The sequence below is a fragment of the Lolium rigidum genome, chromosome 2, assembly GCF_022539505.1.
Source record: "Lolium rigidum isolate FL_2022 chromosome 2, APGP_CSIRO_Lrig_0.1, whole genome shotgun sequence".
Classification (NCBI taxonomy): Eukaryota; Viridiplantae; Streptophyta; class Magnoliopsida; order Poales; family Poaceae; genus Lolium; species Lolium rigidum.
The window spans coordinates 1,240,215-1,384,393 of record NC_061509.1 but is presented as its reverse complement, the minus strand read 5'-3'; the positions used below and the strand labels follow the sequence as shown (position 1 = coordinate 1,384,393).

General features: G+C 47.4%; 2 protein-coding genes and 6 pseudogenes across 2 annotated transcripts; 6 read left to right on the top strand and 2 right to left on the bottom strand.

Moving 5' to 3' along the window:
• The first annotated feature begins 9,498 nt into the window (after positions 1-9,498).
• Positions 9,499-10,708, top strand: LOC124685838 (annotated as a pseudogene).
• A 10,400-nt stretch (positions 10,709-21,108) lies between these two features.
• On the bottom strand, positions 21,109-21,706 carry LOC124689118 (annotated as a pseudogene).
• Positions 21,707-40,442: 18,736 nt separating this feature from the next.
• Positions 40,443-41,441, top strand: LOC124685809. The gene is made up of 4 exons (XM_047219844.1): positions 40,443-40,746; positions 40,848-41,040; positions 41,133-41,331; positions 41,416-41,441. The coding sequence occupies exons 1-4, from the start codon at positions 40,577-40,579 to the stop codon at positions 41,439-41,441; spliced, it is 588 nt and encodes a 195-aa protein (XP_047075800.1). The 5' UTR covers positions 40,443-40,576.
• A 20,005-nt stretch (positions 41,442-61,446) lies between these two features.
• Positions 61,447-132,893, top strand: LOC124685808. Its single transcript, XM_047219843.1, has 4 exons — positions 61,447-61,542; positions 61,660-61,833; positions 62,318-62,377; positions 132,821-132,893. Exons 1-4 carry the CDS (start codon positions 61,475-61,477, stop codon positions 132,891-132,893), a joined length of 375 nt encoding a protein of 124 aa, XP_047075799.1. The 5' UTR covers positions 61,447-61,474.
• On the top strand, positions 67,810-69,023 carry LOC124691173 (annotated as a pseudogene).
• On the top strand, positions 73,234-74,445 carry LOC124691171 (annotated as a pseudogene).
• On the bottom strand, positions 89,106-89,703 carry LOC124691174 (annotated as a pseudogene).
• Positions 132,894-136,131: 3,238 nt separating the features above from the next.
• Positions 136,132-137,351, top strand: LOC124691170 (annotated as a pseudogene).
• The last annotated feature ends 6,828 nt before the right edge of the window (positions 137,352-144,179 follow it).

The following is a 144,179-nucleotide window of genomic DNA, read 5'->3' as shown; positions in this document are numbered from 1 at the left end:
GAAGGACAACTACTCCTTCAAGTATATGTCGTCCCGGCATAAAAGCAGATTGTGTAGGCTTAATAACCTTGTGGGCTATCCCGGTTATTCTATTTGTACCTACCTTGGTGAAAATCTTGAAACTCACATTTAGTAAGCATATAGGCCTATACTTGCTGGATCTGGACAGCGTCTTCTTTCTTAGGTATCAAAGTAATAACCCCAAAGTTAAGCTTATATAACTCGAGATCACCTTGTTGTAATTGTGTAAAAAGGTTCATGAGATCGTGCTTAATAGTTTCCCGAAGTGCTTGTAAAATTCGGCTGGAAACCCGTCCGGTCCAGGAGCTTTGTTGTGTTCCATTTGAGAAATAGCTTCAAATACTTCTTCCTCGGTGAACTTAGATGTGAGGAAAGAGTTTTCCTCGGGGAGATCTGGGGTATATCCGCGAAATATCTTCTCTCATATAAAAATTGTTTTTTGTTGGTTCCCCAAATAGTTTCTTATAGTACTCAGTGATGAAAACTTTAAGATTTTCCTCACCAACGATTGTCCCTTCGTCTTGCTCTAACTGAAAAATCTTCTTCTTCCTATGTTTTCCATTAGCAATCAGGTGAAAATATCTCGTATTATTTCCCCCTTCTTGTACGTGTTTTACTTTTGCGCGTTGGGCCCATTTAGCTTCCTCGTCACGTCTGAGTTTAGCTAGGCTATCATTAGCCTTTCGTAGGGCAGCACACTCGGCTGCCACCAGGGGAACCGTTTCCGCCTTAATATCTAGCGCATCAATAAGTGCCATTAATCTCTCTTTTTCTTTTTTATACACCCCGCTCCGATTTTTGGCCCAACCCCTTAAGAATCGTCTTAAGTGTCTAATTTTGTTTTGCCATATTTCAATAGGGCTATTTCCCCGAACAACCGCACCCCATTCTCTTTTAATCATATCATGAAAACCATCATCGCTCAGCCAAGATAGTTCAAAAGAAAAAAGAGCCTTATTGCCAAGGTGAGCTTGTTCACCAGAGTCAATAAGGAGGGGAGTATGATCAGACCCCGTACGTGTAAGTGCTCGTACTGATACAAGAGGAAATTTCTGCTCCCAATCCACACTAGCTAGCACTCGGTCTAGTTTTTCGTATGTTGGGGTTTCTCTTCTACTTGCCCACGTGTATTGACGCCCTGAGAGAACAATTTCTCGCAGATTTAAACTTTCAATAATAGCATTAAAAACAAAAGGCCATCGGGCATTATAATTATTATTATTCTTCTCATGAGGCGACCTAATAATGTTAAAGTCCCCCGCAATCAGCATAGGCAAAGTTTGGTTCTCACACATACGGACAAGTTCCGCCAAGAAAGGTGGTTTTTGAACATCCTGAGCAGCTCCGTAAACTGCCATGAATATCCATTCAAAACCATCCAATTTGGATCGTATATGTAGCTTAACGCAAAAATCTCCCGCATCAACGTCTCGAACGGTGAGAATATCTGCATTAACCCCAACTAGGATGCCTCCGGATCTGCCATGTGGCGGTAAACAATACCAAACAAAATTACGTCCTCCTGCTAGATCCCTTAAGAAAGGAGTCGCAAAGTTTGACCTCCCTGTCTCCAAAAAAGCAACAATATCTAAATTTTCTTCTCTTATTGTCTCTTTAATAAAAAGATGTTTACTCGGATCTCGCAAACCTTCACTGTTCCAGACTAAAGCTTTCATTTTAAGATTTTTTCTTTTGGTTCTTATTAATTCGTGCACTACGCCTTACCTTAGGTTGTTCAACTTTAATAAACCTCTTACTACGAGCATGGCCAGATTTCGCCTCTTGGCAAAAATGATCCGTATGATCTTCCAAGCCTAACGTCTCTTCTTCGGTCAAATCTTCACATAGCCCCGAAACTTTAGAAACAAACAGATTATGTGGATCATCGTCACTAGGTCTTTTTTTCCGCTCTAGAATAGTACACTCCCTTTCATTTTCTACAGCCTTTAACATTATAATCGAGTCGGCTACTTCATTAGAAGTTTTTCCAAAGGAAACCCCTAACTTATTAGCTCGGGCTAAAATCTCATCATTTGACAGAGAGGTAAATGAATGTTTAGGTACTGAAGCTTTACCTTGATTATCACGTTGCTGGGCAAGTTGAATTGCTCTCTCCATTTGAGAAACATCAGCATTGGGCTGAGCGCGAATACGTTCACTGGAACGAATCCCATTAAAAGCCGGCTCAGAAATTCCACCAAAAGCGATCAATTCCTCCCTTGTTGGTGATCTAGAAAAGTCCCCTGTATTGACCACAGAAGGCAAGTGTAAGGAATTACAAACAATAGAATCACTCCCGTTTGGAGTAATACTCACATTGCTAGACATACCATTCATAATGCCAATGTTCTGGGCACACGTATGTGCCACCTCTTGTGGCATCAGCTTGTACGGAGTAGCAGACCGAGGCAAAGGGTGCTCGCCTGCGACCACTGTCGAGTGCTTTTCCCCTGTTGTTGCGCCTAAAACCCCACTTCTATCAGCAGTTTCTGTCTTAGCAGGACAGCCCAGCCCATAATTTGCAGCTGTAGGAGAACCATTTGCAGTGACAGAAGGTTGTATCACTGCAAGCTTATCAGCATCTTTCGGAGCTGCCGCAATAACCTCGTCGCATGCAATAGCATACATATTACTAGCATCAGTAGCCCTCTCGGAGGGTTCCGATCTAGTACCTGCATGAACTGGAAGAAGCACGGATCTCGCCGGTGATGCTGGAGGCGTCCTAAACAAGCGACGGCAAGATGTAGGAACATCACCATCTTTGGGAGTCTCTTTATCGTGCACTTTTGTATTACAAAAAGAACCAAAAGAAATAGCAGTATCCAAGTTCACCGTATGTGCACCCGGAGCATTTATAATCACACCACCTGACTTATTATTTTTGGAACCGTCATTGTGCTTTTCAGTCTGTTTGTCACTGTTGGGCTTATCCTTTGTGCTACCAGACTGAGTATTCTTGTCATTATTACCAGTATCATCATTACCATCATCCTCCTTTGGACTAAGATTAGTTTCCTCTCCATCAATTGCCATATCATACTCTTCTAGCTCTATTGTCAAAAGATAGCATTCATCCTCATGCCAAAATTCCTTTTGGTATGGAATATGAGCAATATCAACCACCTTAACTAAAGATCTGACCACCCCATGACGACGAGTATATGCCATATCTACCTCCTTTGTCTTCCCAATCAAACCACCAAGTCCCCATAGAGACAAGTAATTACGCAGCAAATCATCTGGGACACCAGATATAAGAACCCAAGCCTCCTCCAACTTCTTGATGGGTTTAGTGGCTGACTTCCATTCAGTAATTTCCATCGAACATGTAGTTCCCTTGACTTGGAATAAACCAATTCGGGTAGCCCTTGCTAGCTCTAGTTTATTGGGAAACTGTGTCTTATACACATTCTTTCCATGAGGTTGAACATCCCACTGAAAAGTGTCATCTACAAACCATCTGAGACGTTCCACAATTTTTTCCATAGTTAACTCCCCTCCTGTAACTGTGATTCTTCCCATCCTGCCGTTATCAGACTTGGGTCTATAAGAAGGTGTCGGCTGCACTTCAAGGAAAACTAGCTCCTCTTGACCATAGCCATAGATAGACAAGCTAGGTTTTGGTGCAGAATGAAGAGGGCAATCCTTATTAGCATGATCTGGTGACTCGCAGACGTCACAGATTACCGCTGTACAGTCAATAGAGAAGTGACCAACAATATCACAACGAAAGCACTTCACTTTCTCTGGATCTTTGTCCTTTTTCTTGGTCTGGTTCGCAACCGTTCCAGCCCCAGTTGAGGTTCCTGGATCAACATCGCTTGTATGCTGAATAGATGTCTTCTGCTGCACGGTTGTAGCCTTGGCCGGGGGTTGTTGAACTGTTGTTGGTTTGACGGTGTTCTTCTTTGGTTGAAAGGTGACATTTGTGTTGTTTCGCTGAACCACCGTGGGAGGTTGATTCTGCTGAAGGTTGGCGCCGGTGCCCGCCTTGTGCTGCACCACTGCCGTCTCAGCCTCTTGGTTATAGCTTCTGTTTCGATCGAAGCCGCGACCTCCAATTGCACCACCACTAGGCCTGGTGCCTCTGAACTCGTAACGACGGCGGTTCCGATACCCATTGTTACCATTGCCTCTACCAAAAAAATCATTACCTCCAGCTCCTGGGTGAAAATCACCATAGTCACCCGGCGGACCTCCACCTTGGAATTCATTGAAGTTACCCTGATTGTTGTAGTTGGCCTGGTTATTGAAATTACCTTGGTTGTTGAAGTTCTGGTTGTTGAAATTTCCTTGGAAACCCCGGCCACCTCCATTCCTTGGATCCTGATATCCTCCTTGCTGAAAGTTGCTTGGGCCAGCCGCCGGATCACCCCCACGAAAGTACTGCCTCGGACCTCCGCCTTGTCCTGCCGCATCTCCTCTACCACCAGCGCGGTGCGCCATGGCAACAGCACTTGGCCGTCGCCGATCACCTTGATCGCCACCTGGAGGAACCCTAGGAGAGTATCGGCACGATTGCCTCCACACAAACCCAAAGATCCCTCGCAGTCCAAAACCTGCAGAAATTTCCCTGGGGCCCGTATGGCCCATCTTAGGAGTTGACCCACGAAAGCCCGTATGGCGATCAGCAGTGTCTTGCAGATTTGAAAACCGTGAATTACGCCCATCGGCGATCAGCGGCCTTCTGCTGGATGATCGGCGTCGGGTTACCAGAGTCCACGAAATCGCATCCAGTTCATCCTCCAAAACAAAAGTAGATGGCTCCATGATCGGCTTCTTGAAGGTTCGTTTCTTGCGTCCTCTAACTATCGCATCAACACGCTCATCACCTGCAAAAGAAACAGAAGAACTCACCGGAGATTCCTGCATCACGAAGGCAATCCGTTGCTGTTCTCTACGTTTCTCCAATCTTCTCTTCATCCGAGATGTGGGCTCCTCTAGATTTCTCCTGGGATCAGACTCCGGCGTTTTGCAGAAGTAATCCCTATCCATCGAAGACACCTGGCCCATGTTGTCGTCCTCGTCGGCCAGCACTTCCCCGTCGGAGTCGGAGCATCCTCCACCCGCATCCTCGACGGAGTCCGGCGATGGCGAGATGGGCCAGAATCGCCCTCCCGGTCGCCCCAACGGTCGCCCGAAAGAAACGCTCATCTCACCCTGTTCACCCCTGTGCTGGTCTGGATCAAGCCAACCAAGTTCGTCAGCGACGAACATCCGACAGAAAAATATCAGATGGAAACAAACCTTCGACTACTCTGCTCGGACGACCGCGCCCGTCACCCCGCACTTATCACGCTCGGGGGCTCACCCATCGCGGATCCGCCAGATCGACTACTTCCGGCCAGGCGTCGCGCGAATACATCAACTGTGTCCGCCGCACGACCTCCTTTCACGTCGGCTCCGCCACAGCCGATAAAAAAGCTAAGTGTCCCTCTTTCAAGATTCAATTATTATTTACTTTCGCCACACCCGAATACTCGGGGCTACATCATTACATTATTAGAGAAAAATCACCTAACACTGAGGGTTGTACCATTACTTTTTTACCGCAAATATATTCGGTTACTTGGTGAATTTCTTTTCTTCGGTTTAGTGGAATTATCTTCTCCGAAATATATCATTCTTCAGCTCAGTGAAATATATCATTCTTCGGCTCAGTGGATATATTCTATTCGGATCAGTGAATTCATCTTCTTCGGCTTATTGGATTTTTCTTCATCGGATTCATCTTATAAGATTCATCTATATGGATATAATTGGTTCACTTATACAATATTACCCGATGTGTTTCCGGGTCAATGGATTCATCTTCTATGGTTATTACTGGATTTATTTCTTCGGGTCAGTGAATTTATTCGGATTCATCTATGTGGATTGGGTTTACTCTTATACAATACTACCCGATGCGTTTCCGGGTCAATGGATTCATATCCTATGGTTATTATTGGATTTATGTTTATTCGGGTCAATGGATTCATCATCTATGATATTGGCGGATTCATCTTCAATATATACTTCATGGTTAATGGCGTAATCTTCAACGTGGATTCATCTCAAATACTTCATCTTGGATCCATCTCTAGTGCTTCATTTTTTATGGCGTAATCTTCAATGCTTCAATCTTCAAACGACTTCATCTCCAATGGCGTAAATTTTCGGTTGATTCATATTATATTATTGTCAATGGATTCATCCTCAATGGCTTCACCTTATATGACGCCGCAATTCCGTAAAGTTCTTCCGACATAACGGCTAAACACTCGAGGCTCGACAACGACTTCGCCGTGAGTAACAACTGTGACACAACGTCTAATCAACAATTATGACATCACCCCAGCAATGCTCGGGAGCTCGGCTATCTCTTCATCAACAATTTGGTGGCATCCACTTTCGCTATTCGGTGGTTTCTACTTCGGCTCGACTTTTTCGCTGCACTCGAAGACTTCCTCAACTCAGATGCACGACCTTCTTCCGTCTACTCCGTCATATCCAATAAGCTAAGTGTTCTTTTTTACGCAAAGTTGATTATCATTTACTTTCGCCGCACCCGACGCTCGGGGGCTGCGTGGCATATATTCACTTTACATATCATCGACAATCTGACACCGCATGCGAAAAAAAAAGAGTCAAGAAAAAAAATAGAAAAAAGTTTGTTTATTTGTGCAGGAGAAAGCAAAATTCAAAGTATATAAGAGAGAACCCAACGAAATTGTCTACAGGGAGAACTCGACGAAATTGTCTTCAAGAAAGAACAGGACCCGAAGAATTATCTTCAGGGAGGCCCCGAAGAATTATCGTCAAGGAGGTCCCGAAGAATTATCTTCAAGGAGGTCCCAAAGAATTATCTTCAGGGAGGTCCCGAAAAATTATCCTCAAGGAGGACCCAAAAAATTATCCTCAAGGAGGTCTCGAAGAATTTTCCTCAAAGAGGACCCGAAGAAATTTTCCTGAGCGAGGAACTTGACGAAATTATCATCAAGGAGAAACAAAAAAAGAAAGGGAAAAAAGGAGAAAAAAAAAGAGGATGGACAAATCTTCGGGTCCATTGACTTGTCATTTGTTCTGAGCAAGAGCATCGGCGATGTGCCTGACGACAATATAGAAGAACCCAATATATTCGGCTGTCTCATCACGCCCGAGAAAAATATAGAAGAACCCGCAAAATGGGTCATTGCATCAGCCGAACAAGGCACTCGACAATATATTCTCGAACGCCAAAGTTGCGAACAATTTCTGAATGCCGCAAAACTTTGCGAAGGTAAGACCCCAGATCCGTTCGGTTTGCTACTTTTATCCGTATCAACAGATACGAAGAAAAATCCTAACGGACGCGTTAGGTACCCGATAAAATATGACTGGGACTCGACAGAATGGTAAGACCTTAAGCGGCAACTGTCGAGTTAACACCAGTATCCCGAGATCATGTCCAGGGACGTGATCTTGAAGTAGGTTTTTGCGGATTGCCACTAGAGCAGTTAACTAGTACCTGATCCGTCAGATGAACTAGCCCCAATTACCATTATCCCTGTACAATATAGATATGGATGTCAAATAAAAATAGCAACGGCCCGGAGTCGATAAAAAGAGGGGATGCGCCAAGTTGTTTATCGAGTAGTACAACTTGAGCCTATGCCTAGGTGCAAGCACCTGCTCGTAGGCTCGGGGGCTACTCTTATCGAGAGTATTGTTCACCCTCCCGATAAGAAAGAGGAAAAATTGTGGAGTCAATTACAAGCAAGTTGAGCCTACACCCAAGTGCAAACACTTGGTTGTAGCCTCGGGGGCTACTCCCATCGGGAGCGCTGGTCGCGCACCCGATAGAAAAATAACTTCGACAGCATTTACGACAATCAAGCTTTGTAGACTCAACTCGATTCTATGATTCGAGTGGAGCCTACTCCCATCGGGAGCCCATGGATTTCATCAAGTACAGAAATATAGTTAAGTTCTTCATCGAGTAGTACAACTTGAGTCTATGCCCAAGTGCAAGCACTTGCCCATAGACTCGGGGGCTACTCCCATCGGGAGCGCTGCTGCGCACCCGATAATTTCAAGAATCGTCGACATCATCTACGCTACACATGATCTACGACACGGACCTCGCCTTGTATTTTCTTCGACTCCGGAGATGGTTATGCTTGGAGTTTCTACGCAAGTCTTCGACTTCCCTATAAACTCGGGGGCTACTGACATGGGTATACCCTTCGGGTACCCATTATTAGTATACCTAGCTCGGCCCAATATGGAGAAGACCCAATATGGAGAAGGCCCAGCAAGGCAACCCGAAGAAGTAGTCGACTAGGACTCTTGTAAAACCCTAGGCTGATTGCATATATAAAACCAGCCAGGGCACCCGAAATAGAGGAGGTCAACAGATAGATAGCAGATAGACAACATAGCTCCGCCTACGGTGGCACCCTGTAAACATATCTATGATCATATACTGGATTGCTAGCAGCACGTAGGGATCCTCCACCGAGGGGACCCGAAGCTGGGTACGTCGTGTGTCTAATCTCGCTCCCGGAATCTCCATCGTCGCTCTCTCCCGAAACCCAAGTCTACAATACGTAGGCATTGCCGAGGTGATCCCTCGTCACCAGGATAGATTGAATAATAGCTTTAAGCAGTATTTCCTTCCCCCATAGATTTTTCTCTCTTTCCACCCTTCTAGTCTTATAATAACCCTTTCCAGAAGATATAAAAAGCTATGTGGCCTATCATCCCAAACAAGTGTCGGGAGTCCCAGGTATTTATCAGCAGTCATGATGTTCAAATCAGTGCAAATTTGTACCCGTTTACCAGGATCCACATTTGGACTGAAAAAGACGCTGCACTTTGCTTCACTCACCAACTTTCCTAAGCTTGCACAGTATTGGTGAAGTAGCTGAGGTTGCATTAGTCAAATAAGCTTTCATAAGGATTAGGTAATCATTACCAAAGAGCAAATGAGAGACCGATAGTGCATTTATGCAAAACCTGACACCTTCCATACCACGAACCTCCACTCTACGAGTCACTAGGATTGACAGCCCCTTTGCACAAAGTAAAAAACAAATATGATCAAAGGGGATCACCTTGCCTTAATCCTCTGTGGAACAAAGACATGTATCTCTTGATCCTTAAACCTCACTTTGTATCTAACCGGCCACACACATGCCATAAGCAAATCAACAAACTCTTCATTAAAACCTAGCCGAGCCATTATTTTTTCCAAAAAGTTTTGAGATAGCTAATCCAACGACGGAGTTCCTCTCACAGTATTTTTTATTCTTAGATTTTTCTGAATTTAAAGATTTTGCAACCTCTCGCAGTAGAATCCAAATAAGAAAGATAACGAAAGGCTGCTTAAGAATTAGTAATGGAAAGCCTTTTGGAGGCCCATTCTGGCCCATCAAACCAAAACCACAATATAGACCCTTGGAGGCCACGGATAGCAGCTCCTCCATCTCTGAAACCCTCCAAACCCTCGCCGCAATGGCCATGAAACCCTCGCCCTCCGCCGCCGCCGCTGCCGCTGAGGCGGCCGGCAACGATTCCGTCGTCGCCAGCGCGAAGCCCGCCGAGCTTCTAGAGGCAGCGGCCAACTGCGACGGTGTCCAAGGGCACGCCCTATTCTTCGACGCCCTCGTCCAGCTTATCCCCCCGCGCTTCTACCTCTCCGTCGACGACGAGGATCGCCCCTACTACCAGGGGCTCTCCAAGTCCGCCAAGGCGGCCATGAAGGCTCAGTCCCGCGCCAACATCAAGGCTGCCCGCCGAGCCCGCCTCGACCCCACGGGGCCGCCTTCCTCCACCCTTGACCTCCTCAAGAAGTCCGTCGCCGACCAAGAGGCGAGAGGACCAAGAGGAGGAGGAGCAGGATAAGTCTCAAGACGAAATCCGGGAGACCGAGGACGAGGCAACCACAGAGGCTGACGATGATGGCAACGACGATGATGAGGAGGAAGAGGAGGATGATGACGAGAAGGAGGAGATGCTGATGGCCCCGGCAGCAGTTGTTTCCGAAGACCGGTCGGTGACTTACGAGGAGCTTCGGGAGCGGCTTCATCGCCGCATCACGGAGCTCCGTGGGAACCGGTGCACCAGGCCGGAGTTCCTGAATAAGCCCCGAAGGAGAAGAGCAAGAAGGTAAAGGGTTCTAAAGTGAAGAATGGGAAGGACGAGGGTACAAAGCGCAAGCGTGAGGACGCTGATGACGCAGAGGGTAAGGATGGGAAGAAGCACAAGAAGGAGGCCGATGGGAAGGCTCCGGATATCGTGTATGGCAACGTGCTGGTTGATCCAAAGGATGCGAGGCGGAGGAAGAAGAGGAAGATCAAGAACAAGAAGAAGGAGCTGGAGCAGGCTAAGCGGATGCGAGAGGGCAAAGGAAGATCCTAAGAAGGCTACCAAGATGGCCTGGGATTTGGCAACAAGACGTGCTGCTGGGGAGAAGGTGCATGATAACCCAACGTTGATTAAGCAGAGCATGAAGAAGGATAAGAAGAGGCAGCAGAAGGCCGCGGAGCAGTGGAAGGATAGGAAGAAGACAGTGGACAGCAAGAGGAAGGAGAAGCAGAATACACGGACGGAGAACATCCGGGAGCGGGCACAGGAGAAGAAGGCACGCAAAATAGAGAAGCGTGAGAAGAAGCTTATGCGCCCTGGTTTCGAGGGTCGGAAAGAGGGATATGTCAATAAGTGAGATCTTCATTGGAGGTGATAAGGACCGAGGATTAATTGTATCTGCTTTATGTTGGCAAGGCTGCATATGTTGATGTTGGTACTTGAAATAGGTATCCCAGTCATGACTGTCATACTTAGTTATAGCTTGAAATTGGAATGTTTGGCAGGCTGTCTAGAGAAGATTTTGTGGTGTTCCTTCAGCTGTATTGTCATTCTGCTTAGATAAAATTGGCAAACAAAAGTTTATATTTGGGTATTGTTTAAATTATGCTTCAGTGGGTGCTGTTTTTTTGTTTGCTGTTCTAGCGAGTGGCCTGATTGGTTATGCCAAATTATGCATATATGATATTATGATGGTAGGTCTTTTCTAATCTTTGATTGATAAATTAGAATCCGCAATGCCAACTTCTTATCATGTTATGCATACGTGGGATGTCAATCATCTATGAAGCTTGTGTTGCCAAACTTCTTATCTTGTTATGCATACGTTGGATGTCAATTACTACCTCCGTTCTGAAATATTAGCCTTTCTAAAAAGAATTATATTTTGGAGCGGAGGTAATGTTACAAAGCTTGTGTTGCCAAACTTACTGTACTAGTAATCTACTATGTCTATTTTATCAGCAAATGTGATGTTGAGTTATAATGCAGTACCCCTTGTTAGTTTACTTTCTGCAGTGCCACTTGTATTGAAGTCTCTACTGACAAGTGGAATTTTTTCCCTGAAAATCCGATAGGCTCTGTCGCGTCTTTCAGTATATCAGTGCCTCTACTTCAACTGGCTCTGTTGGTGATAGGTGTCTCATCAGCTTATGCATTTGATACTTAATTGGTTGCTATTACACAGATTTAACAGCTGTTTTTCATTTGCGTGCTTTCCTTAAGAAAATGGATCATATTGTACCGGTTGAGGAGCAGTTTGAAGCTTATCTGCCATGCTGTGCATCTTTTCACAATTGCTTACCTGCAGTGTGATCCAGTTCCAGGCATGCTAAATTCAGTTCGGTAGTTATGAGCTGTGGGTAAATAGCCTACCCTGCTCCGGACGGAGGAAAAACTGTAGGAAAACCAAAGGAAAGCTGTTCCAAAGGAATTAATGCCTTTCCGGCCGTTGGGAACGAAGGAATCTCGTCCTACCAATACTATGCGAAGTTTCGCTAGCCTGTGTTTTCATGGTCATACTAAGTTATATCTTGAAATTGGAATGTTTGGCAGGTTGTCTAGAAAATATTTTTTGGTGTTCCTTCAGCTGTATTTTCATCATTGAGCTTAGATAAATTGGCACAAAAGTTATGTTTGGCTTCATTGTTTTCTGTAGCATAAGACTGGAAACGTTAATGTTAAATTATGCTTCAGTGGGTGCTGTATTCTTTTTTCTTCCTCCGTTAGTTCTAGCATTGCCTGATAGATTGGTTATGTCAAAGTTATGCATATGATGTTCTGTGACTTCTCATTTATGCTTACGCTGGATGTCTCACGTCAGTAATCTATCAACTTTGTTTCTTCAAACTCAGGGAATCTATGATGTCAGTTTTATCGGCTAATATGTTTTTGAGTTATTAGTGCACTATACCTTGTTAGTTTACTTTCTGCAGCGCAGATTCTATTGAAATCTAGTGACATGTGGTAGGAGTACTTATTTTCCTGAAAATCTGATACACCCTCAGCTTATCTATTTTATTTTGAACTGTAGGACATGTTTTTTCCTTTCTTTATTTCCATAAGAATCTAGATCACATTATACTTGGTGTGATGGGGAGGGAACTGTTTGAAACTTTATTTGTCATGCTGCACCTTGTGATCTATGCTTGTCTAGCATAGTTAATTTAAGTTTCCCGATGCCGGATCTGTTTTTGGTTGAGGTTTGTCTCAGTTCATACACCATGCAGCTAAATGCGGTTAGTAAACCTTTCGTTATGCCCGAGTAAGAAAGTTCACATATAGTTCATACATCATGTCACAATGTTGAATTGCAGAATTGGTGCGGTCCAGCCAAGAGGCCTGTCCAATTTAACATACTTCTACCTTCATCATTGACAAGGCATGGCAGCACGACGAATTTTGATAAGTAATTGAGTATACAGATGGCTTTAACTGATGGCCTCTGGCTGAAGTGAAGTGCGGAATATGAGTTGCAGGCCGAATCGCCTGGGATGTTGGAGTTGTTTGTTTTCTCAGTAAACTTGAATTGGATGTGACTACATCATGAGGTAACAAATCTGCGCTACAATTTCACAGTTTTTTGGATGTAGAATACTTTCGGGATATGTGTTCCTCAACGAGTCTCCTTCGTGTCTTTTAGACGAATACTTTTTGAAGGTGTTCCTGAACCTGAACACAACCACTCATACCCGCATTTATTTTTGACGTTTTCTCTCAAATCTTATACTGAGATAAGACACCGAGCATTATAGATGGAATGATTATTTCTCTGTACTCTTCTCCCGCTTTCATGACTAGTCCGCTTGCTAAAAGCGCACTACATTTTCACACTACATTCTCGGCCTCAATGGCTTCACCGCCCTACCAAAAGCACCGCCTCACCCTGTGTTGCATAATGTTCGCACCAGCGGCGGTTCCGGTCAGCCTTGTGAGATACTTTGTGCCAGAGATGGTGCGAAGGTTCATACCCATTCCCGCGGCCATGGTGGTACCGTGCTATGAATACTAGATGATTACCCGCGACATTGCTGCGGGAATTACATTGAACTTGATGGTTAAAACTGTTTTAAGTTTAATAGAAGGCTCAATATTTTTTTGTAATGACAATATCCCAACACATTAAGTGATGCATAAATGTTTCATTCAATATACTTTGAAACAACATGATTAATTTATTAAATGATCAGACGATTTACACATATAATGTAAAATATTGTGCACAGTAAATAAATAAAAATTATGGCAGATGCCCAACATGTCCTTTTCAGGGGAAAAAGATATGGAAAATAGGTGTATAAAAAAATATAGTTTTTTTATGAGTTGAAAAGGTACTTCTGAAACTTAGAATAACAGATAAATTTTTTATGTCAAGTATAGATAAAAAAGAATGTACTTGTATTACATATCTCGGAAAAAAACTGAGATTTTCATACCAGCCTCGTGGCTGCATATAAGTTGAAGGTAATCAGTTGACCAAATGTTGCGCGTACCTGCACCACATGGTCGAATTGAGCAACGCTCTCTACAGTAAAAATAACAACACAATATACTAATGTACGAAATAGAATTGACAAAAACTCAGTGGACTTGGCAGGCGTGGCTCTGCTTGCAGCTAGCTAGTTTAGCAAATCTTGCTTTCTTACTTTGAAGGAAATTAGCGACGTTGCTACTACAAATTGGTGGCAATTTGTGATCTTGCCAGGCCTAACTGAAGACGGGAAGGCACAGGATGCTGCCGTGCCGGCACTTGCTTCACCAAAGAAAGCCAAAACAGAAACACAACACGGTGATAGACGATTGGCCAGATGGGAACTACACACGTGGAATCTGCAAACGCCTCCTCTTTGAGGACTATCATGTGGGGGCAGACTTGGTATCACCTGTTTGGGGTGACGTGGAGGCATAGATTTGCAGAGAAATATAGCAGTGGGGGATTGCTATTTAGATAGAGAAGATATAGCTGAACGAAAAGATTTGCTGATTATCCTTAAATAATAATTTAAATGAAAAGACATGCTATTTGCTGATGTGGTGGGCTGCTTAGGTGGCATACTTGCATGTTGAGAGAAATCACTTAGTGGGTTGCTACTATTTAGTTATTATAGCGCATAAGGGCGAGTGGAGTAGTGTTGAGTGGGACTATGGTCGCATCATTGTACACCCACGGCGTTTGTAAACACCACCGAAATAGTGAAGTTTTGCTGGTCGGCGCCCGTGGTTTTTCCCTTGTGTGTTGCAAGGGTTTTCCACGTTAAAATCTCGTGTCCCCTGCAGTGTTTTACTTTTCGTTCTTCGTTTATTGTACATCTCGATCATAACAAGTGGTATCAGAGCACAAGGCTTGAGATCGATCCGCTGCCCCGGGAGACTTTGCTCCTGGGGCAGCACCGCGCGTTTGGATTATCGGCCGCAATCTTGCGGTCTTATGCAGCTTTGCCGAATCAAATCCAGTCTATAAAATTAGATCTAGAAGTTTGCAGTTTTTCCGTCGGCATCCGTGCACCGTTTTTTGATGATTTGATGAGTCACTGTGTTCCGCTGCTTTGCATCAGGAAGAAGAAAATTTTCAGCGTCCGCAGAAATCCGCCGCATCGCCAAGTCACCGATCCGCTTCGTTGTTCCTTCCAGACGGAATTGAGATCGACTGGTGTGGTTTCCGATCGGTGTTAATCGCTGCTGTTGCCCGCCGATTGCAACGTGAAGCTGAGCTTACGTAATCAATCTTTGATCACGCGTGTGAAGCACATCATATGATCAATCATCTACGGATCAAGTTCCCAGGTATCAAAAGAATTTCGTTTTGCTGCCGCACTAGTGCTACTTTAGGTGAAGTCTTGAAAACAGTACTAGTTCCGATTTCCTTTCATCTCTGATTGCTAAGCCTATCCGAGACAGTCCCATGTCCAGTTTATCTCAGATTTTTGCTCTGCAATTTTGTTCTACAAAGAATTTTTCCGTGGCTTGTACTACTTTGTGATCACAGTTTTATCGACTCATAGATATTATGAAGTCCGATGTTCAGCTGTTGTATTATGACACAAGGTTTTCTTGGCAAGTCAAGATGCGAGCATTGTTCGGCGCAAGCCAATTATGAGGATGCACCAAATAGTTTTGGAAATAAGCATGTTGTTGTTTGGACTAGCGAGGAGAAAAAGAAAGGATTTCCACGCCACCTATGTTCGATGATTTGCTACTGATATGATCATCATTTTTTGATAGTTTTCAGTTCAAGGTGGAGTTGAATTGTAGCCTGCTGGGATATATTATAGATCCGAATTTCAGATATTATGTTGCTGCAATTATATGAAGAACACAATTCAGATATTAAAAAAATATGGAGGAGGTAATTTTTATGCCTGTTGGTAGCCAGCATTATACTCTTTGCTCTCCGAGTTTTTTGTTGTTATGCATGTGAAGGTTTTGCTTTGTTACTCAAGTTCGTGATGAGGATTATTTGAGGTGCAAGTGGAGATTGTTTTCTGCTAGATACTACAACATTTAGTACTGTAAGTTTCAGTGTAATTCAGTTGTCTATGCTCTTTCAAGAGGGGTCTATTGCAGAGTTGATGCTCCATTACATGTTGAGGTTCCTTCATCCGACAGTTGTTCTACAAGGCAGTTTTTGACCATGTCATGGATTTTCATTAACCATTATGAGTCGGCAGTTTTTCGTGTACGTTATGCCCTTTGTACCAGATGCTCTTGCATGAGTATGTTTTGCCGAGGTTTGTGCTCTCTAGTTTGTAGCACGTTCAGATTCCATGAGATGAGTTCTTCACAATGTTATGTGCACCGAGATGTTGCACTATGAGCTATGCGCTCGTTCAGGCACCACAGGAGATATGATGACTTATGCCATTTGATGTTTGAGCAGTTTCAGTTTTTCTTTGAGGTCAGTGGCACAGACTCAGACTTTTGATGGGGTTTTACAGGATGCCCAGGTTCATATGTCCGCTTTGTTGACAGCCGTGTTGTTTTCTGGACGACCCAAGATAGATTTGCTCAATTTGACTTCATGAGAAGTTTAATAGTCCTATGGATGTTTCAAGACACAAGGTTTACTTGTGATGACTTTAGTTGAGGAGTTGAATGCTATCTATGACTATTGCAATGGATTTCGGCTCAAGGTGGAGTTTGTTGTATTGTGTTCCGAAATCTGTTTACCTGTTGTACTATGGAAGGAGTCCTAACGGACTACGGCGTGCCAACCATGCTAGACGTAGCACATAACAACTCTATTTCGTGTCCACCAAGAAAGAGAGTTGTTTGCCCCTATATATAGTTCAAGGTAGTCATAGAATAGATGAGAGAGAGTTTCTCCATATTGATAGCACGTAGAGGGTCTGTCCTCTCGTGTATTGTAATATTCCTCCAATTATAGTGATACGTCGCCGTGCGTTTCGTGGTTTTTTCCCTGTTTGGATTTTCCACGTAAAAATATGTGTTCTTGTTCTTCGTTTGATCTACTTTTATTTGCGCGGTTTTATAACAAGCGCGGACTGATTGAGTTGCACCACACAGATGAAGGATGAATCTTTGCAAAGGAAAGCAGTGTATTTATGCATGGAAGTCGGCGCAGAGTGAGATGTGGCTACCTGATGGCCTGCCTCAGTTATTAGTTCCGCCTGGTAGCCTATCTCACTGATTAATTCTGGGGACGTCTCGTTTCCAAATTCCAATGCGGAGAGTCGGGAGACGAAAAGTAAAGTGCTGCCAAGAAGACAATATGGCCGCCACTTTGGAAAATCAAAGAAAACATAATAAATGATAGCATCCGATTGCTGTATGCATTGATATTGTGGGACCGATGAGGTGGCATGCTTGCATGTTGAGAGAATTCAACTTAGTGGGTTGCTCCTATTTAGATATTATAGATAAGCAACTCTAACAAATCTTCCATAAGCCTAACACGAATATTTCAGATCACGAAGCTGGAAAAATGTTTTCCAACACGAGATATCTTGCGCCACAGCAGATCCTGAAAATTAAACTGTATTTCTTAAACAATAGATTCGTGGAAGATTTTCACTAGAACGAGTTCATCATCAACATAATTTACATACACAAAAAAAAAGTTTATTACATTCATAGGTTAGTAAGACCCCTAAACCTGGGACCAAAAGGCGCCGGTGGCACTTTATGGGAGACTAAAAGGCGACGGCACTCTACTCCTCGTGATCGGAGGAGTCTGCCATGTAGACCTGGATCTCTGTTTAAAATAGCCCGCTATAGATCATGGCTATAGTTTTTCGAGACGCATGCCGCTACAACTAGATCTTTTAAAAGTTAAAATAGAAATAGCCGCTAATAGTGCGGCCATAGCTATTTAGCCACAGTTTAGCTCAATAGCGGCTATCTTCCCGCTCAATGTGTCCAAAAAATATTAACCCAAAATTTATAAAGCGAACCAATTTATAGACACCGCCATATCATGAACTGCTGCTATTTAATGATGTTGTAATATTTGGACATAACTATATCCTTAGCTATATGTGAACTATGTTTTGGATCGAACTATATGTAAACTATATTTTAATTATGTGCATCTCTTACGTGACTGTGTTACCTTGCGATGCATTTGTGAATTATTGATGTATGTACTATATATGGTTATATGGTGCTGAAGTATTGAATTTTTTTTCTCAAATCGTCTATATAATCTTAGCCCCCTATAGTCTTTTGTAGCCCTAGAAATCGCCGGGGCTATAGGCGTTATTTTAAACAGAGGCATGGATGCACCACGCTTGGTGGTTCGCCTCGTGCTGCTTGGAGGCTTCCTAGCTCCAACTGTGCTGCGTTGTACACCACGGCATCGTGACATACCATCGCATCCCTCGCCTCCGTGCGCACGGCGAGTACCCAACGGAGCACTTCTCATCAGGCTCGAACACGGGCATGGCCTCCTCCTCATCAGAGTCTTCGTCGATCTCCACCTCCTCAAAGTCGTCGTGGGCCTTCACCTCCTTCTCGGAGGAGGAAGATGATGACACCTCAATCGTCTACTAAGGCGGTGGCGACGCGCCGCAACCCGGGAGCTCTCAGTTGTCATGCATTTCCTTGCTTCCTCCACCAATTTCTTGCCGCCACCCTATTTTTGCGCTCAAAGTTGCGCCACCATAGCCAGTCCTAGCTGTGGGGCTTGGAGATAGATCGAAGTTCGCGAGGATGGCAAGTGCTTCAAGAATGGGTAGGGGAAATTATGTTTATAGTTTTAATTTCTCGATTTTCACGGTGAAAAGTAGCAAATTGTTAGATAAAGAAAGTTAGTGTGGCGTATTGATGCCTATATCATATGTCCGACTTTGAGTTTCAGTCTCGTAGAGATCAAAACCATGAATTCAAATGTGGTGTGTAGTGAATTATAAGCTCTCCCAGGAAGTATGTGGTGTCAAAGGTTTTACTCTCTGAGATAAAAGATGCTATGGGTCGACTGCTTTTTAAATGAAATTGGATTTCTATTATGTTTCAGTTGACTCCTTAAACATTTGATTTGCACCATGATTCGTGTTAATATGATAGTTGCAGGTGGGTTGCAATGAGGTTTTCCTAGTTACAAGTGGGTTGCAACTAAGGTTTTCTTAATTGCAAGTGAGATGCAAATGCAATAAAGATTTTCTAAATTGTATGAATGTAAAATGCATACATGAACTTTGTCTTTTATCATATTAAGTTCTCACATATTTGCAATATATATGATGATAATACCATGTTTTAGAATGATTTATAGGGATTTACCAATTATCTCCTTTATTTGATTTATTACTCTGCAGAACAAGAAAAGTTGTTTTGTGTATTTTTCGACCTATACGGAGTCAAATTGACCTGTAATTTTTGGAGCATCATTTTTTCATCGGGAGAAGCACCCTGGGACCTGGAAGCACACCTGGATAGCCTTGAGGCCTAAAAGAGCCCAGATGGTGCGCCCAAACATCTATGGCACGCCACTTGACCTCTTTCGGCCACCGATCGTCCAAATTGTGTGATCTTTTCGCCCACCAACGTATTTTGACCTAAAAGTCAGTATATATGGCCTCAAAGAGTAGTATACAGAGGAGAAGGAAGAAGCCAGTGGGTTCAACACGGACTTGTCTGGAAGGCAGAACAAGCGACCATAGGCTAGGAAAGCTGATGATTCAACTGAAGAACTTAAGCAGGCTTTTGGATTTGCATGAGGTGATATCTCAATAGAGGATGGTCATGCATCGCTCCAGCTCCTTTTTGAGGTGGAGGTGTGAGATTGGGTTGAACTTTTTTTTTCAGTTTGGCGTGAGGCGTAAGCCACTCTTTCTTTTTTCGTAGTCTTGTCATAATTACTTTGTGCTCTTTATTTGCTCAACCATTCCCTCTTCATTGTTTCAGTTTCTTTCACTCATTATTTATTTCTTTTCTGTCCTCCCTCAGTTGCTCTCTTTCTATTAGCTTCTCTATATCCTAATGAAGTTATGTAGATGGGATGTGAAATGTTTTCTTACTGCCAATCTTGAAGTCATTTTCGAGCTAGACCAAATGTTTTAATTATTCATTCCGCTCAGTACGTGGTCTATCTATGTGTGTGTCTTGGTTCTCGAACAATGGTGAGGTGAACTGGTTTTCTGAGCTACATATTTTTCAGTACTGGCTTGTTCCATTCCCTGATCTCCAGGTCAAGCCACATAGTTTTGCACAAAGAACTAGCAGGCTGCATCTCTCTACCGAAAGTAACAGCTTTGGAAAGATGCCAAAGTTCAATAGGTTTAGCTTGATTCAGGGGGACTGTAATCTGATATGGCTGCTGCCTGCTGATAGCAAGCTGTGAGCTGGTTGTGCAAGAATAGGATGATGTAGAGGCCCGGAGGGAATAAAATCATCACGAACTAATTCTGTTCTTTAGTTACTAAGCACCTACATTCTAAATTTGTCAAGTTTCAGTAGTTTTCCTAGTAATATCTACCTCACAGGATGCGGAATGATGTATTTTGATTTTTGAATGTGTCAATTAGTTGAGCCACTATTGCGGTGCAGGTAAACACAATTATACTCAATTCTACACTCAAGGCTAGGGGCATTTTCTCTACTGCTAATACCCTCGACAATTTTTTCGCGCAGACAAAAAGAGCATACAAAGGGGAGAGGTTTATGTAGCTACATGCTTTTGGACAAGACAGATGTAGAGAGAGTGAGTGAAAAGGGGATGAAAGGTTTGCTCATCTTCTATTGCCCTGTTCGTTCTGCTATAGTCTTCCTCATTCCCCTTCACCAGGATTCCCCTTTTTTACTCTGGATCGGTTTCTTTTTTTTTCCACCCTATCTACTTTGACCCTCGTCTTATTTTTCCTGTGTGGTGGTCGTTACTGCAGGCGTATATGTGTGAGGAGGAGGATCGAGAACACTGAGGTTGGGGTAGTTGATAGAACGGGAAAAGAAATACAGGGCCCTGGTTTCTGTTCTGTTCTGTAACGCCCATAAATACCTAGATGTAGCCGAAGGGCCTATGTTTCATCCATGTTCATTTTTAGGGGGCCGAAGAAGGTTCAATTTTTCAGAGAGTTGGGCCAGTTGCGATTAAAAGAAACCGAAAAAAAAACCAGACTGAAACAGCGAACATTTTTTTTTGTTTCAACTGATCGGAATGAAGATTGAAGCAGGTGGAGGACAGAATAAACAAATGAATATACTAACAAAGAAAAAAATCTGACTTATGGCGAATTGCAAAATCAGCTAGATGATAGTTAGACAGTCCCAAAAAAAAAGCTAGATGCATGTGACGAATAAATAAGACTAGATAAGGAAGGCGACGAGGACAATAATATCATCCTGCTTCCCGCCGCGGCGTCGGTCTCCTCGTAGCTTGCGGCTGTCGGAGCTGTAGGGCGAGTCCGTGGAGCCGCTCATGGATATCTCGTAGGCGACGCCCGCGACGACGTCCGCCATATTCTTGGGAGAGAAGCCGAGCGCGGTGCCCATCCGCACGAGCCGCTCCAGGTCGGCGTCGAAGACGTTGTCGAAGAGCCCGTCCGTGCCGACCACCAGGACGTCCCCGTGCCTCACAGCAATCTCGCCGACGTCCGCCTGGGTGATGCTGTCCCCGCTCCCGCGGCCATTGAGCTGGAGCGGGCAGTTGAAGCGCTTCTGCTGGCGCTGCGAACGGTGCAGGAGCGCGCCGTCCCGGAACACGGCGAAGGCGCTGTCCCCGATGTAGGCCCACTTGAGGAGAGCCGTCCCGGCGACGGCGAGCGAGAGGATGACCGCGGTGGATCCCCCGGTGGCGGCGGACGCGACGGTCTCCTCGTACGCCCGGTCCAGCAGCGTGTAGGGGCGGCAGACGTACGGGTGTGCCGGGCTCGGCCGTCAGCACCTGCTCGAAGGCGCTCGTCATGTAGGAGTACTAGTTGGGTTGGGGAGCCGGAATCCAGGTTGGAGGGGTCCATGTTTAATCGATGGGAGGTGTGAACGGAAACAAATCGGCAGACCCATCGATCGCTCCCATTCCGACGTGGGCGCGGATGCTCACCCGCGCGAGCGCGCATGCATCCGCCAGCTAAGCGTAATTAATGCTCTCCATCCCTGGTGTGGTGAGCGCGCCTTTCCATTCACGCCGTGCAGTGGGCGGCCTCGTGGACGGTCGCGCCTAGTACAACCGTGTGCGACTCGTACGTATGACACGGTCGATCCATCACGTGCGCGGCGCACAAACTCCCCCGCCCCACTTCGATTAATTCCGTGTACTAGTACGTCTTTGCTCACGCGCGCATGCATTAATTAAGAACTCCGGGGCTGCTGCCTGCCCGCCGTCATTCGTCGGCTTTTCATTTTCTTCATTCCGCAGCACAACCATTCATCCATTTCCTGTTTCTTTACGGCCTGGATGTACTTTGCGCTGTAATATGTTTATTTAAATAAAGTTGATGGATCCTTCGGGATCCTGCTTGTGTTCAAAAAAAAAAAAAAAAAAAAAAACCATTCATCCATTTCCCACGTGGCCAAAGCCTGACCCACGTTTTATACCCAGATTTATTTGAGGCTTGAGCCAAGAAAATACTATACACGCAAAATTTAACACTTGTGACGCATGCCTTCACTTCCAGTTGGTTCTGTTTATCCTCAACGAGTGAGGAGGATACCTCCCGGGTCGCCACGCACGGGCGACTCCGGAGGCGATACCCACCAAACACTAGAGCGCCGCCGGGATCCCCTCCTCCGGCCGCTGCCGCCGCCAGGGCCGGCGGTGGCGGCCACGCCTGGCGGGTCCCCTACATGCGGAGGCGGGACGCCATGGGCGGCGCGGCGAGCAAGTGCGGTCAGCGGCGCGGGGGCTTCTCGGGCTCTGCGACGCACGGCGGAGGTCCGGGGAGGGATGCGGCGCGGCGCCACATGGCGGAGGCCGACGAGGCCTGCAGCGGAGCGGAGCAGGATCGACGTTGGGAGGCGCTGGGCGTGGCCGGTGCGGGAGGTGGTGGCGCGGAGAAGCTCGGCCAGGGAGAGCCTCGGCGAGCTGAGGTCCGCCGCCTCAAGTCCGGCGCGGTCTACGTCGCCCGACGGTGGAGAGAGGAGGATGGAGTGCATGCCCGATCTGGGTCTGCTGGGCCGGGGCGAGCTGGACGTGGGTGGGCGCCTGGAGTGGGCGAGGTCCACCGCGGGCAGCGTTGCTCTGGCTGGAGGGGAGCGTGGAGGCTGCGGTGCCTGGTCGGGATGGAGGTGGAGATGGAGTTTGACCTGATCTTCGGCGTTGCGGGGTGTGTCGGAGTGGTTTGCAGTTTTTTGTGACTTCATCGTTGAGGCGCTGTGGCGATAGCGGTGAGAGGCTCAAAGGGGCTCTGCCCATGCTCTAGGTTTCGGAGATGGTCGACGACTCGGATGAAAGTCTTGCCCGGCTTGGGTCGGGCCGGTAGCGACGGCGCCCGTGGGCGTCATTCCCCTCCTTGGAGGCGTCGCCGTGGAGTGTCGACATCTCCCTACCCTGTTGGAGTTTGGGTGTCTTCGGGCGAAAGCCTCGATCCGGTGCGGATCGGCACGATGGCGGCGTCGTCTACGTCATGACTCTGTTGGGAGCTTCGTGCGAGAAGACACGATGCAGAGGTTCCTTGTGGCTTTAATCCGGTGGCGCAGCGGTCCGCGGCAGTTTTCCAGGGCGCTATGCACGTCTTTGCTGGCATGTTCTTGAGGACATCTTCTTGGGTCCGACCAAGTCCCGTCATTGATCTCCTTCGGATGGTGCGTCGACAAGGAAGGTCTTTCCGGAGTTGTTCATCTACGGAGGTGCCTGGCGTCGGTCGAGACGTGGCTTGGTTCTTTACTTAGGACAGGTGCTTTGTGTTGTGGTTGTTTGGTCTGTAGCCGGTGTTGCGTGGGGTTACCCTCGTTGCTTATAGCGAGTGGTGCCGTTCTTGTACTCAAACCTCTGCCTTCTATAAAGATATGGTACTCCTTTGGCGTACTCTTGATTTTTTTTAAACACTTGTTAAAGAAAAAGAAAAGGAAAAAGAAAACTTTTGTCATGTGTTTGTTCTTCGCCAAGTGAATTCGTCGTGTGTTTTATGCTTTGTACCCTGCGTTTTAGCACTATGCAAAGACGTAAATACACACAACAAAGATCTCATTTTCCTTACTAACAGTGTTCAAAACATTGACAGAACCTTCTCAAAACTTTACGAATTTTCGATGAGATAGAACCTAATAAATGCATCTAACACCTTTAAACAACATGGATACCTCCCTACCATCGCCTGAGCCTGACGACCCATCTCACAGCTGTGTTTAGTCACGCGCGCATGCGTGCATGCGGTGCACTCGTGTGTTAACTAATTCGCCAAATTCCGTTGGCGCGTATGTAAACATGCTCACCCGCGCGCATGCGCCGCCGTCCTACCACGTCCATCAACTTACCCTTATTAATTCCTGGGCTTGACCTCAAATTAACAAACAAAACAGAAACCGTTCATTCATTGATCCATCTCATATCATACCGAGCTACCTGCTCACATGCATCCTCCACGCCAACTGATGAATGAATGAAAAACAAAACAATCCCCATCCATCTGGATTATATATATGCTCACGCACCAAACCGTATTTACAAGCTAGCCAGTTCCAATAGGGCCGGCCCTAGGGGGGGGCGGGCGGGGCGACCGCCCTGGGCCCGGGAAACCAGGGGGCCCCAAATTCCTGGATAGTCAAGGTAGCAGCAGAGGTTATGTGGTGGCGCCATTGGAGCATGGCAGAGTTTTAAGATCTTGCAGTTCCGAAGAAGATGGAGAGCGAAGCGTTATTCTGCCTACTGGGCTGGAAAGGCTCTTTTTATTTGCTTATACGTACTGGGCTTTATTTGCTTGGTCAGCTTGGGCCCCTTTCCCCTTGGGATCAGTAAAGAGGATTCACAACGTGAAAATAATTCACGCTAGGAAAATATGAATTCAAACAATACTAAGGCTGGTTTTAGTTTATTGGTCCACACGACCAAAACATCCATCGACCCTCGTTCAACCCCTAGTTCCCCTCGTGGCTTTGTGTTAATATGTGACACTAATTTGTTTAGAATATTTAAAAATCAGTATTATCCTTCCATATTGTGCAAGGTTTAAAAAATCAAATTGAAAAGTGCAGATTTCTTATTTAGTCTTGCAAAGCGAGAGTCAATGTAGGTCGACATACTTGCTATGTAATCCGCGAGAGTGCTTTCGTGTTTTCTACCGTCCATTAGACTATACATATTCATGGATAGAAGATTGCACTACACCGTCCACCATCGGCACATCGTGGTTCTTGTGAGAGTGGATGCGTTTCGGTAAGATAGATATTGACAATCCCTCACCAACAACTTTTCATCTTGGAATATCAAAACTTTAAGACTATAAACATTATTTGGCATCAGTATTGATTTTGTATGATTCATGAACTCTTAGCACATATGTCTTTTACAAAAAAAAAATGAAGATGACGCAATGGGGTATTTTCCCACTATTTTTAGCTAAAAATAATTTAAATATTTATCGCTAATATTTCATATGTACATATATAAATTAATATTTGAGGTTTTAGGGCCCTAGGTTATAGTTTCGCCCCGGTCCCCAAAAATCTCAGGACCGGCCCTTGTTCCAACTCTCAGATCGGGTCTTTATTTGCCATGTGTTTGTTCTTCGCCAAGTGAATTTGTCGTGTGTTTTATGCTTTGTACCCCACCCTTTAGCCTAAATACACACAACAAAGATCGGGGTTTCCTGTTGTTGCGGTCAGAAACCCACCGGCGAGCAACGACGGGCAACACAGTAGAGCCGGGAACAACTTAGGGCTGCGGCTGGCCCTGGTCCCTCCGAGCGACGGCCCGCAAAGCCTCTGGAACGCACGTCCGATGCTGGTGCAAGGGCGTGCCACCTGACCTATACCTGGTCAGGAAGGTGATGGAGATGCCTCGCTTAGTTTCCTGCATGGCATACACGTAAACATTAAATACGAGCCTCGATCGGCTCTCAGGTTATCTCGTGAATCGGCTCAAGGAGCCGATCCACCCATGATTCGTACGAGGTGCACGAATATATGGTGGTCCTGCTTGATCAAGATAAAGCTAAAGCGATCTACGACGATTTAGGGTTTTCACCGCATAATCGGATCATCCTACTCACGATTGGGCCTCGCGGTCACGTACGGTGATCGTAAGCCGGTCCTAGACAAGGCCTAAAAACCAACACGAGGTTGATCCTCGGAACATCCTGTCTAGGGCTAGCAAACGACACCCTACGCGTCGCTGGATCCTCCAACCCTTTGTAAGGCCTAACTATTGCAGATATTAAACTAATCCTTGAAGAACAAGGAGCAACCGTAACGGATCGGATCTACTAAATAATGATCAAGCGGGGTGCCGCCCCTACACCTAAGATAGGTGTAAGGGCGGCTAGATGTATAAGGGTTGCACTACGACATCATATGATACGAAGAACAATGCTAACCCTAACACATCTAAGATAACTACGTTGCTCGCCATCAAAAAGGCTTCGATACGAGCAACGCATGAACAACGAAATAAGCTTGTGCTGCCTAGATCGCAAGATGCGATCTAGGCAGCATGATGCTTACCGGAAGAAACCCTCGAGACGAAGGAGTTGGCGATGCGCCGAGATTGATTTGTGTTGAACGTTGGTTGTTGTTTATTTCATAAACCCTAGATACATATTTATAGTCCATGAGACTTTCTAACGTGGGAAAAATCCCCACCGTGCACGAGACAAACTCTAACTAACCGACACGTATCCTACTATATTACAGATACACGGGCCAACTAGCCCAAACTTTGCATAACAGGCCGATTCACGTATTTCTTCCATGTATATTCTTCAAATCCATCTTGATCGCGGCCCACCTCTGACTCGGTCAAATTCTGGTGATAACACCTGTAGCGAGAGCGTTCAAGAAATTGACAGAACCTTCTCTAACCCTCGACAAATTTTCGATCAAATAGCACCTGATAAATGCATCACCTTTCTGCGACTTGGATACCTCCCTGCCGTCACGCGGCTCCACGAGGACGTCTGCCCTGCAACAACAACGACGAAGGAGACCGGTACGTGAGCAAACCTGCCGGCCACTGCGCCATGGTCTGTGTTGCCCAGGCTTTCTCCTTCGCGAGTCTTGCAAATGAGAGTGTTTCCTTTAGATTATTCATTTTAAAACTTGTCATTGTTACCTAAGCTACATGCTTTCAAATTTCGATATGAAAAATAAATAGCACTCACGTACATACGTGCATCCTCTACATGCCAAAAAAATTATTTCGATTTTTTATTTTGAAAACCGAGGCAAACCCTTTACCCCATCCATCAATTAAGCATAAGGTGCCCAACTTTTAAAAGAAAACTGGGCGAAAACATACAATAACAGGGCTAAGCCCACACTCGCATCCACCCACACGCCACGGTGTGGGGCACAATCGGCCATCATATGGCACCGTGAGAAGAGGCTGGTATAGTAGCTCCAGCACCGAAGATGGGCCTTGGAGAGGAGATGCGCAAGACCCCCGTCGAATAGGACCTTCACCGCCATACCGCCCTCGGAGGTCATCGCACACTACCCAATGTAGCTTCGACTTCGCATCAAGAGAAGACCAGCACAAAGACACTCAGACATGCCGGAATGGAGCCGACAACATGATCTTGCCGCTCACAAACCTTGCTCATCACCAATGTCGTTGCCTCACTAGCTTCCCACCAGAACTCCCAAGTCACCCATCGCCCAACACTCGGGGCCGCCGCCCTGTCATTCCGTTGCTCCGCCACGCCCTGCACGGTCAACCAAGACTACCACCTACCTGGGCCGCCGCCACGACATACCGCCGCTCACTCTCGAGCTGTAATGTCGCACGAACCAGCAGCCCGTAGCCCAAAGCTACCAAGAGCAGTCGGCTGCAGACTACAAACATCACACCAACTCATCTGGGGCTGCCGCCCAGACATAAAATCCGACCGTTCCCTCTAGGACGCACCAGCACGAGCTGACTTCCCTGCCGCCGTCATAGCCAAGGTCACCACCCAAGCCGTGACAAGCTGCAGCCATGCACCATATAGTTGCAGCCGCACCGCCTTCCGGGGCCGCCGCCTCAGCGCTCCGCATCCCGCTCAAAGCCGCCGCCTCAACATCCTCAATCCCCGCCGGCACGATGACACTGGATGGCAAACGTACCACCGCTGCCCAACAAGGCAGTGCTCTCCAAGACGACGCCTCCAAGGAGGATACGATGGAGACCGACGCCATCGCCCACTCTAGCCGAGGCAGGAACTTGTGTTTTCACCCGGAGTGGGTGAAACCTTTGTGGCAAGGGAGGTATGAGCCCCACGACGATGCCTCCAAGGAGGGGTATGAGTGCACGATGTCCAAGGACGTCGTCAACATCGGCACCGACCCAAGTCGGAGCTGAGTTCTCGGAGCAACATCTGCCAAAGCCAGGGCAGCCGGAGCCTCACAATTTTTTTCCGATAAAGGGCACTTTATTACGAAACACCCGGCCTCTGCATAACTATGATACACACAACCGTCCCAACATAGTACAAGTTCTCAAAAAGTAAATACAATAGTTCTGAAATTCATGAAAGAGAAGCTAGTTACACCAACGGTGCTGCAATCCTATGATTATGCAGCCAGCCATGTTGGGTAATAAACTCCTTGACCGTATTCTCTAACCGTGTAGACACCTCCTTAGCCGGAGCCTCACAAGAGCACCAATGCCACCAGGAGTCGACACCTCACCGGCCGCCACCCACGCCAGCCAACAAAGGCAGCAGGCCATGACGTGGATCACAAAGCTACACCGCAAGACCATCCACGGCAGCCCCTCACGCCGCGGCAAATGCCATGCCTGGCCTCGCCGAGAGCCGCAGCCGCTGCTGCGGGGTCGCCACAGACCCAGATTCCGTTGGATCGTGCTGCTATGTATTTTGATTCCAACGCCTCCATGATAGCCTCAATCGAAACTCATCATACTCACAAGCTCGCGGAAAAAGATTTCGATGGAGAAATCTCCGGGCATCGAAAATCCTAGCACACCGCTTACATGCTAGTTCCGTCGTTCCGCAAAGATAGGAGAAAAAGAATTGAGCGTATGAAGTCTTTTCTCCTCGCGTTTTTTACCAAACAACATCTTTCGGGATCTCTCTAGTTTTAACGACAAAATCGAAGTCACATGTATTCCATCAATCAAGGGCCTTCGGTCCGCAAATTCTCGCGCGTGGGTCCTCGTCTCGTCGGTCGTCGCGTTATTGACCATGCAGAGCTGGGATGAACTGACCTCCTAGCAATACATTTCAACTCTAAACATGACCGTGATGCAATTGATCCATCTGATTCTGTCCACTTGCTCACGTATTTGCCAGCTTGTAGATGCAACATTCGACATGCAGCATGCTCACGTATTTGGACATCAACATGCTCCTCCACTCCAACCGCATGAACCATTATTCATCCATCTGGGTTCTGCGTGCAGCGTGCTCTCACAAAATCATACTACTCCGTAGTAGCTAGCTGCATTTCGTTGCTGAAGGCGACAAATAAATGCAGTGTCTTAAGTAATGTACGCATTTACTCGGTCGTGGCAGAACATATACTGAGTATATACATACAGTGTCGTAAATAATGGCTGTCTTTACCAGTGTAATTTTTTAACACTTGCTAAAGAAAATAAAAATCTTTTGCCATGTGTTTGTTCTTCGCCAAGTGAATTTTTCGTGTGTTTTATGCTTTGTACCCCGCGTTTAGCAGTCGGCAAAGACATCAATACACAACAAAGATCTCATTTTCCTTACTGACGGTGTTCAAAACATTGACATAACCTTCTCTAATCTCTACGAATTTTCGATGAGATAGCACCTGATAAATGCATCTAACACCTTTCTACGACATGGATACCTCCCTACCATCAAGCGGCTCCACGAGGACGCCTGCCGTGCCACACCAACGATGAATGAGACCGGTGATCATGCCGGGAGTTGTTAGCCTAGAACAACCACATTCTCCGCTAAATGTCTATTTTAGTACCACTTTGTGTCCTGGGAACAAAAAAACTACCACATTTTACCAAGATTTTCGCAAAAAAAACACTAATCGCTAATTCATAACAAATTGACACAAAAACTGATAGGTGGGACCCACCTATCACTGTTGTTTTGCTGATGTGGACCGGGACCAGCTGCTCACATTAAGAAATTGAAAATACCGTTGCGCAAAGATGAGGAGAAAAAGGATTTTCACGTATGAAGTCTTTTCTCCTCTCTAGTTTTAATGACAAATCGACCATGCAGAGCTGGGATGAACGGGCCTCTCCTAGCAAATCGCAATCTGGCCATTTCGACACTAAACACTACGGGAACCCGCCGACGTGCCGACGGCCAGAATCTGTGCCGACGGCCGCCGTCGGCACAGCCTCGCTCGCCGTCAGCCCAGCAAAGTAGCCGTCGGCACAGTCTGGCCGTCGGCACAGAACCACCAGGACCGACGGCCGCCGTCGGCACACTTTGGCCGTCGGCACAAACACTATCTGTGCCGACGGCACGTAGCCTAGCCGTCGGCACATGGTCATATGGTGGGGCCACAGACAGCCACCGACAACGGCGTCAGCAGGTGGCAAACGGCGTGAAGTGGGCCGACGGCCAGGCCGTCGGCACAGCTTCCCCGCCAAATTTTCCTTCTTCCCGCCCTTATTCGCGCCATTTTTTCGCGCCACTTCCTATGTAGGCCGACGGCCAGGCCGTCGGCACAGGTTCCCGCCATTTTTTCCCCTCCTTCCCTCCCGCCATTCTTCTCGCGCCCATTCTCTCCCGCCAATTATTCCCGCCGTTTCAGCCCTCGTCGTCCTATATATAGCCATGTCTTCTCAACACTAACATCAGCAACAACATTTCTCTCCTCATCAACTCTCTCATCCAAAAAACACCACAGAATCCTCTGAGCTCAGCCTGCCGTCGAGATGGCTCCTCGTCGCCGTAGCAACACGGGCTTCATCGGCGTTCGCCGGCGGGCTGCGGGCCATTTCGCGTCCGAAATCTCCGCCGGTGGTGTGCGTGTGTGGCTCGGCACCTTCTACACGAAGGAGGCTGCTGCCCGCGCATACGACGTTGCGGCTTGGAGGTTTGGCCGGTCGCGCCACGAATTGAACTTCCCGGAGGTCAGGTCTCTGGCGGAAGCCGAGAGTCTCTCTACTGAGCCGCTACTTCGCTCAGAGGGTGAAGCGCAGCGGTTCGGAGATGGCCAGCGGCGGATTGATACCACCGAGGCGGACGAGCAGTTCATGGCACCGTGGCGCAGAGACCATCCCGGAGACGTCGCGGCCACGCGCGCATTCTGGAAGGAGAAGCAGGCGTACAGGAGAGAGAGGAGGGCGGGAAAGCGGCAGAGGAGGGCCGAATATGACGCGGAGTACGCCAAAGGAGAGGCGTCGACATGGGGGAAATGATGAACGGTGGTTTTCGTACCTCTCAAGTACCGCTTCAGAGGACACCCCTAGCGAGGACGAAGATTTCGAGAACTGATTAGTATGTGTGTGTGTCGAGTCCATGTGTCTAACGGGTCATGTGTCGACCCAGTGTTAAGTGCTTTGTTCGTGTGTGGGTTTAGTTTTTTAAGTGTTTTGGTTTGTGTGTTAGTAGTGTAGTTTTTAAGTGCTTTGCTTCGTGTGTGGGTGTAGTTCTTTAAGTGCTTTGGTTTGTGTGTGGTCTAGTTCTTTAAGTGTTTTGGTTTGTGTGTGGGTCTAGTTATTTAAGTGCTTTGTAACGTGTGTGGGTCTCAAGTTCTTAAGTGTATCATTATTGTGTGTCGTCAGAAATCGAGCATCGGAGGGTGGGAACGGTCCCAAAACTCAGGCAGATTATAGACTATAGGGGTAAAATCCAGGATCTGTATGTGGAAACTCCTGGTAAGCCCAACCTATGGTTTCCCATGTACATATGTCCTAAACAAACCAAAGCAAATAAAAAAATCCATTGTTACACCGTCACACGGAGAAAGCTATAGGGGTAGATCTGCGGGGTCCCCGCCCTAGGGTTTCCGAAGATACGGATCAGCGGAGCGTCGGAACCGCTTAAAAACTTGCATATGTCCCTAGCATATGTGCACAAGTGTGATGTAGGGTTTGGCTAACCTTGCATGTACCCGGCGTTGACGATTTTCGCAGACATGGGCCAGCACTTGGTGAAAATCCAGGATCCGTATGTGCAAACTCCCGGTACGGCTAAAATGGAGCCTATTTTATGGTAAAGTAAGCCCAACCTATGGTTTCCCATGTACATATGTCCTAAACAAACCAAAGCAAATAAAAAAATCCATTGTTACACCGTCACACGGAGAAAGCTATAGGGGTAGATCTGCGGGGTCCCCGCCCTAGGGTTTCCGAAGATACGGATCAGCGGAGCGTCGGAACCGCTTAAAAACTTGCATATGTCCCTAGCATATGTGCACAAGTGTGATGTAGGGTTTGGCTAACCTTGCATGTACCCGGCGTTGACGATTTTCGCGGACATGGGCCAGCACTTGGTGAAAATCCGAGGATCCGTATGTGCAAACTCCCGGTACGGCTAAAATGGAGCCTATTTTATGGTAAAGTAAGCCCAACCTATGGTTTCCCATGTACATATGTCCTAAACAAACCAAAGCAAATAAAAAAATCCATTGTTACACCGTCACACGGAGAAAGCTATAGGGGTAGATCTGCGGGGTCCCCGCCCTAGGGTTTCCGAAGATACAGATCAGCGGAGCCAAAAAATCGAGCGGAGCCGCGTGGCGTCATTTTATGTGTCCTAGCAACCACTGCAAAAGACGGAACTGGGATACGGCAATTATCTTGGAGAACCCTTCACGAACAGGGCTATCTCGTCCGGAGTTCTATGGCTTTTAGGGGAAATGAGTAGGAAACGGCCCGTTTCACCACATAGTTTGTCGGAACGAGGCCATATTTGGCACGTGCGTGGGCCCTAGGATGGGAAGCAAGGCCCCGGTCGCGGATTTCCAATCCGAACCACGGGCGACGGTTTTTCCATTTTCGGGGTGCCGGAAGGGCTTTTTTTGTGAAGCAGCTACATGGTGCGCATTTCAGCATCGCGCGGGACCTCCGCGCAGCGGTAGGATACCTCCTACGCACCACCTATCACATGCCATATGCACGCGGAAGCCATCTGGGAATCCCACCCGCTTCCTGCGGTGCCCCGCCGAATCCGCCGGAAACCGACCGGATTTGAACCGGGGCGACACTTTCCTTCGCTCAATAAATGGAGGGAAAAATGGTTTTAGGTCTAGGACGCGTCATTTTATGTGCTAAATGTTTTCCGTTTCGCGCGTTGGCGGACGGGTGCAACCGCGCGCCCGTACGGCCATACCGCATGTCCCGGCGGCCCCGTTTTGCGCAGTTGGCAAAGCAAACGGAGCCAAAAAATCGAGCGGAGCCGCGTGGCGTCATTTTATGTGTCCTAGCAACCACTGCAAAAGACGGAACTGGGATACGGCAATTATCTTGGAGAACCCTTCACGAACAGGGCTATCTCGTCCGGAGTTCTATGGCTTTTAGGGGAAATGAGTAGGAAACGGCCCGTTTCACCACATAGTTTGTCGGAACGAGGCCATATTTGGCACGTGCGTGGGCCCTAGGATGGGAAGCAAGGCCCCGGTCGCGGATTTCCAATCCGAACCACGGGCGACGGTTTTTCCATTTTCGGGGTGCCGGAAGGGCTTTTTTTGTGAAGCGGCTACATGGTGCGCATTTCAGCATCGCGCGGGACCTCCGCGCAGCGGTAGGATACCTCCTACGCACCACCTATCACATGCCATATGCACGCGGAAGCCATCCGGGAATCCCACCCGCTTCTGCGGTGCCCCGCCGAATCCGCCGGAAACCGACCGGATTTGAACCGGGGCGACACTTTCCTTCGCTCAATAAATGGAGGGAAAAATGGTTTTAGGTCTAGGACGCGTCATTTTATGTGCTAAATGTTTTCCGTTTCGCGCGTTGGCGGACGGGTGCAACCGCGCGCCCGGTACGGCCATACCGCATGTCCCGGCGGCCCCGTTTTGCGCAGTTGGCAAAGCAAACGGAGCCAAAAAATCGAGCGGAGCCGCGTGGCGTCATTTTATGTGTCCTAGCAACCACTGCAAAAGACGGAACTGGGATACGGCAATTATCTTGGAGAACCCTTCACGAACGGGGCTATCTCGTCCGGAGTTCTATGGCTTTTAGGGGAAATGAGTAGGAAACGGCCCGTTTCACCACATAGTTTGTCGGAACGAGGCCATATTTGGCACGTGCGTGGGCCCTAGGATGGGAAGCAAGGCCCCGGTCGCGGATTTCCAATCCGAACCACGGGCGACGGTTTTTCCATTTTCGGGGTGCCGGAAGGGCTTTTTTTGTGAAGCAGCCTACATGGTGCGCATTTCAGCATCGCGCGGGACCTCCGCGCAGCGGTAGGATACCTCCTACGCACCACCTATCACATGCCATATGCACGCGGAAGCCATCTGGGAATCCCACCCGCTTCCTGCGGTGCCCCGCCGAATCCGCTGGAAACTGACCGGATTTGAACTGGGGCGACACTTTCCTTCGCTCAATAAATGGAGGAAAAAATGGTTTTAGGTCTAGGACGCGTCATTTTATGTGCTAAATGTTTTCCGTTTCGCGCGTTGGCGGACGGGTGCAACCGCGCGCCCGGTACGGCCATACCGCATGTCCCGGCGGCCCCGTTTTGCGCAGTTGGCAAAGCAAACGGAGCCAAAAATCGAGCGGAGCCGCGTGGCGTCATTTTATGTGTCCTAGCAACCACTGCAAAAGACGGAACTGGGATACGGCAATTATCTTGGAGAACCCTTCACGAACAGGGCTATCTCGTCCGGAGTTCTATGGCTTTTAGGGGAAATGAGTAGGAAACGGCCCGTTTCACCACATAGTTTGTCGGAACGAGGCCATATTTGGCACGTGCGTGGGCCCTAGGATGGGAAGCAAGGCCCCGGTCGCGGATTTCCAATCCGAACCACGGGCGACGGTTTTTCCATTTTCGGGGTGCCGGAAGGGCTTTTTTTGTGAAGCGGCTACATGGTGCGCATTTCAGCATCGCGCGGGACCTCCGCGCAGCGGTAGGATACCTCCTACGCACCACCTATCACATGCCATATGCACGCGGAAGCCATCCGGGAATCCCACCCGCTTCTGCGGTGCCCCGCCGAATCCGTCGGAAACCGACCGGATTTGAACCGGGGCGACACTTTCCTTCGCTCAATAAATGGAGGGAAAAATGGTTTTAGGTCTAGGACGCGTCATTTTATGTGCTAAATGTTTTCCGTTTCGCGCGTTGGCGGACGGGTGCAACCGCGCGCCCGGTACGGCCATACCGCATGTCCCGGCGGCCCCGTTTTGCGCAGTTGGCAAAGCAAACGGAGCCAAAAAATCGAGCGGAGCCGCGTGGCGTCATTTTATGTGTCCTAGCAACCACCGCAAAAGACGGAACTGGGATACGGCAATTATCTTGGAGAACCCTTCACGAACAGGGCTATCTCGTCCGGAGTTCTATGGCTTTTAGGGGAAATGAGTAGGAAACGGCCCGTTTCACCACATAGTTTGTCGGAACGAGGCCATATTTGGCACGTGCGTGGGCCCTAGGATGGGAAGCAAGGCCCCGGTCGCGGATTTCCAATCCGAACCACGGGCGACGGTTTTTCCATTTTCGGGGTGCCGGAAGGGCTTTTTTTTGTGAAGCAGCTACATGGTGCGCATTTCAGCATCGCGCGGGACCTCCGCGCAGCGGTAGGATACCTCCTACGCACCACCTATCACATGCCATATGCACGCGGAAGCCATCTGGGAATCCCACCCGCTTCCTGCGGTGCCCCGCCGAATCCGCCGGAAACCGACCGGATTTGAACCGGGGCGACACTTTCCTTCGCTCAATAAATGGAGGGAAAAATGGTTTTAGGTCTAGGACGCGTCATTTTATGTGCTAAATGTTTTCCGTTTCGCGCGTTGGCGGACGGGTGCAACCGCGCGCCCGGTACGGCCATACCGCATGTCCCGGCGGCCCCGTTTTGCGCAGTTGGCAAAGCAAACGGAGCCAAAAAATCGAGCGGAGCCGCGTGGCGTCATTTTATGTGTCCTAGCAACCACCGCAAAAGACGGAACTGGGATACGGCAATTATCTTGGAGAACCCTTCACGAACAGGGCTATCTCGTCCGGAGTTCTATGGCTTTTAGGGGAAATGAGTAGGAAACGACCCGTTTCACCACATAGTTTGTCGGAACGAGGCCATATTTGGCACGTGCGTGGGCCCTAGGATGGGAAGCAAGGCCCCGGTCGCGGATTTCCAATCCGAACCACGGGCGACGGTTTTTCCATTTTCGGGGTGCCGGAAGGGCTTTTTTTTGTGAAGCAGCTACATGGTGCGCATTTCAGCATCGCGCGGGACCTCCGCGCAGCGGTAGGATACCTCCTACGCACCACCTATCACATGCCATATGCACGCGGAAGCCATCTGGGAATCCCACCCGCTTCCTGCGGTGCCCCGCCGAATCCGCCGGAAACCGACCGGATTTGAACCGGGGCGACACTTTCCTTCGCTCAATAAATGGAGGGAAAAATGGTTTTAGGTCTAGGACGCGTCATTTTATGTGCTAAATGTTTTCCGTTTCGCGCGTTGGCGGACGGGTGCAACCGCGCGCCCGGTACGGCCATACCGCATGTCCCGGCGGCCCCGTTTTGCGCAGTTGGCAAAGCAAACGGAGCCAAAAATCGAGCGGAGCCGCGTGGCGTCATTTTATGTGTCCTAGCAACCACCGCAAAAGACGGAACCGGGATACGGCAATTATCTTGGAGAACCCTTCACGAACGGGGCTATCTCGTCCGGAGTTCTATGGCTTTTAGGGGAAATGAGTAGGAAACGGCCCGTTTCACCACATAGTTTGTCGGAACGAGGCCATATTTGGCACGTGCGTGGGCCCTAGGATGGGAAGCAAGGCCCCGGTCGCGGATTTCCAATCCGAACCACGGGCGACGGTTTTTCCATTTTCGGGGTGCCGGAAGGGCTTTTTTTGTGAAGCGGCTACATGGTGCGCATTTCAGCATCGCGCGGGACCTCCGCGCAGCGGTAGGATACCTCCTACGCACCACCTATCACATGCCATATGCACGCGGAAGCCATCCGGGAATCCCACCCGCTTCTGCGGTGCCCCGCCGAATCCGCCGGAAACCGACCGGATTTGAACCGGGGCGACACTTTCCTTCGCTCAATAAATGGAGGGAAAAATGGTTTTAGGTCTAGGACGCGTCATTTTATGTGCTAAATGTTTTCCGTTTCGCGCGTTGGCGGACGGGTGCAACCGCGCGCCCGTACGGCCATACCGCATGTCCCGGCGGCCCCGTTTTGCGCGGTTGGCAAAGCAAACGGAGCCAAAAAATCGAGCGGAGCCGCGTGGCGTCATCTTATGTGTCCTAGCAACCACTGCAAAAGACGGAACTGGGATACGGCAATTATCTTGGAGAACCCTTCACGAACAGGGCTATCTCGTCCGGAGTTCTATGGCTTTTAGGGGAAATGAGTAGGAAACGACCCGTTTCACCACATAGTTTGTCGGAACGAGGCCATATTTGGCACGTGCGTGGGCCCTAGGATGGGAAGCAAGGCCCCGGTCGCGGATTTCCAATCCGAACCACGGGCGACGGTTTTTCCATTTTCGGGGTGCCGGAAGGGCTTTTTTTGTGAAGCAGCCTACATGGTGCGCATTTCAGCATCGCGCGGGACCTCCGCGCAGCGGTAGGATACCTCCTACGCACCACCTATCACATGCCATATGCACGCGGAAGCCATCCGGGAATCCCACCCGCTTCTCGCGGTGCCCCGCCGAATCCGCCGGAAACCGACCGGATTTGAACTCGGGGCGACACTTTCCTTCGCTCAATAAATGGAGGGAAAAATGGTTTTAGGTCTAGGACGCGTCATTTTATGTGCTAAATGTTTTCCGTTTCGCGCGTTGGCGGACGGGTGCAACCGCGCGCCCGTACGGCCATACCGCATGTCCCGGCGGCCCCGTTTTGCGCGAGTTGGCAAAGCAAACGGAGCCAAAAATCGAGCGGAGCCGCGTGGCGTCATTTTATGTGTCCTAGCAACCACCGCAAAAGACGGAACCGGGATACGGCAATTATCTTGGAGAACCCTTCACGAACAGTGGCTATCTCGTCCGGAGTTCTATGGCTTTTAGGGGAAATGAGTAGGAAACGGCCCGTTTCACCACATAGTTTGTCGGAACGAGGCCATATTTGGCACGTGCGTGGGCCCTAGGATGGGAAGCAAGGCCCCGGTCGCGGATTTCCAATCCGAACCACGGGCGACGGTTTTTCCATTTTCGGGGTGCCGGAAGGGCTTTTTTTGTGAAGCGGCTACATGGTGCGCATTTCAGCATCGCGCGGGACCTCCGCGCAGCGGTAGGATACCTCCTACGCACCACCTATCACATGCCATATGCACGCGGAAGCCATCTGGGAATCCCACCCGCTTCCTGCGGTGCCCCGCCGAATCCGCTGGAAACTGACCGGATTTGAATTGGGGCGACACTTTCCTTCGCTCAATAAATGGAGGGAAAAATGGTTTTAGGTCTAGGACGCGTCATTTTATGTGCTAAATGTTTTCCGTTTCGCGCGTTGGCGGACGGGTGCAACCGCGCGCCCGGTACGGCCATACCGCATGTCCCGGCGGCCCCGTTTTGCGCAGTTGGCAAAGCAAACGGAGCCAAAAAATCGAGCGGAGCCGCGTGGCGTCATTTTATGTGTCCTAGCAACCACTGCAAAAGAAAAATAAAGAAATAAAAAGAAAAAAAGAAATAGAAATAAAAATAACCGCGTGGCGTCATTTTATGTGTCGCCACCCTCAGCTCCTCCACCCCGCGCGCTCAGCTCCTAGCAACCACTGCAAAAGTAAATAAAGAAATAAAAAGGAAAAAAGAAAAAGAAAAAGAAAAATAGAAAGAAAAAAATAGAAACAGAAATAGAAATAGAAATAAAAAAAAATGAAAAAAAATGAAAAAAAGGTGTGCCGACGGCCTGGCCGTCGGCACAGGTAGGGTTAGGTGGGTTTGACTCCACCTCCACCTCCTGCCTCAGCCGCAACCCGCGCCTGCCCGCCCCAACCCGCGCCCCAACCCCGCCCCAACCCGCGCCGCCTCCACCTCCTGCCCCAGCCGCCGCCGCGCCTGCCCGCCGCCGCTCCTCCCCGGCCGCCGCCGCTCCCCTGCCGCTCCTCCCCGCCGCCGCTCCTCCCCGCCGCCGCTCCTCCCCGCCGCCGCGACTCCCCGGCCGCCGCCGCTCCTCCCCGCCGCCGCTCCTCCCCGCCGCCGCGACTCCCCTGCCGCCCCTCCCCGCCGCCTCCCCGCCCCCGCCTCCCTGCCGCTCCTCCCCGGCCGCCTCCCCTGCCTCTCCTCCCCGGCCGCCTCCCCTGCCCCTCCTCCCACGGCCGCCTCCGCCCCTGCTCCTCCACCGCCTCCGCCCCTGCTCCTCCCCGGCCGCCGACAGCCCCCTCCTCCACCGGTATAGGACATTCAATAGGACAAACATACAACTCAATCTCGTTGTGTTCAAATGCCACTGGTTCGACCCACAAGTTGGACAGAGAAGCACTCCTTCCATTGGGTTAGTGGAAGTTAGGCCTTCAACCTGCTATAGCGGAGCCGATGTCTTTGTTGTGGCTCACCAAGCCAAGCAAGTTTATTATTTGCCCTACCCATGTCAAAAGGAGTACCTCAAAGGCTGGGAAGTCGTGTTCAAGGTATCACCACATGGTAAGCTACCCATGCCCTCCGACGAGGATTACAACAACATTGACCCCGTAACATACGAGGGAATTTTTTATCAAGAGCAAGAGAACTTTGGGGATTTCGAAATAGAAATTGGTCTTGAGGACCTCGAGAACGAGGCACATCTTCATGGTGAAACAGATGGTGGACCTAAAGGACATACAAATGCTCACCAAGTTACATGAGGGCAATGGGTTCAATGATGAGACTCCACCGGACATTCCCACCCAACCTCATTACTCACATGATACCGATAGTGATAGTGAAAATGAGAACCCAATGCCTCGTTATGAGAACCCAATGCCTCATTATGATAGTGATGATTCGAGGTGAGGGTCCTTTATGCCTTTATGCTTAGTATCTATTTTTCCATATGCTTCTTATACTTAGTATTTATTTTTCAATATGCTTCTTATGCTTAGTATCTATTTTTCAATATGCTTCTTATGCTTAGTATCTATTTTCAATATGCTTCTTATGCTTAGTATCTATTTTTCAATATGCTTCTTATGCTTAGTATCTATTTTTTGCTTAGTGTCTACATTTTATTAAGGCATGAATGCTTACTTGTTTACTCTTTGTCAATGCAGGTGATTGATCAATATGAGCGGAAGCAAGCAATCCATGAACTCCATTTTGAAGAGTATGAGCCAACAGAAGTTCACCGGGACCACTAGAAGTGGAAGACCAACGCGTGCCAGCTCGCGTTACGCGGACGATGACACGGGTGGAGTTGGAGGTGGAGGTGTAGGTGGAGGTGGAGGACGTGGTGGAGGTGGAGGACGAGGTGGAGGTGGAGGACGAGCTGGAGGACGAGGCGGAGGCGGAGGTGGAGGACGAGGACGAGGTGGAGGTGGAGGACGAGGACGAGGTGGAGGTGGACCTTTCCTTGGTGACATACCCTCTGCTTCTGGCGACGTGGCTTCCCAGTCCGCTCACACACAGTCTACTGAGGGGGAGATGGAGGTGGAGATGGAGGTGGAGATGGAGGTGGAGGGGCAGGACGAGGAGGCGGAGAGGGAGATGGCGCCGAAGAAGTTGCGCATTCGTGGTGAAGCGCAAGTCCCTGATGAGAGGAGGGAGCCTACTAGCCAGGATGCGAAAGCCCTCATCATCCCGAACGAAAAAGAGTAAGTTTAATTTTGAACATTTAGATTCATTTTGCTATGTACTAATGTTTTCATTATTGTGCATAACTGATTGGCATACTAATGTTTTGATTATTGTGCAGCAATTGGGCATATGACAAGGGGGTTCGCCAGCCGTCGAGCATGATTGGAGCTCTTATTAGGCAGTATTGGCCGGGCTTTTACACTCCGGTCCCCGGCGGCGAGAAGAAGCTAGCCGAGACTTGGGCGGACTATGAGGCAGCTCCTTGCCCGGGCTTTGGGACAGCTGCTGACGCCGTCTACACCAAGTTTTGGGTAAAGCATGCTTCTCAAGTTTACTTCATAGTTGATGACCACACTATGCTAACTCATGTCTCTCTCACAATTATTCTTATGCATGATTGCAGACCCATTATAAGGTGCCTGATGAGATGGTTGAGCAAGGGAAGGCGGTACTGACTAGGGCTTGTCAGAGGTTGACAAGGCAACAGTGGTACAATCAAAGCATACCCGCATTGGGCACTTCAAGGCTGAGCGAGGCACGAGGGTCAAGAAAGCCGACAATATCGGGGAGGATCCTCACCGACAAAGGAAGATTACTTCAAGGTAAGTAAATATTCAATGAGACTCTATGTTGCTGCATAGTTGGGATTGCATTATGTGTTCTTCAAATGAGTTATGGTTTTTCAGGTTATGCCCCTATGGTGCGAGAATAAGGAAGACGCATTTGAGGCCTTGGTAGCGAGGTGGGTTGGCGAAGACGCCGACTTCAACGCCAAGAGCGCGCGCAACAAGGCAAACCGGGCACCGGAGGAACACACGAGTGCGGGAAGCCGCAGCACCGAGCGCTACAGGAAGCACAAGGTACATATATACATGGAACAACTTGCATTTATTTCCCCTCATATTACTACTTGATACACATAACATTTATCTTGCTGTGCAGGAGGCGGAACTCGGGGAGCCTCTCACCGAGGTGGGAGGGTGGCAGAAGATGAAGCTGAAGCAGCCCGATCTGAGCCAGCCTCAGCCCTCGCTGCCCGAGTACTACGGCTTTGCCGAAGAGGAGTTGGACAAGTACCGCTCGGTGTTCAAGGGTCTTCATCCGGAGGTGGATGATCCTATTGAGCAGGAGACCGACTTGACGGCGATTATGGTGGCGGGGAGCGGCGCGGAGCATGGCCGCACGAAGCTTCTTAGTGGGGTGATCAAGCCGCGAGAGGACCCTCACGCAGATCAGGTCTACCCTCACCGCCGGCGACCCACCGGTCGCGCCTCCTCGACACCGTCGTACGGATGTAAGTTTTCTCATTTCCATCTTCTTTCCAACATTCATCCCTGAATGGCTAAAGTGACATGACTCCTTTTCTTGGAAATTGTAGGCTCACTTTGAGGCCGCCTACGCGGCCGCTTATGAGAAGTATTTGACGGTTGTAGCAGAGTGGGACCTCAAGAGAGCGGCTTGGGAAGAGTACCAGGAGGCGACGAGTCGTGTAAGTTCCAATCTTTTATGGTTCGAAGACATGACAAGTCCCACCTCCCCTTTTTTTATATCCGCGGCGCTTGACATCTAAACTATCTTGCGGTGCGCTCGGGACGTTCTTCTTGACTCGGAGAGAGGATCGCACTTCCGGCCGAGGAGCCGGCTAGGCCGGGGCCGACTCCAGTGTGCCCATCGAGGGAAGCTTTCGCGGCCACATACTACGCACGGACTCCGGTAAGTCCTGTGCCTAACCATTGTCTAAGCTGCTTTCACCGCTTTCCTTTCGCATGTCTAAGATGCTAACTCTTGTCAAACATGTAGGGCACGGGAAGTTCACGGAACCGACCCTCTCCTGGTTCGTCGCGCGAGGGCACACCGATGCACCCCGGCCGCCATTCTCCCGGTGCTTCAGGTTTTTCTCCTGCTGGCGATGGTTCAGGCCATGGTTCTACTTCGGTCTACCTTGACAAAGGCCGGACGCCTGAATTTACAAGTCAGCAACTTGGTTGGACCCCCTGATCTTAGTTCCCCCTTAGCTAGGTGTCTAGCGGGTGTGCGTCGATCATGTGTGCCATGTGTCAACGATGTATGATGATCGTGTGTGCTACATGCTACATATTTGTATCACGATGATGTTGTTGCTACATTTGATATGATGACGATGATGATTATGTGCTGTGCTACATTTGTGATGCATTTCAATGTATATTACTGCCATTTGTGATGATTATTTGCTGTGCTTGCTGTGCTGGACCAGGAAAAGCGCGGAAAAACCAAATGGTAAAGTCTGTGCCGACGGCATAGCCGTCGGCACAGCCCCCTAGCCGTGCCAAATGGCAGGAGCTGTGCCGACGGCTATGCCGTCGGCACAGGAAGGTAGGCGGCCAGCAGCTGGGCGGCGCTGCTGCGACGCGGCTGGGCTGACGAGGCTGGGCCGACGGCTTGGCCGTCGGCACAGAAGCTGACCGGGGGACGCGTGGCGTGCTCTGGTTGTCTGAGCGACGAGGCTGGGCCGACGGCCTGGCCGTCGGCACAGAAGATGGGCTAGGCTAACGGCCGTTTGGGCGTCGTGGGGCCCACGACGAAGGGGCCGACGGCAACTGTGCCGACGGCAACGTCCCACCGTCGGGCTACCTACTGTGCCGACGGCCAGACGTGTGCCGACGGCGAGGCAGGCTGTGCCGAGGCCACCTTGTGCCGACGGCAAGGTGCCGACGGTGGCCGTCGGCACAGGCGTGGGCCGACGGCGAGGCAGGCTATGCCGACGGCCGCCGGCCGTCGGCCCCTCGGCGGGTTCCCGTAGTGAAACCGCCTAAACATGACAGTGATGCAATTGATCCATCTGATTCTGGCCACTTGCTCACGTATTTGCCACCTAGTAGATGCAACATTCGACTTGCAACATGCTCACGTGTATTCGGATATCGCTGGATCGACGTGCTCCAGGCCAAAACAACATCAGGCAGCAGTCGACCATACTTGAAAAACAGGCAGCTCTCAGGTACAGTGCCTCAATATATGTCTACCCAAAACAAAAACAAATGGCATTGGGCTGTGCTCCGGTGTCCCCCCTGGCGAATGACGTTCAGGTGGTAAACGTGTGTTTGGTTCGTGACCGGAAAATATGGATGATCCCATCCCAAAAGCCGAATATTTTCGAGAAAGGCTGGACCATAAGATCCGTGAATTTCATGACTAATCTCACTAGCCGCCCGAGAATCCATGGTCATCGACGCGACTCCGACACCTGCCACCGTCGTATGTGTGGCTCCCCAGCCTCAGCGGCGGCCACCATGTCACGGCGAGCGGTGGGCTTGCTTTTCCACGTGGCTCCCCAGCTCGACATCGGCGGCCTCCAGGGCGCGGTAAGCGGCGGTCTTGATTTTCAACGTGGCTCCCTAGCTCAGCGGCGGCGGCCTCCATGGCGTGGTGAGCAACAAGCTTGCTACGTCTGCGCCACACCCAGTCGACAGAAACGGCCTCGCTAAATATGTGCGGGTAGTGACCTTGCTAGGCACGGGTAGGCGGCCGCCCGCTAGGTCCGGCCTCCACCACAAAGGGAAAAGGACCCATTAATTACATATTAACCGGTGTGTTAATGGCATATTTATATTTTTCTATTAATCGTTAATTATACATATTTTACCCCATCCCATCCTGTATATGTTTGCCAATGAACCAAACACACATGTTAAGTCAACCCACGAAGGGGTATCAGCAGATCCTAGCCGTCTAAATAGAACAAAGTTTAGAGGAGGGGGGGGGGACACCGGAGCAATAGCCAATGGCATTAACACTGAATTTCTCTCACAAACAATGAATTTGTCTGACAACATTAAGAAAATATACCACATATATAATAACCAATTGGTCTAACAGTAAAGCGTGACCAAAGAGAGAAATTATACTTTTTCCTCGAAATGGGCTTTCGCTCCGCTTTATAAATAAATCCACACACACAACCAAACCGAGACAAGGTGATGAAAAGAACCTCTTATAAAGCAGATCAAGGATAAAGAAACAACGTACAACAAAAAGGCAAGACTTGCCACCAAAAGCCAACGAAGCGAAATCGAGGGGGGTCGGATCTCAACGACGACACCCCCAAGAGGGTAACGACGCACACGCCACCGCCGCCGAGACCACAAGGTCAGGGATTTTCACCCGGAGCCATAGAGCAACGAAGATAGCCACAACGGCGCCCCCAAGAGGGTTACGGCATCCGCAGGCACTCGTCACCGTTGGCGTTGAAACGCTGAGCTTTCACCGGTAAAAATCTTCGCACACACCCGATATCTCGAGCCGTCTAGAGTCTTCGAGCTCAAGCTTCCGAACACGATCTGGGAGAAGCCGGTATGCCACACCGTCACCTCCTGGAACCCCCACCGCCTGCTTGTCGCCATCCAAATGACCAAAGAACAAGGCCACCACCACCACCACGTCGCTCACTAGGTAGGCCGGTGACGAGGAAGCCCGCAGGGGTGGAAGCCACAACCAACCAGAGGAGAAACGTCCTCCACCGCCATAGGCGGTTGCCACACGGACGAAGCTGGGCCTGTCAGGGCCAATCAGGCCTAGACCACGCCTAGGTCAGGCCCAGATCATCCCAACTAGCCCCGTTGCCGCGCTGCAACGCCATGGCCGACACCAGCAACCTACGTGGCGAGCTCCACTACCTACCGCACCTCCATTGCCGTCGGGGACCCAACGGTATGCCGCCACCGTTCGACCGTAGTGTTGAGACCTCCAGGACTAGACTACAACGAGGCCCACCCAACCCGCATCGGGCCCGGAGGGCCAAGATCCGGGCCTCGCTGCCCTAAGCCACCATGGCAGCCTCCCCGGACGACTTCCACACCGTCGGTCGTCCACACCTACCTGCCACCAACACCCCGTGCGCGCAGCGAGCGGCTCTCGGCCCTTTTCCGCCGTCTAGGTCGCACCATCGCCGGCCGGTGGTTCCCCATGCAGCCCTCCGCGTGCACGGGTAAGGGAAGGTCGCCGGCACCGCCCAAGCTTAATTTGCTCGTCTCGCTCAAGCCGGCAGCAGCGGAGGGGAGGAACTGGAGAGAGTGGAGTAGGGTTTCTCCCCGTGTCGCCCGCGGGGGACAAAGCAGGAGCCCAACAAATTCTACCTTTTGGGTGCCTGTTTTGACTAGCTCCCGGACTCGGAGCATCGAGGTGCCCATTGTGGGCGTTGGCGGCGTGTAGCTCAACCTTGTTCAAATCCAGCAGCTCAGATTAATACTTATTCAAGGATATAACAAGAACAATACATTCATACTTACGATAACAAAAAATAACTAGAAATAAAATATAATTGACAAATGCGTTTTTTCAAGAGATCAAAACAACTACCGATCAAATCAACAACTTAACCATGGCGAGGATAAAAGAAGCACTCACTTGAGTGGTAGGTTGTAGACGAAACAAGCATAGCACCACCGCCACACAGCAGCGGCCTACCACTCGGGCATGCGGCAACTACCGACGTAACACATAGTTGCAGATCTCTTATCCTGGCCAGGCATGTCTAGGTCATCGTTCCTTTGCGTGTCACCAGTGTCTTGCAGATGTCATCAATGATAGTCTGCTTCCTCCGCCTCGTCCTGGTTCCACCTCTGACCTCCATTCCAATGAATAAAGAGTCCTCTCTATTGTGTTTTTCCTTTGATAAAAAATACAAAAATTATATAAAAAATGATGGTACAAAATTAGCATCATTAGAAAGTATGTTTCAATACGAATCCAACGATAATTACTTAATATAATCAAGAGTTTGTTGCTCAATTTTTGCGGTCAAAATTCATCTTAAAATGCGCGTGCGTTTATTCATTGAAACGGACTGCAACATCCCGCTGCCTAGCACACAAGATGTTCATCCATTCATTCAATTCATAAGTTCTAATTGTTTCATAGGCAGCAAAAGAAATGCTTCAATTCTTAGTTTCTTATACACGCACTGCCACCTATTCTCACAAGTTATATTCCACACAACATGGAAAAAGGAAACAAAACTAGTCAAGATTGCATGGAGCAGGAAGCGGAGAAGAGAGAACTCAACAACGTGGGCAGCATGTCAGGGACGTGGCCTGCGAGGAGGAGCTCGGAGAGGATGGCTCTGCCCTGTCATGAGCATGAACCGACGACGGGGTGGAGAGGCAGCAGAAGCATCCCTCCGTTGCAGTGGGATGAGGGCAACATCAGTCCAGTCACCCACCTGACGCACGTGGATGGAGCAATCTCGGCATCTCGGTGTCACCCGTCCCGGCGTCCATAGCCTTCCCCACGGGAAACCAAGAGCAGGCGTGGCTCGGTCGTTGGTTCTTAGCCGAAGACACATAGGGGAGCAAGGCAAGACATCCCCGTATGTCAGAAAGCCGAGGATGGGAACCGGGGCTACTTCGGAGGTGCTTGGGGAAGCGTGTAGGAGGGAGGCCATGCTAGTCTTTGGTCGACGACCGGGCTAGGCATTGCATGCGCAACGTGATTGGAGGCGAAACAGAGGTGTCAGTTGGGGGGGGGGGGGTGTCAAGCGGGGATTAGGGGTAGGTGATATGGCGGTGAGCGGCAGAGCTGTAGCTGCCGAATAGCTTCAGCGATGGTGGCGGCCGACGCGAGAGACGAAAGCCCGGAGCTGAGTTGATCGAGAGAGAGAAGCAATAACACTATGTCTGACACCACCGACGTAGCACAATTGTGGAGAGGAGGGGATAGGGCATACTGCACCGTGTTTTCTTGGAGAGGTCGGGAGTCATTGGATCAGATTGCACGAATTGAAATGTCTGGAATTACATTGATAAGATGGAATCTCTCTCCACTAGTTATTACATTGTGGTTAATCTAGAAAGTTGACGGAAGCATTTTACACTATCCGTTTGGCATTATAATTCCAGAGAGCATTTTAAATTCATTAGAGGTTATAAGATCTATCTTATTATGGCCCTCTCGCTTAATGCATGTTCATTTTTTCTCTCTTCTCTTATGCATGTGAAAATATTGATGTATACAGTGATTAATAATGAAAGTTATGAACTTTCTTGGTTTTTATGAATTGGCTCTAAGGCCTTATAATCCTGGACATAGGGAGTATATTAGAGATAAAATAAACGGCTGTGTCGGAAGAAATGTAAAAAATGAATTTATTAATTTAAAAATATTTTACTACTCCCTCTGTTCCTATAAAGGATGTCCGAGGATTGTTTACATTTTAAATCTGATGTAAACACTGAACTCTTATGATTTAGTGTGTATAATCCAACATGTTTTGGGTGAAAACACTAACATCACTCGATTCCCTTCTCACGCCCAAGAAACACGAGAGTAATAAAACACGGCATGCACCTCGTGTCTGAAAAACTAGTCAATCTGATGTGCTTCTATTATTTTACTCGGACTAACAAGACTATAAACCAGGTTGCCAAGCGGGTTGAAGAGTGTATTTTCGAGTAATGGGCTAGGCTGGTAAAATACACATGTATCCACCTAGAAACCAGGCTGCCAAAAAAAAAACTTATGGGGCGGAGGGGCTATTGAAAAGGTATCCACAATGGTCGTTTAATATTTTGTGCTAACGAAGAGCTGCCGCCTGAAATGGACAAGCTCGCACTGCTGCGACCTTACCTTGAGCTCGCACCACCCGGACCCACCACTAGTCCTCGTGATCCATGGTTTCCTTCGTGGAGTGGGGTCCTATCTCGTGGAGCTAGATCGGAAAACTCGAGGGAACGGTAGAATTTCCTAGTCATGGCCCTTCGGAACCATATACTACGTGTATAGTAGTTTCGTCGCATCCTTGTTCATACTTTTTCGTTGATCAATATTTGGCACGTGTTCAATTTTTATTGTCCTTGTACATATATTTGCATGAGGGAGATGTGTGGATTGTATGTGCCAACTAATTGCATAGTTAAGATGCTAAGTACTATCTTCGTACCAAAGTATAAGTGTTTTAAATTTATCTAGATATGGATAAATCTAGACAAACTTATATTTATAGTACATCCGTATCTAGGTAAAATTACAACACTTATTTTTAAACTGAGGAGAGTAGCCTCGTTCTAACTTTTTTGAAATTTCCGTTTTACCCTGCGTTCTGAACTCGTTGCCAGTTGATTCCCTATTTCCCCCCCAACGGTTGTCTTCCGAAGCATTAAAAAACTTTCGCAAATCACTCGCCTCCCACTTGTTTCCCTCGCCTCTCTCTGCTTCGTGGACTTCACCCTCGCGTCCATCTTCTTTCTTCCCTCCGGACGACTAGACAAATCAGACCACACTACCGGCGAATTGATGGACGACGAGGAGCCGATGGAGATCCCTGCCGCAGCACGCGCCGAGGATGCGAACCTCGTCGGAGTTCACGAACTTGGCCAGGCAGGCAGCGCACTCGAGTGCGCCTTCATGTCGCCGTGATCGTGCGGAAAGACTGCACCTGCATGCAAGCCAAAAACAGATGATGATTAGATTAGTCATGAAGAAACAACGCCATATCATGATTGGTAATGCTGAAAGAGAGTCGTGGAATGCAGGAAAACCTACCATCTCGTGTGTCCATGATCGTCATCTCCACCATGCTCCCATTGTGGCCATGCCCACGCTCTCCATCGCCCAGTCACCCGACCTTGTCTCCATCGCGCGTGACCGCTGTTAATTTGGCCAACTTCGACTTCGCCCAGTCCAGCACCTCGTCCACCATCTGCTCCTCGGCTGTGAGCTAGAAGAAGAAAGGCAAGGAAGGAGTGAGAAGGGATGGCTTCCATTCTTTTAGCATCGGGAGGATTTATAGAGGGGTAAATTAAAGTTCAAACAGAAAATGCCTAAAGAAGTAGCGCTCTAAAACTGGACCAAAAATTGGCTTCTAGCAGCATATTGTGTGATTGTTGTCTAGCTTTAAAGTCTACACACTGGATGATGGAATTTCTGATGGGATAGCTAGCTGGTGTGGCCATGGCTTTTCTGAACGATGCATATGCATCTGTTCAGCAGTTAATTTGCTAAGACGTACGCTATGCCGCAGCACAAGCAGACGCACCACTATGTCGCCGGTGCAAAAGAGTGTGAAACCGGAGTCAGTTACCTTCACCTGTGGTGTCTTTGATACTGATGTTGGCATGTTGCTATCATCTCAACTAAGGCACACACCTTGCGGCCTCAAATCTCATCGGGATGACATCCCACGCCGCAGGCCCGAGCCGGCAAAATTCGGGGCCCCGTGCAAAAAATCTAAAATAGGCCCCTATCTTACATGAAAATTTAAAATATTTGATAAATATAACGTATATATTTTAGTTTCTTATACAACTAGAAATATTAAAATCATACATATTCCACTCTCGGTTGCATAATGTTTATTTGAACAACATCATTCTTTAAGGGTTCTTCGAAATAAAATCTTCATGATATCCTCATAATCAATCTTCTCCAACACTTTACTCTCAAGTGATATTGTCACTAAATCATTGAGTGTTTGTTGCGTCATCATAGTACGCATATATGATTTTAATAGTTTCAATTTAGAAAAGCGTCGTTCAGCTGATGCAACCGTCACAAGAATGATCAAGAAAATTTGATACGCAATACTTGCATTGGGAGAACAATCATGACACTTTAAATAATCTAGAACTTCAACAAACTCCATGGTTTCTTTTGAAATGAATTCTTGAAGAAACTTCAGCTCAACATACAAGTCGTTGGCATCAATGTCTGACTTTTTTATCTTTTGTGAGGGCACTCTCAAAATTTTCCCAAGAAGATTTCAAGCTATCATTATCCAATATCTAGTGCAAGCGTGGCAGGACCAACCAACTAATTGTCGGAAGACACTTTTGCTTCTTTTATAATATATTTGAGATTGAACTAGTATCTGTTACTTCTATTTTCTCTTGCGCTTTTTGGCACCGGAATCACGCTCCATTGATTTTAAAACATTACATACAAAAAATAAAATAATAAAGTACCATTGATGATCAGCGAATAGCCTAGAACATAGAAGATGAGGAAAATTCGAATTACCTAATCTAGTTGTCAGATAGGAATTCGGTGGCGGCAGCTTTCTAGTCCCGGCGTCGCAGGAGCGGGAATCAAAGACAAGACGTGGTCGAGGCAGCGGGAATCAAAGATCGGATGAGACGAGGAGGAGAAGAGGCGTGTGGGCCGCTGGCTGCTGCCTGCCTCGTGAGTCGCAATGTCGCTTCGTAACTCCCGATTCGGGATCGTGTGTGAAGAAACGTTCCACTTGCAGGTTTTCAAGGCCCAGGCACGCTTCCTTCTATTCCTTTTTTTTATTTTTTTTCCTGTATAAATACTGGGTCTATATAAAATTTGGGGCCCCTAAAATTCTGGGGCCCTGTGCAAGGTGCACACCCAGCACATGTGGCCGCCCGGGCCTGCCACGCCGTCGTCAAGATTATAGGACTACCCAAAGCCGACATATCAAGCCACGTCATAGCACTCGGTAGAGGAGACATAGCGGTGGGCAAAAAAACCGATGACCGAAACCGACCGAACCCAAAAAGACCGAGACCGAAATAACCGATAAAAAATTGGGTAGAAAATTTTATAGATCGAATTTAGTTTTGTCAATTCGGTCATTTCTTCCAAGTAACCGAATAGACCGAACTGACCGAATTTTACGTGAGAGAATTGTCCCAATCTTTAGAATTGTGTGAGGTGCATGAGATGTGGTATTCTTAAATGTAGATCAAACTTCTCTAGAATTGTTACTAGATTGTTCAACGTTTATTTCCGCCATTTGATAATATATGCGTGGAAAATATCCAAAATTCATCTAAAATGTTGCCAACTTATTACTAAATAATGTTTAATATTAGTGTTGACAACATTGACCATGATGTTCGGTCATGACCGAACCCGAACCCGAATTATTGGATACCTGAATTTGTCGGTTAGTAAAACAAGCAAGTATATTTTGATTTTCATTTTTTATTGACCGAATTCTAAATAAAATAAAATACAGAAACCGAATTGTTGGTCATGACCGAATGCCCACCCCTAGACATACCTATGGCGTCGTTGCCAAGACTAACCCATTCTTTTTTTTGAAAGATCATCAAATGATGGCTTTTGATGTATTAGCAGAGGGAAATTCGTTCAACGGATTGTATAACAAGAGGCCGGTGTCGCCGTACAAAATTAGGTCCGGAGAAGGGGAGCAAAGGAGAGAAAAGAAAAAAAATCAGAACGAGCCAACCACCCTCGTGGCACTGCTCCGTCACCCCTGCGAACATAACCACATCCCATGCCTCATGGGACATGGAGGCATGGCCGAATCATGTTCTGAGGCCGCCGCCTTGGCATCCAACCGCCGTCCGGGGCCGCCGCCCGCGCCTTTCGACCTTGCCAACGAAGCCACGCTGCACGACAACCGAGACTCCCGTGAAAGCACCAATGATTTCAAGGTGGTGTCTTCAAGAAGATAGCGATGAGGGCGCTGCCACCGCTCACTCCATTGGAGTTTGGGTTATCGCCTGAAGAAACCTTGGCCTTCATGGTGTGGGAGGGGCGGGTTCCACGACAATGCATTCATGAAGGAGTAGCGACGCCTGGAGACATAATCATTGTCGACGCCAGCCCAAGGCTGGTGCGAGGCTTTCGCCCGGAATACCGACACCCAACTGAGCTCCGAGGGGTGCCATGCCACACGAGTCATATACATGCGTAGCGACGACCTCACCGCCAACCGCCAACTGCGGCAAATATAGGATCAGCTACGGCACCTCCTAACGCAGCTGATGTGTGCGTTGAACTAGAGCACCTATATGCTGCATTTCGGGGCCGCCGCCCCGGCATCTCAGAAACAAAGACCCACAAATTACTGCAGGAACACGTCGTCTCCCATGCCGCACTCCTCTGAGACGGAATGCTCGGGCCCGGCAAGCCTAGATCTAGCCCGCGCGGGTCCAGATCTGACGAGCCACCATATCGTCGGAATTCATTCAAGGCGAGAAGACACCAACATAACCAGCTCCACATCAGTCGTGGGACGACTACATCGGTTACGCCAATGGAGTTTATACGGGCTGATCATATAGTCATGCCTAAATAACTTAATACCATGAGGGGTCTCGATCGATCTAGGGAACCGGGAGGGAGACTCGGGTGTGATTGCGCTTTTGGCCCACACCGTAAGAGTTTACCAAGTTGTAAAAACTCGGACACTCGACACATTTTTTTGGTAGATCCAACCCTAGACCTAACCCAAAATTTAAACTCAAAATCCAAACCCTTTACTTAAACCCTATATTTTTGCCCTAGACCTAAACCTTACACATAACTCGAGGTTCATCTACAAGACAACCCTAGCTATTCGATGGGCCAAGCCTTGTCTCCCCCAATCTTCTCATCGGACGTGGTTAATCCATGTGATTTTTCTCTTTATATTGCCCTTATATACCCATATGCAAGATGATTAGAATTTGGACCCTTCCTAGGGTTGTTCAGAGAGACCCTATTTTGTGGGCCCAATGACATTTACCCCATCGCTTCCCACCGAATGTGGTGATTCCATGTGATTTCTCTCTCGAATCGACCCTTATAGACCCACATTAGGAACCCATGGAAGAGGGTGAAGATTTCCGACCATTCCTATCGCCGCTTAAAGACAAACCTCCTACCTTTCCATCGGAAGTGGTGATTCCAAGTGATCTTTATGTTTACAACACCCTTATATACCCATATTAGGACACCCTCCCCACCCACACACACAATGCAAGAGTGGGACATTTAGGACTCTTCCTCATCTACCGCCTAGCTTTCCATTGACATTGGTGGTCCCATGTGGTTTTTCAATCTACACCACCCTTAATTATATGCCCATATTAGGCCACCACAAACTGATATATTGTCTTCGTTGTTGTCTGTGTGGTCTAAAGACGAGGCCTAGCGGCCAACCACAAACAAAACATGTGGTGGTTTGTGTTCGTCCGCCTCGCATTTCCTGCCCAAATTTGGGCTGGGTTTGCGCGGATGCCGTGGAAAGTCCGCGCGACCGCGCATGTCCTCGCTAGACTTCCCCGGGCCCATGCGTAAGCGACCGAGGGAGGCGAGGAGATGTGGGTCCACACGGTCCTTATTAATGGGGACACGTTGTTCTCCGCTAGTCCCATCAGTTCCCAACGCGCCACCTCGTAGCCTAGTCCTACTCAAAGCTGCCAAAACCCTAGCGCTCAAAACCCTCACCATGGAGAAGGGAGGTGGCAGGTGCCCCCCGCGATCGAATCGACCATGATGTGAGAGTGTTAGATGGATGAGGCAATGGCGGCTGTAAGCTCTTCCGCGCCTAGGGTGGCACAGCCACCTCCCATGCCACACTCAGAGCAACGTGTGTACGCCGAGGCGGAGACGGCCCGCGCGCCAGTACGCCAAGGCAGGCGTGCCCTTGCTGTGGTCTGATATGGACCGCCCTCACCCGAAAGGCACGACGCTTGGTGCTGCCACTTCCACCGCCAGTACGATGCTCGGCACCGGAGCATCAGCGCCCACCCGAAAGGACTCGAGGATGACAACATCGACTATGAGGCGCCGAAGACGCACGAGCAGCCTACGACGCCTTCCTAGATGCCGCCGCAGAGGGCGTCCCAGATAACACCGATCAAGATGGAGGAGGATGTTCCATAGGAGTAGCCGGGGTACGCCTTCCCCACCATGCGGCCAGGCCCACCCTAACTGGTCGCAATACAGCGGTTCCGGCACGTCGGCCCGCTGCCTTGGCTGTCGGCGCATTGTCACACTTCCAGGGCGCTGCTAAGGACCCACCCGAGGATGAGAACCTCGACTACAAGCCGACGTAGGAGGAGGAGCTCATGGAGGAGGCGGCCATCGCGCGCCATGGAGTTGTCCAAGCAGGACAAGCTTACCAAGTGGGTTGGCCTCGAGAAGGCCATCCAGCTCTTGCAACAGGTCGTGGCGGCCCCAACACGGAGCAGCTGCCACCCCGTCCTCCGGTGGCCAATATTCAAGTTAGCATGATGGCATGTACTTGTGCCATAAAAGTATGGTGCTAACTTGTTTGAACTACTATGCCCTGCGCGTATATAAGGAGGAATACAAAGCACACAAGGAAATCTTTACAACCGATCGATCTTGCAACTGGATTGCAACCTCTTCATCCTCCTACCCTCTCTTTCCTCCTACCCTCTCGGGCAAGGCGGCAAGCCGGCAATGTATATGCTAGCAGCATCGGTTTTGATACGGTGCGTGGGCACACTCAACACTCATGCATACACAACGTAGTACTCCAATTAGTAAACAAAGATGGAGGATCGATACATGCATGCATACGGTATGCGATCCATGTTGCGGATAGGAAAGAAATCCATGTATCTCCGCTGCTAAAGCAAGTCAATTAAAATCCCGTGTATGCCGCGGCCTTCTGGATTTCTTCTCCTGAAAACCAGCGGCAGCAAAGCCCCGATCCGGCAATCCTTCACTCCCCCATCCGATGGCTGCCACTTCACCTCGGGTTCGTCACGCGGATCGTGCTCCCATCCGTCGTCTGTGCGCGTTCCCCGCTCGCCTTCCTTCTCATAGTCGATCGCCCTCGCTCTATAAATTCCCTACAATGTCGCTCTGCTCTTCATCCTCCAACGAAGCCGTGTTCTTCCTCCACCACAAACTCCGTCATCTTCAGATCACGAGTCCCATGTAGCATATGTCATGCACCTTTCGGGCGGGATAGTCCGGCAGAAGCCGGACACAGTCGTGGTGCACGGCATGTCCCGGAAAGGCCATGTCGGCGGACAAGACGCATGATGCGAAGACCTCTGTGTTTTCTTGATCTAACTTCACTGTAATTGTGGTGGTGTCACCTAGGCTTGTTTTGTTTTGGGGTATATTGCTTAACCATTTTTTTGTTTTTGGGGATATGTCGGTAGCTGCTGGAGGTGCAAACGGAGATGCCTGCATGTATGTTCCTGTCCTCGCCGTCGTCCACCACTTGCGAAGCAGGGTACGTAGGTTGTGCCTTCTTGTTTTCTGATCTTTTGTTGTAAGTATCCTTTTCCCATTTGACTTGATTGGATCTTAAGCATGACTATGTAGGAGATGGCATCCATATACTAAGGGAGCTTAATGAGGGATCATCAAAAAATAAATAGATAAATAGCCAGCAGCTAACCGAACTTTGTAAAGTCTGAACTTTGTCGGTTTCCATGGATATAAAACTTAATCTCCATCAATTTAAAAAGTCCGATTGGATCCTGAGATTCAGCTATGCACGATTACAATGTTTGTCCAAGTCATCTCCATCAATTTTAGAACTCATACATTAAGTCATGTGGTTTCCGTAATACCGTAGCCCTGGACGTGCTTAACAGCTAACTGAACTCGCAAGTCCGAACTCTGCGTTGTAAAAAAAAAACGTTATCAACACAATGTTTTTCACTAACGAACCCGCGACCTGGAATCTATTTGAGGGTAAGCAAGCAAAAGAGCAGATTTGCTCTTCTGGACGAATAGCATACGGTATTGTATCAGTTATGATCTGGTTATCTCACTGCTTCCTTTGTAAGAAAAAAACAAAGACGAGAAGAGAAATGGATATGTGCGCTTGCTGGGCCAAGGTCCAGCCGAGAGAGTACAAGCCCAGTCAACCCTAACCCGCTGCTTTCTCCTCCCATTCTCTCTCTCGCCTCTCACTTCCTGTCTTGCCTATATCTCCAATCCCTTGCAACACCTCCGTCGGCGCTGCTTATCACCTCGCCGGCGTACCCTCTGCCGCCGCCTTGTTTTCCCCAACCCCGACACAGATTCACCTCTTCCCATCCGCCCCAGTTCCTCCCCCACTCTCTACCCCGCCAAATTATGGTCCATGAGAGAGAGGTGGCGTCGCCTTGCAGCCGTGGCGTCGAGGCATGCTTGTTTGCTGGTGCGTGGCGTAGTCGAACTGGCATGGCCGTACGGTTGACTTCACACCGGCGAGGATGGGTGCCGGCAACGAGGACACAACGGTGCCGACGATGCGAGAGCTAGCTTTTTTTTTTAGATAACAGGTAGCATGAAATGTCTAACTTTAAATTAATAAAGCCAGAGGGTTTAGTTCAACACATGCTGGGCCTACAGCTTCGCCAAAACGACCAAAAAGCACATCGTACAACATAAGAGCATCTCCAACAGAGGCTGTAAACTGGACGCGCGCTAAAAAACTGTCAATATACAGCGCCAAACGCGTGTTTGGGTCCTCCGACGAGCACGCTGTAAAATAGGTCGCGCTGTAAATATTTTAGCGCGTGCGGTAGTTTGCGCTATCCAAAGCGCTATATTTGATGCGTCGACCGGCGCGCGCCGTAAACTGATTTCTCCATCGCGGGAAGAAAACAGACGCTGAAAAGCCAAGCCGCGCCATGGATGCCCCGCCCAAGCTCCGCCACCCGCCGCGCCATGGCCTGCCCCGCCCGACCTTCCCCATGGCTGACGCGCCCGACCTTCCCCATCTCCCGCCGCGCCATGGCCGCCGCGCCATGGCCGCCGCGCCAGGGCCGCCACGCCATGGCAGCCCCGCCCGACCTCCCCCATCTCCCGCTCCACCATCTCCCGCCGCGCCCGACCTCCCCCCATCTCCCGTCGCCCCAGGGCCTCCGCGCCCGACCTCCACCTCCCGCCGCGCCAGGGCCGCCGTGCCATGGCCGCCGCGCCAGGGCCGCCCGACTTCCCCATGTCCCGCCGCGTCATGGCCACGGGCTGCGGGGACACGACGGGCTGCACCTGGAGAGCCACGGGATGAACACGGGGACGAGCTGCTTTTGCTGGCCGGAGTTCCAACGCCTCGCCGGAGCAAGCTCACCGGAGCTGCCTCGCTGGAGTTGATTTTTAGTTGATTTAGTTGATTTTTTTTGATTTATTTGTGGCATGTTTGATCTTGTTTGTTGCATGTATGTAGAAGAAACTTGTTTGTGGAGCTCTATTTTACAGCCTCTGGTGAAGGGCTGGTTTTTGGCTTGTTGGTCGCGCTGTAAAATAGAGCCTCCGGCGAAGCTCGCGTCGGCTCCGCGCGCTATATCTAGATCGAGCCCGCTGAAAACGACTTTTTACAGCGCCAAATTTTAGAGCCTCTGTTGGAGATGCTCTAAAACGGGGTCAGCCTCCCCACAGACATGCCGAGACACGAACAAAGGCCGGTGAAGGCACACCCTAGGGCCTCATCTTGTTGGCTTCAGAGACACGTACAACTCCCTTAGCTCGCGCGCCATCCAGCTTAGTCCCTCCTTTTCTCTTGCCTCAAACTTTAGACTCCACATCTGCAAAAAGATAACATGCGAGCCAGATAGGGCCGGTACATTTTTTAAGTTTTGATCCTTGCGCCGGTAAGTTATATGAGCAAATGCCCTTCCAGCAGCAGATGCTCAATTTTGATGGAACTTTTACCATTGTTGTGCGTATTTTAATTTCACCTTGCAGGTATTAATTGCGATACTTAATCACACTGTTGTGGCTGGTATAAATTAAGACAACTGTATACTACCTCCATCCCAAGGCTTAAGGCCTATATTTTTTTAGAAAGTCAAACTATGTTAAGTTTGACTAAGTTTTTATAAAAAAGTATTAACATGTCAAATATAAAATTAATATTATTAGATAGATAATGAAATATATTTTCATGTGCTATCTACAAAATATCATATTTATTGATAGTTTATTTTAAAATTTTAGTTAAACTTTACTTTCTTTGACTTTTCTAAAAAACTATAAGTCTTAATCTTTGGGATGGAGGTAGTATATACTAGTATCATGTCATTTTATTATGCTTATAATGGAAAATGTTAAAAAATAATCTCTCTTGATGTATAGTGCCACAGTGCCTTAATTTCGTTTGCTCACTTTTATAAGTGATTCTGCTGTTTGATGATTTAAGCTAGTAGATATATACAGTTCAAATGTAGTACGTAGGACCTTTAACAAATCGTTTGACGCTTACTCTACTATCGTCTATCAACCGATACTTGTGCTACTCGTGTAACCGATACAGTTTTCCTTTCATGCTAGGCTTTGGGTGAATATTTCATGCCTTTTGTTCACTTCTTTCGCTCTGGTGTAATTGCTTCATAAGGTGCATGTATGTAAGACCTTTCAGCTAGTGAACTTCTGTTATTAGATTAAGTAACACCACTTTTGTTGCGAAAATACTGTAGTTTTGGTTATTCGAGTTGTGACCATTTTATTTCATAAATGCTTAGATAAATTAGTTGAAGTATGTAGCATTTTGACTATTGTGCTGTGATCATAAGCTGAGATTCTTACTGATTGCATATCTATTTTATTTCAAGCAGGTGTACAAAGAAATGTCCCAGAAAAGAATTGAACACTTGAAGTACCATAAGAAGAAGCCTCATTAGTTGACCATTTTAGTTAAAGGAATCACACAGTCCGTAGATGATGGTGCTTATGGGTGTCGTGCTCCGAAAGCACTATCTCTAGAGGATGGACGGCAGTGTTCGGTGATGAGCTGTCGATTCTAGCCTAGGTGCTTGCCTGGATCCTCCGCAGATGATGTTCGATGACCGACGTCTTTGCGGTGGCGGCCGACGACAGACTCGGAGCTCGGAGGCCGTGGATACGCGGCTGGGGGCTTCCACGTCATGTAGGAGGGAGGTCGAGCTGCCCCTAAGCAAGTAGCCCGTCGACATCGGTATCCAAAGGTACCAACTATAATGAATTGCTGCCCGATGCAGCCGCTTTTTGGTTCTGCCTTGTTCGTCAACATTAATTCTACGTATTCAGTACAACTCTGTTTAATTTGGATACACTGCTTTATTTAGCAGTTGCGACTTATTTTTACTTATCTTAGACTTTACGTCCACATATAGATAAATTTATGCCATAAATATAAAATTCAGTTCTTTTGATTTATTTCTTGAGTGTTGAGCAAAAGAATTGGAGGCGCCAGATTTTCTCAGAACAAGGAATCTGGGAATAAGCTTGAGTTACATCCTTGTAAAATCTTCTCCATCGAAATCCCTACCATCTTGTCCTAGTTTTCTAATTCGTCTTATATGTTTTCTAGTGTCACTAGGAAGAGTAAACGGAAGCTCCACTTTCGGAGGAACACCCACCAACTCTATGCAAGTGGTATTACTGGCTTCAATGGTTAGTGTGATTTTCCTGTTACGCCGGTGCTACCTTATGTTTCTTCCTATGAAAGTGGTATTACTTTATGTGCACATGGAAGTATAACCTTTAAAACGGGAAAATGTGAACGAGAAATTTTTCTTTGCTTTTTGATCATTAGTTCACTGATTTGAAATATAAATTAAATGCCCATAAATTGATTTCTTTGTTAAAAAAAGATGTTAATAAAATCTAGCACCAACGCATGTCTTTAGTCATTCGCTGAAATTATCATTTTGTACACTAGTGTAATTTTATAGATTGTGTATTTGCATGCACACCAAGGTGGTTTGGACTGCACCAAGCGGTGGTTCCAGAACATGCTCAAGGAGACACGCGCCGGTGACACTCGCTATGCATATGCTTGTCAATCAAATGTATACAACAGCGGCTATGGCATCAACAAGAATGAGAACAAGGTGAGCCCTTCCATTGCTTTTGCTCTAGATTTATGTGGAATCGGGGTGGAAAGAGATGTCTTTTGCAAACCCGGAAAGCACCGAGGCCAAACAATATCAATCCGGATATTTAGTTAAGCTGGTCTATAGTTGTTTCGCCCTGGTCATTGGAGTGAAAATTGCAGATTTCGATGTGTTTTGGTTTTGTTGTTTTGTCGGACGTGAAAACTTGCGAGTCCGACGATCGAGGACAAATGTTGTCTACCATGACTTGTTGGTAGCTCATTATAGCATGTGATGTTACAAGATTATTGCCATTTAGAATCATAGTTGTTCATGTGATGTTATTTGGGGTAAGGTAACTCGAGCTCTTGGTGTATGCCGCAACGCTGCCGTCTGTCCAAATGTTTTGCTCCCTCAAATCTTCTTTCATGCTTACTCATATGATATTGTAGTGCTTGGTGTTTTTTTCTTCGCCTATTTAGGCTATGTTTCTCTAGTAATCATGTATGTCTATGTTCCTTATGGGATTAGCATTATGTCGTTTACGTTGGTGCAGACTTTGTCTTGATTTTTCCTAGCTTTGTTGTGGTACAAATGCTAGCTTCAGTTTGCAGCAACTCTGTTAATATTTTGTGTAGATTCCTGTTGTAGGTTGCTGTTTTTCTTGCCGTTCTACTTCCACAATAGGTGATTCTCCTATGTAAACCTTGTTATTAGCCATTCATACATGAACGGTGCTCAGATTTCTGGTAGATCCACTTCTTTCTCTATAGTAGCTATACACTATTCTAACTTTGGCATGATAGTCTTCTCTAGTAGCTACAAGCATTGGCATAGGATCTATGATTGGCCCTAGAATTAGTTTTCACATATCGATAGTAACCTGATTGTTGTGAATAAATTCCCACTTATTAATGCATAACTAATTTAATTGAAATTGATTTTTACTAGGAAAAGGTGGTGATGATGATAAATTTAAGTCATGTTTGTCAAAACATCCGCAATGTTGAATAAGACCCTTTTCACCTTTCCAGGCTTGAGAGCTAATGCTTCTAATTACTTTCTTAGATTTATGCGCCTTTTATTTTCGCAAGTTCATATTTCTTGTTCGAAATTAAATTTATCGATCTTCATTGTAATTTCAAGTGACTCTTGCATTGCAAATGATAAAGAAAATCAAGGCTTATTTTTCAAAACAATTGCAGTTGCTACTCGAGAGCTTTCGCCCTGCCAAGCTTGAGAGCTAATGTCGAAGAAGAGTCACATCTGGACTGAAAACACTCAAGCACCACACTGGCTTCACCTACATCTAATGTAAGTCATTGACTCCTCAATTGTTCTGCATCAGTTGGATGTGTTCGTGCTTGCCTGATTATCTTGGTTGAGCTGGAATTTGTGAAAATCATATATGCTTGTATATGGTGGTTTCAGGTATCCTGAAAAATTACTTGTCATCTCGCACATTGCTGCCCCTCATAGAAAATTGAATGCCCGCGGGTTAGACTACTTCCCGCTTCACGTCCCCTCTCAGTGTTGTGTGATGGCGATGAGTTCACAGCACCGCCACCATGGCAGCAGTGGCCTCTTCTTCATCTCATGGTTCATGTGAGTTTCTGCTTCTTTCCTTCTCCTTTCCGTGTCCTTGTAAAGTGTTAACATATTTAATTTTATTGTAAATTGCGGAGTAGAGCTTCTATTTGCTAATTATTGATCATACTACATCATGCTTGCTTAAAGGTGGAAATTTTTTCACTCATGGTAGTTTGGGAAAACTCATCTTTGCTGCGGTACTTCTCCATGAGATATGCTTGCGCTAATTGTATATTTTGGGGAATGATACCACAACACAAGATCACATATTTATTCCTCTTAGAGCATCTCGCTAGAGTACTTCAGTTATTCTTGATAAGTTTCTCCAATATTATGCATGATATCTTGGTGGTTCTTATTTGCAATGACAATTGACTAAATCCCTCTCTTAACTCTAATGGACATGGAAAATGGTAACGCTTATGTTGAACACTAAATGACTGGGAACATTAATCGAGTACTTAGTTTGTTCCTCCTCACCCGTGAGATTTTGTATTAGGGATGGTACTGGCCATTCTACTGGTTGTAGAAGGCAATCTCCTGATTGTTGCTCGCATGGGTGAGTTCTCACAAGCCTTGCTGAATTTTTGCTATAATTGCGAGAGGTTGTACTCTCTGTTGGAATATCTTGCATGAGGCAACTCTCTCGGTTGTAGCTGGTATTCTTCATTTTACTGAGTTGGAAATTTTAGAAGTGAAACAGACTTTCCTTTACATGAAGATGACATTTTCCATTGTCGAATTTATACGAGGTGTTCGACTACTCATTACATAGTCTGTTACTTTATTGTGGCTAGCTATTCTCTCCACTCCTTGATTGATTTAATTTATAAGTATGTTCTTATATTCCACATAGTAAGATTTTCTTTCCCGCTGGTACCATCGTAAATGTTTACCCCTTCACGGTATTAATTATTTTATTCATGTGCAGGTTTCAATATATCATCTTACCGATTAATTTGTTGATTAGGTGTTAGGATCCAGAATCTCAACTGGAAGATGAATTAACTAGATGAAATTTTATATGTTCTTATTTACCAAGCGAATTTATGTAGAGTTGTATAGTTACTTTAGCCAAACTTCAAAATTTTCCGGGAGCTTCAAAGTTTTGATTGGCGTAAGGGTATTCTCTCCCTTTTCATTGTCTCGTGCACTTTTTTCTTGGGAAACTAAATTCTGGTGTTATTCAAATATGAGCTAAAACAGACAAGAGAAGAGAATTAGATCTTTTTAGTTAATCTGTAGCTTGAAGTCGTCTCCTAAGCTTTTTTTTAATCTAATGTTGTATCTAATCTTTTTGTGAAATCTTTTGGTCGTTTCCATGTACGTGGTTGATTTGACAATGTTGCTAAACTCGTAGCTGCCAAATTTGTGTCTTTCCCTTGTGAAATATTTATGCTCCATGTTATGCTACTCGTTTATGAAGTGTCCCCGTAGTGTTTGTTAGGCATTAAGAATCTGAGGTACCCATATTTGTGGCCGAAAGATGATCATATTCACTTTTTTATCACTCACGATAGAAATTGAAGTCATTTTCTCAAGGTGTATGAGGAGAAAACCTCCTATGATTCTTTTGATGTCGATGATATCACCAAGGGTACATGATGTAAGTAGTTTGTGCCACCTTTTTTGTGTCGGCCTCGATGAGGTTCTCCGGATGCATTTCAAGTGTAATATGCATGTCCCGGCCGGATACATGTATTGTGTACACCAAGAGTATTGCGGATTGATATACAACTTACAAAAGCCCGATACCCGATCGGTTCTTTGTTTTTTTGCTCGCATGATCTAGGGCTTAAATCAATTGCTTGAAGTGTAAATTTCTCTTATTTTGCAGGTCTTTGAAGCCCGTGAAACCGGGAGCATATTTGAGTGGCTTCGCTGAATGGCATCGGCACCTAGAAAAATAAATGAATAAAGGAATGCAAGGACTAGCCCTTGGTAGCTTTGTTTTATAGAAGAAGCACCTGGCGAGTCCAGGACTCGAACCAGGGCGGTTGCGTGAGCACCTGCGGTTATAGCCACCGAATGACGCTCTGTTCTTGACATTGGCATCTACACGCGCACCGCTACAAACGCAAAGGAGAGCGAGTTGGGTGATGTACTACCCGGCGAGTAACCAGACCCTCCTTCAGAATACGTCACATGCTTGGGTGAGTTGTACATTAATTCTTGGATGGAAAACATGCACTTATTCCTCGTGTTTGTCGGTTGTTCTTGTCGTATTTTACTTCATTTATTTTTCACATGGTAAAATCATGTTCCGGTAGGGTATGTTTGAACACATAGTACTTTCCTGGTACCATCCAGGTGTGTTTTCCGGTATGATTAACCAGTAGTATATGGCATTACCTGCTTTCTTTCTTGATTTAAGTAAGACGCTGGTGTTAGGCAGTTGTTTTCTGAACGATTGTGATCTTCATATGTTGTTTACTTTTAGGTGCACATGCATTGCAAATTTTTTGACTATCAAAATAAAATAATAAATGGCAGCATGATTTTGCTAAACTAGGTTTGGCCTGGCAGCGCGAGGCGACGGTGGCCTTCCTGCCTCCTAGGTTTAGGTCAGTTTCTGGTTTTTATCCTTTTTGTTTTAGTGCTCTGTGATGCCCCATCCATGGAGTTGTGGTTGTGATGTGCTCCACCATCGAGCCGATGAACCGCGGGTTTAGATTATAGTGGTGGTGGGATGGTTTCTAGGATTTTCTCATGGCATGATATTGTTGTTTTGCTGCTATTAATCTGGTTAATGCCTACTATTCGTGTTGTATAGTACATTCTCTAGAACTAAGTTTTTCATATTATATAATTTCGTAATTAAGTTCACACTGTTATTAGTCTACTTTGGATGGTTGTGATTAGAATTTCAAACTCTAATACTATTAGCAGTAATTCTCTTGCAATGCTTAGAATGATCTGTAGTATGCTTTTGCAGCCATCAGACATCGCAAGTACAGGAAATTATGAACACCTCATGATTATCACATTCCGAAGTAACGTTGCTTGCTACACCTCATGATGCTATTGTTCTTTGTTTTAGTAAATTAGTTGCGTTAGTACAAAAATCAAGTCAAAGTAAGATCATAGATTGACACACCCTCTGCTATCATGGTGCATTTTCGAGAAACAAAAAAAGATTTAGCTTCTAATTGGCTGCCTTGTTCATTTTCCATTTCCAGATTACATTTCTCCCCTAATGGTTGATTTCTCCACTAACACACGCTAAAAGAGTTGAGGTGTGTCACGAAACACTTGGTGACTATGTATCAGCATACCAAAGAAAGCTATGCAGTATTGTCTGCATCTACAAATTTTCATTATGAGTACGCGTTTTCCTTTAATTTGAAGAGTGTAAAGCAGATAGCATCGTCTAGCTCCTACATATTCCAACATGCATGTGTTGTTATGTTGAGGATACCTACTTATTTAGGAATTGTTAGCTCCAACTTAAATCACTACATTAGCTGAGCTAAAACATTGCCAATATCATCTTTGTGGACTTACTTGAGAAGGACTTATAGTCCTGGATTACTGAAGATAATGAGCAAGAGCTTTCGAAAAAAATATAATTAGTCCACCAGCGAATGGTAAAGCTGATATCTGAGCTTTTGAGGAACATGATAACCCAAGAGCATTCGTAATTGTTGCTAATGCTTCAGCCTTGTGTTTTGTCCCGCTTGCGAATGGTGAAGCTTGCACATTGCCTCAACTAGACATAGCATCCATTCATAAACTTTCTTCAAGAAATAGCATGAACATATAATCCGTTTTACCTCGTTGTCATTAAAGAAACATCCATTTATTTCATTACTTTAGAAAGTTGTATCTGCTGACCAACATTCATCTTGCGATCTTCTAGAAGTAAGAGCGAGGGTTGCTATTCATCTTATCGTTGAATGGGGAGGTCCAGGTAGGTGTAGCAGTTGCTCTCAAATCTGCTAAAGGTACGCTTTTTTGTTGAATTTCACCGATGTTGCCGCAAACACAGTCGTCATTCATGATGCTAACTCAATGTGGCATTGCAATTTCGTCCAACGTCCAACCTGCCATCCGCTGCCTTTCCGACATATTGAGTAGTGGCCAATAAATTACACAAAGAAATCATTCAAGGAGAGCGAGAGGAATGAGCCCGAGTTATCGGCGCGTGGCATAAGCATGATGAGCTGGCAAGCGGATGTCAATAGATGCAAAGAGTGGAAGCCCACAACCTGGATACTCGAACAATAGTTTATCACTTCCATGTTTCGTCCGATTATCGAGAAGGCACTACATGGATCTTAAAGTTGTGTTGAGATACCCGATACTCGTTTGTACTAGTTAAATGTGTTTATATCTTTGTTGGGCGTTCCGTAGCTCTAATTAGTAGTTTCCAATCTAGTGAGTTTTCCCTTCGAGTGGTTTTCTCCGTAATAGTAGAAACCTGGAGCGATATCACTCACTAGTAGAAAAGTGAGTTCACGAAGTGTCACTCATTGGAATCCTGTGTGTGCAAGGAACCTGGGCATGTATGCCACAATTTGAGGAATGAAAATTAACTACCTTTAAATTTAAAGAAAATTAGTGGCATGACCAAGATTTTAGTCGCCAATGTCAATCGCAATGCTTGTGAAATATTTATTTGAGAGTTTCTGGTGCTGAGGCAGAGCAAACGGGGTAATCTGCATCTTCATCCATCCTAGAGAGCTTGATGATTTCAACCATACATATATTACAATAGTTCATACCAAAGAAATAAAGAAGCAATCGAATCAGAATAATTTTCTCTCTCTCCCTTGTGAGGCAATGAAGGAAGCATGTATTTACCAATCCATTATTACTCAGTTAACCATATACATCGCTCACAAGGACTTCTTCCATCCGCTAGAAATATATGCGTCCATCCTCAATCAACGCTCTTGCCTTTCCTGCAAATTGGACTGCCCATGATTTCCTCACCTCAGTAGATACGGAAGGTTTGGTTTCTCAAGTGCCACCTCATCGATCCGTGGGAGTAGTACGCATCTCAGCCATCCATGCTTAGAAACACATATTGATAATTCCGGCCTAATTTCACTCCCTCAAAATTCGAACCTACCCTTCTTTCAACCAATTAGCTCTATATATACCGGGAGGGGTGGATCTTACGCGTGCGTCGCGTGTGACTTAGACTTTGACTCTTGCTCGGAGAGGAGAGGAGAGGAGAGGAGAGAGGGCACTCGTCGACTCAATCTTCGGCATGCTGACTTCATCGTCGATTCGGTCACCGCCACCAGGTCATTCTACCGACTTCATTTCTCGGATCGGAGAGGAGGTATGCCAGATCTTGTCATGCCCTATCTTTCTCCTTGAGCGGGTGTGTACTTCAAATAAGCTTTGCTTCACTCACCAACTTTCCTAAGCTTGCACAGTATTGGTGAAGTAGCTGAGGTTGCATTAGTCAAATAAGCTTTCATAAGGATTAGGTAATCATCACCAAAGAGCAAATGAGAGACCGATAGTGCATTTATGCAAAACCTGACACCTTCCATACCACGAACCTCCACTCTACGAGTCACTAGGATTGACAGCCCCTTTGCACAAAGTAAAAACAAATATGATCAAAGGGGATCACCTTGCCTTAATCCTCTGTGGAACAAAGACATGTATCTCTTGATCCTTAAACCTCACTTTGTATCTAACCGGCCACACACATGCCATAAGCAAATCAACAAACTCTTCATTAAAACCTAGCCGAGCCATTATTTTTTCCAAAAAGTTTTGAGATAGCTAATCCAACGACGGAGTTCCTCTCACGGTATTTTTTATTCTTAGATTTTTCTGAATTTAAAGATTTTGCAACCTCTCGCGAGTAGAATCCAAATAAGAAAGATAACGAAAGGCTGCTTAAGAATTAGTAATGGAAAGCCTTTTGGAGGCCCATTCCGGCCCATCAAACCAAAACCACAATATAGACCCTTGGAGGCCACGGACAGCAGCTCCTCCATCTCTGAAACCCTCCAAACCCTCGCCGCAATGGCCAGGAAACCCTCGCCCTCCGCCGCCGCCGCTGCCGCTGAGGCGGCCGGCAACGATTCCGTCGTCGCCAGCGCGCGAAGCCCGCCGAGCTTCTAGAGGCAGCGGCCAACCGCGACGGTGTCCAAGGGCACGCCCTATTCTTCGACGCCCTCGTCCAGCTTATCCCCCCGCGCTTCTACCTCTCCATCGACGACGAGGATCGCCCCTAGTACCAGGGGCTCTCCAAGTCCGCCAAGGCGGCCATGAAGGCTCAGTCCCGCGCCAACATCAAGGCTGCCCGCCGAGCCCGCCTCGACCCCGCGGGGCCGCCTTCCTCCACCCTTGACCTCCTCAAGAAGTCCGTCGCCGACCAAGAGGCAGAGGACCAAGAGGAGGAGGAGCAGGATAAGTCTCAAGACGAAATCCAGGAGACCGAGGACGAGGCAACCACAGAGGCTGACGATGATGGCAACGACGATGATGAGGAGGAAGAGGAGGATGATGACGAGAAGGAGGAGATGCTGATGGCCCCGGCAGCAGTTGTTTCCGAAGACCGGTCGGTGACTTACGAGGAGCTTCGGGAGCGGCTTCATCGCCGCATCACGGAGCTCCGTGGGAACCGGTGCACCAGGCCGGAGTTCCCGAATAAGCCCCGGAAGGAGAAGAGCAAGAAGGTAAAGGGTTCTAAAGTGAAGAATGGGAAGGACGAGGGTACAAAGCGCAAGCGTGAGGACGCCGATGACGCGAGAGGGTAAGGATGGGAAGAAGCACAAGAAGGAGGCCGATGGGAAGGCTCCGGATATCGTGTATGGCAACGTGCTGGTTGATCCAAAGGATGCGAGGCGGAGGAAGAAGAGGAAGATCAAGAACAAGAAGAAGGAGCTGGAGCAGGCTAAGCGGATGCGAGAGGGCAAAGGAAGATCCTAAGAAGGCTACCAAGATGGCCCGGGATTTGGCAACAAGACGTGCTGCTGGGGAGAAGGTGCATGATAACCCAACGTTGATTAAGCGAGCATGAAGAAGGATAAGAAGAGGCAGCAGAAGGCCGCGGAGCGATGGAAGGATAGGAAGAAGACAAGTGGACAACAAGAGGAAGGAGAAGCGAGAATACACGGACGGAGAACATCCGGGAGCGGGCACAGGAGAAGAAGGCGCGCAAAATAGAGAAGCGTGAGAAGAAGCTTATGCGCCCTGGTTTCGAGGGTCGCAAAGAGGGATATGTCAATAAGTGAGATCTTCATTGGAGGTGATAAGGACCGAGGAGTAATTGTATCTGCTTTATGTTGGCAAGGCTGCATATGTTGATGTTGGTACTTGAAATAGGTATCCCAGTCATGACTGTCATACTTAGTTATAGCTTGAAATTGGAATGTTTGGCAGGCTGTCTAGAGAAGATTTTGTGGTGTTCCTTCAGCTGTATTGTCATTCTGCTTAGATAAAATTGGCAATCAAAAGTTTATATTTGGGTATTGTTTAAATTATGCTTCAGTGGGTGCTGTTTTTTTGTTTGCCTATTCTAGCAGTGGCCTGATTGGTTATGCCAAATTATGCATATATGATATTATGATGGTAGGTCTTTTCTAATCTTTGATTGATAAATTAGAATCCGCAATGCCAACTTCTTATCATGTTATGCATACGTGGGATGTCAATCATCTATGAAGCTTGTGTTGCCAAACTTCTTATCTTGTTATGCATACGTTGGATGTCAATTACTACCTCCGTTCGAAATATTAGCCTTTCTAAAAAGAATTATATTTTGGAGCGGAGGTAATGTTACAAAGCTTGTGTTGCCAAACTTACTCGTACTAGTAATCTACTATGTCTATTTTATCAGCAAATGTGATGTTGAGTTATAATGCAGTACCCCTTGTTAGTTTACTTTCTGCAGTGCCACTTGTATTGAAGTCTCTACTGACAAGTGGAATTTTTTCCCTGAAAATCCGATAGGCTCTGTCGCGTCTTTCAGTATATCAGTGCCTCTACTTCAACTGGCTCTGTTGGTGATAGGTGTCTCATCAGCTTATGCATTTGATACTTAATTGGTTGCTATTACACAGATTTAACAACTGTTTTTCATTTGCGTGCTTTCCTTAAGAAAATGGATCATATTGTACCGGTTGAGGAGCAGTTTGAAGCTTATCCGCCATGCTGTGCATCTTTTCACAATTGCTTACCTGCGAGTGTGATCCAGTTCCGGGCATGCTAAATTCAGTTCGGTAGTTATGAGCTGTGGGTAAATCATGGTTTTCGAGTCGAGAGACTAGTCGCGACTAGTCGTCGACTAGTCGACCAGTCGCACGGGCAAGTCCGACTCAGCCTGTCGACTAGACTCAGCGCACGAGTCGATCGACTCGATGGACTAGTCTCGACTAGTCAGGGTAAGTCGAAGGTTTTGGGTCGGTCGACCCAAAAAAAAAGTTCTCGTGCTTCCTATTTTGCCCCGTTTGCCTGGCTCGACCTAGATCGAGATTGAATCCCGCTCGACCCTTTCCTTGGCCGCCGCCTCTCCCTTGGCCGCCGCCTCTGCAAGAACTTGGCCGGGCTCCTCCTCCGCCACAGGCTCCTCCTCCGCCACGGGCTCCTCCTCCGCCACGAGTTCCTCCTCCGCCAGGAGCTCCTCCATCGCCGGCAGCTGCTGCTGGTCTGCTCTCGTCCACGGCAGCTGCAGCTGCTCCACTCCTCCACGGCTGCTGCAGGTACCAGGTAACAAACTCCTCCTCTTTGCTTCCCTTTTCCTCTGAGATATCCAGTGCTTTCCTTTTCCTCACAAGCTCCTCCTCTCTGCTTCCCTCCCTCACCATCTCATTCATAGGAAGCAACATGGCCCCTCCAGAGATATCCCGAGTCATTCGGTCAGATCAAGCTGAAGCTGAAGCTGCTGAGGGCTACGATCCATTCAAAGATCCTAACAGGAGGCCAAGGAGGAGCAAAGATCCCAGCATGGAAATATGCATTTATGTGTGATCTTGAGGATAGGTTGCAGCTGCAATGTAACCTGTGTGGCAAAAAAGTGGGTTCTGGTGTCAATAGGATGAAGAAGCATCTTGCCGGAGGGTTTACAATTGTCACTATGTGCCCGAAAACAACCACTGCAATTCAAAAAGAGATGCATGATTACCTGAAGACTAACACATTCACGTTCAGAAATGTTGAGGGAGGTGAAGGCGAAGCTCAACAAGGGTGTGAAGAAGATGTTGAAGAGATTGCTGCAGGAGACTTCCATGCAGGTGCAGCAAGTTCAAAAGCTTCCAACTGCTCCAACACCAACACCAACACCAATAATTCTGGGAAAAGGAAATCAGATGGGTCGGCTCATGTAGCAAACACAGCAGCAAAGAAGCAAGGAAAGTCCATTGCAGATGAGATTCGGAAGACTCCAGAAGAGGTGGTTGCTGAGAGACACATGTCAAAGGGCTCGCAATTAACAATGAAGCAATTCATCAAGAAGACAAAGGAGCAAAAAGCGATTGTTGATGATCATGTAGCTGACTTTTTGTATGAGAATTGTCTTCCACTCAATGTTGTGAACTCAAGGAGTTGGGAGATCATGTTGGAATCTATAGGGCAGTATGGTTCTGATTATATCTCACCTAGTTATTGGAGACTTAGAGTACCATTGCTTGAGAAGGCCAAGGTCAAGACTGACAGTTTGAGAGGCAAGCATGAAGCTGCATGGAAAGAATATGGTTGCTCACTCATGTCTGATGGCTGGACTGACATGGGTGGCCGACACCTCTTGAACTTTCTAGTCAATAGTCCAACGAGGCACCTTCTTCTTAGGGACAGCTAATGTTTCCGCTGAAACAGCTTGATGCAAAGCTGGTAGCACAGTTGTTGAGTGAACAAATTGATGCAATTGGCCCTGAATTGGTAGTCCAAGTAGTAAGTGACAATGGGTCTAACTACAAGGCAGCTGGTAGACTTCTAATGGAGAAGTATCCTACACTGTATTGGACACCATGTGCTGCACATTGTTTGGATCTTATGCTAGAGGATGTTGGGAAGATCAAGGAGTTTGGGATCTGCATTGCTAAAGCCAAGCGGACAACCAGATTTATTTATGCCCATGGAAAGATTCTAGATTTAATGAGAAGTCTGAATGGTAACAAAGATATTGTGAGGCCTGGAGCAACTCGTTTTGCTACATCATTCCTTACTTTGGCCAGCATGTCGACACAAAGGCCAACACTGAAAGCTCTGTTTGTTAGCAAACAATGGTATGCAAACAAATTAAGGATCACCGAAGCAGGGAAGGCAGCTGAAGCAACTCGTCATATCCGTGTCATTTTGGCAATCGGTGGAGCATTGTATGAGAGCTTCACAGCCCACTTCTCAAAGCTTTGAGGATTTCTGATGGTGATGAGACTCCAGCTATGGCTGAAATGTGGGCAGCCATGGATTGTGCAAAGACGCACATAAACGAAGCATTGGCACATAAGCAAAACCTCCTAGATCAAGTTGTCTCAATTATTGATAGGAGGTGGAATAATCAGATGGAACAAAAGCTACATGGGGCTGCATTGTTCTTGAACCCAAATAAATTCTTTGCCATTAGAGAGACCAACAAAAGACAAGCTAGCCGGCTTCGTTCAATGTTCAATGATGTGTTATGGAAGATGGTTACTGACCATGAGCTACAAGATACTATAAGTAGTGAGGCTGATGACTATGAGCGTTCAGAAGGTGATTGTTTCTCCAAGCCAATGGCAATTAGAGACCGTGGGAAAAAGAGTCCTATTCTTTGGTGGGGTGCATATGGTGGCCTTGCTTTTGACCTCCAATCTCTTGCATACGCTGCACTTTGCTTCACTCACCAACTTTCCTAAGCTTGCACAGTATTGGTGAAGTAGCTGAGGTTGCATTAGTCAAATAAGCTTTCATAAGGATTAGGTAATCATCACCAAAGAGCAAATGAGAGACCGATAGTGCATTTATGCAAAACCTGACACCTTCCATACCACGAACCTCCACTCTACGAGTCACTAGGATTGACAGCCCCTTTGCACAAAGTAAAAACAAATATGATCAAAGGGGATCACCTTGCCTTAATCCTCTGTGGAACAAAGACATGTATCTCTTGATCCTTAAACCTCACTTTGTATCTAACCGGCCACACACATGCCATAAGCAAATCAACAAACTCTTCATTAAAACCTAGCCGAGCCATTATTTTTTCCAAAAAGTTTTGAGATAGCTAATCCAATGACGGAGTTCCTCTCACAGTATTTTTTATTCTTAGATTTTTCTGAATTTAAAGATTTTGCAACCTCTCGCAGTAGAATCCAAATAAGAAAGATAACGAAAGGCTGCTTAAGAATTAGTAATGGAAAGCCTTTTGGAGGCCCATTCTGGCCCATCAAACCAAAACCACAATATAGACCCTTGGAGGCCACGGACAGCAGCTCCTCCATCTCTGAAACCCTCCAAACCCTCGCCGCAATGGCCAGGAAACCCTCGCCCTCCGCCGCCGCCGCTGCCGCTGAGGCGGCCGGCAACGATTCCGTCGTCGCCAGCGCGAAGCCCGCCGAGCTTCTAGAGGCAGCGGCCAACTGCGACGGTGTCCAAGGGCACGCCCTATTCTTCGACGCCCTCGTCCAGCTTATCCCCCCGCGCTTCTACCTCTCCATCGACGACGAGGATCGCCCCTAGTACCAGGGGCTCTCCAAGTCCGCCAAGGCGGCCATGAAGGCTCAGTCCCGCGCCAACATCAAGGCTGCCCGCCGAGCCCGCCTCGACCCCGCGGGGCCGCCTTCCTCCACCCTTGACCTCCTCAAGAAGTCCGTCGCCGACCAAGAGGCAGAGGACCAAGAGGAGGAGGAGCAGGATAAGTCTCAAGACGAAATCCAGGGGACCGAGGACGAGGCAACCACAGAGGCTGATGATGATGGCAACGACGATGATGAGGAGGAAGAGGAGGATGATGACGAGAAGGAGGAGATGCTGATGGCCCCGGCAGCAGTTGTTTCCGAAGACCGGTCGGTGACTTACGAGGAGCTTCGGGAGCGGCTTCATCGCCGCATCACGGAGCTCCGTGGGAACCGGTGCACCAGGCCGGAGTTCCTGAATAAGCCCCAGAAGGAGAAGAGCAAGAAGGTAAAGGGTTCTAAAGTGAAGAATGGGAAGGACGAGGGTACAAAGCGCAAGCGTGAGGACGCTGATGACGCAGAGGGTAAGGATGGGAAGAAGCACAAGAAGGAGGCCGATGGGAAGGCTCCGGATATCGTGTATGGCAACGTGCTGGTTGATCCAAAGGATGCGAGGCGGAGGAAGAAGAGGAAGATCAAGAACAAGAAGAAGGAGCTGGAGCGAGGCTAAGCGGATGCGAGAGGGCAAAGGAAGATCCTAAGAAGGCTACCAAGATGGCACCGGGATTTGGCAACAAGACGTGCTGCTGGGGAGAAGGTGCATGATAACCCAACGTTGATTAAGCAGAGCATGAAGAAGGATAAGAAGAGGCAGCAGAAGGCCGCGGAGCAGTGGAAGGATAGGAAGAAGACAGTGGACAACAAGAGGAAGGAGAAGCAGAATACACGGACGGAGAACATCCGGGAGCGGGCACAGGAGAAGAAGGCGCGCAAAATAGAGAAGCGTGAGAAGAAGCTTATGCGCCCTGGTTTCGAGGGTCGCAAAGAGGGATATGTCAATAAGTGAGATCTTCATTGGAGGTGATAAGGACCGAGGAGTAATTGTATCTGCTTTATGTTGGCAAGGCTGCATATGTTGATGTTGGTACTTGAAATAGGTATCCCGGTCATGACTTGTCATACTTAGTTATAGCTTGAAATTGGAATGTTTGGCAGGCTGTCTAGAGAAGATTTTGTGGTGTTCCTTCAGCTTGTATTGTCATTCTGCTTAGATAAAATTGGCAATCAAAAGTTTATATTTGGGTATTGTTTAAATTATGCTTCGGTGGGTGCTGTTTTTTTGTTTGCCTGTTCTAGCGATGGCCTGATTGGTTATGCCAAATTATGCATATATGATATTATGATGGTAGGTCTTTTCTAATCTTTGATTGATAAATTAGAATCCGCAATGCCAACTTCTTATCATGTTATGCATACGTGGGATGTCAATCATCTATGAAGCTTGTGTTGCCAAACTTCTTATCTTGTTATGCATACGTTGGATGTCAATTACTACCTCCGTTCGAAATATTAGCCTTTCTAAAAAGAATTATATTTTGGAGCGGAGGTAATGTTACAAAGCTTGTGTTGCCAAACTTACTGTACTAGTAATCTACTATGTCTATTTTATCAGCAAATGTGATGTTGAGTTATAATGCAGTACCCCTTGTTAGTTTACTTTCTGCAGTGCCACTTGTATTGAAGTCTCTATCGACAAGTGGAATTTTTTCCCTGAAAATCCGATAGGCTCCGTCGCGTCTTTCAGTATATCGGTGCCTCTACTTCAATCGGCTCTGTTGGTGATAGGTGTCTCATCGGCTTATGCATTTGATACTTAATTGGTTGCTATTACACAGATTTAACGACTGTTTTTCATTTGCGTGCTTTCCTTAAGAAAATGGATCATATTGTACCGGTTGAGGAGCGGTTTGAAGCTTATCCGCCATGCTCGTGCATCTTTTCACAATTGCTTACCTGCGGTGTGATCCGAGTTCCGGGCATGCTAAATTCAGTTCGGTAGTTATGAGCTGTGGGTAAATCATGGTTTTCGAGTCGAGAGACTAGTCGCGACTAGTCGTCGACTAGTCGACCGGTCGCTATGGGAAGTCCGACTCGGGCTGGCGACTCGACTCAGCGCTCGAGTCGATCGACTCGAAGGACTAGTCTCGACTAGTCAGGGTAAGTCGACGTTTTTGGGTCGGTCGACCCAAAAAAAAAGTTCTGTGCTTCCTATTTTGCCCCGTTTGCCTGGCTCGACCTAGATCGAGATTGAATCCCGCTCGACCCTTTCCTTGGCCGCCGCCTCTCCCTTGGCCGCCGCCTGCGCAAGAACTTGGCCGGGCTCCTCCTCCGCCACGGGCTCCTCCTCCGCCACGGGCTCCTCCTCCGCCACGAGTTCCTCCTCCGCCGGGAGCTCCTCCATCGCCGGCAGGCTGCTCGCTGGTCCGCTCTCGTCCACGGCAGGCTGCAGCTGCTCCACTCCTCCACGGCTGCTGCAGGTACCAGGTAACAAACTCCTCCTCTTTGCTTCCCTTTTCCTCTGAGATATCCAGTGCTTTCCTTTTCCTCACAAGCTCCTCCTCTCTGCTTCCCTCCCTCACCATCTCATTCATAGGAAGCAACATGGCCCCTCCAGAGATATCCCGAGTCATTCGGTCAGATCAAGCTGAAGCTGAAGCTGCTGAGGGCTACGATCCATTCAAAGATCCTAACAGGAGGCCAAGGAGGAGCAAAGATCCAGCATGGAAATATGCATTTATGTGTGATCTTGAGGATAGGTTGCAGCTGCAATGTAACCTGTGTGGCAAAAAAGTGGGTTCTGGTGTCAATAGGATGAAGAAGCATCTTGCCGGAGGGTTTACAATTGTCACTATGTGCCCGAAAACAACCACTGCAATTCAAAAAGAGATGCATGATTACCTGAAGACTAACACATTCACGTTCGAAATGTTGAGGGAGGTGAAGGCGAAGCTCAACAAGGGTGTGAAGAAGATGTTGAAGAGATTGTCTGCAGGAGACTTCCATGCAGGTGCAGCAAGTTCAAAAGCTTCCAAGCTGCTCCAACACCAACACCAACACCAATAATTCTGGGAAAAGGAAATCAGATGGGTCGGCTCATGTAGCAAACACAGCAGCAAAGAAGCAAGGAAAGTCCATTGCGGATGAGATTCGGAAGACTCCGAGAAGAGGTGGTTGCTGAGAGACACATGTCAAAGGGCTCGCAATTAACAATGAAGCAATTCATCAAGAAGACAAAGGAGCAAAAAGCGATTGTTGATGATCATGTAGCTGACTTTTTGTATGAGAATTGTCTTCCACTCAATGTTGTGAACTCAAGGAGTTGGGAGATCATGTTGGAATCTATAGGGCGGTATGGTTCGATTATATCTCACCTAGTTATTGGAGACTTAGAGTACCATTGCTTGAGAAGGCCAAGGTCAAGACCGACGGTTTGAGAGGCAAGCATGAAGCTGCATGGAAAGAATATGGTTGCTCACTCATGTCTGATGGCTGGACTGACATGGGTGGCCGACACCTCTTGAACTTTCTAGTCAATAGTCCAGCAGGCACCTTCTTCTTAGGGACAGCTAATGTTTCCGCTGAAACAGTTGATGCAAAGCTGGTAGCACAGTTGTTGAGTGAACAAATTGATGCAATTGGCCCTGAATTGGTAGTCCAAGTAGTAAGTGACAATGGGTCTAACTACAAGGCAGCTGGTAGACTTCTAATGGAGAAGTATCCTACACTGTATTGGACACCATGTGCTGCACATTGTTTGGATCTTATGCTAGAGGATGTTGGGAAGATCAAGGAGTTTGGGATCTGCATTGCTAAAGCCAAGCGGACAACCAGATTTATTTATGCCCATGGAAAGATTCTAGATTTAATGAGAAGTCCGAATGGTAACAAAGATATTGTGAGGCCTGGAGCAACTCGTTTTGCTACATCATTCCTTACTTTGGCCAGCATGTGGACACAAAGGCCAACACTGAAAGCTCTGTTTGTTAGCAAACAATGGTATGCAAACAAATTAAGGATCACCGAAGCAGGGAAGGCAGCTGAAGCAACTGTCATATCTGTGTCATTTTGGCAATCAGTGGAGCATTGTATGAGACCTTCACAGCCACTTCTCAAAGCTTTGAGGATTTCTGATGGTGATGAGACTCCAGCTATGGCTGAAATGTGGGCAGCCATGGATTGTGCAAAGACGCACATAAACGAAGCATTGGCACATAAGCAAAACCTCCTAGATCAAGTTGTCTCAATTATTGATAGGAGGTGGAATAATTAGATGGAACAAAAGCTACATGGGGCTGCATTGTTCTTGAACCCAAATAAATTCTTTGCCATTAGAGAGACCAACAAAAGACAAGCTAGCCGGCTTCGTTCAATGTTCAATGATGTGTTATGGAAGATGGTTACTGACCATGAGCTACAAGATACTATAAGTAGTGAGGCTGATGACTATGAGCGTTCAGAAGGTGATTGTTTCTCCAAGCCAATGGCAATTAGAGACCGTGGGAAAAAGAGTCCTATTCTTTGGTGGGGTGCATATGGTGGCCTTGCTTTTGACCTCCAATCTCTTGCAAAGCGAATTATTAGCCTATGTTGTTCAGCATCTGGCTGTGAGCGCAATTGGAGTGTCTTTGCTCATATCCATACCAAAGGGAGAAACCGACTTGAGTACAAAAGGTTGAACAAGCTATCATATGTCTCCTACAACCGGCAAATGGAAGCTAGGTTTCAAAATCTGCGTGAGCAAGGCTCCAAAGCAAAGAAGTCGAACCCACTTGTCCTAGAGGAGTTCCAATGGGATAATGAGTGGGTTGATATCAATGCTGAAATGGTCCATGAAGATCAAGCCCAAGTCATGGACGGTGACACACCACTACTTTGGTCTCAAGTGGATGAAGCCATGGGTGCCTCAAGTAGTCTAGCAGGTCGCAGCTTTCCTAGGAGAGCCCGTGGTGATCTTGGCGAGTCTAGTGCACGACCCATTGGCCCTTTTATCACCTACACTAGGAACCACTCAAGAACAAGGCTGGTTGTGCATGATGAAGAGTTAAGGGCTGAACTGGAAGCCGCAGAACTTGACAAAGGCATCGAGAGTGAAGATGAGGATAACAATGATGCTGCAAAAAATGATCAAGTTCAAGACGTCGAGTTTCAGATTGATGACATGCTTCTTGATGAATGATTGCTTGAAGATGTGTTGTTTCCGAAATCTGCCACTAATGTTTTGCTGTTGAACTGTTGAACTTGTTTACTTGCATTTGGACCTGGTTTATGTAACTTAATGTTAGACCTGTTGTGTTTGTTTAATTTCAGTGTTGAACCATTTGCTGCCCAGGTTTTTCCCCTGTCCCCAGCCTTATATTCTATGATTTTTTATCCTAAATTAAATATTTTTATTAAACATGAGTCTTGCTGAGTCGAGACTAGTCTAGACTAGTCTACGAGTCGCTGGCTCAGAACGACCGGTCGACTCGTCGACTCGCAAACCATGGGGTAAATAGCCTACCCTGCTCCGGACGGAGGAAAAACTGTAGGAAAACCAAAGGAAAGCTGTTCCAAAGGAATTAATGCCTTTCCGGCCGTTGGGAACGAAGGAATCTCGTCCTACCAATACTATGCGAAGTTTCGCTAGCTTTGTGTTTTCATGGTCATACTAAGTTATATCTTGAAATTGGAATGTTTGGCAGGTTGTCTAGAAAATATTTTTTGGTGTTCCTTCAGCTGTATTTTCATCATTGAGCTTAGATAAATTGGCACAAAAGTTATGTTTGGCTTCATTGTTTTCTGTAGCATAAGACTGGAAACGTTAATGTTAAATTATGCTTCAGTGGGTGCTGTATTTTTTTTTTCTTCCTCCGTTAGTTCTAGCATTGCCTGATAGATTGGTTATGTCAAAGTTATGCATATGATGTTCTGTGACTTCTCATTTATGCTTACGCTGGATGTCTCACGTCAGTAATCTATCAACTTTGTTTCTTCAAACTCGGGGAATCTATGATGTCAGTTTTATCGGCTAATATGTTTTTGAGTTATTAGTGCACTATACCTTGTTAGTTTACTTTCTGCAGCGCGAATTCTATTGAAATCTAGTGACATGTGGTAGGAGTACTTATTTTCCTGAAAATCTGATACACCCTCAGCTTATCTATTTTATTTTGAACTGTAGGACATGTTTTTTCCTTTCTTTATTTCCATAAGAATCTAGATCACATTATACTGGTGTGATGGGGAGGGAACTGTTTGAAACTTTATTTGTCATGCTGCACCTTGTGATCTATGCTGTCTAGCATAGTTAATTTAAGTTTCCCGATGCCAGATCTGTTTTTGGTTGAGGTTTGTCTCAGTTCATACACCATGCAGCTAAATGCAGTTAGTAAACCTTTCTGTTATGCCCGAGTAAGAAAGTTCACATATAGTTCATACATCATGTCACAATGTTGAATTGCAGAATTGGTGCGGTCCAGCCAAGAGGCCTGTCCAATTTAACATACTTCTACCTTCATCATTGACAAGGCATGGCAGCACGACGAATTTTGATAAGTAATTGAGTATACAAATGGCTTTAACTGATGGCCTCTGGCTGAACTGAAGTGCGGAATATGAGTTGCAGGCCGAATCGCCTGTGATGTTGGAGTTGTTTGTTTTCTCAGTAAACTTGAATTGGATGTGACTACATCATGAGGTAACAAATCTGCGGTACAATTTCACAGTTTTTTGGATGTAGAATACTTTCGGGATATGTGTTCCTCAACAGTCTCCTTCGTGTCTTTTAGACGAATACTTTTTGAAGGTGTTCCTGAACCTGAACACAACCACTCATACCCGCATTTATTTTTGACGTTTTCTCTCAAATCTTATACCGAGATAAGACACCAGCATTATAGATGGAATGATTATTTCTCTCGTACTCTTCTCCCGCTTTCATGACTAGTCCGCTTGCTAAAAAGCGCACTACATTTTCACACTACATTCTCGGCCTCAATGGCTTCACCGCCCTACCAAAAAGCACTGCCTCACCCTGTGTTGCATAATGTTCGCACCAGCGGCGGTTCTGGTCAGCCTTGTGAGATACTTTGTGCCAGAGATGGTGCGAAGGTTCATACCCATTCCCGCGGCCATGGTGGTACCGTGCTATGAATACTAGATGATTACCCGCGACATTGCTGCGGGAATTACATTGAACTTGATGGTTAAAACTGTTCTAAGTTTAATAGAAGGCTCAATATTTTTTTGTAATGACAATATCCCAACACATTAAGTGATGCATAAATGTTTCATTCAATATACTTTGAAACAACATGATTAATTTATTAAATGATCAGACGATTTACACATATAATGTAAAATATTGTGCACAGTAAATAAATAAAAATTATGGCAGATGCCCAACAGGTCCTTTTCAGGGGAAAAAAGATATGGAAAATAGGTATATATAGTTTTTTTATGAGTTGAAAAGGTACTTCTGAAACTTAGAATAACAGATAATTTTTTTATGTTAAGTATAGATAAAAAAGAATGTACTTGTATTACATATCTCGGAAAAAAACTGAGATTTTCATACCAACCTCATGGCTGCATATAAGTTGAAGGTAATCAGTTGACCAAATGTTGCGCGTACCTGCACCACATGGTCGAATTGAGCAACGCTCTCTACAGTAAAAATAACAACACAATATACTAATGTACGAAATAGAATTGACAAAAACTCGGTGGACTTGGCAGGCGTGGCTACGCTTGCGGCTAGCTAGTTTAGCAAATCTTGCTTTCTTACTTTGAAGGAAATTAGCGACGTTGCTACTACAAATTGGTGGCAATTTGTGATCTTGCCGAGGCCTAGCTGAAGACGGGAAGGCACAGGATGCTGCCGTGCCGGCACTTGCTTCACCAAAGAAAGCCAAAACAGAAACACAACACGGTGATAGACGATTGGCCAGATGGGAACTACACACGTGGAATCTGCAAACGCCTCCTCTTTTTTTTTTTTTTTTTTTTGAACAAGGGGGGCCCCGAAGGGGCTAGAGTCTCCATTTATACGGCGGTGGGTACAGAATTACAAGAAGGACCTTAAAGAAAGAGAAAATTACAGCACAGTCCGTAAATTTTGCACAGAGCACCCTAGAAAGAGTCCCAAAAACGCGATCAAGGACAGGTTCGCCGCCGACGAAGACAGGCAACTCGCCACATCCATCCTTGCTCCCACCGGGGACAGCACCACTTGGGGGAACACGAACTTGCACAGACGCGACGAGGCCTTGAAGATTCCTCCGATGGAGGTTGAAGATCCTCAAGCAGACAAGCTCGAGGGCAGCAGGGCCCATTCCCATGGCCGGAGATAGCGGCGGCAAAAACGTGCCGTTGCTTAGAAGCTCGCTGCGAGCGGAGAGCGAGACTCCACCGAATCCCTGCCTCTCATCTCCCTTCGAAAGGCCACCGAGCTACTCTTCTCCTTCCTCCCGCCACCACGGCCGACCGGAAAGAGCGAGAGAAGATCCGTTGCCGACGAAGAAAGAAGACGAAACCGGGTCCAGCACCGGCACCACGGCCTTATTGACGGAGCGGAACTCCACCTTGCCCAACCCCATCAGCTCCGACCGGAGGAGCATCTCGACGAAGACAAGCGGGAGAAGCCGGCGGCGGATCCGGCCGGCAAGATCTGTTGTTAAACTCCCGGCACAGCGGCCGACTACGGCACGGCGGCCAACTAAGGCATAGAAGCCAACTACGGCATAAAGCCAGCTACAACAAGAAAAACAACCTAAATCTACCCCGGCGCCACTCCTTTGCCGCCTCCGGCCAGCTAATCCGGCGAGAGGGGCTCGAGAGGAGCCCGGTCCTCCTGAAAAGACTCTCAAAACAACGTAGCGGGCTGAGAGCTATCCGGGGGAAAAGAGAGTGCTTCACCCAAACGCCTCCTCTTTGAGGACTATCATGTGGGGGCAGACTTGGTATCACCTGTTTGGGGTGACGTGGAGGCATAGATTTGCGAGAGAAATATAGCGAGTGGGGGATTGCTATTTAGATAGAGAAGATATAGCTGAACGAAAAGATTTGCTGATTATCCTTAAATAATAATTTAAATGAAAAGACATGCTATTTGCTGATGTGGTGGGCTGTTTAGGTGGCATACTTGCATGTTTAGAGAAATCACTTAGTGGGTTGCTACTATTTAGTTATTATAGCGCATAAGGGCGAGTGGAGTAGTGTTGAGTGGGACTATGGTCGCATCATTGTACACCCACGGCGTTTGTAAACACCACCGAAATAGTGAAGTTTTGTTGGCTGGCGCCCGTGGTTTTTCCCTTGTGTGTTGCAAGGGTTTTCCACGTTAAAATCTCGTGTCCCCTGCAGTGTTTTACTTTTCGTTCTTCGTTTATTGTACATCTCGATCATAACAAGTGGTATCAGAGCACAAGGCTTGAGATCGATCCGCTGCCCCGGGAGACTTCTCTGCTCCTGGGGCAGCACCGCACATTTGGATTATCGGCCGCAATCTTGCGGTCTTATGCAGCTTTGCCGAATCAGATCCAGTCTATAAAATTAGATCTAGAAGTTTGCAGTTTTTCCGTCGGCATCCGTGCACCGTTTTTTGATGATTTGATGAGTCACTCTGTTCCGCTGCTTTGCATCAGGGAGAAGAAAATTTTCAGCGTCCGCAGAAATCCGCCGCATCGCCAAGTCACCGATCCGCTTCGTTGTTCCTTCCAGACGGAATTGAGATCGACTGGTGTGGTTTCCGATCGGTGTTAATCGCTGCTCGTTGTCCGCCGATTGCAACGTGAAGCTGAGCTTACGTAATCAATCTTTGATCACGCGTGTGAAGCACATCATATGATCAATCATCTACGGATCAAGTTCCCAGGTATCAAAAGAATTTCGTTTTGCTGCCGCACTAGTGCTACTTTAGGTGAAGTCTTGAAAACGGTACTAGTTCCGATTTCCTTTCATCTCTGATTGCTAAGCCTATCCGAGACAGTCCCATGTCCAGTTTATCTCAGATTTTTGCTCTGCAATTTTGTTCTACAAAGAATTTTTTCGTGGCTTGTACTACTTTGTGATCACAGTTTTATCGACTCATAGATATTATGAAGTCCGATGTTCAGCTGTTGTATTATGACACAAGGTTTTCTTGGCAAGTCAAGATGCGAGCATTGTTCGGCGCAAGCCAATTATGAGGATGCACCAAATAGTTTTGGAAATAAGCATGTTGTTGTTTGGACTAGCGAGGAGAAAAAGAAAGGATTTCCACGCCACCTATGTTCGATGATTTGCTACTGATATGATCATCATTTTTTGATAGTTTTCAGTTCAAGGTGGAGTTGAATTGTAGCCTGCTGGGATATATTATAGATCCAAATTTCAGATATTATGTTGCTGCAATTATATGAAGAACACAATTCAGATATTAAAAAAATATGGAGGAGGTAATTTTTATGCCTGTTGGTAGCCAGCATTATACTCTTTGCTCTCCGAGTTTTTTGCTGTTATGCATGTGAAGGTTTTGCTTTGTTACTCAAGTTCGTGATGAGGATTATTTGAGGTGCAAGTGGAGATTGTTTTCTGCTAGATACTACAACATTTAGTACTGTAAGTTTCAGTGTAATTCAGTTGTCTATGCTCTTTCAAGAGGGGTCTATTGCAGAGTTGATGCTCCATTGCATGTTGAGGTTCCTTCATCCGACAGTTGTTCTACAAGGCAGTTTTTGACCATGTCATGGATTTTCATTAACCATTATGAGTCGGCAGTTTTTGGTGTACGTTATGCGCTTTGTACCAGATGCTCTTGCATGAGTATGTTTTGCCGAGGTTTGTGCTCTCTAGTTTGTAGCACGTTCAGATTCCATGAGATGAGTTCTTCACAATGTTATGTGCACCGAGATGTTGCACTATGAGCTATGCGCTCGTTCAGGCACCACAGGAGATATGATGACTTATGCCTTTTGATGTTTGAGCAGTTTCAGTTTTTCTTTGAGGTCAGTGGCACAGACTCAGACTTTTGATGGGGTTTTACAGGATGCCCAGGTTCATATGTCTGCTTTGTTGACAGCCGTGTTGTTTTCTGGACGACCCAAGATAGATTTGCTCAATTTGACTTCATGAGAAGTTTAATAGTCCTATGGACGTTTCAAGGCACAAGGTTTACTTGTGATGACTTTAGTTGAGGAGTTGAATGCTATCTATGACTATTGCAATGGATTTCGGCTCAAGGTGGAGTTTGTTGTATTGTGTTCCGAAATCTGTTTACCTGTTGTACTATGGAAGGAGTCCTAACGGACTACGGCGTGCCAACCATGCTAGACGTAGCACATAACAACTCTATTTCGTGTCCACCAAGAAAGAGAGTTGTTTGCCCCTATATATAGTTCAAGGTAGTCATAGAATAGATGAAAGAGAGTTTCTCCATATTGATAGCACGTAGAGGGTCTGTCCTCTCGTCTATTGTAATATTCCTCCAATTATAGTGATACGTCGCCGTGCGTTTCGTGGTTTTTTCCCTGTTTGGATTTTCCACGTAAAAATATGTGTTCTTGTTCTTCGTTTGATCTACTTTTATTTGCGCGGTTTTATAACAAGCGCGGACTGATTGAGTTGCACCACACAGATGAAGGATGAATCTTTGCAAAGGAAAGCAGTGTATTTATGCATGGAAGTCGGCACAGAGTGAGATGTGGCTACCTGATGGCCTGCCTCAGTTATTAGTTCCGCCTGGTAGCCTATCTCACTGATTAATTCTGGGGACGTCTCGTTTCCAAATTCCAATGCGGAGAGTCGGGAGACGAAAAGTAAAGTGCTGCCAAGAAGACAATATGGCTGCCACTTTGGAAAATCAAAGAAAACATAATAAATGATAGCATCCGATTGCTGTATGCATTGATATTGTGGGACCGATGAGGTGGCATGCTTGCATGTTGAGAGAATTCAACTTAGTGGGTTGCTCCTATTTAGATATTATAGATAAGCAACTCTAACAAATCTTCCATAAGCCTAACACGAATATTTCAGATCACGAAGCTGGAAAAATGTTTTCCAACACGAGATATCTTGCGCCACAGCAGATCCTGAAAATTAAACTGTATTTTTTAAACAATAGATTCGTGGAAGATTTTCACTAGAACGAGTTCATCATCAACATAATTTACATACACAAAAAAAAAAGTTTATTACATTCATAGGTTAGTAAGACCCCTAAACCTGGGACCAAAAGGCGCCGGTGGCACTTTATGGGAGACTAAAAGGCGACGGAACTCTACTCCTCGTGATCGGAGGAGTCCGCCATGTAGACCTGGATCTCTGTTTAAAATTGCCCGCTATAGATCATGGCTATAGTTTTTCGAGACGCATGCCGCTACAACTAGATCTTTTAAAAGTTAAAATAGAAATAGCCGCTAATAGTGCGGCCATAGCTATTTAGCCACAGTTTAGCTCAATAGCGGCTATCTTCCCGCTCAATGTGTCCAAAAAATATTAACCCAAAATTTACAAAGCGAACGAATTTATAGACACCACCATATCATGAACTGCTGCTATTTAATGATGTTGTAATATTTGTACATAACTATATCCTTAGCTATATGTGAACTATGTTTTGGATCGAACTATATGTAAACTATATTTTAATTATGTGCATCTCTTACGTGACTATGTTACCTTGCGATGCATTTGTGAATTATTGATGTATGTACTATATATGGTTATATGGTGCTGAAGTATTGAATTTTTTTTCTCAAATCGTCTATATAATCTTAGCCCCCTATAGTCTTTTGTAGCCCTAGAAATCGCCGTGGCTATAGGCGTTATTTTAAACAGAAGCATGGATGCACCACGCTTGGTGGTTCGCCTCGTGCTGCTTGGAGGCTTCCTAGCTCCAACTGTGCTGCGTTGTACACCACGGCATCGTGACATACCATCGCATCCCTCGCCTCCGTGCGCACGGCGAGTAACCAACGGAGCACTTCTCATCAGGCTCGAACACGGGCATGGCCTCCTCCTCATCAGAGTCTTCGTCGATCTCCACCTCCTCGAAGTCGTCGTGGGCCTTCACCTCCTTCTCGGAGGAGGAAGATGATGACACCTCAATCGTCTACTCAGGCGGTGGCGACGCGCCGCAACCCGGGAGCTCTCGGTTGTCATGCATTTCCTTGCTTCCTCCACCAATTTCTTGCCGCCACCCTATTTTTGCGCTCAAAGTTGCGCCACCATAGCCAGTCCTAGCTGTGGGGCTTGGAGATAGATCGAAGTTCGCGAGGATGGCAAGTGCTTCAAGAATGGGTAGGGGAAATTATGTTTATAGTTTTAATTTCTCGATTTTCACGGTGAAAAGTAGCAAATTGTTAGATAAAGAAAGTTAGTGTGGCGTATTGATGCCTATATCATATGTCCGACTTTGAGTTTCAGTCTCGTAGAGATCAAAACCATGAATTCAAATGTGGTGTGTAGTGAATTATAAGCTCTCCCGGGAAGTATGTGGTGTCAAAGGTTTTACTCTCCGAGATAAAAGATGCTATGGGTCGACTGCTTTTTAAATGAAATTGGATTTCTATTATGTTTCAGTTGACTCCTTAAACATTTGATTTGCACCATGATTCGTGTTAATATGATAGTTGCAGGTGGGTTGCAATGAGGTTTTCCTAGTTACAAGTGGGTTGCAACTAAGGTTTTCTTAATTGCAAGTGAGATGCAAATGCAATAAAGATTTTCTAAATTGTATGAATGTAAAATGCATACATGAATTTTGTCTTTTATCATATTAAGTTCTCACATATTTGCAATATATATGATGATAATACCATGTTTTAGAATGATTTATAGGGATTTACCAATTATCTCCTTTATTTGATTTATTACTCTGCAGAAAAAGAAAAGTTGTTTTGTGTATTTTTCGACCTATACGGAGTCAAATTGACCTGTAATTTTTGGAGCATCATTTTTTCATCGGGAGAAGCACCCTGGGACTCGGAAGCACACCTGGATAGCCTTGAGGCCTAAAAGAGCCCGGATGGTGCGCCCAAACATCTATGGCACGCCACTTGACCTCTTTCGGCCACCGATCGTCCAAATTGTGTGATCTTTTCGCCCACCAACGTATTTTGACCTAAAAGTCGGTATATATGGCCTCAAAGAGCTATCGGGTGGAGATCGCCGCAAAGAGACAGAAACACAAAAACGGAGGCTGTACCAGAGAAGATTGGAGGGGGAAAATAAGTGAGCATAGCTCATTCGGTTAGGGAAGTGGATGTACAACCTAGCCACCCAGGTTCAATTCCCCGGGACGCAGAATTGGGTTCTTATTATTAAAAAATCATCACGTAGGGGCTTCCCCTACCGTATTCCTTTCAAAAAAAAGATTGGAGGGGAAAACTCTGCCGCCAGAGGGATCTCCACCTTCTCCAACATCTTCATCATCATCACCATGACCAAAGGAGAATAGTCCACCTCCAGACTACGGGTTTGTTGCGGTAGCTTGATCTATTTCTCTCATGTTCTTCATAGTTCTTAGTGCCATATGAGTGGCCTCATTATGGTCATATTTGTAATACTTAAGTGGTGGATCCTTATTCTATGATATCTTATCGTATTATGTGTAAGATGTATTGATAGATGCATATTATGTACCCCGTTCTTAAGTAGTTGTTCTGATTCAACATCTATGTAAGAGCGTGTGTGGGGTGATGTGTGTATTAATGGAGTATCATGGTTTTAGTGATTGAATAATAACAATAAATTCATGATCTATTATGGCTCTGCCTTTTGTTTTGCTACCTCACTAGGGATGAAGTGAATGCATGTGCTATGCTCGTCACGTGACAAAAGTGATGATCTTGTTTGGTCAAGGTAGCATATTTGACATTCAAACATCATGTTAAAGTATTTATGGCTATACTCTGTTAATTCTTAATACAAGATTGCATGAAGTTTTCCCTTTCTTGTGGAGTATAAGAGAGATGTGTTGCATCATCTCTATGTTAGGACATGATACCCATATGAATGCGTATCTTATTCATATTATTGTTTTGCATCCTTATATCTCATTTATGAATTACTATTTGTCCACTACAATTTAAAATAGAGAATAGTCAAGTGAACCCATGAACCCCGGTCCACTTTTTAACGTAAGAAACACCTTTAAATTGCTTTTATCTTATTTTCTATTTGTTGCACTATTTTAATATGAAAATATAAAAATATTTACTTTTCTTATTTGCATCCAAAACACCGAAAAACAATCAACCTTTTTACAGTTTTTACTTAGTTACTTTATTTCATCTAGTTCTACTCATTTTATTTTTACTTGTGTTTATTTACTTATGTGAAACCTTGTGCTTGATAACCACACGGTGGAGTTGGGGACAAGGTTTATTGATGCCTCCCACAAGCTCGGCACGCAAGATCAGTACATGAGTCCATCTATTTCGTTAATGGATGGGAGAACACTGCTAATGTCATGGTGCGACTGTCTACACAAACTAAAGAGAAGATCAACAGTTGACTGAACCAATAATGCATTCTCAGTTGGATCGACGACCTAAACATCCACTAATTAATTTGCAGAGGTCGGAAGGTCCAAACTGAGTTAGACCTGTGAGTCCCCAACATTGAGAACGTAGCTGGTAGTATATACGTGCACAAGAAAGTAAGGAAAAAAAAAAGCTAGATGCATGTGACGAATAAATAAGACTAGATAAGGAAGGCGACGAGGACAGTAATATCATCCTGCTTCCCGCCGCGGCGTCGGTCTCCTCGTAGCTTGCGGCTGTCGGAGCTGTAGGGCGAGTCCGTGGAGCCGCTCATGGATATCTCGTAGGCGACGCCCGCGGCGACGTCCGCCATATTCTTGGGAGAGAAGCCGAGCGCGGTGCCCATCCGCACGAGCCGCTCCGGGTCGGCGTCGAAGACGTTGTCGAAGAGCCCGTCCGTGCCGACCACCAGGACGTCCCCGTGCCTCACAGCAATCTCGCCGACGTCCGCCCGGGTGATGCTGTCCCCGCTCCCGCGGCCATTGAGCTGGAGCGGGCAGTTGAAGCGCTTCTGCTGGCGCTGCGAACGGTGCAGGAGCGCGCCGTCCCGGAACACGGCGAAGGCGCTGTCCCCGATGTAGGCCCACTTGAGGAGAGCCGTCCCGGCGACGGCGAGCGAGAGGATGACCGCGGTGGATCCCCCGGTGGCGGCGGACGCGACGGTCTCCTCGTACGCCCGGTCCAGCAGCGTGTAGGGGCGGCAGACGTACGGGTGTGCCGGGCTCGGCCGTCGGCACCTGCTCGAAGGCGCTCGTCATGTAGGAGTACTAGTTGGGTTGGGGAGCCGGAATCCAGGTTGGAGGGGTCCATGTTTAATCGATGGGAGGTGTGAACGGAAACAAATCGGCAGACCCATCGATCGCTCCCATTCCGACGTGGGCGCGGATGCTCACCCGCGCGAGCGCGCATGCATCCGCCAGCTAAGCGTAATTAATGCTCTCCATCCCTGGTGTGGTGAGCGCGCCTTTCCATTCACGCCGTGCGGTGGGCGGCCTCGTGGACGGTCGCGCCTAGTACAACCGTGTGCGACTCGTACGTATGACACGGTCGATCCATCACGTGCGCGGCGCACAAACTCCCCCGCCCCACTTCGATTAATTCCGTGTACTAGTACGTCTTTGCTCACGCGCGCATGCATTAATTAAGAACTCCGGGGCTGCTGCCTGCCCGCCGTCATTCGTCGGCTTTTCATTTTCTTCATTCCGCAGCACAACCATTCATCCATTTCCTGTTTCTTTACGGCCTGGATGTACTTTGCGCTGTAATATGTTTATTTAAATAAAGTTGATGGATCCTTCGGGATCCTGCTTGTGTTCAAAAAAAAAAAAAAAAAAAAAAACCATTCATCCATTTCCCACGTGGCCAAAGCCTGACCCACGTTTTATACCCAGATTTATTTGAGGCTTGAGCCAAGAAAATACTATACACGCAAAATTTAACACTTGTGACGCATGCCTTCACTTCCGGTTGGTTCTGTTTATCCTCAACGAGTGAGGAGGATACCTCCCGGGTCGCCACGCACGGGCGACTCCGGAGGCGATACCCACCAAACACTAGAGCGCCGCCGGGATCCCCTCCTCCGGCCGCTGCCGCCGCCAGGGCCGGCGGTGGCGGCCACGCCTGGCGGGTCCCCTACATGCGGAGGCGGGACGCCATGGGCGGCGCGGCGAGCAAGTGCGGTCAGCGGCGCGGGGGCTTCTCGGGCTCTGCGACGCACGGCGGAGGTCCGGGGAGGGATGCGGCGCGGCGCCACATGGCGGAGGCCGACGAGGCCTGCAGCGGAGCGGAGCAGGATCGACGGTGGGAGGCGCCGGGCGTGGCCGGTGCGGGAGGTGGTGGCGCGGAGAAGCTCGGCCGGGGAGAGCCTCGGCGAGCTGAGGTCCGCCGCCTCAAGTCCGGCGCGGTCTACGTCGCCCGACGGTGGAGAGAGGAGGATGGAGTGCATGCCCGATCCGGGTCCGCCGGGCCGGGGCGAGCTGGACGTGGGTGGGCGCCTGGAGTGGGCGAGGTCCACCGCGGGCAGCGTTGCTCTGGCTGGAGGGGAGCGTGGAGGCTGCGGTGCCTGGTCGGGATGGAGGTGGAGATGGAGTTTGACCTGATCTTCGGCGTTGCGGGGTGTGTCGGAGTGGTTTGCGGTTTTTGTGACTTCATCGTTGAGGCGCTGTGGCGATAGCGGTGAGAGGCTCAAAGGGGCTCTGCCCATGCTCTAGGTTTCGGAGATGGTCGACGACTCGGATGAAAGTCTTGCCCGGCTTGGGTCGGGCCGGTAGCAACGGCGCCCGTGGGCGTCGTTCCCCTCCTTGGAGGCGTCGCCGTGGAGTGTCGACATCTCCCTACCCTGTTGGAGTTTGGGTGTCTTCGGGCGAAAGCCTCGATCCGGTGCGGATCGGCACGATGGCGGCGTCGTCTACGTCATGACTCTGTTGGGAGCTTCGTGCGAGAAGACACGATGCAGAGGTTCCTTGTGGCTTTAATCCGGTGGCGCAGCGGTCTGCGGCAGTTTTCCGAGGCGCTATGCACGTCTTTGCTGGCATGTTCTTGAGGACATCTTCTTGGGTCCGACCAAGTCCCGTCATTGATCTCCTTCGGATGGTGCGTCGACAAGGAAGGTCTTTCCGGAGTTGTTCATCTACGGAGGTGCCTGGCGTCGGTCGAGACGTGGCTTGGTTCTTTACTTAGGACAGGTGCTTTGTGTTGTGGTTGTTTGGTCCGTAGCCGGTGTTGCGTGGGGTTACCCTCGTTGCTTATAGCGAGTGGTGCCGTTCTTGTACTCAAACCTCTGCCTTCTATAAAGATATGGTACTCCTTTGGCGTACTCTTGATTTTTTTAAACACTTGTTAAAGAAAAAGAAAAGGAAAAAGAAAACTTTTGTCATGTGTTTGTTCTTCGCCAAGTGAATTCGTCGTGTGTTTTATGCTTTGTACCCCGCGTTTTAGCACTATGCAAAGACGTAAATACACACAACAAAGATCTCATTTTCCTTACTAACAGTGTTCAAAACATTGACAGAACCTTCTCAAAACTTTACGAATTTTCGATGAGATAGAACCTAATAAATGCATCTAACACCTTTAAACAACATGGATACCTCCCTACCATCGCCTGAGCCTGACGACCCATCTCACAGCTGTGTTTAGTCACGCGTAGGGATGGCACCCGCAGGGTATGGGTGCGGGTAGAGCCATCCCATACCCGTACCCGTCACCTTCAATCTTACCCATCACCCATACCCATACCCGTCAACGGGTACAAGTTTTTCCCATACCCGTCACCCGGCAGGGTAAATGGGTACCCGCGGGTAAAAATACCCGCGCTTATAACACATCAAATCGATCAAAAAAATATGACATGAGCTGAAGCAATCCTAAATAGGGGACTAATCCTCACCAACCTACCAGTAATTGTGAGACCAGAAAGCGTGAGGTTCAACGTAGCTATGTGAAGGCATAATTAGGGGGAAATTAAGTAGTTTAGAATATTACAGCGGTCTACTTGTCAAATTTAGATGGGTAGATGGGTACCGTACCCGTCCTACCCGATGGGTATGATATTTTTCCATTTACAAACCCATGGGTAATATTTTGTCCCATACCCGTGCTTCTATTGGGTTTTTACCCGACGGGTACGCGGGTCATGGGTACCCATTGCCATCCCTAGTCACGCGCGCATGCGTGCATGCGGTGCACTCGTGTGTTAACTAATTCGCCAAATTCCGTTGGCGCGTATGTAAACATGCTCACCCGCGCGCATGCGCCGCCGTCCTACCACGTCCATCAACTTACCCTTATTAATTCCTGGGCTTGACCTCAAATTAACAAACAAAACAGAAACCGTTCATTCATTGATCCATCTCATATCATACCGAGCTACCTGCTCACATGCATCCTCCACGCCAACTGATGAATGAATGAAAAACAAAACAATCCCCATCCATCTGGATTATATATATGCTCACGCACCAAACCGTATTTACAAGCTAGCCAGTTCCAATAGGGCCGGCCCTAGGGGGGGGCGGGCGGGGCGACCGCCCTGGGCCCGGGAAACCAGGGGGCCCCAAATTCCTGGATAGTCAAGGTAGCAGCGAGAGGTTATGTGGTGGCGCCATTGGAGCATGGCAGAGTTTTAAGATCTTGCAGTTCCGAAGAAGATGGAGAGCGAAGCGTTATTCTGCCTACTGGGCTGGAAAGGCTCTTTTTATTTGCTTATACGTACTGGGCTTTATTTGCTTGGTCAGCTTGGGCCCCTTTCCCCTTGGGATCAGTAAAGAGGATTCACAACGTGAAAATAATTCACGCTAGGAAAATATGAATTCAAACAATACTAAGGCTGGTTTTAGTTTATTGGTCCACACGACCAAAACATCCATCGACCCTCGTTCAACCCCTAGTTCCCCTCGTGGCTTTGTGTTAATATGTGACACTAATTTGTTTAGAATATTTAAAAATCAGTATTATCCTTCCATATTGTGCAAGGTTTAAAAAATCAAATTGAAAAGTGCAGATTTCTTATTTAGTCTTGCAAAGCGAGAGTCAATGTAGGTCGACATACTTGCTATGTAATCCGCGAGAGTGCTTTCGTGTTTTCTACCGTCCATTAGACTATACATATTCATGGATAGAAGATTGCACTACACCGTCCACCATCGGCACATCGTGGTTCTTGTGAGAGTGGATGCGTTTCGGTAAGATAGATATTGACAATCCCTCACCAACAACTTTTCATCTTGGAATATCAAAACTTTAAGACTATAAACATTATTTGGCATCAGTATTGATTTTGTATGATTCATGAACTCTTAGCACATATGTCTTTTACAAAAAAAAAATGAAGATGACGCAATGGGGTATTTTCCCACTATTTTTAGCTAAAAATAATTTAAATATTTATCGTTAATATTTCATATGTACATATATAAATTACTATTTGAGGTTTTAGGGCCCTAGGTTATAGTTTCGCCCCGGGCCCCAAAAATCTCAAGACCGGCCCTTGTTCCAACTCTCAGATCGGGTCTTTATTTGCCATGTGTTTGTTCTTCGCCAAGTGAATTTGTCGTGTGTTTTATGCTTTGTACCCCACCCTTTAGCCTAAATACACACAACAAAGATCGGGGTTTCCTGTTGTTGCGGTCAGAAACCCACCGGCGAGCAACGACGGGCAACACAGTAGAGCCGGGAACAACTTAGGGCTGCGGCTGGCCCTGGTCCCTCCGAGCGACGGCCCGCAAAGCCTCTGGAACGCACGTCCGATGCTGGTGCAAGGGCGTGCCACCTGACTTATACCTGGTCAGGAAGGTGATGGAGATGCCTCGCTTAGTTTCCTGCATGGCATACACGTAAACATTAAATACGAGCCTCGATCGGCTCTCGAGTTATCCTGTGAATCGGCTCAAGGAGCCGATCCACCCATGATTCGTACGAGGTGCACGAATATATGGTGGTCCTGCTTGATCAAGATAAAGCTAAAGCGATCTACGACGATTTAGGGTTTTCACCGCATAATCGGATCATCCTACTCACGATTGGGCCTCGCGGTCACGTACGGTGATCGTAAGCCGGTCCTAGACAAGGCCTAAAAACCAACACGAGGTTGATCCTCGGAACATCCTCGTCTAGGGCTAGCAAACGACACCCTACGCGTCGCTGGATCCTCCAACCCTTTGTAAGGCCTAACTATTGCAGATATTAAACTAATCCTTGAAGAACAAGGAGCAACCGTAACGGATCGGATCTACTAAATAATGATCAAGCGGGGTGCCGCCCCTACACCTAAGATAGGTGTAAGGGCGGCTAGATGTATAAGGGTTGCACTACGACATCATATGATACGAAGAACAATGCTAACCCTAACACATCTAAGATAACTACGTTGCTCGCCATCAAAAAGGCTTCGATACGAGCAACGCATGAACAACGAAATAAGCTTGTGCTGCCTAGATCGCAAGATGCGATCTAGGCAGCATGATGCTTACCGGAAGAAACCCTCGAGACGAAGGAGTTGGCGATGCGCCGAGATTGATTTGTGTTGAACGTTGGTTGTTGTTTATTTCATAAACCCTAGATACATATTTATAGTCCAGGGGACTTTCTAACGTGGGAAAAATCCCCACCGTGCACGAGACAAACTCTAACTAACCGACACGTATCCTACTATATTACAGATACACGGGCCAACTAGCCCAAACTTTGCATAACAGGCCGATTCACGTATTTCTTCCATGTATATTCTTCAAATCCATCTTGATCGCGGCCCACCTCTGACTCGGTCAAATTCTGGTGATAACACCTGTAGCGAGAGCGTTCAAGAAATTGACAGAACCTTCTCTAACCCTCGACAAATTTTCGATCAAATAGCACCTGATAAATGCATCACCTTTCTGCGACTTGGATAGCTCCCTGCCGTCACGCGGCTCCACGAGGACGTCTGCCCTGCAACAACAACGACGAAGGAGACCGGTACGTGAGCAAACCTGCCGGCCACTGCGCCATGGTCTGTGTTGCCCAGGCTTTCTCCTTCGCGAGTCTTGCAAATGAGAGTGTTTCCTTTAGATTATTCATTTTAAAACTTGTCATTGTTACCTAAGCTACATGCTTTCAAATTTCGATATGAAAAATAAATAGCACTCACGTACATACGTGCATCCTCTACATGCCAAAAAAATTATTTCGATTTTTTATTTTGAAAACCGAGGCAAACCCTTTACCCCATCCATCAATTAAGCATAAGGTGCCCAACTTTTAAAAGAAAACCGGGCGAAAACATACAATAACAGGGCTAAGCCCACACTCGCATCCACCCACACGCCACGGTGTGGGGCACAATCGGCCATCATATGGCACCGTGAGAAGAGGCTGGTATAGTAGCTCCAGCACCGAAGATGGGCCTTGGAGAGGAGATGCGCAAGACCCCCGTCGAATAGGACCTTCACCGCCGTACCGCCCTCGGAGGTCATCGCACACTGCCCAATGTAGCTTCGACTTCGCATCAAGAGAAGACCAGCACAAAGACACTCAGACATGCCGGAATGGAGCCGACAACATGATCTTGCCGCTCACAAACCTTGCTCATCACCAATGTCGTTGCCTCACTAGCTTCCCACCAGAACTCCCAAGTCACCCATCGCCCAACACTCGGGGCCGCCGCCCTGTCATTCCGTTGCTCCGCCACGCCCTGCACGGTCAACCAAGACTACCACCTACCGGGGCCGCCGCCACGACATACCGCCGCTCACTCTCGAGCTGTAATGTCGCACGAACCAGCAGCCCGTAGCCCAAAGCTACCAAGAGCAGTCGGCTGCAGACTACAAACATCACACCAACTCATCTGGGGCTGCCGCCCAGACATAAAATCCGACCGTTCCCTCTAGGACGCACCAGCACGAGCTGACTTCCCTGCCGCCGTCATAGCCAAGGTCACCACCCAAGCCGTGACAAGCTGCAGCCATGCACCATATAGTTGCGGCCGCACCGCCTTCCGGGGCCGCCGCCTCGGCGCTCCGCATCCCGCTCAAAGCCGCCGCCTCAACATCCTCAATCCCCGCCGGCACGATGACACTCGGATGGCAAACGTACCACCGCTGCCCAACAAGGCGAGTGCTCTCCAAGACGACGCCTCCAAGGAGGATACGATGGAGACCGACGCCATCGCCCACTCTAGCCGAGGCAGGAACTTGTGTTTTCACCCGGAGTGGGTGAAACCTTTGTGGCAAGGGAGGTATGAGCCCCACGACGATGCCTCCAAGGAGGGGTATGAGTGCACGATGTCCAAGGACGTCGTCAACATCGGCACCGACCCAAGTCGGAGCTGAGTTCTCGGAGCAACATCTGCCAAAGCCAGGGCAGCCGGAGCCTCACATTTTTTTTCCGATAAAGGGCACTTTATTACGAAACACCCGGCCTCTGCATAACTATGATACACACAACCGTCCCAACATAGTACAAGTTCTCAAAAAGTAAATACATGTTATCACCAGAATTTGACCGAGTCAGAGGTGGGCCGCGATCAAGATGGACTTAAAGAAATGTATATGGAAGAATTACGTGAATCGGCCTGTTATGCCAAATTGGGCTTCATTGCCCTTTATCTGTAAAATATTAGATTGTATCTTAGTTTAGAAAGTAGAATCTTACCCGTGCACGGTTTGGTGCACGCCTACATTAGAAAGTCCCCTGGACTATAAATATGTACCTAGGGTTTATGGAATAAACAACAACTCACGTTCAACCCAAAACAAACCAATCTCGGCGCATCGCCAACTCCTTCGTCTCGAGGGTTTCTATCAGGTAAGCGACATGCTGCCTAGATCGCATCTTGCGATCTAGGCAACACAAGCCCCACGTTGTTCATGCGTTGCTCGTACTGAAGCGCTTTTGATGGCGAGCAACGTAGTTATCATAGATGTGTTAGGGTTAGCATTGTTCTTCGTTTAAGCATGCTTACGTAGTGCAAACCCTTGCATATCTAGCCGCCCTCACACCTATCTCGGGTGTGGGGGCGGCACCCCGCTTGATCATTATCTAGTAGATCTGATCCGTTACGATTGCTCCTTGTTCTACAAGGATTAGTTTAATATCTGCAATAGTTAGGCCTTACAAAGGGGGGAGGATCCAGGTGGCACGTAGGGTGGCGTTCGCAGGTCCTAAACGGGATGTTCCGAGGATCAACTTCATGTTGGTTTTTAGGCCTTGTTTAGGATCGGCTTACGAGCACCGTGCGTGGCCGCGAGGCCCAACCTCGGAGTAGGATGATCCGATTATGCGGTGAAAACCCTAAATCGTCGTAGATCTAATTAGCTTTATCTTGATCAAGCAGGACCACCAAGTATTCGTGCACCCCGTACGAATCATGGGTGGATCGGCTCTTTGAGCCGATTCACGAGATAACCCGAGAGCCGATCGAGGCTCGTATTTAATGTTTACGTGTATGCCATGCGGGAACTAAGCGAGGCATCCCCATCACCTTCCCGACCAGGTATAGGTCAGGTGGCACGCCCTTGCACTTCGCATCGCCGCGTGTGACCGGAAGAGCATTGCGGGCCGTCGCTCGGAGGGGTCTCAGCCAGCCGCAGCTCTAGGCTCTTCCCGGCTCTACGGTGTTGACAAGGCCGCTGCCCGCCGGTGGGTTTTGGCAGTCAACACATTCTGGCACGCCCGGTGGGACAATCGTCTACATCAACCACATCGCCATCTACATCTGAGATGGCGGACGGCACGCCAGTCACCTACGAGGAGCTGCCTGACGACCTCAAGAAGCAATACAACGAGATCAAGGCCACCCTCGAAGCCGACCTCATCGGCTCTTTTCAGAGGACCCGTTCCCATGGCGTCAGATGGAAAGGGTTCTCGCCTCAAGGTGCACTTGATGGGTTGGATCTCTCTACCCCGTCAGAGGAACGCACCAGGGGCCTGCGGCAGGAGATCAACTACTTGGTGGCTCACTCGCTACATCGCCACTCTGAAAACTTGGTCAACGCGTTGGAGCGTCTCGCTCTGCGCGTGATCCAGGAGATCATGAGCCACCAATACTCGCCGTCAGGACCAGCTCTCGGGACGCATCAAGGAGAGTTGCCATTCCAGTCCCGTCCACCGCTGCCATATGCGTTGGCAGCACCAGCTGAAGTGCCGACTACACCGGCATTCGTCGTCTACAAGATTGGTGGTGACCCTAGTGACTACCAGTTCTTGCCTGAGATGCCTAAGGAGATCCCTCAAGGATACGCGTGCACGTATGTGCCAGATTGTGGTAACTGGGCACTCACAAACCAGGCCACAACATCAGGGACTCCGGCAAAGACAGGAGGAACGTCAGCAACAGAGCTTGAGAAGCAAACGTGGCTAACTAACTACGCCACCCCGACGAAACTCCCGAGCCCAGCTCTTGCAGTTGGCCCAGAGCTGGAAAAGCAAACATGGCTGGCTAAGTACGCCACCCCGGCGAATCTTCAGAGTGCAGCTCCTACAGCCAGCACAGCGGATCAGATCAGGACCATACTGAGAGACCAGTTTGGCATGGTGCCGAAAAGAAGGGCAGTCGGCTATTCCAAGCCGTACCCCGACGATTACGAGATGATCCCGCTGCCACCTAAATATCGGCTCCCTGACTTCTCCAAATTCAGTGGATCGGATGGCTTCAGCTCCATCGAGCACGTCGGCCGATATTTGGCTCAACTAGGACCGGCTTCGGTGTCGGATCAGCTACGCGTGAGGCTCTTTTCACGGTCCCTCACGGGATCGGCTTTTGGATGGTACACCTCTTTGCCAGCAAACTCCATCCGAGTCTTGGAAGCAATTGGAAGAACAATTCCATATGCAATACCATTCGAAGCTTCCGAGTCTAGCATTGCCGATCTAGCACAACTACGTCGAAGCGCGGAGAAACAGGTGACGAGTACATCCAGCGCTTCAGGAATCTTAGGAACCGATGTTATTCGGTTCGTATAACCGAAAAGGAAGCGATCGAGTTGGCAGTAGCGGGCCTTGCAACACAGCTCAAGGACATGGCCTCCCAAGCAGATTATCCCTCGGCCGGCGCACATGGTTCAGAAACTATCGGCATATGAACAGCGCCACCTGGACCTGTACCAAGACAAGTTCAAGCGTGCGGTAGTCATGGTCGATACGAGAGGAAGATGAAGTGCCTGCGGGAGACCAAGAAATAGCGAGTGGCCGAGTGGACTCGAGGAGGAACCCCGTGTCCCGCAAATGGGTAAAGCCACCGGGGCCGCCCGGGGATTTGATTTTGACGTGACCAAGACCGAACAAATCTTCGACCTCCTGCTCAAGGAGAAACGAGTTGACGATTCCTGAAGGTCTCAAGTTCCCAACGGCGAAAGAGCTAAACGGAAAGCCATACTGCAAATTCCACAACTCGCTCTCCCATGCCACCAACGACTGCAGGGTGTGGCGTCAGCACATCCAAGCGGCGATAGAGAAGGGGCGTCTAATTTTCAACCAGTACGCCATGAAGGTCGACACCCAACCCTTCCCCGCCGTTAACATGGTGGAAGTCACCTACCCCGAGGGTTGCCAGCCAGGTCCCTCGTTCAGCATCAACATGGTAGGACCCGGGAATCACTCGGCAAAGATGGAGATGAGGGCAGCTGCTCTCATAGCAAGGACACGGAGGAGGCCGCTCCACGCGATCGGCTCCGTCATGATGGCAAGCGCTACGTCACGAGAGGAGAGGTGAAGAACATAAGATATCAACGACCTCTCTCCGATCACCTCCTCAACAAATATGTGAGTCGAGTATGACCAACGCCGACGGTCCAATTATGATGATGAAGGAGATCGTCCGGCTAAAGAAGCCGAAGACATCGTCGGCAGGATCGCGATGAGGAGGAGCACGAGCGCCGTGCCACGGAAACATCAAGGGAGCAAGATGACAACGCCGGACACCGGGACTGCCCCTTCTTCAGACACTGCTGGGATTCAGGAATGAGCCGATTGCCTACAATCGGCAATTGCCCAGAATGCAACAAGGAAAAGAAGGAGGCAGCCAACGTGTCTGTGTTCGAGCGCCTAGGGCCTCTCCCGCCACAAAACAAACGCGCTGAGTCACCTCGTTGGGCAGATCTTGAGGATTCAGAAGACGAGGGAGAAGTAGAAGAAGACAGGTACCACCGGCCAAGGTGGTGCCCTGACGGACTCAGCCGTTCCCAAAAGCGCAGGGTTCAGCGATTGCGCGGCCTGGAGGAAGCCGAAAGGTTATACCTACACACACTAAGGAAGGCACGGCCTGATCTGGCTGCAAAGGTTCAGCGAACCCTGGATGAAGAGGGACGTCCACGGAAAATGGAGTGGCACCCCAAACAAAGGAAAGCCGATGATGAAACATCGGCTGGCACAAACATGGTACTTGTCTTGCCGACAGAGCTTAGTGTTCCACGAGTCTACGATGCACTCAAGGTGGATGACAGCAGGCGCATCAAGTCAGAGGTTGGGTTGGTGTTATCCAGCCTGACCGAGTAGCAAGATCAAACCAGTGAGCAAATCAGGCGAGGCTGATCCTTGTGATCGGCCCCAAAAAATTTATGAAGGGACATTACAAATCCTTCATCGAACAAGCAATGTGGAGGCCGATTCCGGTAATCGGCCAAAATTACCTTCATCACATGTTCTGCTTGCGTTCAGCACCGATCTACTGAGCAGCGCCCACATCGGCAGACGAGAGTCAGCATGGATTTTTGCGAAGCCGACGAACAAGTGCAGTGCCCTGGCTAACCGTGTAAGCCGATATCTGCAGTCATCTAGCAGGTATCGGCTCGGGGGGCATATAGACAGATGAACATGTGCAGATAAACATGTGTGAACATGTGTGCAGTAAAACATTGGGGGCCGATTAAGAAAAATTGGCCAAATAAAAAAAAACATTTTTGGAACAGCCGACGAATCGAGAAACAGCCGATGCGTAGCCATCGACTCTAGTTGAATTGTGCGATTTTTATCGAGTCTCCACCAAGTCCAGGCCAGCGGTGGTGCCTTCTGTTGCTTCGAAGAGAATAAAACAATGGAAATTTCTTCAGCTGCTTCGAGCCGATCCGGGTTCCTGAACCTTTTTGTCGAGGATTTCCAATCTTTGGGATTAGTTCAGCTGAAACGGGAGATTATCGGCTGTCTGAGGAAGAAAGAGGATCGGCTTTGGCGCATTCTCTCTGATATTCTCGCCTCGAATAAGGCTCGGGGGGCAGCAGGCTTGAACAAGGCTCGGGGGGCAGCAGGCCTGGTGGATGCTCTGTTTTACCCTGTTTTAAGAGCTGATGGGGATGCCATCGGCTGCTCCTTCATTGCGGCCTTCTTCACAGTGATGAGTGTTGAAGAGGATTATTGGATTTGGTTGGAAGAGTTCGAAGGTTTCCCTGAAGATCCTGCATTTTCCACCAGGTTTAGAAAATCATTGGTTGAAGGAAGGAAGGGTGAATTTCGAAGAACCGATGTGGTGCTATCGGCTCATTGCGCATTGGCAAAGGTCAGTAGAAGAGGGAATCGGCTCAATTAAGCTCAGAAGAAATCGGCAAAATCAAAATTGGGGAAAAGTTCTTCATTGATAGACGGGATTTCTTACATCAAAGAGCTGATTGCTCTCAAAAGGAAATACTAGGGGATACATTGCCCCATCTACTGCTACTGGCCCTATTCTAAAGGTCCTATCTACGGGCCATCACTGCCCTCGTCGTCGCCGTCGTCGCCGCTGTCGGCGCTGCTTCCGGCGGGCTCGTCGTCGCTCCAATGGCCGCCAACCGGGCCCTCGTTGTCCTCGTCTTCTTCGTCAGCGTCGTCCTCGTCGCTGTCGAAGTCGCTAAGGTTGCCCGGCCAAGGGTAGAACCGCTTGGCCGGCGGCTCGTCGGAGGAGCTCTCGTCGCCGTCCTCCTCCTCCTCTTCCTCCTCCTTCACCCCCTCGGAGGAGGTGAAGTCATCCCAGGAGAAGCGATCGTCATCGCTCTCCTCCTCCGATTCCCCGTCAGCGAGGAAGCGGAGGTCGCTCTCCCCATCTGTCGAGGACTTGTCGTCCTCGGACCAGATGGAGAAGTTGTGGTCTGACTCCTCCCCGGCCGCAATGGCGCGGCGGGTGTTGGCCGCGTGGACCGCCGCCGCGTTGTACTCCGGCGTCGGCTCACGGGATGTGGAGGATTGGCTGGCAAGATCCGATGGGGCAGAGGAGGAAGAAGACATGGTGGCTGGGAGGGTTTTTGGAGTGCTAATGCGAAGGAGAAGAACTGTGCAGAACGGTTAAATCAAAGGAGGATATAGTGGAAATTCAATGCCACAGCAGTTTCCGAGGAAGTGGTGCCTAAAGAAAAAAAAACTGCCAGGTCACGCGGAGAAGTTGAGAAGGCAAGGCATCATCATGAGGGATACTGCGACGGTTCTGCCACGACATGACCCGACGAAGGAAAGCAGAAGTGATTTTGGAATTACCAATTCCAAAACCAGGGGGGCATGTGTTATCACCAGAATTTGACCGAGTCAGAGGTGGGCCGCGATCAAGATGGACTTAAAGAAATGTATATGGAAGAATTACGTGAATCAGCCTGTTATGCCAAATTGGGCTTCATTGCCCTTTATCTGTAAAATATTAGATTGTATCTTAGTTTAGAAAGTAGAATCTTACCCGTGCACGGTTTGGTGCACGCCTACATTAGAAAGTCCCCTGGACTATAAATATGTACCTAGGGTTTATGGAATAAACAACAACTCACGTTCAACCCAAAACAAACCAATCTCGGCGCATCGCCAACTCCTTCGTCTCGAGGGTTTCTATCAGGTAGCGACATGCTGCCTAGATCGCATCTTGCGATCTAGGCAGCACAAGCCCCACGTTGTTCATGCGTTGCTCGTACTGAAGCGCTTTTGATGGCGAGCAACGTAGTTATTATAGATGTGTTAGGGTTAGCATTGTTCTTCGTTTAAGCATGCTTACGTAGTGCAAACCCTTGCATATCTAGCCGCCCTCACACCTATCTCGGGTGTGGGGGCGGCACCCCGCTTGATCATTATCTAGTAGATCTGATCCGTTACGATTGCTCCTTGTTCTACAAGAATTAGTTTAATATCTGCAATAGTTAGGCCTTACAAAGGGGGGGAGGATCCAGTGGCACGTAGGGTGGCGTTCGCAGGTCCTAAACGGGATGTTCCGAGGATCAACTTCATGTTGGTTTTTAGGCCTTGTTTAGGATCGGCTTACGAGCACCGTGCGTGGCCGCGAGGCCCAACCTGGAGTAGGATGATCCGATTATGCGGTGAAAACCCTAAATCGTCGTAGATCTAATTAGCTTTATCTTGATCAAGCAGGACCACCAAGTATTCGTGCACCCCGTACGAATCATGGGTGGATCGGCTCTTTGAGCCGATTCACGGGATAACCCGAGAGCCGATCGAGGCTCGTATTTAATGTTTACGTGTATGCCATGCAGGAACTAAGCGAGGCATCCCCATCACCTTCCTGACCAGGTATAGGACAGGTGGCACGCCCTTGCACTTCGCATCGCCGCGTGTGACCAGAAGAGCATTGCGGGCCGTCGCTCGGAGGGGTCTCAGCCAGCCGCAGCTCTAGGCTCTTCCCGGCTCTACGGTGTTGACAAGGCCGCTGCCCGCCGGTGGGTTTTGGCAGTCAACAATACAATAGTTCTGAAATTCATGAAAGAGAAGCTAGTTACACCAACGGTGCTGCAATCCTATGATTATGCAGCCAGCCATGTTGGGTAATAAACTCCTTGACCGTATTCTCTAACCGTGTAGACACCTCCTTAGCCGGAGCCTCACAAGAGCACCAATGCCACCAGGAGTCGACACCTCACCGGCCACCACCCACGCCAGCCAACAAAGGCAGCAGGCCATGACGTGGATCACAAAGCTACACCGCAAGACCATCCACGGCAGCCCCTCACGCCGCGGCAAATGCCATGCCTGGCCTCGCCGAGAGCCGCAGCCGCTGCTGCGGGGTCGCCACAGACCCAGATTCCGTTGGATCGTGCTGCTATGTATTTTGATTCCAACGCCTCCATGATAGCCTCAATCGAAACTCATCATACTCACAAGCTCGCGGAAAAAGATTTCGATGGAGAAATCTCCGGGCATCGAAAATCCTAGCACACCGCTTACATGCTAGTTCCGTCGTTCCGCAAAGATAGGAGAAAAAGAATTGAGCGTATGAAGTCTTTTCTCCTCGCGTTTGTTACCAAACAACATCTTTCGGGATCTCTCTAGTTTTAACGACAAAATCGAAGTCACATGTATTCCATCAATCAAGGGCCTTCGGTCCGCAAATTCTCGCGCGTGGGTCCTCGTCTCGTCGGTCGTCGCGTTATTGACCATGCAGAGCTGGGATGAACTGACCTCCTAGCAATACATTTCAACTCTAAACATGACCGTGATGCAATTGATCCATCTGATTCTGTCCACTTGCTCACGTATTTGCCAGCTTGTAGATGCAACATTCGACATGCAGCATGCTCACGTATTTGGACATCAACATGCTCCTCCACTCCAACCGCATGAACCATTATTCATCCATCTGGGTTCTGCGTGCAGCGTGCTCTCACAAAATCATACTACTCCGTAGTAGCTAGCTGCATTTCGTTGCTGAAGGCGACAAATAAATGCAGTGTCTTAAGTAATGTACGCATTTACTCGGTCGTGGCAGAACATATACTGAGTATATACATAGTGTCGTAAATAATGGCTGTCTTTACCAGTGTAATTTTTTAACACTTGCTAAAGAAAATAAAAATCTTTTGCCATGTGTTTGTTCTTCGCCAAGTGAATTTTTCGTGTGTTTTATGCTTTGTACCCCGCGTTTAGCAGTCGGCAAAGACATCAATGCACAACAAAGATCTCATTTTCCTTACTGACGGTGTTCAAAACATTGACATAACCTTCTCTAATCTCTACGAATTTTCGATGAGATAGCACCTGATAAATGCATCTAACACCTTTCTACGACATGGATACCTCCCTACCATCAAGCGGCTCCACGAGGACGCCTGCCGTGCCACACCAACGATGAATGAGACCGGTGATCATGCCGGGAGTTGTTAGCCTAGAACAACCACATTCTCCGCTAAATGTCTATTTTAGTACCACTTTGTGTCCCGGGAACAAAAAAACTACCACATTTTACCAAGATTTTCGCAAAAAAAACACTAATCGCTAATTCATAACAAATTGACACAAAAACTGATAGGTGGGACCCACCTATCACTGTTGTTTTGCTGATGTGGACCGGGACCAGCTGCTCACATTAAGAAATTGAAAATACCGTTGCGCAAAGATGAGGAGAAAAAGGATTTTCACGTATGAAGTCTTTTCTCCTCTCTAGTTTTAATGACAAATCGACCATGCAGAGCTGGGATGAACGGGCCTCTCCTAGCAAATCGCAATCTGGCCATTTCGACACTAAACCGCCTAAACATGACAGTGATGCAATTGATCCATCTGATTCTGGCCACTTGCTCACGTATTTGCCACCTAGTAGATGCAACATTCGACTTGCAACATGCTCACGTGTATTCGGATATCGCTGGATCGACGTGCTCCAGGCCAAAACAACATCAGGCAGCAGTCGACCATACTTGAAAAACAGGCAGCTCTCAGGTACGAGTGCCTCAATATATGTCTACCCAAAACAAAAACAAATGGCATTGGGCTGTGCTCCGGTGTCCCCCTGGCGAATGACGTTCAGGTGGTAAACGTGTGTTTGGTTCGTGACCAGAAAATATGGATGATCCCATCCCAAAAGCCGAATATTTTCGAGAAAGGCTGGACCATAAGATCCGTGAATTTCATGACTAATCTCACTAGCCGCCTGAGAATCCATGGTCATCGACGCGACTCCGACACCTGCCACCGTCGTATGTGTGGCTCCCCAGCTCAGCGGCGGCCACCATGTCACGGCGAGCGGTGGGCTTGCTTTTCCACGTGGCTCCCCAGCTCGACATCGGCGGCCTCCGGGCGCGGTAAGCGGCGGGCTTGATTTTCAACGTGGCTCCCTAGCTCAGCGGCGGCGGCCTCCATGGCGTGGTGAGCAACAAGCTTGCTACGTCTGCGCCACACCCAGTCGACAGAAACGGCCTCGCTAAATATGTGCGGGTAGTGACCTTGCTAGGCACGGGTAGGCGGCCGCCCGCTAGGTCCGGCCTCCACCACAAAGGGAAAAGGACCCGTTAATTACATATTAACCGATGTGTTAATGGCATATTTATATTTTTCTATTAATCGTTAATTAAACATATTTTACCCCATCCCATCCTGTATATGTTTGCCAATGAACCAAACACACATGTTAAGTCAACCCACGAAGGGGTATCGACGAGATCCTAGCCGTCTAAATAGAACAAAGTTTAGAGGAGGGGGGGACACCGGAGCAATAGCCAATGGCATTAACACTGAATTTCTCTCACAAACAATGAATTTGTCCGACAACATTAAGAAAATATACCACATATATAATAACCAATTGGTCTAACGAGTAAAGCGTGACCAAAGAGAGAAATTATACTTTTTCCTCGAAATGGGCTTTCGCTCCGCTTTATAAATAAATCCACACACACAACCAAACCGAGACAAGGTGATGAAAAGAACCTCTTATAAAGCAGATCAAGGATAAAGAAACAACGTACAACAAAAAGGCAAGACTTGCCACCAAAAGCCAACGAAGCGAAATCGAGGGGGGTCGGATCTCAACGACGACACCCCCAAGAGGGTAACGACGCACACGCCACCGCCGCCGAGACCACAAGGTCAGGGATTTTCACCCGGAGCCATAGAGCAACGAAGATAGCCACAACGGCGCCCCCAAGAGGGTTACGGCATCCGCAGGCACTATCACCGTTGGCGTTGAAACGCTGAGCTTTCACCGGTAAAAATCTTCGCACACACCCGATATCTCGAGCCGTCTAGAGTCTTCGAGCTCAAGCTTCCGAACACGATCTGGGAGAAGCCGGTATGCCACACCGTCACCTCCTGGAACCCCCACCGCCTGCTTGTCGCCATCCAAATGACCAAAGAACAAGGCCACCACCGCCACCACGTCGCTCACTAGGTAGGCCGGTGACGAGGAAGCCCGCAGGGGTGGAAGCCACAACCAACCGGAGGAGAAACGTCCTCCACCGCCATAGGCGGTTGCCACACGGACGAAGCTGGGCCTGTCAGGGCCAATCAGGCCTAGACCACGCCTAGGTCAGGCCCAGATCATCCCAACTAGCCCCGTTGCCGCGCTGCAACGCCATGGCCATTGCTGTCGGGGACCCAACGGTATGCCGCCGCCGTTCGACCGTAGTGTTGAGACCTCCAGGACTAGACTACAACGAGGCCCACCCAACCCAGATCAGGCCCGGAGGGCCAAGATCTGGGCCTGCTGCCCTAAGCCACCATGGCAGCCTCCCTGGACGACTTCCACACCGTCGGTCGTCCACACCTACCTGCCACCAACACCCCAGGCGCGCAGCAGAGCGGCTCTCGGCCCTTTTCCGCCGTCTAGGTCGCACCATCGCCGGCCGGTGGTTCCCCATGCAGCCCTCCGCGTGCACGGGTAAGGGAAGGTCGCCGGCACCGCCCAAGCTTAATTTGCCTGTCTGCTCAAGCCGGCAGCAGCGGAGGGGAGGAACTGGAGAGAGTGGAGTAGGGTTTCTCCCCGTGTCGCCCGCGGGGGACAAAGCAGGAGCCCAACAAATTCTACCTTTTGGGTGCCTGTTTTGACTAGCTCCTGGACTGGAGCATCGAGGTGCCCATTGTGGGCGTTGGCGGCGTGTAGCTCAACCTTGTTCAAATCCAGCAGCTCAGATTAATACTTATTCAAGGATATAACAAGAACAATACATTCATACTTACGATAACAAAAAATAACTAGAAATAAAATATAATTGACAAATGCGTTTTATCAAGAGATCAAAACAACTACCGATCAAATCAACAACTTAACCATGGCGAGGATAAAAGAAGCACTCACTTGAGTGGTAGGTTGTAGACGAAACAAGCATAGCACCACCGCCACACAGCAGCGGCCTACCACTCGGGCATGCGGCAACTACCGACGTAACACATAGTTGCAGATCTCTTATCCTGGCCAGGCATGTCTAGGTCATCGTTCCTTTGCGTGTCACCAGTGTCTTGCATATGTCGTCAATGATAGTCTGCTTCCTCCGCCTCGTCCTGGTTCCACCTCTGACCTCCATTCCAATGAATAAAGAGTCCTCTCTATTGTGTTTTTCCTTTGATAAAAAATACAAAAATTATATAAAAAATGATGGTATAAAATTAGCATCATTAGAAAGTATGTTTCAATACGAATCCAACGATAATTACTTAATATATTCAAGAGTTTGTTGCTCAATTTTTGCGGTCAAAATTCATCTTAAAATGCGCGTGCGTTTATTCATTGAAACGGACTGCAACATCCCGCAGCCTAGCACACAAGATGTTCATCCATTCATTCAATTCATACAAGTTCTAATTGTTTCATAGGCAGAAAAAGAAATGCTTCAATTCTTAGTTTCTTATACACGCACTGCCACCTATTCTCACAAGTTATATTCCACACAACATGGAAAAAAGAAACAAAACTAGTCAAGATTGCATGGAGCAGGAAGCGGAGAAGAGAGAACTCAACAACGTGGGCAGCATGTCAGGGACGTGGCCGGCGAGGAGGAGCTCGGAGAGGATGGCTCTGCCCTGTCATGAGCATGAACCGACGACGGGGTGGAGAGGCAGCAGAAGCATCCCTCCGTTGCAGTGGGATGAGGGCAACATCAGTCCAGTCACCCACCTGACGCACGTGGATGGAGCAATCTCGGCATCTCGGTGTCACTCATCCTGGCGTCCATAGCCTTCCCCACGGGAAACCAAGAGCAGGCGTGGCTCGGTCGTTGGTTCTTAGCCGAAGACACATAGGGGAGCAAGGCAAGACATCCCCAGTATGTCAGAAAGCCGAGGATGGGAACCGGGGCTACTTCGGAGGTGCTTGGGGAAGCGTGTAGGAGGGAGGCCATGCTAGTCTTTGGTCGACGACCGGGCTAGGCATTGCATGCGCAACGTGATTGGAGGCGAAACAGAGGTGTCAGTTGGGGGGGGGGTCAAGCGGGGATTAGGGGTAGGTGATATGGCGGTGAGCGGCGGAGCTGTAGCTGCCGAATAGCTTCAGCGATGGTGGCGGCCGACGCGAGAGACGAAAGCCCGGAGCTGAGTTGATCGAGAGAGAGAAGCAATAACACTATGTCTGACACCACCGACGTAGCACAATTGTGGAGAGGAGGGGATAGGGCATACCTGCACCGTGTTTTCTTGGAGAGGTCGGGAGTCATTGGATCAGATTGCACGAATTGAAATGTCTGGAATTACATTGATAAGATGGAATCTCTCTCCACTAGTTATTACATTGTGGTTAATCTAGAAAGTTGACGGAAGCATTTTACACTATCCGTTTGGCATTATAATTCCGAGAGCATTTTAAATTCATTAGAGGTTATAAGATCTATCTTATTATGGCCCTCTCGCTTAATGCATGTTCATTTTTTCTCTCTTCTCTTATGCATGTGAAAATATTGATGTATACGAGTGATTAATAATGAAAGTTATGAACTTTCTTGGTTTTTATGAATTGGCTCTAAGGCCTTATAATCCTGGACATAGGGAGTATATTAGAGATAAAATAAACGGCTGTGTCGGAAGAAATGTAAAAAATGAATTTATTAATTTAAAAATATTTTACTACTCCCTCTCGTTCCTATAAAGGATGTCCGAGGATTGTTTACATTTTGATAGTGGCTAGACACATCCAAATTTAAATCTAAAACATCCTTTGGGCCTCATTTGTAAACACTGAACTCTTATGATTTAGTGTGTATAATCCAACATGTTTTGGGTGAAAACACTAGCATCACTCGATTCCCTTCTCACGCCCAAGAAACACGAGAGTAATAAAACACGGCATGCACCTCGTGTCTGAAAAACTAGTCAATCTGATGTGCTTCTATTATTTTACTCGGACTAACAAGACTATCAACCAGGTTGCCAAGCGGGTTGAAGAGTGTATTTTCGAGTAATGGGCTAGGCTGGTAAAATACACATGTATCCACCTAGAAACCAGGCTGCCAAAAAAAAAACTTATGGGGCGGAGGGGCTATTGAAAAGGTATCCACAATGGTCGTTTAATATTTTGTGCTAACGAAGAGCTGCCGCCTGAAATGGACAAGCTCGCACTGCTGCGACCTTACCTTGAGCTCGCACCACCCGGACCCACCACTAGCCCTCGTGATCCATGGTTTCCTTCGTGGAGTGGGGTCCTATCTCGTGGAGCTAGATCGGAAAACTCGAGGGAACGGTAGAATTTCCTAGTCATGGCCCTTCGGAACCATATACTACGTGTATAGTAGTTTCGTCGCATCCTTGTTCATACTTTTTCGTTGATCAATATTTGGCACGTGTTCAATTTTTATTGTCCTTGTACATATATTTGCATGAGGGAGATGTGTGGATTGTATGTGCCAACTAATTGCATAGTTAAGACGCTAAGTACTACCTTCGTACCAAAGTATAAGTGTTTTAAATTTATCTAGATATGGATAAATCTAGACAAACTTATATTTATAGTACATCCGTATCTAGGTAAAATTACAACACTTATTTTTAAACTGAGGAGAGTAGCCTCGTTCTAACTTTTTTGAAATTTCCGTTTTACCCTGCGTTCTGAACTCGTTGCCAGTTGATTCCCTATTTCCCCCCCAACGGTTGTCTTCCGAAGCATTAAAAAACTTTCGCAAATCACTCGCCTCCCACTTGTTTCCCTCGCCTCTCTCTGCTTCGTGGACTTCACCCTCGCGTCCATCTTCTTTCTTCCCTCCGGACGACTAGACAAATCAGACCACACTACCGGCGAATTGATGGACGACGAGGACCAACCGCTCATCGTGGAGAGCAGCGCCGCGTCGGCGACGACTAGCTGAACGAGCTGTGGTTTTTGGCGGAGGAGAGTGCGCAACCAGAGGATGACAAGCTAGTCGTCGAGGCATGTGTGCTTCAGCTCCGCCCCTCCTTCCGTAAAGGCCAGATGCGCGAGGTGGATGGCCATGGCCTTAATTTCGTCGCTCGGCAACGACGAGCCGATGGAGATCCCTGCCGCAGCACGCGCCGAGGATGCGAACCTCGTCGGAGTTCACGAACTTGGCCAGGCAGGCAGCGCACTCGAGTGCGCCTTCATGTCGCCGTGATCGTGCGGAAAGACTGCACCTGCATGCAAGCCAAAAACAGATGATGATTAGATTAGTCATGAAGAAACAACGCCATATCATGATTGGTAATGCTGAAAGAGAGTCGTGGAATGCAGGAAAACCTACCATCTCGTGTGTCCATGATCGTCATCTCCACCATGCTCCCATTGTGGCCATGCCCACGCTCTCCATCGCCCGGTCACCCGACCTTGTCTCCATCGCGCGTGACCGCCGTTAATTTGGCCAACTTCGACTTCGCCCAGTCCAAGCACCTTGTCCAGCATCTCGCTCCTCGGCTGTGAGCTAGAAGAAGAAAGGCAAGGAAGGAGTGAGAAGGGATGGCTTCCATTCTTTTAGCATCGGGAGGATTTATAGAGGGGTAAATTAAAGTTCAAACGGAAAATGCGTAAAGAAGTAGCGCTCTAAAACTGGACCAAAAATTGGCTTCTAGCAGCATATTGTGTGATTGTTGTCTAGCTTTAAAGTCTACACACTCGGATGATGGAATTTCGATGGGATAGCTAGCTGGTGTGGCCATGGCTTTTCCGAACGATGCATATGCATCCGTTCAGCGAGTTAATTTGCTAAGACGTACGCTATGCCGCAGCACAAGCGGACGCACCACTATGTCGCCGGTGCAAAAGAGTGTGAAACCGGAGTCAGTTACCTTCACCTGTGGTGTCTTTGATACTGATGTTGGCATGTTGCTATCATCTCAACTAAGGCACACACCTTGCGGCCTCAAATCTCATCGGGATGACATCCCACGCCGTCGTCAAGATTATAGGACTACCCAAAGCCGACATATCAAGCCACGTCATAGCACTCGGTAGAGGAGACATAGCGGTGGGCAAAAAAACCGATGACCGAAACCGACCGAACCCAAAAAGACCGAGACCGAAATAACCGATAAAAAATTGGGTAGAAAATTTTATAGATCGAATTTAGTTTTGTCAATTCGGTCATTTCTTCCAAGTAACCGAATAGACCGAACTGACCGAATTTTACGTGAGAGAATTGTCCCAATCTTTAGAATTGTGTGAGGTGCATGAGATGTGGTATTCTTAAATGTAGATCAAACTTCTCTAGAATTGTTACTAGATTGTTCAACGTTTATTTCCGCCATTTGATAATATATGCGTGGAAAACATCCAAAATTCATCTAAAATGTTGCCAACTTATTACTAAATAATGTTTAATATTAGTGTTGACAACATTGACCATGATGTTCGGTCATGACCGAACCCGAACCCGAATTATTGGATACCTGAATTTGTCGGTTAGTAAAACAAGCAAGTATATTTTGATTTTCATTTTTTATTGACCGAATTCTAAATAAAATAAAATACGAAACCGAATTGTTGGTCATGACCGAATGCCCACCCCTAGACATACCTATGGCGTCGTTGCCAAGACTAACCCATTCTTTTTTTTGAAAGATCATCAAATGATGGCTTTTGATGTATTAGCAGAGGGAAATTCGTTCAACGGATTGTATAACAAGAGGCCGGTATCGCCGTACAAAATTAGGTCCGGAGAAGGGGAGCAAAGGAGAGAAAAAAAAAATCAGGAACGAGCCAACCACCCTCGTGGCACTGCTCCGTCTCCCCTGCGAACATAACCACATCCCATGCCTCATGGGACATGGAGGCATGGCCGAATCATGTTTTGAGGCCGCCGCCTTGGCATCCAACCGCCGTCCGGGGCCGCCGCCCAGCGCCTTTCTGTGACGCCCCGGAACCGGTACCATGAGGATCCCAGCGAACCCGCCGAAATCCGCACGATATCGATTCAGAGACGCCCTCCGACACGACGTGCGAGACGAATCACACACGTGATGCCAGAGGAATTAACACGAGCGGTAACATTACAACAGGATTACAATAGAGCCCACAAGAAACATATATATTACAACAACGACTCCAACGAGTCAAGATACAAATATACATACAAAGATCCAAATCATACAAAAGATCGAATGCGTCCGAGTACGGACAAGATACAAATTGGACTAAGAGTCCTGAAGATAACCAGTGGCGTCCATAACCCTGCCCAGGCCAAGCCGGAAGGGTAACCTTGCTAGCGTCATCTTCATCGAACATATCTTCATACCTGCCCGGTTATATCCCGTAGAAGCAGCAATAAGTACGGGTTCGTACTTAACAAGACTTCAAGACGTATAAGCATTCGTCAACCAGTCGTCCTTTGTACTTGAGGCACGCAGGGGACTTAGAGGACGCAAGAGGAACGTCATAGGCAATATGGTGGGGTTAAGCGGCAACGCGCAAGCACTAAAAAAACCTATAGAGACACTCTACAACATTCGTCTAAACAGAGAAGATGAGAGAGCGCAAAAACTAACAGTTCTATACTCTGCAAACATAACACAGCCAATACTTTCCCCCTTCGCCAAGAAGTACTTACAAAGGCACTCACACGGTGGACAAGTTTTCACCATTTATTATTTAAGTTGTGCTATCTTACTATGCAAGTAATTAGTATTGAAACAACAGGTGTAAGTTGTCTATGGTCGAGTCATACAGCTCCAAGTCGTCCATAACCGCGGACGCGGCTTATCGATAAGATTGTAACCCTGCAGGGGTGCCCAAATGTGCCCGCACGCACGATCAACCCACTTACGACAGGTGGATATCACGACACGCACTCTCCTTCACCACAACAATGTCCAGGAAGCCACCTAACTAAGTTAACCCGTTTCGGAGCCCGATCGAAACTCCGACGCGGACCTAGTCAGTTGCGAGAACAGCTTTCGGATGGAAACGAGTGCCCGCGGGGTGAATCCATCTTCAGCAATACGTGCCGCACCTACGGACGTGCAAGAGACAACGGGGTTACAAGGCAACATGGCTTCCCCAAAAGTAACATCATATCATCCGACCACAAAGAAACAAGCTTGCACGCCCGGAAGAAACAAAACAAACATCCAAACTAGTTGTGGCCACTGGACAAAGTTGTAGATTCCGGCAGTGGTCGAGGGGAGACCCAGTAAGCATACCCACGTGTGGTTAGAGCGCTCAGTCTCGGAACAGATAACAGGAACTCGGGGTCCTAGGTTATTTAGGAAACACAAGTGAGCCGTCATAAAACGATCAGCTGACCCACCGATGCCTCCGCTAAACAAATGTCAACAACTAAAGTAACCATGATTCTTCCCAACATATAACCCGATAAGATAACAACAACGTAACAAGATAAGACAGCACTAGCATGCACTACGACTCGCAAGGGCAGACTCGATAACCAAACAATAGCCGTAGGAGGTGGTGGTGGCAATATGGGCTGCTTGAGGTAACAAGTGGAAGGGACACGTGACAAGAACGCAACTTAAGGATAGCATGAGGGAGAAGGCAAAATAAAATAGGTAAGCGACTTCTGCAGGGGCAGAAGTATAGGGGAAATGCTTGCCTGTTAAAGCTTGCCGAGGAACATCCGGAGAACTTGTCGTATCTCACCACACCACTTCGCGATCCTATCCGGGAAGAAGCAAATGCTGGAACACACAACGTATGCAAGCTTACAACTACGGAAGAAGAATCGGCATGCTCATGATATGGTAAGCATGCATGACATGGCAAGGATGATGCGATGCACTTATCCAATTTAATCGGAGTCGGAACCCCGGACAAACAAATTAGGTTGGAGTTGCATTTCCTACCGACAAAGTTAAGGGTTGCTTAACATGGCAGTAGCATGGCATGGGTGATCTACTTCAAATTTAAATGGAACCGGGACAACATTTATATAGTATCCCTCATATTCCATATGTTCCATATTAGATGATAATGCAAACTACCACGAAATTATATGATGCAAGGTGCAACAGCAAGCATGGATGGCATATTCATGTTCAGCACATTTTTCCGAGCAATTTTCATATATAACACTTTTAATTTGGAGTTACGAATTAAAAGTTATTAACGAATTGATATTTGCTATTTAAAAAGTAATTAAACAGATTTTATTTAAATGGAAAGGGTCCAGAAATAATTTTCGTAAAGGGGTAAGGACCCCGGGTTATTTTGTTAAAGGTCCAGGGGGGTTATCAGGAAAACATCACAAGGTGGACTGCGGGTTGAGAAGAAATAAAGGGGAGGGGCCCGGGTGCAAGATTTCGGATCCGAGGGGGATGGGGGATTTCTCACCGGGCGGCCGTCTAGCCGGAGAGGATGACGGGTGGGGCCAGGGGGTCGACGTGGCGGATGACGTGGCGAAGCATGTGCGGCACGCACGGAAGATGCCCGATGCCTTGCGCGTTCCGGAGGACGTGGTCACCGCGGCGGGGCTTGGTGCGCGCCGGCGACCGGAGGCGTCCCGGGGCACGAGGAAGGGCGTCGCGGCTTCGGCTCGGCGGCGTGAACCATCCGGAAGCGGCGCCGCAAGGAGGTGGTCACCGGAGAGCGGCGGCGGTGATGATCTGCGGCGGCGGCTACGGCATCAACGGCGAAACTCAAACCAGGAAACGAAAGGGAGAACGAAAGGGGGAAGGAGGTGCGCAAGTGTACCGGGAACTCGGAGAAGGGCTCGGTTTGGCCGGAGGTGGCCGAACGGCGACGAACTCTTCGAAAACGCCGGCAGCGAGACGAGGGGAACGGTGAATTGGCGTCGATTTAGGCGCTCCCGGATCAATTCCTTTCATGGAGAGGTTCAAGGTGACGAGGCGGAGGTCCCGGTGGTGTCGGTGTGGCGAGGGTCGCCCGGAATCAATGGATTCACGGCGAGGAGGAGGAGGTAGCGAGGGGGTTTTCTCCTCTCGTTTCACGCCTTGGAGAGGAAGAAGAAAGCAAGGAGACGTGAGAGAGGAGAGCGGGTGGTTGGAGTGGTCCGGGTAAAGCGGCGAAAAGGAAAGGAAGGGCACGCGAGGTGCGTGAGCGAGCAGAGTGGGGCGGCGTGGTGCTTCTCTGTCTCGACGTGCGGTGCGTGAAGGAGAAGAAAAGGGGAAAGGTAAGGAAGAATCGAAGGGGTACGGGCCGGGTGGGCTGGGCCAAAGGAAGAAAAAGGGGAAGGAGAAAGTGGGCCGCCGGGGAGAAAGGAAGAGGGCCGGGGAAGAGAGAGAGCCCGGGGACGGGTGAGGGGTTTTTCTTTTTCTGTTTTATTTTAAAACTGCTTGGGAAACTATTACAACAACAAAATAGAACAAAACCAATTTTATTTTAAAATAGGAAAATATCTGAAGGTATTTTATTTTGGTTTGTAGTATTGGTTTTAGGGTTTGGTTAAATGAAAAGACATAGGGGAGGTTTATTTCATAAACCATATGAGAGGGGAAAACAAAAATAGTTTTTATTTAAAATAATTTTAGTTTTGTTAAAATCATGTGTATGATATGATGCATGATGCATGATGATGCACAAAAGAAAAACACAAACAAAATCTAATGGGGGTGCTACCCTGGGCCGTTACAATCGACACCACTAACAAGGGATCGCGCCCCGAGATCCCACCTCAAGGTACGGGGGGAGAGAGGTGAACTATCGGGTCTTCAAGCGATGTGTCGATCTCCTCGACACCACTAACAAGAATTGTTGCTCCACGTAGATCGGCGACACCACTAACTAGAAGTCGTTGTTCCGGTGTTGATGATGCGCTTCTGTTGAGATCCTTCGAAGATCCATCCTATTAGGTTAGGGGAAGAGATCGTCCAACCCGCGTAGAGACCTAAGACTCAGAGAACTTGGATAAGAGAGAAGACCCAAAACTCGCAAAGGTAAGATGAGAAAGAATAGAGGTAAGGAGAAAAATCAGAGCTAATCAGATCTATCCAACGAATTTTTAGAACATAGGTTTGACACGCTAAACTGAACGACCATTGGCAAGGCTATCCTACAGGCTGGACTAGTGGGGTACCGTCAACCTGAGCTCTGATACCAACTTGTGAGGTACCGTCAACCTAAGCTCTGATACCAACTTGTGACGCCCCGGAACCGGTACCATGAGGATCCCAGCGAACCCGCCGAAATCCGCACGATATCGATTCAGAGACGCCCTCCGACACGACGTGCGAGACGAATCACACACGTGATGCCAGAGGAATTAACACGAGCGGTAACATTACAACAGGATTACAATAGAGCCCACAAGAAACATATATATTACAACAACGACTCCAACGAGTCAAGATACAAATATACATACAAAGATCCAAATCATACAAAAGATCGAATGCGTCCGAGTACGGACAAGATACAAATTGGACTAAGAGTCCTGAAGATAACCAGATGGCGTCCATAACCCCGCCTGAGCCAAGCCGGAAGGGTAACCTTGCTAGCGTCATCTTCATCGAACATATCTTCATACCTGCCCGGTTATATCCCGTAGAAGCAGCAATAAGTACGGGTTCGTACTTAACAAGACTTCAAGACGTATAAGCATTCGTCAACCAGTCGTCCTTTGTACTTGAGGCACGCAGGGGACTTAGAGGACGCAAGAGGAACGTCATAGGCAATATGGTGGGGTTAAGCGGCAACGCGCAAGCACTAAAAAACCTATAGAGACACTCTACAACATTCGTCTAAACAGAGAAGATGAGAGAGCGCAAAAACTAACAGTTCTATACTCGCAAACATAACACAGCCAATACTTTCCCCTTCGCCAAGAAGTACTTACAAAGGCACTCACACGGTGGACAAGTTTTCACCATTTATTATTTAAGTTGTGCTATCTTACTATGCAAGTAATTAGTATTGAAACAACAGGTGTAAGTTGTCTATGGTCGAGTCATACGGCTCCAAGTCGTCCATAACCGCGGACGCGGCTTATCGATAAGATTGTAACCCTGCGAGGGTGCCCAAATGTGCCCGCACGCACGATCAACCCACTTACGACAGGTGGATATCACGACACGCACTCTCCTTCACCACAAAAATGTCCAGGAAGCCACCTAACTAAGTTAACCCGTTTCGGAGCCCGATCGAAACTCCGACGCGGACCTAGTCGTTGCGAGAACGGCTTTCGGATGGAAACAGTGCCCGCAGGGTGAATCCATCTTCAGCAATACGTGCCGCACCTACGGACGTGCAAGAGACAACGGGGTTACAAGGCAACATGGCTTCCCCAAAAGTAACATCATATCATCCGACCACAAAGAAACAAGCTTGCACGCCCGGAAGAAACAAAACAAACATCCAAACTAGTTGTGGCCACTCGGACAAAGTTGTAGATTCCGAGCAGTGGTCGAGGGAGACCCGATAAGCATACCCACGTGTGGTTAGAGCGCTCGGTCTCGGAACGGATAACGGGAACTCGGGGTCCTAGGTTATTTAGGAAACACAAGTGAGCCGTCATAAAACGATCAGTCGACCCACCGATGCCTCCGCTAAACAAATGTCAACAACTAAAGTAACCATGATTCTTCCCAACATATAACCCGATAAGATAACAACAACGTAACAAGATAAGACAGCACTAGCATGCACTACGACTCGCAAGGGCAGACTCGATAACCAAACAATAGCCGTAGGAGGTGGTGGTGGCAATATGGGTCGCTTGAGGTAACAAGTGGAAGGGACACGTGACAAGAACGCAACTTAAGGATAGCATGAGGGAGAAGGCAAAATAAAATAGGTAAGCGACTTCGCGAGGGCGGAAGTATAGGGGAAATGCTTGCCTGTTAAAGCTTGCCGAGGAACATCCGGAGAACTTGTCGTATCTCACCACACCACTTCGCGATCCTATCCAGGAAGAAGCAAATGCTGGAACACACAACGTATGCAAGCTTACAACTACGGAAGAAGAATCGGCATGCTCATGATATGGTAAGCATGCATGACATGGCAAGGATGATGCGATGCACTTATCCAATTTAATCGGAGTCGGAACCCGGACAAACAAATTAGGTTGGAGTTGCATTTCCTACCGACAAAGTTAAGGGTTGCTTAACATGGCAGTAGCATGGCATGGGTGATCTACTTCAAATTTAAATGGAACCGGGACAACATTTATATAGTATCCCTCATATTCCATATGTTCCATATTAGATGATAATGCAAACTACCACGAAATTATATGATGCAAGGTGCAACAGCAAGCATGGATGGCATATTCATGTTCAGCACATTTTTCTGAGCAATTTTCATATATAACACTTTTAATTTGGAGTTACGAATTAAAAGTTATTAACAGATTGATATTTGCTATTTAAAAAGTAATTAAACAGATTTTATTTAAATGGAAAGGGTCCAGAAATAATTTTCGTAAAGGGGTAAGGACCCCGGGTTATTTTGTTAAAGGTCCAGGGGGGTTATCAGGAAAACATCACAAGGTGGACTGCGGGTTGAGAAGAAATAAAGGGGAGGGGCCCCGGTGCAAGATTTCAGATCTGAGGGGGATGGGGGATTTCTCACCGGGCGGCTGTCTAGCCAGAGAGGATGACGGGTGGGGCCAGGGGGTCGACGTGGCGGATGACGTGGCGAAGCATGTGCGGCACGCACGGAAGATGCCCGATGCCTTGCGCGTTCCAGAGGACGTGGTCACCGCGGCGGGGCTTGGTGCGCGCCGGCGACTGGAGGCGTCCCAGGGCACGAGGAAGGGCGTCGCGGCTTCGGCTCGGCGGCGTGAACCATCTGGAAGCGGCGCCGCAAGGAGGTGGTCACCGGAGAGCGGCGGCGGTGATGATCTGCGGCGGCAGCTACGGCATCAACGGCGAAACTCAAACCAGGAAACGAAAGGGAGAACGAAAGGGGGAAGGAGGTGCGCAAGTGTACCAGGAACTCGGAGAAGGGCTCGGTTTGGCCGGAGGTGGCCGAACGGCGACGAACTCTTCGAAAAACGCCGGCAGCAGAGACGAGGGGAACGGTGAATTGGCGTCGATTTAGGCGCTCCCGGATCAATTCCTTTCATGGAGAGGTTCAAGGTGACGAGGCGGAGGTCCTGGTGGTGTCGGTGTGGCGAGGGTCGCCCGGAATCAATGGATTCACAGCGAGGAGGAGGAGGTACTGAGGGGGGTTTTCTCCTCTGTTTCTGCCTTGGAGAGGAAGAAGAAAGCAAGGAGACGTGAGAGAGGAGAGCGGGTGGTTGGAGTGGTCCAGGTAAAGCAGCGAAAAGGAAAGGAAGGGCACGCGAGGTGCGTGAGCGAGCAGGTGGGGCGGCGTGGTGCTTCTCTGTCTCGACGTGCGGTGCGTGAAGGAGAAGAAAAGGGGAAAGGTAAGGAAGAATCGAAGGGGTACGGGCCAGGTGGGCTGGGCCAAAGGAAGAAAAAGGGGAAGGAGAAAGTGGGCCGCCGGGGGAGAAAGGAAGAGGGCCAGGGAAGAGAGAGAGCCCAGGGACGGGTGAGGGGTTTTTCTTTTTCTGTTTTATTTTAAAACTGCTTGGGAAACTATTACAACAACAAAATAGAACAAAACCAATTTTATTTTAAAATAGGAAAATATCTGAAGGTATTTTATTTTGGTTTGTAGTATTGGTTTTAGGGTTTGGTTAAATGAAAAGACATAGGGGAGGTTTATTTCATAAACCATATGAGAGGGGAAAACAAAAATAGTTTTTATTTAAAATAATTTTAGTTTTGTTAAAATCATGTGTATGATATGATGCATGATGCATGATGATGCACAAAAGAAAAACACAAACAAAATCTAATGGGGGTGCTACCCTGGGCCGTTACACTTTCGACCTTGCCAACGAAGCCACGCTGCACGACAACCGAGACTCCCAGAAAGCACCAATGATTTCAAGGTGGTGTCTTCAAGAAGATAGCGATGAGGGCGCTGCCACCGCTCACTCCATTGGAGTTTGGGTTATCGCCTGAAGAAACCTTGGCCTTCATGGTGTGGGAGGGGCGGGTTCCACGACAATGCATTCATGAAGGAGTAGCGACGCCTGGAGACATAATCATTGTCGACGCCAGCCCAAGGCTGGTGCGAGGCTTTCGCCCGGAATACCGACACCCAACCGAGCTCCGAGGGGTGCCATGCCACACGAGTCATATACATGCGTAGCGACGACCTCACCGCCAACCGCCAAGCTGCGGCAAATATAGGATCAGCTGCGGCACCTCCTAACGCAGCTCGATGTGTGCGTTGAACTAGAGCACCTATATGCTGCATTTCGGGGCCGCCGCCCGGCATCTCAGAAACAAAGACCCACAAATTACTGCAGGAACACGTCGTCTCCCATGCCGCACTCCTCTGAGACGGAATGCTCGGGCCCGGCAAGCCTAGATCTAGCCCGCGCGGGTCCAGATCTGACGAGCCACCTTATCGTCGGAATTCATTCAAGGCGAGAAGACACCAACATAACCAGCTCCACATCGGTCGTGGGACGACTACATCGGTTACGCCAATGGAGTTTATACGGGCTGATCATATAGTCATGCCTAAATAACTTAATACCATGAGGGGTCTCGATCGATCTAGGGAACCGGGAGGGAGACTGGGTGTGATTGCGCTTTTTGGCCCACACCGTAAGAGTTTACCAAGTTGTAAAAACTCGGACACTCGACACATTTTTTTGGTAGATCCAACCCTAGACCTAACCCAAAATTTAAACTCAAAATCCAAACCCTTTACTTAAACCATATATTTTTGCCCTAGACCTAAACCTTACACATAACTCGAGGTTCATCTACAAGACAACCCTAGCTATTCGATGGGCCAAGCCTTGTCTCCCCCAATCTTCTCATCGGACGTGGTTAATCCATGTGATTTTTCTCTTTATATTGCCCTTATATACCCATATGCAAGATGATTAGAATTTGGACCCTTCCTAGGGTTGTTCAGAGAGACCCTATTTTGTGGGCCCAATGACATTTACCCCATCGCTTCCCACCGAATGTGGTGATTCCATGTGATTTCTCTCTCGAATCGACCCTTATAGACCCACATTAGGAACCCATGGAAGAGGGTGAAGATTTCCGACCATTCCTATCGCCGCTTAAAGACAAACCTCCTACCTTTCCATCGGAAGTGGTGATTCCAAGTGATCTTTATGTTTACAACACCCTTATATACCCATATTAGGACACCCTCCCCACCCACACACACAATGCAAGAGTGGGACATTTAGGACTCTTCCTCATCTACCGCCTAGCTTTCCATTGACATTGGTGGTCCCATGCGGTTTTTCAATCTACACCACCCTTAATTATATGCCCATATTAGGCCACCACAAACTGATATATTGTCTTCGTTGTTGTCTGTGTGGTCTAAAGACGAGGCCTAGCGGCCAACCACAAACAAAACATGTGGTGGTTTGTGTTCGTCTGCCTCGCATTTCCTGCCCAAATTTGGGCTGGGTTTGCGCGGATGCCGTGGAAAGTCCGCGCGACCGCGCATGTCCTCGCTAGACTTCCCGGGCCCATGCGTAAGCGACCGAGGGAGGCGAGGAGATGTGGGTCCACACGGTCCTTATTAATGGGGACACGTCGTTCTCCGCTAGTCCCATCGGTTCCCAACGCGCCACCTCGTAGCCTAGTCCTACTCAAAGCTGCCAAAACCCTAGCGCTCAAAACCCTCACCATGGAGAAGGGAGGTGGCAGGTGCCCCCCGCGATCGAATCGACCATGATGTGAGAGTGTTAGATGGATGAGGCAATGTCGGCTGTAAGCTCTTCCGCGCCTAGGGTGGCACAGCCACCTCCCATGCCACACTCAGAGCAACGTGTGTACGCCGAGGCGGAGACGGCCCGCGCGCCAGTACGCCAAGGCAGGCGTGCCCTTGCTGTGGTCTGATATGGACCGCCCTCACCCGAAAGGCACGACGCTTGGTGCTGCCACTTCCACCGCCGATACGATGCTCGGCACCGGAGCATCGGCGCCCACCCGAAAGGACTCGAGGATGACAACATCGACTATGAGGCGCCGAAGACGCACGAGCAGCCTACGACGCCTTCCTAGATGCCGCCGCAGAGGGCGTCCCAGATAACACCGATCAAGACGGAGGAGGATGTTCCATAGGAGTAGCCGGGGTACGCCTTCCCCACCATGCGGCCAGGCCCACCCTAACTGGTCGCAATACCGCGGTTCCGGCACGTCGGCCCGCTGCCTTGGCTGTCGGCGCATTGTCACACTTCCAGGGCGCTGCTAAGGACCCACCGGAGGATGAGAACCTCGACTACAAGCCGACGTAGGAGGAGGAGCTCATGGAGGAGGCGGCCATCGCGCGCCATGGAGTTGTCCAAGCAGGACAAGCTTACCAAGTGGGTTGGCCTCGAGAAGGCCATCCAGCTCTTGCAACAGGTCGTGGCGGCCCCAACACGGAGCAGCTGCCACCCCGTCCTCCGGTGGCCAATATTCAAGTTAGCATGATGGCATGTACTTGTGCCATAAAAGTATGGTGCTAACTGTTTGAACTACTATGCCCTGCGCGTATATAAGGAGGAATACAAAGCACACAAGGAAATCTTTACAACCGATCGATCTTGCAAGCTGGATTGCAACCTCTTCATCCTCCTACCCTCTCTTTCCTCCTACCCTCTCGGGCAAGGCGGCAAGCCGGCAATGTATATGCTAGCAGCATCAGTTTTGATACGGTGCGTGGGCACACTCAACACTCATGCATACACAACGTACTCCAATTAGTAAACAAAGATGGAGGATCGATACATGCATGCATACAGTATGCGATCCATGTTGCAGATAGGAAAGAAATCCATGTATCTCCGCTGCTAAAGCAAGTCAATTAAAATCCCGTGTATGCCGCGGCCTTCCGGATTTCTTCTCCCGAAAACCAGCGGCAGACAAAGCCCCGATCCGGCAATCCTTCACTCCCCATCCGATGGCTGCCACTTCACCTCGGGTTCGTCACGCGGATCGTGCTCCCATCCGTCGTCTGTGCGCGTTCCCCGCTCGCCTTCCTTCTCATAGTCGATCGCCCTCGCTCTATAAATTCCCTACAATGTCGCTCTGCTCTTCATCCTCCAACGAAGCCGTGTTCTTCCTCCACCACAAACTCCGTCATCTTCAGATCACGAGTCCCATGTAGCATATGTCATGCACCTTTCGGGCGGGATAGTCCGGCAGAAGCCGGACATAGTCGTGGTGCACGGCATGTCCCGGAAAGGCCATGTCGGCGGACAAGACGCATGATGCGAAGACCTTTGTGTTTTCTTGATCTAACTTCACTGTAATTGTGGTGGTGTCACCTAGGCTTGTTTTGTTTTGGGGTATATTGCTTAACCATTTTTTTGTTTTTGGGGATATGTCGGTAGCTGCTGGAGGTGCAAACGGAGATGCTCGCATGTATGTTCCTGTCCTCGCCGTCGTCCACCACTTGCGAAGCAGGGTACGTAGGTTGTGCCTTCTTGTTTTCCGATCTTTTGTTGTAAGTATCCTTTTCCCATTTGACTTGATTGGATCTTAAGCATGACTATGTAGGAGATGGCATCCATATACTAAGGGAGCTTAATGAGGGATCATCAAAAAATAAATAGATAAATAGCCAGCAGCTAATCGAACTTTGTAAAGTCTGAACTTTGTCGGTTTCCATGGATATAAAACTTAATCTCCATCAATTTAAAAAGTCTGATTGGATCCTGAGATTCAGCTATGCACGATTACAATGTTTGTCCAAGTCATCTCCATCAATTTTAGAACTCATACATTAAGTCATGTGGTTTCCGTAATATCGTAGCTCTGGACGTGCTTAACAGCTAACCGAACTCGCAAGTCCGAACTCTGCGTTGTAAAAAAAAACGTTATCAACACAATGTTTTTCACTAACGAACCCGCGACCCGGAATCTATTTGAGGGTAAGCAAACAAAAGAGCAGATTTGCTCTTCCGGACGAATAGCATACGGTATTGTATCGGTTATGATCTGGTTATCTCACTTGCTTCCTTTGTAAGAAAAAAACAAAGACGAGAAGAGAAATGGAAATGTGCGCTTGCTCGGGCCAAGGTCCAGCCGAGAGAGTACAAGCCCAGTCAACCCTAACCCGCTGCTTCCTCCTCCCATTCTCTCTCTCGCCTCTCACTTCCTGTCTTGCCTATATCTCCAATCCCTTGCAACACCTCCGTCGGCGCTGCTTATCACCTTGCCGGCGTACCCTCTGCCGCCGCCTTGTTTTCCCCAACCCCGACACAGATTCACCTCTTCCCATCCGCCCCAGTTCCTCCCCCACTCTCTACCCCGCCAAATTATGGTCCATGAGAGAGAGGTGGCGTCGCCTTGCAGCCGTGGCATCGAGGCAGGCGTAGTCGAACTGGCATGGCCGTACGGTTGACTTCACACCGGCGAGGATGGGTGCCGGCAACGAGGACACAACGGTGCCGACGATGCGAGAGCCAGGTTTTTTTTTTTAGATAACAGGTAGCATGAAATGTCTAACTTTAAATTAATAAAGCCAGAGGGTTTAGTTCAACACATGCTGGGCCTACAGCTTCGCCAAAACGACCAAAAAGCACATCGTACAACATAAGAGCATCTCCAACAGAGGCTGTAAACTGGACGCGCGCTAAAAAAACTGTCAATATACAGCGCCAAACGCGTGTTTGGGTCCTCCAGCAGACGCTGTAAAATAGGTCGCGCTGTAAATATTTTAGCGCGTGCGGTAGTTTGCGCTATCCAAAGCGCTATATTTGATGCGTCGACTGGCGCGCGCCGTAAACTGATTTCTCCATCGCGGGAAGAAAACAGACGCTGAAAAGCCAAGCCGCGCCATGGATGCCCCGCCCAAGCTCCGCCACCCGCCGCGCCATGGCCTGCCCCGCCCGACCTTCCCCATGGCCGACGCGCCCGACCTTCCCCATCTCCCGCCGCGCCAGGGCCGCCGCGCCATGGCAGCCCCGCCCGACCTCCCCCATCTCCCGCTCCACCATCTCCCGCCGCACCCGACCTCCCCCCATCTCCCGTCGCCCCAGGGCCTCCGCGCCCGACCTCCACCTCCCGCCGCGCCAGGGCCGCCGTGCCATGGCCGCCGCGCCAGGGCCGCCCGACTTCCCCCATGTCCCGCCGCGTCATGGCCACGGGCTGCAGGGACACGACGGGCTGCACCTGGAGAGCCACGGGATGAACACGGGGACGAGCTGCTTTTGCTGGCCGGAGTTCCAACGCCTCGCCGGAGCAAGCTCACCGGAGCTGCCTCGCTGGAGTTGATTTTTAGTTGATTTAGTTGATTTTTTTAGATTTATTTGTGGCATGTTTGATCTTGTTTGTTGCATGTATGTAGAAAAAACTTGTTTGTGGAGCTCTATTTTACAGCCTCTGGTGAAGGGCTGGTTTTTGGCTTGTTGGTCGCGCTGTAAAATAGAGCCTCCGGCGAAGCTCGCGTCGGCTCCGCGCGCTATATCTAGATCGAGCGCGCTGAAAACGACTTTTTACAGCGCCAAATTTTAGAGCCTCTGTTGGAGATGCTCTAAAACGGGGTCAGCCTCCCCACAGACATGCCGAGACACGAACAAAGGCCGGTGAAGGCACACCCTAGGGCCTCATCTTGTTGGCTTCAGAGACACGTACAACTCCCTTAGCTCGCGCGCCCTCCAGCTTAGTCCCTCCTTTTCTCTTGCCTCAAACTTTAGACTCCACATCTGCAAAAAGATAACATGCGAGCCAGATAGGGCCGGTACATTTTTTAAGTTTTGATCCTTGCGCCGGTAAGTTATATGAGCAAATGCCCTTCCAGCAGCGAGATGCTCAATTTTGATGGAACTTTTACCATTGTTGTGCGTATTTTAATTTCACCTTGCAGGTATTAATTGCGATACTTAATCACACTGTTGTGGCTGGTATAAATTAAGACAACTGTATACTACCTCCATCCCAAGGCTTAAGGCCTATATTTTTTTTAGAAAGTCAAACTATGTTAAGTTTGACTAAGTTTTTATAAAAAAGTATTAACATGTCAAATATAAAATTAATATTATTAGATAGATAATGAAATATATTTTCATGTGCTATCTACAAAATATCATATTTATTGATAGTTTATTTTAAAATTTTAGTTAAACTTTACTTTCTTTGACTTTTCTAAAAAACTATAAGCCTTAATCTTTGGGATGGAGGTAGTATATACTAGTATCATGTCATTTTATTATGCTTATAATGGAAAATGTTAAAAAATAATCTCTCTTGATGTATAGTGCCACAGTGCTTAATTTCGTTTGCTCACTTTTATAAGTGATTCTGCTGTTTGATGATTTAAGCTAGTAGATATATACAGTTCAAATGTAGTACGTAGGACCTTTAACAAATTGTTTGACGCTTACTCTACTATCGTCTATCAACCGATACTTGTGCTACTCGTGTAAGCGATACAGTTTTCCTTTCATGCTAGGCTTTGGGTGAATATTTCATGCCTTTTGTTCACTTCTTTCTCGCTCGGTGTAATTGCTTCATAAGGTGCATGTATGTAAGACCTTTCAGCTAGTGAACTTCTGTTATTAGATTAAGTAACACCACTTTTGTTGCGAAAATACTGTAGTTTTGGTTATTCAGTTGTGACCATTTTATTTCATAAATGCTTAGATAAATTAGTTGAAGTATGTAGCATTTTGACTATTGTGCTGTGATCATAAGCTGAGATTCTTACTGATTGCATCTCTATTTTATTTCAAGCAGGTGTACAAAGAAATGTCCCAGAAAAGAATTGAACACTTGAAGTACCATAAGAAGAAGCCTCATTAGTTGACCATTTTAGTTAAAGGAATCACACAGATCCGTAGATGATGGTGCTTATGGGTGTCGTGCTCGAAAGCACTATCTCTAGAGGATGGATGGCGGTGTTCGGTGATGAGCTGTCGATTCTAGCCTAGGTGCTTGCCTGGATCCTCCGCAGATGATGTTCGATGACCGACGTCTTTGCGGTGGCGGCCGACGACGGACTCGGAGCTCGGAGGCCGTGGATACGCGGCCGGGGGCTTCCACGTCATGTAGGAGGGAGGTCGAGCTGCCCCTAAGCAAGTAGCCCGTCGACATCGGTATCCAAAGGTACCAACTATAATGAATTGCTGCCCGATGCAGCCGCTTTTTGGTTCTGCCTTGTTCGTCAACATTAATTCTACGTATTCAGTACAACTCTGTTTAATTTGGATACACTCGCTTTATTTAGCAGTTGCGGCTTATTTTTACTTATCTTAGACTTTACGTCCACATATAGATAAATTTACGCCATAAATATAAAATTCAGTTCTTTTGATTTATTTCTTGAGTGTTGAGCAAAAGAATTGGAGGCGCCAGATTTTCTCGAACAAGGAATGCGGGAATAAGCTTGAGTTACATCCTTGTAAAATCTTCTCCATCGAAATCCCTACCATCTTGTCCTAGTTTTCTAATTCGTCTTATATGTTTTCTAGTGTCACTAGGAAGAGTAAACGGAAGCTCCACTTTCGGAGGAACACCCACCAACTCTATGCAAGTGGTATTACTGGCTTCAATGGTTAGTGTGATTTTCCTGTTACGCCGGTGCTACCTTATGTTTCTTCCTATGAAAGTGGTATTACTTTATGTGCACATGGAAGTATAACCTTTAAAACGGGAAAATGTGAACGAGAAATTTTTCTTTGCTTTTTGATCATTAGTTCACTGATTTGAAATATAAATTAAATGCCCATAAATTGATTTCTTTGTTAAAAAAAGATGTTAATAAAATCTAGCACCAACGCATGTCTTTAGTCATTCGCTGAAATTATCATTTTGTACACTAGTGTAATTTTATAGACTGTGTATTTGCATGCACACCAAGGTGGTTTGGACTGCACCAAGCGGTGGTTCCAGAACATGCTCAAGGAGACACGCGCCGGTGACACTCGCTATGCATATGCTTGTCAATCAAATGTATACAACAGCGGCTATGGCATCAACAAGAATGAGAACAAGGTGAGCCCTTCCATTGCTTTTGCTCTAGATTTATGTGGAATCTGGGGTGGAAAGAGATGTCTTTTGCAAACCCAGAAAGCAACGAGGCCAAACAATATCAATCCAGATATTTAGTTAACTGGTCTATAGTTGTTTCTGCCCTGGTCATTGGAGTGAAAATTGCAGATTTCGATGTGTTTTGGTTTTGTTGTTTTGTCAGACAGAAAACTTGCGAGTCTGACAGTCGAGGACAAATGTTGTCTACCATGACTTGTTGGTAGCTCATTATAGCATGTGATGTTACAAGATTATTGCCATTTAGAATCATAGTTGTTCATGTGATGTTATTTGGGGTAAGGTAACTCGAGCTCTTGGTGTATGCCGCAACGCTGCCGCTGTCCAAATGTTTTGCTCCCTCAAATCTTCTTTCATGCTTACTCATATGATATTGTAGTGCTTGGTGTTTTTTTCTTCGCCTATTTAGGCTATGTTTCTCTAGTAATCATGTATGTCTATGTTCCTTATGGGATTAGCATTATGTCGTTTCTGTTGGTGCGGACTTTGTCTTGATTTTTCCTAGCTTTGTTGTGGTACAAATGCTAGCTTCAGTTTGCAGCAACTCTGTTAATATTTTGTGTAGATCCCTGTTGTAGGTTGCTGTTTTTCTTGCCGTTCTACTTCCACAATAGGTGATTCTCCTATGTAAACCTTGTTATTAGCCATTCATACATGAACGGTGCTCAGATTTCTGGTAGATCCACTTCTTTCTCTATAGTAGCTATACACTATTCTAACTTTGGCATGATAGTCTTCTCTAGTAGCTACAAGCATTGGCATAGGATCTATGATTGGCCCTAGAATTAGTTTTCACATATTGATAGTAACTCTGATTGTTGTGAATAAATTCCCACTTATTAATGCATAACTAATTTAATTAAAATTGATTTTTACTAGGAAAAGGTGGTGATGATGATAAATTTAAGTCATGTTTGTCAAAACATCCGCAATGTTGAATAAGACCCTTTTCACCTTTCCGAGCTTGAGAGCTAATGCTTCTAATTACTTTCTTAGATTTATGCGCCTTTTATTTTCGCAAGTTCATATTTCTTGTTCGAAATTAAATTTATCGATCTTCATTGTAATTTCAAGTGACTCTTGCATTGCAAATGATAAAGAAAATCAAGGCTTATTTTTCAAAACAATTGCAGTTGCTACTCGAGAGCTTTCGCCCTGCCAAGCTTGAGAGCTAATGTCGAAGAAGAGTCACATCCGGACTGAAAACACTCAAGCACCACACCGGCTTCACCTACATCTAATGTAAGTCATTGACTCCTCAATTGTTCTCGCGTCGGTTGGATGTGTTCGTGCTTGCTCGATTATCTTGGTTGAGCTGGAATTTGTGAAAATCATATATGCTTGTATATGGTGGTTTCAGATATCCTGAAAAATTACTTGTCATCTCGCACATTGCTGCCCCTCATAGAAAATTGAATGCCCGCGGGTTAGACTACTTCCCGCTTCACGTCCCCTCTCAGTGTTGTGTGATGGCGATGAGTTCACAGCACCGCCACCATGGCAGCAGTGGCCTCTTCTTCATCTCATGGTTCATGTGAGTTTCTGCTTCTTTCCTTCTCCTTTCCGTGTCCTTGTAAAGTGTTAACATATTTAATTTTATTGTAAATTGCGGAGTAGAGCTTCTATTTGCTAATTATTGATCATACTATATCATGCTTGCTTAAAGGTGGAAATTTTTTCACTCATGGTAGTTTGGGAAAACTCATCTTTGCTGCGGTACTTCTCCATGAGATATGCTTGCGCTAATTGTATATTTTGGGGAATGATACCACAACACAAGATCACATATTTATTCCTCTTAGAGCATCTCGCTAGAGTACTTCAGTTATTCTTGATAAGTTTCTCCAATATTATGCATGATATCTTGGTGGTTCTTATTTGCAATGACAATTGACTAAATCCCTCTCTTAACTCTAATGGACATGGAAAATGGTAACGCTTATGTTGAACACTAAATGACTGGGAACATTAATCGAGTACTTAGTTTGTTCCTCCTCACCCGTGAGATTTTGTATTAGGGATGGTACCGGCCATTCTACTCGGTTGTAGAAGGCAATCTCCCGATTGTTGCTCGCATGGGTGAGTTCTCACAAGCCTTGCTGAATTTTTGCTATAATTGCGAGAGGTTGTACTCTCTGTTGGAATATCTTGCATGAGGCAACTCTCTCGGTTGTAGCTGGTATTCTTCATTTTACTGAGTTGGAAATTTTAGAAGTGAAACAGACTTTCCTTTACATGAAGATGACATTTTCCGTTGTCGAATTTATACGAGGTGTTCGACTACTCATTACATAGTCTGTTACTTTATTGTGGCTAGCTATTCTCTCCACTCCTTGATTGATTTAATTTATAAGTATGTTCTTATATTCCACATAGTAAGATTTTCTTTCCCGCTGGTACCATCAGAAATGTTTACCCCTTCACGAGTATTAATTATTTTATTCATGTGCAGGTTTCAATATATCATCTTACCGATTAATTTGTTGATTAGGTGTTAGGATCCGAATCTCAACTCGGAAGATGAATTAACTAGATGAAATTTTATATGTTCTTATTTACCAAGCGAATTTATGTAGAGTTGTATAGTTACTTTAGCCAAACTTCAAAATTTTCCGGGAGCTTCAAAGTTTTGATTGGCGTAAGGGTATTCTCTCCCTTTTCATTGTCTCGTGCACTTTTTTCTTGGGAAACTAAATTCGGTGTTATTCAAATATGAGCTAAAACAGACAAGAGAAGAGAATTAGATCTTTTTTAGTTAATCTGTAGCTTGAAGTCGTCTCCTAAGCTTTTTTTTTAATCTAATGTTGTATCTAATCTTTTTGTGAAATCTTTTGGTCGTTTCCATGTACGTGGTTGATTTGACAATGTTGCTAAACTCGTAGCTGCCAAATTTGTGTCTTTCCCTTGTGAAATATTTATGCTCCATGTTATGCTACTCGTTTATGAAGTGTCCCTGTAGTGTTTGTTAGGCATTAAGAATCCGAGGTACCCATATTTGTGGCCGAAAGATGATCATATTCACTTTTTTATCACTCACGATAGAAATTGAAGTCATTTTCTCAAGGTGTATGAGGAGAAAACCTCCTATGATTCTTTTGATGTCGATGATATCACCAAGGGTACATGATGTAAGTAGTTTGTGCCACCTTTTTTGTGTCGGCCTCGATGAGGTTCTCCGGATGCATTTCAAGTGTAATATGCATGTCCCGGCCGGATACATGTATTGTGTACACCAAGAGTATTGCAGATTGATATACAACTTACAAAAGCCCGATACCCGATCAGTTCTTTGTTTTTTTTGCTCGCATGATCTAGGGCTTAAATCAATTGCTTGAAGTGTAAATTTCTCTTATTTTGCAGGTCTTTGAAGCCTGTGAAACCGGGAGCATATTTGAGTGGCTTCGCTGAATGGCATCGGCACCTAGAAAAATAAATGAATAAAGGAATGCAAGGACTAGCCCTTGGTAGCTTTGTTTTATAGAAGAAGCACTCGGCGAGTCCAGGACTCGAACCAGGGCGGTTGCGTGAGCACCTGCGAGTTATAGCCACCAGAATGACGCTCTGTTCTTGACATTGGCATCTACACGCGCACCGCTACAAACGCAAAGGAGAGCGAGTTGGGTGATGTACTACCCGGCGAGTAACCAGACCCTCCTTCAGAATACGTCACATGCTTGGGTGAGTTGTACATTAATTCTTGGATGGAAAACATGCACTTATTCCTCGTGTTTGTCGGTTGTTCTTGTCGTATTTTACTTCATTTATTTTTCACATGGTAAAATCATGTTCCGGTAGGGTATGTTTGAACACATAGTACTTTCCTGGTACCATCCAGGTGTGTTTTCCGGTATGATTAACCGGTAGTATATGGCATTACTCGCTTTCTTTCTTGATTTAAGTAAGACGCTGGTGTTAGGCAGCTTGTTTTACGAACGATTGTGATCTTCATATGTTGTTTACTTTTAGGTGCACATGCATTGCAAATTTTTTGACTATCAAAATAAAATAATAAATGGCAGCATGATTTTGCTAAACTAGGTTTGGCCTGGCAGTAGCGAGGCGACGGTGGCCTTCGTGCCTCCTAGGTTTAGGTCGGTTTCGGTTTTTATCCTTTTTGTTTTAGTGCTCCGTGATGCCCCATCCATGGAGTTGTGGTTGTGATGTGCTCCACCATCGAGCCGATGAACCGCGGGTTTAGATTATAGTGGTAGTGGGATGGTTTCTAGGATTTGCTCATGGCATGATATTGTTGTTTTGCTGCTATTAATCCGGTTAATGCCTACTATTCGTGTTGTATAGTACATTCTCTAGAACTAAGTTTTTCATATTATATAATTTCGTAATTAAGTTCACACTCGTTATTAGTCTACTTTGGATGGTTGTGATTAGAATTTCAAACTCTAATACTATTAGCGAGTAATTCTCTTGCAATGCTTAGAATGATCTGTAGTATGCTTTTGCAGCCATCAGACATCGCAAGTACAGGAAATTATGAACACCTCATGATTATCACATTCCGAAGTAACGTTGCTTGCTACACCTCATGATGCTATTGTTCTTTGTTTTAGTAAATTAGTTGCGTTAGTACAAAAATCAAGTCAAAGTAAGATCATAGATTGACACACCCTCTCGCTATCATGGTGCATTTTCGAGAAACAAAAAAAGATTTAGCTTCTAATTGGCTGCCTTGTTCATTTTCCATTTCCAGATTGCATTTCTCCCCTAATGGTTGATTTCTCCACTAACACACGCTAAAAGAGTTGAGGTGTGTCACGAAACACTTGGTGACTATGTATCGAGCATACCAAAGAAAGCTATGCGGTATTGTCCGCATCTACAAATATTCATTATGAGTACGCGTTTTCCTTTAATTTGAAGAGTGTAAAGCGAGATAGCATCGTCTAGCTCCTACATATTCCAACATGCATGTGTTGTTATGTTGATGATACCTACTTATTTAGGAATTGTTAGCTCCAACTTAAATCACTACATTAGCTGAGCTAAAACATTGCCAATATCATCTTTGTGGACTTAATTGAGAAGGACTTATAGTCCTGGATTATCGAAGATAATGAGCAAGAGCTTTCGAAAAAAATATAATTAGTCCACCAGCGAATGGTAAAGCTGATATCCGAGCTTTTGAGGAACATGATAACCCAAGAGCATTCGTAATTGTTGCTAATGCTTCAGCCTTGTGTTTTGTCCCGCTTGCGAATGGTGAAGCTTGCACATTGCCTCAACTAGACATAGCATCCATTCATAAACTTTCTTCAAGAAATAGCATGAACATATAATCCGTTTTACCTCGTTGTCATTAAAGAAACATCCATTTATTTCATTACTTTAGAAAGTTGTATCTGCTGACCAACATTCATCTTGCGATCTTCTAGAAGTAAGAGCGAGGGTTGCTATTCATCTTATCGTTGAATGGGGAGGTCCAGGTAGGTGTAGCAGTTGCTCTCAAATCTGCTAAAGGTACGCTTTTTTGTTGAATTTCACCGATGTTGCCGCAAACGCAGTCGTCATTCATGATGCTAACTCAATGTGGCATTGCAATTTCGTCCAACGTCCAACTCTGCCATCCGCTGCCTTTCCGACATATTGAGTAGTGGCCAATAAATTACACAAAGAAATCATTCAAGGAGAGCGAGAGGAATGAGCCCGAGTTACTCGGCGCGTGGCATAAGCATGATGAGCTGGCAAGCGGATGTCAATAGATGCAAAGAGTGGAAGCCCACAACCTGGATACTGAACAATAGTTTATCACTTCCATGTTTCGTCTGATTATCGAGAAGGCACTACATGGATCTTAAAGTTGTGTTGAGATACCTGATACTGTTATGGAAGATGGTTACTGACCATGAGCTACAAGATACTATAAGTAGTGAGGCTGATGACTATGAGCGTTCAGAAGGTGATTGTTTCTCCAAGCCAATGGCAATTAGAGACCGTGGGAAAAAGAGTCCTATTCTTTGGTGGGGTGCATATGGTGGCCTTGCTTTTGACCTCCAATCTCTTGCATACGCTGCACTTTGCTTCACTCACCAACTTTCCTAAGCTTGCACGAGTATTGGTGAAGTAGCTGAGGTTGCATTAGTCAAATAAGCTTTCATAAGGATTAGGTAATCATCACCAAAGAGCAAATGAGAGACCGATAGTGCATTTATGCAAAACTTGACACCTTCCATACCACGAACCTCCACTCTACGAGTCACTAGGATTGACAGCCCCTTTGCACAAAGTAAAAACAAATATGATCAAAGGGGATCACCTTGCCTTAATCCTCTGTGGAACAAAGACATGTATCTCTTGATCCTTAAACCTCACTTTGTATCTAACCGGCCACACACATGCCATAAGCAAATCAACAAACTCTTCATTAAAACCTAGCCGAGCCATTATTTTTTCCAAAAAGTTTTGAGATAGCTAATCCAACGACGGAGTTCCTCTCACGGTATTTTTTATTCTTAGATTTTTCTGAATTTAAAGATTTTGCAACCTCTCGCGAGTAGAATCCAAATAAGAAAGATAACGAAAGGCTGCTTAAGAATTAGTAATGGAAAGCCTTTTGGAGGCCCATTCGGCCCATCAAACCAAAACCACAATATAGACCCTTGGAGGCCACGGACAGCAGCTCCTCCATCTGCGAAACCCTCCAAACCCTCGCCGCAATGGCCGGGAAACCCTCGCCCTCCGCCGCCGCCGCTGCCGCCGAGGCGGCCGGCAACGATTCCGTCGTCGCCGGCGCGAAGCCCGCCGAGCTTCTAGAGGCGGCGGCCAAGCTGCGACGGTGTCCAAGGGCACGCCCTATTCTTCGACGCCCTCGTCCAGCTTATCCCCCGCGCTTCTACCTCTCCGTCGACGACGAGGATCGCCCCTAGTACCAGGGGCTCTCCAAGTCCGCCAAGGCGGCCATGAAGGCTCAGTCCCGCGCCAACATCAAGGCTGCCCGCCGAGCCCGCCTCGACCCCGCGGGGCCGCCTTCCTCCACCCTTGACCTCCTCAAGAAGTCCGTCGCCGACCAAGAGGCGAGAGGACCAAGAGGAGGAGGAGCGAGGATAAGTCTCAAGACGAAATCCGGGAGACCGAGGACGAGGCAACCACGAGAGGCCGACGATGATGGCAACGACGATGATGAGGAGGAAGAGGAGGATGATGACGAGAAGGAGGAGATGCTGATGGCCCCGGCAGCGGTTGTTTCCGAAGACCGGTCGGTGACTTACGAGGAGCTTCGGGAGCGGCTTCATCGCCGCATCACGGAGCTCCGTGGGAACCGGTGCACCGGGCCGGAGTTCCTGAATAAGCCCCGGAAGGAGAAGAGCAAGAAGGTAAAGGGTTCTAAAGTGAAGAATGGGAAGGACGAGGGTACAAAGCGCAAGCGTGAGGACGCTGATGACGCGAGAGGGTAAGGATGGGAAGAAGCACAAGAAGGAGGCCGATGGGAAGGCTCCGGATATCGTGTATGGCAACGTGCTGGTTGATCCAAAGGATGCGAGGCGGAGGAAGAAGAGGAAGATCAAGAACAAGAAGAAGGAGGCTGGAGCGAGGCTAAGCGGATGCGAGAGGGCAAAGGAAGATCCTAAGAAGGCTACCAAGATGGCACGGGATTTGGCAACAAGACGTGCTGCTTGGGGAGAAGGTGCATGATAACCCAACGTTGATTAAGCGAGCATGAAGAAGGATAAGAAGAGGCAGCGAGAAGGCCGCGGAGCGAGTGGAAGGATAGGAAGAAGACGGTGGACAACAAGAGGAAGGAGAAGCGAGAATACACGGACGGAGAACATCCGGGAGCGGGCACGGGGAGAAGAAGGCGCGCAAAATAGAGAAGCGTGAGAAGAAGCTTATGCGCCCTGGTTTCGAGGGTCGCAAAGAGGGATATGTCAATAAGTGAGATCTTCATTGGAGGTGATAAGGACCGAGGAGTAATTGTATCTCGCTTTATGTTGGCAAGGCTGCATATGTTGATGTTGGTACTTGAAATAGGTATCCCGGTCATGATCTGTCATACTTAGTTATAGCTTGAAATTGGAATGTTTGGCGAGGCTGTCTAGAGAAGATTTTGTGGTGTTCCTTCAGCTGTATTGTCATTACTGCTTAGATAAAATTGGCAATCAAAAGTTTATATTTGGGTATTGTTTAAATTATGCTTCGGTGGGTGCTGTTTTTTTGTTTGCCTGTTCTAGCGAGTGGCTCTGATTGGTTATGCCAAATTATGCATATATGATATTATGATGGTAGGTCTTTTCTAATCTTTGATTGATAAATTAGAATCCGCAATGCCAACTTCTTATCATGTTATGCATACGTGGGATGTCAATCATCTATGAAGCTTGTGTTGCCAAACTTCTTATCTTGTTATGCATACGTTGGATGTCAATTACTACCTCCGTTACGAAATATTAGCCTTTCTAAAAAGAATTATATTTTGGAGCGGAGGTAATGTTACAAAGCTTGTGTTGCCAAACTTACTTGTACTAGTAATCTACTATGTCTATTTTATCGGCAAATGTGATGTTGAGTTATAATGCGGTACCCCTTGTTAGTTTACTTTCTGCGAGTGCCACTTGTATTGAAGTCTCTACTGACAAGTGGAATTTTTTCCCTGAAAATCCGATAGGCTCTGTCGCGTCTTTCAGTATATCAGTGCCTCTACTTCAACTGGCTCTGTTGGTGATAGGTGTCTCATCAGCTTATGCATTTGATACTTAATTGGTTGCTATTACACAGATTTAACAGTTGTTTTTCATTTGCGTGCTTTCCTTAAGAAAATGGATCATATTGTACCGGTTGAGGAGCAGTTTGAAGCTTATCTCGCCATGCTTGTGCATCTTTTCACAATTGCTTACCTGCGGTGTGATCCGAGTTCCGGGCATGCTAAATTCAGTTCGGTAGTTATGAGCTGTGGGTAAATCATGGTTTTCGAGTCGAGAGACTAGTCGCGACTAGTCGTCGACTAGTCGACCGATCGCTATGGGAAGTCCGACTCAGGTGGCGACTCGACTCGGCGCTCGAGTCGATCGACTCGAAGGACTAGTCTCGACTAGTCGGGGTAAGTCGACGTTTTTGGGTCGGTCGACCCAAAAAAAAAGTTCCGTGCTTCCTATTTTGCCCCGTTTGCTCGGCTCGACCTAGATCGAGATTGAATCCCGCTCGACCCTTTCCTTGGCCGCCGCCTCTCCCTTGGCCGCCGCCTGCGCAAGAACTTGGCCGGGCTCCTCCTCCGCCACGGGCTCCTCCTCCGCCACGGGCTCCTCCTCCGCCACGAGTTCCTCCTCCGCCGAGAGCTCCTCCATCGCCGGCGAGCTGCTGCTGGTTTGCTCTCGTCCACGGCAGCTGCAGCTGCTCCACTCCTCCACGGCTGCTGCAGGTACCAGGTAACAAACTCCTCCTCTTTGCTTCCCTTTTCCTCTGAGATATCCAGTGCTTTCCTTTTCCTCACAAGCTCCTCCTCTCTGCTTCCCTCCCTCACCATCTCATTCATAGGAAGCAACATGGCCCCTCCAGAGATATCCCGAGTCATTCGGTCAGATCAAGCTGAAGCTGAAGCTGCTGAGGGCTACGATCCATTCAAAGATCCTAACAGGAGGCCAAGGAGGAGCAAAGATCCAGCATGGAAATATGCATTTATGTGTGATCTTGAGGATAGGTTGCAGCTGCAATGTAACCTGTGTGGCAAAAAAGTGGGTTCTGGTGTCAATAGGATGAAGAAGCATCTTGCTGGAGGGTTTACAATTGTCACTATGTGCCCGAAAACAACCATCTGCAATTCAAAAAGAGATGCATGATTACACGAAGACTAACACATTCACGTTCGAAATGTTGAGGGAGGTGAAGGCGAAGCTCAACAAGGGTGTGAAGAAGATGTTGAAGAGATTGCTTGCAGGAGACTTCCATGCGGGTGCGAGCAAGTTCAAAAGCTTCCAAGCTTGCTCCAACACCAACACCAACACCAATAATTCTGGGAAAAGGAAATCAGATGGGTCGGCTCATGTAGCAAACACAGCAGCAAAGAAGCAAGGAAAGTCCATTGCAGATGAGATTCGGAAGACTCCAGAAGAGGTGGTTGCTGAGAGACACATGTCAAAGGGCTCGCAATTAACAATGAAGCAATTCATCAAGAAGACAAAGGAGCAAAAAACGATTGTTGATGATCATGTAGCTGACTTTTTGTATGAGAATTGTCTTCCACTCAATGTTGTGAACTCAAGGAGTTGGGAGATCATGTTGGAATCTATAGGGCAGTATGGTTACGATTATATCTCACCTAGTTATTGGAGACTTAGAGTACCATTGCTTGAGAAGGCCAAGGTCAAGACTGACAGTTTGAGAGGCAAGCATGAAGCTGCATGGAAAGAATATGGTTGCTCACTCATGTCTGATGGCTGGACTGACATGGGTGGCCGACACCTCTTGAACTTTCTAGTCAATAGTCCAGCAGGCACCTTCTTCTTAGGGACAGCTAATGTTTCCGCTGAAACAGTTGATGCAAAGCTGGTAGCACAGTTGTTGACACTACAAGAAAAACCTTCCATAGAGACATTTTACTAGAGACACTTCCTATTTTGCCTCATTAAAAATGACATTAAGACACTTTGCATATTGTAGTGGCACTTTTTGAGACACTTCAGAAATAGCCTCAAATGTAGGGACATTAGTTGAGACATTTCTGTAAGGTATTGCAATTTTCATTCTATAGACAACTTATGAGACACTCCAAAAGTGTCACAGATAAGTTATCAAGAGGCAATCCATGAGACACTTGATTGTATGTCTTTACTTTTCCTCTAGAGGCAATGTTTGAGGCATTTTGCTTGTTCTCTAGAGACATTTGTTCTATGTTTGGGCCATGGTGGGCAATACTAATTAGAAATTTGTTCCAAGTATCAACATATACTTGTGAAAGGGTGAGATGGTTAATGGAATAAGTCTTAATCATGAAGGTCATGAGTTCGAGTATTGCTTTTCACATGGTTTCTTCACATTTATTTACACTAGAGACACAATATAATGCCTATTTTATGTCTTCTAACATGTAAAGACATTATTACTATTGTCCTTAGCACGTAGAGACACCGCCCGTAGTGACACTTTTGAGACAATATGGAAACTGCCTCTATAACTACGTACGAGCAATTTAATTGTCTCTACTGGAGCAAAATAGTGTCTCTACATGCCAATTCTCTTGTAGTGTGAGTGAACAAATTGATGCAATTGGCCCTGAATTGGTAGTCCAAGTAGTAAGTGACAATGGGTCTAACTACAAGGCAGCTGGTAGACTTCTAATGGAGAAGTATCCTACACTGTATTGGACACCATGTGCTGCACATTGTTTGGATCTTATGCTAGAGGATGTTGGGAAGATCAAGGAGTTTGGGATCTGCATTGCTAAAGCCAAGCGGACAACCAGATTTATTTATGCCCATGGAAAGATTCTAGATTTAATGAGAAGTCTGAATGGTAACAAAGATATTTATGCCCATGGAAAGATTCTAGATTCTTGATGAATGATTGCTTGAAGATGTGTTGTTTCCGAAATCTGCCACTAATGTTTTGTTGTTGAACTGTTGAACTTGTTTACTTGCATTTGGACCTGGTTTATGTAACTTAATGTTAGACCTGTTGTGTTTGTTTAATTTCAGTGTTGAACCATTTGCTGCCCAGGTTTTTCCCCTGTCCCCAGCCTTATATTCTATGATTTTTTATCCTAAATTAAATATTTTTATTAAACATGAGTCTTGCTTGAGTCGAGACTAGTCTAGACTAGTCTACGAGTCGCTGGCTCAGAACGACCGGTCGACTCGTCGACTCGCAAACCATGGGGTAAATAGCCTACCCTGCTCCGGACGGAGGAAAAACTGTAGGAAAACCAAAGGAAAGCTGTTCCAAAGGAATTAATGCCTTTCCGGCCGTTGGGAACGAAGGAATCTCGTCCTACCAATACTATGCGAAGTTTCGCTAGCTTTGTGTTTTCATGGTCATACTAAGTTATATCTTGAAATTGGAATGTTTGGCAGGTTGTCTAGAAAATATTTTTTGGTGTTCCTTCAGCTGTATTTTCATCATTGAGCTTAGATAAATTGGCACAAAAGTTATGTTTGGCTTCATTGTTTTCTGTAGCATAAGACTGGAAACGTTAATGTTAAATTATGCTTCAGTGGGTGCTGTATTTTTTTTTCTTCCTCCGTTAGTTCTAGCATTGCCTGATAGATTGGTTATGTCAAAGTTATGCATATGATGTTCTGTGACTTCTCATTTATGCTTACGCTGGATGTCTCACGTCAGTAATCTATCAACTTTGTTTCTTCAAACTCGGGGAATCTATGATGTCGGTTTTATCGGCTAATATGTTTTTGAGTTATTAGTGCACTATACCTTGTTAGTTTACTTTCTGCAGTGCGAATTCTATTGAAATCTAGTGACATGTGGTAGGAGTACTTATTTTCCTGAAAATCTGATACACCCTCAGCTTATCTATTTTATTTTGAACTCGTAGGACATGTTTTTTCCTTTCTTTATTTCCATAAGAATCTAGATCACATTATACTGGTGTGATGGGGAGGGAACTGTTTGAAACTTTATTTGTCATGCTGCACCTTGTGATCTATGCTGTCTAGCATAGTTAATTTAAGTTTCCCGATGCCAGATCTGTTTTTGGTTGAGGTTTGTCTCGGTTCATACACCATGCAGCTAAATGCGGTTAGTAAACCTTTCGTTATGCCCGAGTAAGAAAGTTCACATATAGTTCATACATCATGTCACAATGTTGAATTGCAGAATTGGTGCGGTCCAGCCAAGAGGCCTGTCCAATTTAACATACTTCTACCTTCATCATTGACAAGGCATGGCAGCACGACGAATTTTGATAAGTAATTGAGTATACAAATGGCTTTAACTGATGGCCTCTGGCTGAAGCTGAAGTGCGGAATATGAGTTGCAGGCCGAATCGCCTGGGATGTTGGAGTTGTTTGTTTTCTCAGTAAACTTGAATTGGATGTGACTACATCATGAGGTAACAAATCTGCGCTACAATTTCACAGTTTTTTGGATGTAGAATACTTTCGGGATATGTGTTCCTCAACAGTCTCCTTCGTGTCTTTTAGACGAATACTTTTTGAAGGTGTTCCTGAACCTGAACACAACCACTCATACCCGCATTTATTTTTGACGTTTTCTCTCAAATCTTATACTGAGATAAGACACCAGCATTATAGATGGAATGATTATTTCTCTGTACTCTTCTCCCGCTTTCATGACTAGTCCGCTTGCTAAAAAGCGCACTACATTTTCACACTACATTCTCGGCCTCAATGGCTTCACCGCCCTACCAAAAAGCACTGCCTCACCCTGTGTTGCATAATGTTCGCACCAGCGGCGGTTCTGGTCAGCCTTGTGAGATACTTTGTGCCAGAGATGGTGCGAAGGTTCATACCCATTCCCGCGGCCATGGTGGTACCGTGCTATGAATACTAGATGATTACCCGCGACATTGCTGCGGGAATTACATTGAACTTGATGGTTAAAACTGTTCTAAGTTTAATAGAAGGCTCAATATTTTTTTGTAATGACAATATCCCAACACATTAAGTGATGCATAAATGTTTCATTCAATATACTTTGAAACAACATGATTAATTTATTAAATGATCAGACGATTTACACATATAATGTAAAATATTGTGCACAGTAAATAAATAAAAATTATGGCAGATGCCCAACAGGTCCTTTTCAGGGGAAAAAAGATATGGAAAATAGGTATATATAGTTTTTTTATGAGTTGAAAAGGTACTTCTGAAACTTAGAATAACAGATAATTTTTTTATGTTAAGTATAGATAAAAAAGAATGTACTTGTATTACATATCTCGGAAAAAAACTGAGATTTTCATACCAACCTCATGGCTGCATATAAGTTGAAGGTAATCGATTGACCAAATGTTGCGCGTACCGCACCACATGGTCGAATTGAGCAACGCTCTCTACAGTAAAAATAACAACACAATATACTAATGTACGAAATAGAATTGACAAAAACTCGGTGGACTTGGCAGGCGTGGCTCCGCTTGCGGCTAGCTAGTTTAGCAAATCTTGCTTTCTTACTTTGAAGGAAATTAGCGACGTTGCTACTACAAATTGGTGGCAATTTGTGATCTTGCCGAGCCTAACTGAAGACGGGAAGGCACAGGATGCTGCCGTGCCGGCACTTGCTTCACCAAAGAAAGCCAAAACAGAAACACAACACGGTGATAGACGATTGGCCAGATGGGAACTACACACGTGGAATCTGCAAATGCCTCCTCTTTTTTTTTTTTTTTTTTTTGAACAAGGGGGGCCCCGAAGGGGCTAGAGTCTGCATTTATACGGCGGTGGGTACAGAATTACAAGAAGGACCTTAAAGAAAGTGAAAATTACAGCACAGTCCGTAAATTTTGCACAGAGCACCCTAGAAAGAGTCCCAAAAACGCGATCAAGGACAGGTTCGCCGCCGACGAAGACAGGCAACTCGCCACATCCATCCTTGCTCCCACCGGGGACAGCACCACTTGGGGGAACACGAACTTGCACAGACGCGACGAGGCCTTGAAGATTCCTCCGATGGAGGTTGAAGATCCTCAAGCAGACAAGCTCGAGGGCAGCAGGGCCATTCCCATGGCCAGAGATAGCGGCGGCAAAAACGTGCCGTTGCTTAGAAGCTGCTGCAGCAGGAGCAGACTCCACCGAAT

What these genes read in the sequence shown, in the direction of transcription:
- LOC124685809 (XM_047219844.1), top strand. Translation starts at nt 40,577, where the DNA reads ATGGAGGTGGAGATGGAGGTGGAGATGGAGGTGGAGGGGCAGGACGAG. An exon ending in ATCATCCCGAACGAAAAAGA is followed by an intron (nt 40,747 to 40,847) that starts GTAAGTTTAATT and finishes ATTATTGTGCAG; the next exon opens with CAATTGGGCATATGACAAGG. An exon ending in CCGTCTACACCAAGTTTTGG is followed by an intron (nt 41,041 to 41,132) that starts GTAAAGCATGCT and finishes GCATGATTGCAG; the next exon opens with ACCCATTATAAGGTGCCTGA.
- LOC124685808 (XM_047219843.1), top strand. Translation starts at nt 61,475, where the DNA reads ATGTCGAAGAAGAGTCACATCTGGACTGAAAACACTCAAGCACCACAC. An exon ending in TGGCTTCACCTACATCTAAT is followed by an intron (nt 61,543 to 61,659) that starts GTAAGTCATTGA and finishes TGGTGGTTTCAG; the next exon opens with GTATCCTGAAAAATTACTTG. An exon ending in TTCTTCATCTCATGGTTCAT is followed by an intron (nt 61,834 to 62,317) that starts GTGAGTTTCTGC and finishes ATTTTGTATTAG; the next exon opens with GGATGGTACTGGCCATTCTA.